The sequence below is a fragment of the Thermobia domestica genome, chromosome 5, assembly GCF_964235325.1.
Source record: "Thermobia domestica chromosome 5, izTheDome1.hap1.1, whole genome shotgun sequence".
In the NCBI taxonomy this organism is placed as follows: domain Eukaryota; kingdom Metazoa; phylum Arthropoda; class Insecta; order Zygentoma; family Lepismatidae; genus Thermobia; species Thermobia domestica.
This window is the reverse complement of record NC_137458.1, coordinates 96,321,382-96,465,560: the sequence shown is the minus strand read 5'-3', so window position 1 is coordinate 96,465,560 and position 144,179 is coordinate 96,321,382. Positions and strand designations below refer to the sequence as shown.

At 36.2% G+C, this 144,179-nt stretch overlaps 2 protein-coding genes across 2 annotated transcripts; one reads left to right on the top strand and one right to left on the bottom strand.

Moving 5' to 3' along the window:
* Positions 1-2,447: 2,447 nt before the first annotated feature.
* LOC145686016 (radial spoke head 1 homolog) lies at positions 2,448-46,585 on the bottom strand. Its single transcript, XM_081758859.1, has 4 exons — positions 46,449-46,585; positions 40,046-40,265; positions 21,186-21,412; positions 2,448-2,987 (listed from the first exon to the last, which is right to left on the bottom strand). The coding sequence occupies exons 1-4, from the start codon at positions 46,488-46,490 to the stop codon at positions 2,604-2,606; spliced, it is 873 nt and encodes a 290-aa protein (XP_081614985.1). The 5' UTR covers positions 46,491-46,585; the 3' UTR covers positions 2,448-2,603.
* A 45,938-nt stretch (positions 46,586-92,523) lies between these two features.
* Positions 92,524-140,689, top strand: LOC145686015 (dnaJ homolog subfamily C member 17). Its single transcript, XM_081758857.1, has 7 exons — positions 92,524-92,691; positions 110,927-111,055; positions 114,437-114,610; positions 127,004-127,219; positions 128,607-128,687; positions 131,539-131,742; positions 135,872-140,689. The coding sequence occupies exons 1-7, from the start codon at positions 92,635-92,637 to the stop codon at positions 135,983-135,985; spliced, it is 975 nt and encodes a 324-aa protein (XP_081614983.1). The 5' UTR covers positions 92,524-92,634; the 3' UTR covers positions 135,986-140,689.
* Positions 140,690-144,179: the final 3,490 nt, after the last annotated feature.

Sequence of the window (144,179 nt, the reverse complement as noted above, 5' to 3'; positions counted from 1 at the left end):
CTTAAGTAAGTAGTGAACGGAACCTGATGTTTACCCGATGTCGTAAACGTCGCCAACACATAATGGCCCACTTGCCAGTAAATGTCGATCGTCGATATAGCAACGCGTCGGAGGATTGCAGCTAGTGCGCCACTGGAGGCAGGGTTTTGTCGAGTTAAAACAGATATCTAGAGTTGGGGTGTTGAAGTTACCACCGCGAAGCAGCGTGGTCTCCATTTTGGTCCACGCTCCTTCGATTCATCGCGGAGGAACCAACACGAACTATCGCCAGTCATGTGCATGCGGTTATTATTATATATTATTTTTTCCTGACGAATTGTTCCTAAAGTGAGCTCCAAGGTTCAAGAGTAACCCCTGCCTCTACATCATGAAGTTAAAAATCTTGAGATAAATGTTTATAATTGTATGAATTTAGATGGCACCTGTCTCCGACCATTGGAAATGAAAAGGGAAAACTATGAAATAAAGTAAATAGAGGAGCGTCATTTTATTATAAAATTACATGGCGAATGCATTTTATTTGATCTCAAATAGTTATCGTCGAATATACACGGTTAAAGGAACAGTCTGATTGGCCAAATTAAAAAGACTTCAACGATTTATTCCTCTACGAGCGAGGTGTTCTTCATCCTCTCCGTGGCGAAGTCGGAAAAAACACGTACCTAGTAATCATAAGGTTGGTGGTTCGCGCCACCTCAGGATGCTTTTTCTTTATTATTTTTTAGACTCACTTTAATGTAAATAAATCACACATATAGGCGATTTAACATATTTTAGGGAAGTAATTTTGTGGTTCATTAGCGTTTGGTCGCGTCTGTTCCGCTGGTGGTATAATTATTAAAACGGAAGTGGGACCACTGCGGATCATCGCGGCAGGGCCGCCAATTTGTGGCGAGATGTCGTTAGACGGGGTGGTCCACCGACGCTTACGGCATGGTGTATGTACTTCAGCTTTGGTCGTTCAGATTATCTCTGGGTTACCAGGGTCCCCGAAAATATAGTTGTTATTTCCGAGTTAGTCAATCTTACACCGGCCTTGAGAAGTTATTATCAAAAAAAGTTCAAAAGACAAGCAAATTACCTTGTGCGTTATTCCAGAATAATAACATAAATATTTCGTGAAAATGTATTTATTTTGTTTTCGGTACCAAATACGAGGCACATGTCAAAAAGGCGGCCGATATGACCTTTTATCCGAACAACAAAATAATAGGAGAAGTTTATTGTGATTGATATACAAGTACATATCTGAGCTATTTTTCGACGTAGTCACCATGAACCTCCAGACATTTCTGGTAGCGTAACCCAAGCTTCCGTATAACCTCTGTGTAAAAATCTGCCGTCTGGAAGTGCAACCAGTCCCTAACACATGTTTTCAGCATTTCACTGTCTTTGAAATGCTTCGATGCAAGCTACTTTTTTTTGATGAAGTAAAAGAAAAGAATCGCTGGCAGTAAGGTGAGGCACGTACGGGGATGACTGAATAGTTCACATCGATTTTTTTTAAATTTTCTCAACAGTACGAGCAATTCTGTGTGAACGAGAGTTGTTATGGATCAGAAGAAATCCAAAGCGTAACATTTCTCCCTGCTCATTTTGGGTGGCACGTCACAGATTATTCAGTGTTTGATAATAGACATCTTCTGTAGTTGTTCATCTTATGGTTCTAAGAATTTAAAAAAATCAAACCCCTTCGGTTTCAAAAGAAGCTTACCATGGTTTAGTCGTCATGAAATGGTTCTGTGGACACATGAACATCAGAACTACCGGCGAACTCAAGAGCAATTCGGGCTGGAATTACAGATCGATTGTTTTTAGCCAGCTGAGATATGTATCGATCCTGTCCAACTGTTGTATGCTTTCCAGAACGTACATAATGTACGCACACATCTGTTTGTCCTGTAAGTAATTTCGTGAAATGATACTCTTTGTTAAGCACACCACATAAATCTCTGGGAGTCATAGACCTCCCTCAAGCCGGCCAACAGCTCTGCCACAAACGTAAATCACTCGGATAAAATCTTCCTTCCATCAACCAATAGACCATTCACTTTGCATGAGAGCATTTTGCTGTCTTTCATAGGTACTACCTTCTTACTCATGTATCAGTCTTTCCTAATAGGAACACTCACAAAGTGCGCTTCCCTAGTGCTCTGTGCTAGTATATTTATAACAATATACAGATCCGAACCGTTTGAAAAATCATTGGTTCGATATATGTTTGTTTCGTTGCAATTGTGAAACAGTGCACCTAAACATATCATTGCAAATAAAATTTCTTCTGCGTATACACTAGAAATCCCAGTAAGACAAGTTCAATGGAAAATGTTATGCATAAACCAGTACAACACAAGGATGTACGATTTCAAGTAATTACTTGCTTTTACTGGGACTTCCGAATTACTAACTTGAGTTATGAAAGGACCTAAAAAGTACAATAATACAAATAGAGAAACTTTTTGTTTATTTTCATAATTAAAACAGAAATATTTCCTGAGTTCTGAAGGTAAATCTAAATCCTTATAACTTTATAAGAATTTAAGGACAACACAACGTTTTAAATTAATGTTTGGTTATCAACTTTCTTTCCAGCAGTAACTACCTCATTCATCTTCACCTTCATCTCCACCTTCATCTTCTCCTTCTCCTTCCGCTTCTTCTTCCTCTTCTTCCTCTTCTCCTTCACCAAATTCTGGGCCCTCAATCAATGATTCAAAGGACTCACGTCCCAAAGGAAGCGGGTTGGGCTCCGGAGGCAATCTTTCTGGATCAAACTCAGTGATCTGAGTGCATCTCCAAACTGGAATAATGCCTGGCTTAACCTGAAATGGTTGTTCAGCACTTTCCTCCCCTTCTTCAATTTCTTCTTTCTCAGGTGGTATTGGTTCCTCTTCTTCTTCACCCTGTAATTCTGGATCCCTGATCAACAAGTAAGTACCATGTTGCATACAACCAATGTCAAAAACATAGCAACCTCTACCCTTTGGCTGAAAAATAAAAGTTTACATTTATAACTTCAAATGTATGATGTAAGTACTATTGCCTCGGCTAATTTTGCGGTGGCATTCTTTGTACTTTAAAGCTGAATACCTAAACCCGACAAGCGCATTTGGTACGCCCTCCGTAATGACGGTCGGTATGCTTGGGGATTAAAAACATACATTTGAAAAATACATTGATCCAAGAGTATGTTGGCCAGCGAACAATTCACCGTCATGTATCCAACCATTTCATTCTCGCACTCTCAATCGCAACTTCACTTCTTCCGTAGGAGTTACATTCGCAACTGAGTTGATTGACAAAGCTGCTAATTAAAACGTAGGGCCAACATTGGCAGTTGGCTAGCCCACTGTTAGCCTACTATCAGTGCTGCTAGGAAAATATGTGACATCTATTGTTTAGAATATTAAAATGTACGAAGTGCTACTGAGAAACTAACGAGCAGGACTATAATTACGTTAGAATTTCAGATTAGTCTTGAAAATTTAAGCCATCTCGGGAAAAACATAGGGCGATTAAATCTCCTAAACCCATTGCTAGCACCCTATTTTAAGAATATTGTGCCTATTATCGAACTACTACTGCTACTACTGCTAATAATAATAATAATAATAATAATAATAATAATAATAATAATAATAATAATAATAATAATAATAATAATAATAATAATAATAATAAAAATTTTATTCCTATCAAACGCAACAAACATGTATGTATAAGAAAAACATCTGTAAAAGCATTAAAAATATTCAAAAACATTTTGACAAGTTTGATGTAGGGGCTTCTATAAAGGTAACCAAGAAAGTTCTGTCGCTTTTTCACCCACCACCTTCGAACATCGATATGTTACCTAAGACGTACCTGCAAGATCAAAAATAGTCCCCATCAGCATTGACGACCTTCTGTCAACATTCTAGAAGGCCATGGATTCCATCCTGGTAGAACTTGGTGGGCCGTGAAGCGAAGAGGGTATCAAGTGCATTTTGCACTTCTACTAGGGATTTGAACTGGTGCCCTCTAAATTGATTGTCCAAGGAATGGAACAGGTGATAATTGGACGGTGCAATATCCGGGGAGTATGGCGGAAGCAATAGTATTTCCCCAAGGCATAGAATGGTGACCAAGGTCATTCTAGCCTCGTGGAGCTTAACGTTGTCCTATAACAGAAGGATCCATTTGCGATTCAGAAGTGCTGGCTCCTGAATTTTGAGATTTTCTTGAGTACGGCTCAACTGCTGACAGCACACAGTTGCACAGTTGCTGCTGACAGCACACAGCTCGTAGCAGTTCCCGATGCAAGATGCCGCGAGCAGTCCACCAAACACACAGGAGGACCTTCTTCTGGTACAGTGCTGCTTTCAGCTGTTTTGGAACCGGTTCATGGGATGCTAACCTATGAGGACGGCGCCGTGGAGCTTCGTGCAGGACCCACTTCTCATCACATGTCAACCCCTTGTCCAGAAATGGCCACTTCCTCCGAGGAGATAGCAAAGAAACACAGGTGTTTGCTGCGTTGCGTTCTGGCTCGGAGTCAAATCATGTTGGACTCATCGACTCAACTTCCAGTGCTTCCCAAGTTGATGGTGGTGCCGAATGATTTCTCCACTCACACTGAATTGTAGTCCCAGCTTCTCACGTGTCTGCAACTATTCGCCTCAATTGCTGCCTGAAGGTCTTCATTTTGTATATGTGTTTGTCTTCCGGCACGTGGTGCGCCTTCGAGTGTTTCGTCACCATCCTTAAACTTGTTAAACCACCGCTGCATTGTCAGTGTGGTCACAACACTCTCACCAAAGGCCGTTCACTGTTAAAAAGTGAAAGATCGTTTAAAGAATCTGAAAATTTTCATGGCTCAGACAATTTTCAGTACTATGTAGGAACAAGTGAAACAATTTTTCATGAATCGAAATATTTTCTGTCTTCTATGGAAAAATTGAAAAACTTTTTATGAGTCGAAAAATTTTCATCATTTTGAAGCAAAAAGTGAAACAACCTTTTGTGAATCGGAAAGTTTTATTGCTCTGTAGAAACAAGTGAAAGGAATTTTCATGGATCAGAAAGTTTCCATTGCGATGTAGAAACAAGTGGAAAAACTTTCATAAGCCGGACAGTTTTGGATATTATGCATAGTGATGTTAGGTGGAAAATTTTCCACTACATTTTAACTGCACATTGAGATATAAAATTCAATTCCTGTAGAGGAAAATTAGATAGCAACAAATTATAATTTTCCAATTAGCTTTCGGGAACCAGAAAATTTTTTAATATTTCAAGGTGGGAAGTAAAAATTTGGACAGTGTTTCTCTCTCTCTCTCTCTTTGTGTGTGTATGTGTGAAGTGCAGGAGAACAAATATCCCATTCCAATATTTAAAATTTAACAAGAAATCGAAAACAAACCTTTGTGAATTTAACAAATATTTGAAAAACAGAAAATTCCACAGAAAATAAGAAGAAATGCTTTGATTTTATTGTGTTTAACACTCGTAAATCTTAATTTAAATATTGGAATTTTGTATAATCAATATCTTAGAGCAGATATTTGTATTGTAAAACTACCATTATTATGTATAAAAATGTACTGGAAATAATGACGATTCGATAGAACAAGTACATACATATATAAAAAAGAAATATGTTTTTTTCTTATTTTGTAAGTTAAAATGAAATTACTTGTTGCTTTTAGAACTCAGCGCTAATAGTACAGCTTTTTACGTTTCTTTTATAATTTTATTGGAAGAACAACTACACAAATCAGCTTCCATATTAGTTATATTTCACTTTCTCTTCTGAATGAATATATGAATAAATAAATGTTTATTTCGAGAAAATGGTCAGTATTTGTTTTCATGAGTTACTTAAACTCGAATTTTGGATAGTCAGAAATTACAGTAGTCACTTTATATTATCTTTACTTATTTATAAATGTTGCAGTATGTAAATCTAGGAAAGTAGTAAAGCTATGAGAAAACTTCGTCTTACGCGTATTAAACTGACGAAATATAATTTTGTGAGATCAAAGATGAATTCTGAGGAAAGAACGCATTGAAGTTTTTGAAACATTTTTGAAGAAATGAAGAATCGTTAGATTTTTCACTTCATGAAACTTTTTAAGACAATATTTATTACCAACTAGCAGCGTTCACCCCGCTTCGCTGCGGTCACCCCGGAACGCAATAAACTTTGTTACTTAGATAATTTTTACTTTTTCGCTTTCAAGTGATTTATAGCGCCTGTTAGTTATGTTAACCCGCCGAGTCACAGGGTCATGCGGGTTGCATATAAATACGTTTATTTTTATACCTATGATGAACTAATAACAAAGGATTTCTACGTATGGACACCTGAATGGTCAATTATCTCAAGACACTGGTAATTGAAAATTAAAGTGATATGATAAAAACCATCTAGGGTCCACATCCTAACAACCCCCCAAAAATGAAAGAAATCTGTTCAGCCGTATTAGCGTGATGAGCGTACAAAGGATTTTTTGTACGTATTGACACCTGATTGGTCAATTATCTCAAGACACTGGTAATTGAAAATTAAAGTGATATGATAAAAACCATCTAGGGTCCAAATCCTAACAACCCCCCAAAAATGAAAGAAATCGGTTCAGCCGTATTAGCGTGATGAGCGGACAAAGGATTTTGTGCGTTCTCTTTTATATACACCCTCCATTCCGAAAGAAACCGAACTTTTGAAAACAAATAGTACCACTAGTGCCATCTGTTGTAATATTTTACCGGTAGATGGCGTAGTCCCTCATTGACAACTGGTATAAATGCCATGACATTTGGATGCACGGCAACAAAGTTATTGCGTTTCAACTGTCAGTGTGTTGTGTACATCGGTCGGAAAATGAGTTTCAAACAACAAGCTGCAATTGAGTTTTGTGTTAAACTGGGTAAAACTTTTAGTGAAACGCACCAAATGCTACAAAATGCATATGGTGATGAGTGTCTATCTCGTACGCAAGTTTACGAGTGGTTCAGGCGATTCAAATCGGGTAGAGAGACGCTGGATGATGACGAAAGATCAGGCCGTCCCAGAACCGGATTATCGGAAGAAAACATCGAAAAAGTGCGTGAATTCATCAAACATAACAAAAAATCGTCGGTGAAAGTTATTGAAATGGAATTAGGCATTCCTCAAACAACCGCATACCGCATTTTGACCGAAGTTTTGGGCCTTAAGAAGGTTAATTCGCGGTTTGTACCACACAAACTCACCGAAGACCAAAAAGTTGATCGAATTGTGCATTGCAAAGACATCGTTAAAAGTGCTCGGCAGGATCGAAACTTCTTGAAATAGATTGTAACTGGTGACGAGACGTGGTGTTTTGAATATGAGCCCGAAACAAAGCGGCAAAGTGCTGAATGGAGAGCGCCGGATGAAGGAACACCCAAAAAAAAGTCGCTTGGTGAAGTCAAAAGTTAAGGTGATGCTGATTTGTTTTTACGATTCAAAAGGAATTATCCACAAAGAATTTGTTCAGTCCGGCCAGACAGTCACTGGAGAGTTTTACTTGGGCGTCATGAAGCGTTTGCTGGCAAGAATTCGTCGTATTCGGCCCGAATATCGCGAAATCGGCAGTTGGACTCTTTTGGACGATAATGCACCATCACATCGTTCGCGACTTGTAACTGAATTTTTGGTCAAAAATCACATTATTCGGTTGCATCATCCGCTCTATTCACCAGATCTCGCTCCGTGCGATTTCTATCTGTTCCCGAAACTGCATTTGGCGATGAAAGGAAAGTGGCACGCATCGATTGATGCCATTGAGAAGGCGACGACCGCCGTCCTAAAGACCATTCCAATAAAGGACATGGAGAAGTCGTTTGACAACTTGTTGGAGCGTGCAAATATGTGTATCGATGTAGAAGGGGAATACATTGATTAATAAAAATGATTTGTTCCAAAATGTACATTGCTTTTTTGTTTTTTTAAAAAGTTCGGTTTCTTTTGGAATGGAGGGTGTATATAGATAAATTTTACGGCTAACCAACGATGTACGAACAAGTGAAGTATGTTTTCATATATATATATATATATATATATATATATATATATATATATATATATATATATATATATATATATATATATATATATATATATATACAGAGAGAGAGAGAGAGTTGAATTGAGTTGATTTTGAGTTTAACGTCCCTTTCAGGAGCGAGGTTATATGAGACGGGACCCACTGATTAACGTGGAATTCGAACTACATGAACTCCCGCCGGGAATCGAAGCAGATCTCCCATGCCAAAGGCGTATATGCTGACCACTTAACAACGAAGGAGCTCGCAGAAAGAGAGAGAGATAGAAACACTATGTAAATTTTTACTTCCAAACTTGAAATATTAGAAAATTTTCCGGTTCCCGAAAGCTAATTGGAAAATTATAATTTGTTGCTGACTAACTTTCCGCTACAGAAATTCAATTTTTAGCTCAATGTGCAGTTAAATATAGTGGAAAATTTTCCACCTAATATCACTATATATAATATCCAAAATTGTCCGGTTTATGAAAAGTTTTATCCACTTGTTTCTACATCATAATAAAAATTTTCCGATCTATGAATATTCCTTTCACTTGTTTCTATAGAGCAATAAAACTTTCCGATTCACAAAAAGTTGTTTTACTTTTTGCTTCAAAATGATGAAAATTTTCCGACTCATAAATAGTTCTTCAATTTTTTCATAAAAGACAGAACGATTCATGAAAAATTGTTTCGCTTGTTCCTACATAGTACTGAAAATTGTCTGAGCCATGGAAATTTTCAGAATATTTAAACGATCTTTCACTTTTTAACATTTCTATACACGAATTCAATCAATTTTATGATTACTGAGGAATTGTTACTTGATTACTGATATTTTTCTCAGAACGGAAAATTTTCCGGAAAAATGTAGCGGAATATTTTCCACATCACATCACTAGTATCAACCAAGGTTTATTTTGGTTTAAATCTTGTGTTATTATTCCTAAGTGAACAAGAACTAAGGTTATGAAATACACGAAAAAGGGACATTTTTGAGGGAATTTCCAAAAAATCCCTCTGTCGCAGGAAAACTGTACGTGATGTAGAAAAACGGAATGCATATGCAAATTCAGCACAAGATAAGTTCTTTTACAGCAATATGGGCAACAAACGCCTTTCGTTGTAGGCAACCAACATTACGTTGCTTATATGCAGGTTGCACAGAAGCTAGGAAATGTAGATTTTAAACGCGAAATGAATAGTCACTGTTACCCGTGAATATGTAAATGCAATGACTTCATTAACAAACTCTTCAGAGATACTCCTTCTGGCTGTCTATTTAACTCCTTCTGGCTGTCTGCTGAAAAAAAATTAATTCAAAATCCGTTTTCGCTCAAGAGTTACCGTGTATAGTAATGTTGCTACCTTATAAGGCCCACTAGTGCAATTCATTTGACAGTACATAGAAACGTGGTGGGCAGTCTCTTGGAAAGTAGGATATACCTTGATCTCGAGAATATTGTAGAAAGCATGTTGATAGCCTTTTAATAATTAGGACATCAATATCAGCATTAAACTTCATTTGCCGCGCATCCATTTGGATTCGTCAATATATAGGTGATTTTAGTGATGAATAGAGGAAACACTCCCATCAGCACTGCAAGTTTATGAAAAGATATATTCTCAATCAAGTTGATGGGATGTCATTATAAAGGGAAATGTAATTTGATGATGACGGTAGATATTTCTGATTCATTGAGAGCACAAGGACGTACTCGAGGTGGTCCAAATTCAGTATGGGGATAAATTATATTAAAATTTGTAAAATTGCCCTCATTGATAGATTAAATGTCCAGAAAAGTTGGGATTTTGGGGATCCGGATTCCTTAGACCCACTTTTTGTGTACGTCCTTAAAAGGAAATTGTGCCTTTTGAATATAGGAGATGATCTCTGGGCACGAATGCTACGCTACTGTAAAATGGGTTTTGAATAATTTGGGAATACATTTGGATAGCCCTTCCGAAGATGTAACATATTCCAAAGCATAACTGTTTATGGGTATAAATAATGAAGTTGTGGCATAATTAAGATTTGAGGAGCTTGAACCCACACAAGAATGGTAAATTTTAAGATAAATACAAATATCTTGAAATAAAATTAAGCAATCTTTAAGAAATTTTGGTAACCATATGCATGTTGTAACGACTATCTAAAAATTCGTTATCGACAATTTGGTAAATAATGCAGTGTTGCCAACTCAATATTCACTTTTTATTTTCTAATGGTTCTACTAATTTTATTACGTAATATGCACAATTCCTCAATCATGTTGGATAAAAATATTTTTGTTAATACATAGGAGTGTTGCAAACTTCTTTAAGAGTAATTTGAAGGGATTGGCTGCTATCGCATTGATTCATAGATTGATTTCTGATTAAAGCAATTTCAAGGAGGACTATTCTAACCTCAAGTACAAAAGTATGTACACTCCGCATCAAAAAAATTGCGACACCTAAAGCCGTGCAGCTAGGCCACCCAATATACACCTTCTTATCCCATAATCGTGTCTAGTAAAGAGACCCTTTCTCTCTCCTCCTTTCTTCTCTCCCATACTAAAATCAGCTAACAACATGTACGCAATTCTAATTTCAAACTACACATGTATTAGTATCGATAAAATGAAATAACAAAACCGAGACGAAACAAGATTCATAAGTTGATTTGGGAGAACCTGAAACACACACAATGAAAAATTGAAACTAATGGATGAATATCACACAATAATATAGAAATAACGTTTGTTTTTATATATTTGTTTCAGGACTATTAAAATATATAGAGGATGCTAGAAACATTCATTAAGTCACTTTCATAAAGGATAGCATACTCAATTTCCAGTAGAACTGTAGATCTCACAGACACATCAAAGATAATGTCAAAAGTTTAACACACATGCTTTGTTTCCGTGTGGTTCGGTTGTAAATTCGGTAGTGTTCATTGAACGTACCGATGCAAACTACATTCTAATAAACCCAGTAGGTAGCGTAGGTCATCTTCCACTGCAGACTACTAATGCAAAGTGAACAAAAAAGAAGATAGAAACGAAAAGAGAAAGAAAGAAAGATAAAATTGAATGAGTGCTATTTTACTGCTAAATTTTTATCAGAAATATCCTATATTAAAACTCCAAACCGTATCATAATGAAAAGTTACAAATGTTCAAATGAAAAATTGGATGATCCTTGTAGATGTGGCCGACGTTGCATGTTTCAAATTTTAACGTGAATAAATCTCATTGAATTATAGGATGGAAACAAATTTGTGTCGAACTAGTATAAATAAAATTTGGTTTTTAAATAACCAAAGAAGTTGCCATGTTCTAGTCTTTTCCGAAGATTTGTCTGTTCAGAACATCCAGCATCACTATCATCTCTTGCGAACATAATGTTGCAATTTGCACAGATAGAATGAACACGCTAGAGCTCAAATGGATCATAGTGTCAGTCGGATGATGTTGGTTAGCTTATGGGTCACCACTAGGTCGAGGATTAAAACCTCTAGTGACCCAGTAGTGACTGAGACTAGGTAACCCATATGATAATAAAGATATTTTGCTTATTCCGTTGCATTTAATTAGTATTTTTTTCAGAGATGACCAGGATTGGAGATGTTATGCACAGACCACGAAAAACACGACGCTGAAGATGCCAGTTAATTACATTTTCCAGACCAGGTGTATCGGTCTCTTCCTCCGTTTTAATTTCCGAACACGCACACACATGAAGTGCGTGTGTAAGTGAGAGAGAGGGGAGAGAAGTGAAAGATGCAACGACAGAATAGGGAAATGTCAAGAAAGAAAGAAAGAAAGAAAGAGAGAGAGAGAGAGAGAGAGAGAGAGACGAATATAAATATAAAACATACTTATCATTATAGTGTATGATGAAGAATGCACACAGTTTATTCGAATTCTCACCAGTGATGCTTTGTAAGTTCTCCAACAGAAGATAAATCTCTGTTTGCAGCCATTATTTTATGCGAAAAAGTTAAACTAACAGATGGGGAATCGAACCCAGACTTTGCGCTTGGAAGTCTGGTACTTTACCACTACACCACCGATTGCTTTACACAAACTTTCTTCAACAAATGCTGTGATATTTCTTTCGGAGAACGATAACACGAAAAGTGTTTACTGCAAATCAATGAAGTGTTTCCAAGGTCCTGGTAAATCCCTTGCCCTTTCCCAACCAACATTCGTAAATCGTCTCTATTATGATAAAGGTGTTTGCTTCCACATTTTTAAGCATTGCACGTCGAAATGAGAAATCGATTCTTCACTATTACTTAGTAAAGAATTCATGTTTGGCGTGAACCAGATTCGAACCTATGCTAGACAGCTTTCTTAATCGTAACTCCATTACGTTACCGCTACACTATCTTGCCATCTGAAACTAGAAGCCAAACATTACTGACTTAAGCCTTGATCATTGAAACGGCCAAGCTTCCTCCTGTAAGGTTATTTGCACCTAAGTGCACAACGAAATTCATTTATTCGACGACCTAGAGAGAAATAAGTGCCCACTAATAAAGGAAACCACATACAATCCAGGAAAAATTACAGAAATAAACACATATTATGCAGTAGTTTCGCCCTGCAAATTCGAAAGTACGCGAATAATAATAATAATAATAATAATTACCAGTATTATAAAATTGAAAGTGACTGTGACTTATAGTCTCTTGAACTACCCGATTGATCTCGATCAAATATTCAACATTGTTAATGTTCGGACCTGGGAGTATTTTTATCTATTCGTTTTGATGGTGTTACTTAGGGGAGAGGAAGGATGGGAAAATACAAAAAATAAAGAAAACTTAATAAGTCTTGAATGAAACGGCCAATCTGGATGAAATTTTCAACATAGATTACGTTTGTGTATGGAATGCTTTTAATCATTTCACTTTGATGGTGGAAGGCAGAGAATGGGGAGTACGGGGAGATATACAAAAATCAATGTAAATAAAAATAGAAGTGACTATGTTAATGAGTTAATATGTCTTTAACTACCGGACTGATCTACATCAAATCAACATGGTTGAAGTTCGAGCCTGAAGTGGTTTTCATCATATCACTTTGACGGTAAAACTTAGGGGAGTGGAGGGGAGGGTTAAAATATATAAAAATAAATAAAATTAATAACTCTTGAACCACGCGATCTATCTCGTTAAAATTTTTAACACAGATGAGTTATGTTGTTTTATTATTTCGCTTTGGCGCTAGAACTTAGAGAAGGGGAATGGAAAAGGAGATATATAAACATAAATAAAATTTAATAAGTCTTGAACCACCGTACCAATCTCAATAAAATTTTCAATCTAGATGAATTTCGAACCCGAGATGGTTTTCCTCATATCATTTTGATGGTGTAACTAAATGAAGGGGTAAAGATAGCAACATTAAAAGAGAACGAAAAATGACCGATATTAGTATCGAATCTATAATTTTTGGAGTCGCTGAGATGAACAGTGACACATCTGATGCTGTTTAAATCCAAATTCAGCCCGCAACATGGAGGAGGGGAGACATATAAAAATGATCAAAATAACCAATAGCATTGTCGAATTAATAGTTTTCCGGGTGGCTGAGATGAACAATGACACTGAAGATGCCGTGCTCCGCAACATGGGAAGGGGAGGGGAAAAGTCATCAATATCAAAGAGCGCTTTAGTAATAGTAAAAAGGTGACTGAATAACAGAACATATTAATCGTTTTTCTCCATTTAACACAGTGAATCGGGTAATTCATGCAAGTAATAATAATAATAATAATAATAATAATAATAATAATAATAATTATTATTATTATTATTATTATTATTATTATTATTATTCGCTTACTTTTGGACTTCGTTTACTTTTGCCCGCTTACTTTTGGGCGAAATTAATTCATAATATGTGTTTATTTCTGTAATTTTTCCTGGATTGTATGTTGTTTCCTTTATTAGTGGGCACTTATTTCCCTCTAGGACGTCGAATAAATGAATTTCGTTGTGCACTTAGGCGCAAATAACCTTACAGGAAGAAGCTTGATCGTTCCAAAGATCAAGGTTAAAGTAAGTAATATTTCGCTTCTAGTTTTAAGTGGCAAGATAGTGTAGCGGTAACGTAATGGAGTTACGATTAAGAAAGCTGTCTAGCATAGGTTCGAATCTGGTTCACGTCAAACTAGAATTTTTTACAAAGTGATACTGAGGAATCGATTTCTCATATTCGAAATGCAATGCTTAAAATGTGGAAGCAAACACCTTTATCATGATAGAGACGAGTTAAAAATGTTGGTTAGGAAAGGGCAAGTGATTTACTAGGATATTCGAAACACTTCATTGATTTGCAGTAAACACTTTTCGTGTTATCGTTCTCCGAAAGAAATATCACAGCATTGTTGAAGAAAGTTTGTGTAAAGCAATCGGTGGTGTAGTGGTAAAGTACCAAATTTCCAAGCGGCAAATCTTGGTTCGATTCCCCGTCAAGTAGAATAACTTTTTCGCATAAAATAATGGCTGCAAACAGAGATTTATCTTCTGTTGGAGAACTTACAAAGCATCACTGGTGAAAATTCGAATAAACAGTGTGTGTGTTCTTCATACACTGTAATGATAAGTATGGTTCATATTTATATTCGTTCCTCTCTCTCTCTCTCTCTCTCTCTCTTACACACACACACACACACACACACACACTTTCTTTCTTGAAGTTTCCCTATCCTGTCGTTGCATCTTTCACTTCTCTCCCCTTTCTCTCACGTACACACGCACTTCGTGTGTGTGTGCATGTTCCGAAGTTAAAACGGAGCAAGAGACCGATACACCTCGTCTGCAAAATGTACTTAGCTGGCAACTTCAGCGTCGAGTTTTTCGTGCTCTGTGCATAACATCTCCAATCCTGGTCATCTCTGAAAAAAATACTATTTAAATGCAACGGAATAAGCAAAATATCTTTTTTATCATCTTGGTTACCGAATATCAGTCGAATTACCGGGTCACTAGAGGTTTGAATCCTCGATCCAGTGGTAATCCATAAGCTAACCAACATCATCCGACTGACACTATGATCCATTTGAGCTCTAGCGTGTTCATTCTATCTGTGCAAATTACAACGTTACATTCGCAAGAGATGAAAGTGATGCTGGATGTTCTGAACAGATAAATCTTCGGAAAAGACTAGAAAATGGCAACTTCTTTGGTTATTTAAAAACCAAATTTTATTTATACTAGTTCGACACAAATTTGTTTTAATCCTATAACTCAATGTGATTTATTCACGTTGAAATTTGCAACATGCAAGGTCTGTACAACTATAAGGAACTGCTCCATTTGAACATTTGTAACTTTTTATTATGATACGGTTTGGAGTTTTAATATAGGATATTTCTGATAAAAATTTAGCAGTAAAATAGCACTCATTCAATTTTATCTTTCTTTCATTCCATTTTTTTTGTTATTGTTGTTGTTCACTGCATTAGTAGTCTGGAATGGAAGATATGATCTACGCTACCTACTGGGTTTATTAGAATATAGTTTGCATCATTACGTCCAATGAACACTACCGAATTTACAAACGAACCACACGGAAACAAAGCATGTGTGTTAAACTTTTGACATTATCTTTGATGTGTCCGTGAGATCTACAGTTCTACTGGAAATTGAGTATGCTATCCTTTATGAAAGTGACTTAATGTTTCAAGCATCCTCTATATATTTTAATAGTTCTGAAACAAATATATACAAACAAACGTTATTTCTATATTATTGTTGGATTTCTGGTAACGGAACTTTATAATGTTAGGTTCTTTTCTTACTAAGTTTAAAATTCTACATTTTTATCTGTTTTCCCTTTTCTTTTTCTTCTTCTCTCGTTTTCTCTCTCTCTCTCTCTCTCTGTGCCTCATTTATGAACTTCTGTGTAATTACATCCATTGGTTTCAATTTTTCATTGTGTGTGTTTCAGTTTCTCCCTAAATAAACTTATGAATCTTGTTTCGTCTCGGTTTTGTAATTTCATTTCATCGATACCAATGCATGTGTAGTTGGAAATTAGAATTGCGTTCATGTTCTTAGCTAATTTTAGTATGGGAGAGAGGAAAGGGGGAGGGAGGGGGTCTCTTTACCAGACACGGTTATGGGATAAGAAGGTGTATATTTTGTGGCCTAACTGCACGGCGTTAGGTGTCGCAATTTTTTTGATGCGGAGTGTAGACTGACTGAACGGTATTGTCAGCATATGCAATTATCTTTAAGTAGTTTTGTGAAAAATATTCCGAATGGAACAGTTTCTGAACTAATACAATACATTCTCATATTAAAACACTTCAAGCATACAAACCAAACAAAGCTATAATGAATTAGACAAAGCAGTGACCAAAGAATTAGGCCAGGAAGAGTGCGTGACATGAAATCACTTATACAAATTTATCACTTATATCTACTTTTGAGAGAGCACAAATAATAATAAATTCTGGCTAACAAAAATGTGGTTAGCGTACCGTATTTCTACGCGGCCATTTAGAGTTCAAATCGTACCCTTTCCTTATCTTTCTTTTTTCTTTTTTACATTTGGTTTTGCAATTCGAGAAATACATTGAAGAACAGTATCTAAAGTCATATGCATTCGAGATATCGTCAAATACTAGTATCAATCAAATATCGCCAAATTAATGACTATGTTATTTTATAAGTAACCGTTTTGCTGAAGATTCATTGCTACAGCCTTGATCCGTTTCAAAAATAGATGGTTTCCAATTAAGGTAGTTCTGAAGAGTACTACCCTAACTTCAAGTAAAAAAAAAAAAATGTATGCTGACAAAACAGTGTTGTCAAAATATAAAATAACTGATTATACTTGCGACTAAGTCTTCCAAAAGATAAATAGAGGGATTACCTTCAAAATTGGCCCTGACCAATTCTTTTCCCACTTCCTTGACTCTCCCCTATCCTGAACTGAGTCTTAGATCCAAGTAGGCTATCAATACTAAAAAATACTAACATAATATATACTATAACGGAAATATCTATATCTATCATCAAAATCAGGAAACAAATCTCATATTTTGTAGGTCAAAAAATATAAGTAAAGTTAAAATGTGAGCTAAAATTACATATCGTTTAAAACAACTGCTTTTAATGTTGGCGTTATTTTTCCTTTCGGTCAATCCAAACCTATTAAACGTTTTCAACGTAAAGCCAGGGCAAAAATTGAGGGGGAACGCAGCGGGACGCCATCCCTCACCTCGAAAAGGTATGTACGGCCTACCCCTAGTTCCTAAAAGATTACGATGGGCAAAGATAGGCAGGGTGACGGCGTGACGTCATGCTGCTGCCTACCGTCCCCCTACCTTTTCAGATCCACTTTTACCTCTGCGTGAAGTGTGCTAACTTGAACCTTGAATGCAATTGACTTTCGTACATGTGTGAACTGCGAGGTCATGTGTTCAACTCATAATACGAATGCGTTTTGTCACAAACAAACTGGTCATAGACAAGTTTTGAATTTATGAATTCATGAATATATTCACAAAAATGAAACAAATTTTAACTTCCCGTGACTATTTTTGCCTGAAATAGTTTTCCTAATAAGCAGCAACATGGTAACTGCACTAAAAATAGTTTTGAATGTTTGATAGCACACAAAGTATTTACTGACATGTGCTATATTCTTCAGTATTTTAGTTAGTAGTAGCATGGCTACTACTGAGGAGGTTGTCAGCTCCCAGGACCCGCCTATATCTCCTCCACTGTTTAGAGCTTTGAAAGTGAAGGTAATACTGTAATGACAAGGGTGAGAAGCAGGATTGTGAAAACCCCAGGATTTAAAAAAAAAAAAAAAAAAAAACAGCACAGTGAGTTTTATTGGGTAAAATTGGGTTTTATTGGGAAAATTTGGTTTTATTGGGTAATATTGGGTTTTATTTAATTTTGTACTTATATTTAAAACCATATTCCTACTTAATACACCATTTAAGCATATATGTTCTACTATACACAGAAAATTATGGAATTCCTGTGTGAGACTGCCGTAATTCACGTCTGGCGCTGATTGAATAATAATAATAATAATAATAATAATAATAATAATAATAATAATAATAATAATAATAATAATAATAATAATAAAAAATAAAGGAGAAATCCGTAAAGTTCCAACGCGTTTCGTGGGACACACTTTGCACCATTCACACTCGCTTATGTTTCGATTTCTAGAAAGAAGGAAGTACACAATTTTCTAGAGTAACAAAGAGGTCGATAGTTTTACGTAATACAGAATAGGAATAAAATCCCCCTCTTACACTTTTGATTCAAATCCCTTAGCCAGACGTCCTGAGTTTAAATTCAAACACGCAGGGCAAATACTGCGATAGTAGTTCAAGTTCAGGAGCCAGAGATAAAAAATGACTTTATTGAATGGATGTTGTATTTCTAAAAGAAATAAAGAAAAGTTTTTTTTTAAGAATTGAAATGATTTTCTCATTTTCAGTTGCCAATTTGGTTTCTTACAATATATTTTACGATTAAAGGGGTTTTGTGGCATACAATAATTGTACTGTGCTTCACATACTCCATCAGATACGCAAGCAGAAAACGATCTGATTGCCGTTAGTGTTGAGAAGATACAGGTGTATTTTTAGTAATTTCCTTTTTCAAGTGAAGCGTTCTCGATTTGTAATTAACTGACACATGGAGAAAGACAGTTTACATGTTTATATTAATACCCAAGTATATAACAAAAACAAAGGAAATATAGCCGTGTTACTTTTGATTGCATACTACCTGAAGTGCCCCTTCTTTGTACGGGGAGAATTAGGATCAAAGAAAATGTTTCAGACTCGTCTTCTCTTAGGATACGCATTTCAATGAAAGTGTAGTAAGATATTCTATTTCTGGCATGAATTTTTAACCCATTTTTCCCTCAGGGAAGTTACGCCCTTTAAGGAAAGTTACATAATAATATCTCAGTTTGAGGTAGGCAGTGGCGAAGGGTGATAGTTTCAAGAGGGTAGGCCCAATGTTCTACTACTACTACTAATAATAATAATAACGATAATAATGATGATGATGATAGTAATAATAATAGTAAAATGAAACAGATTAGACATAAATATTTTACTACAGAAATATAAGAAGACGAATTCACATAAATTTAATGCAATTGTAGTTCATCAACAGCACTTATTCGATCCGGATCTCAATTTTCATAATGAAATTGACGTATGTGACTCATAGCTGATCTTAATTCGCCATAATGCAATTTAATTGCTTTAATTGGCGTGATCGGGTGGGGAAGATGGATTACCGCATTATCTGCGCTTCACAAGAAACATATACTGAAACAAAAACTGCTTGTAAAATTTTGTCTTTCATTATATTGTTCAAAACACATGACACGCATTCAATCAAGATATTTTGTGTGTCACTTAACTCCTCTTTAAAAACAGAATCAGACTTAAATATTTCCATACGCTGCTCTTTATTTCAACAACTACACACACACACATGTACCAATGCATGCAAAACTCTCTTGCCCTCTGTTTGTTCTATTTTCAACACAGGCGTTAGTCTTCGTTCCTTAATAACACATTAATTTTCAAAAGACCACTGACATAGAAGGTTATTTAATAGCAATTATATTACGTATATTCATATTCTCCACTGACATTTTCTCTCATTCACTTTTGCAAATGTAAGAAAAAAAATCACTCATAACATCTGAAAAACACGCACTCTTTCTAATGAACTCAACGAGTCTGATTTCGTACAGGTTAGCGCCAACGCAACGGAACGAAGGGGCATTAGTTTGCGATAATAGGCGTAGCGCCTTTAGAATTTCTAGTTCCAGTTTTTTGCGTTGCGTTAGAGTCTGCAAAATTAAGCGAAGTTGGGACGGAATGGAGCCCACGTTATCTTGCTCTTTATTTGTTTGATATATCGAATCGAAATCGAAAGTCTCGAGAGAAACTAGTAGGTAGAAACGAAAGTCGATAAGCGCTGAGGCCGGTCTCTTTCGCAGGTTATACGCTGGTGAAGAAAACGCCATTTCCAACACGTTCTCTCGCGGGATTTTCTGAGTAGCTTGGCGGTAGTTCTTCTGCTGCCTGAGACACTACTCGGTGAGCCTCACAGCAGTGGTGCCAACCACAATTTCTTTATCGAACATTTTTTTTCAACTTAAAAATTCTGTGCAAGGAAAATGAATTAATTATAAATTATAATTTCTGAAAGTAAATGGGTAGGCCGGGCCTCAGGGCCTCTTACCACCCTTCGCCACTGGAGGTAGGTACTAAATATCTTCTAAAACTCATTTCAAACTGTTCAAGCATTTCCGGTGACGCGATCACAAACAACAGACATAGTCGATATAAATGTAAAGAAAGAAATTATAGATAACACCCTCTTTCTTCCCTTAATTCGAGAGGGATATATATATATATATATATATATATATATATATATATATATATATATATATATATATATATATATAAACTTAATGACTCTTGAACCACCAAACTAATCTCGATCAAATTTTCAAGGTATATGAAGTTCGAACCTGAGATGGTTTCTGTCATATTACCTGAGAGGGGCGCGGTGGCTCAGTGGTAGAGCGTTCACCTCCGGTGCTTGGAGTCCCTGGTTCGATCCCAGCTCGCGCCGTATGGACTTTGTGGTGGATAAACACCGTGCTCGTGGATTTTCTCGGGGTTCTCCAGTTTCCTCTCCCTTTCTTCATTCCACCATTTCATTCATCTCCCATCATCACCGTCTCCTTTAGCCTAACCGGCTTAACCGTGGGACGTAAAAGATTTCATTTTTTTTACTAAGGGCCTGATTACTGCAGGAAACATGTTATTCGAACTCTTTAGTATGGCACTAATCACGTGTCAGAACGATTCTGTATAAGACCCATGGTTACTACATCAAGATGATAAGATTAGCTGAAGATCATACAACATGAAGTCGCTCAGTTTGCTACCTATGATGTGTCAGGAATGGGAGGTGCCTATGGTGATGGGACATAATCGAATAAGTCATGAAATATTTTTACATATCCATTAACAAATTTTAAGTAATTGTTTCATTTGCATCGAAGGAGTAGATGGATTTAAAAAAAATCGTTTCCCGTCGTATATATAAATGTAATTTACCCAATTATATTCCCACTGTCCACAATATCTGTGATCTTGTTGGATTAACTGTCCTGGTCCGAGCATAATACCTTCTACCCATGTACCAAAAAATCTTGTTCCTGTGGTTTTAAAGAAATATGTTCCTATTCCATGGCGTTTGTTTCTCTTCCAAGTTCCCTCATATATGTCTCCATTCGGGTAGTAATATATCCCTGATCCATGTCTCATATCCTTTCTCCATTCACCTACAACGACACGATAAATGTTGAAGGTGTAATAAACAAAGAGAATAGGGAAATTGGTTGACTACATTGTAAAACAAAATACTGGATAAATTTCCAAATAAATAAATAAAATATAAAAATGTGACAAAAAGCAGAGATGTGAGCTATTTTACTTAACTAAAATTGTAAAACCAAGTGCACATTTCATTAAACAATATGACTAAATAAATAAGAAACTACTTATACAAGGTATACGAATTAGCCAATTTTTCGTCAACAATTATGTTCTTAATACGCGTGTCACACAAAAATAAACGGTATGTTTCAACTATTGCCAAAACAAATTATTTATTGTCTTTAATTTTGAATATTGTTTATCGTGAACATTTATACCCCGAGGAGGGGTCTACACCATACCCACCACAACCGTCTCTTTGAACAACTCCTCGTCAGCAACTTTAATCGGATAACCTGCCAGACAGTGTTGCCACAGTCCTATCTCTGGAGTGGGCTGAAAAATAGTACCAAATTGGAACAAAAAGGGCTGAATTCATTATTTTATACCAGCGTAATACATGGCTCTATAACACGAATCTAAAAGAGGTGAATTTCTAGAACATTCCCAACTCCTCTTCCAAGAGTGCAAACCAAGAAAGTACTCCTTTTAAAACATCCAAATAGGAGTAGCTAACCCGAACAACCGTGGAAGTAGATGAAACTTTTATCGCACGTAGGAAGTTTAACAGAGGACGCAAATTAAAAGGGAAAATAGTTATCATTTTCGGTATGTATTGTAGAGAAATCAAATGCGCCTTTATTTCAAAGTGACCAATAAACCAAAAAAGTATTATGGCCATATACACTGAGAAAAATCCATTCTCCGGACAGCGTTATATTGTGCAAATATACGAAATCCTCTTGCTTACTACAGAAATCAGTATGGAACATACGTTATCCATATGCTACATACGCACTGCCCTTAGATGTTACATCATGCCGTTACAGGATGCCTGACATCTAACAATTTTCCGTATATCACATGCATATCGAATACTACTCTCCCATATGGGCCATGGCCGCACCTACACATCTCTCTCGACTTGAGTCTGTTCTCAATTTCTTTATTGCAATAGTGCGTTTTCGTGTTCCCGCACTTCGAATATTACCTAAGGAGGAAATTTTGCGATATCTTAATATCCAGACACCGGAAGTACGCAGAAATAACTCTGATTTGAAGTTTTTTCATAAGATAGTTAATGGGAACCTAAGATCAGAAACCCTAATTCAACAACTATCCTTACATGCTCCTTCCCGCAAAACCCGGAATACCCACCTATTCCATCTTGCACGCCCTAGGTTGACAATTATACAGAGGTCTCTTTTTTCACCGAGTACCGAACTATTATAATAATCTAACTAGTGAGGTGGACATTTTTTCGAGCTACCCGGTGTTTGAAAGAGCAATAAAACGCATGCTGGCCAAATAATATTACTTGTGCACTCTTTGTTGATACTATTGATGTTACTGTTGTTGTTATTTATTCTTTTTCTTTTTCTTTTTTCCCGCTTGTTGACATTTCCTGTGTAAAATGGCACAATTATGCAGTATCTGGGAATTTGTTCAATAAATAAATAAATAAATATATTTACGTTACATTCCTCAGCCCAGGGGCGGATCCAGGACCGACTTCTGAGGGAGCGGTGGGTTGTCATAATGCTGCTTTTGAGGGCTCCAAACTCTGGGATGGATTTTATTTGTATATATAAAACAAGAAAGTTTCCTCTTCTGGGGAAGGCGATCGCCCCAATCGCTCCCCCCCCCCTGGATCCACTCCTGCCTCAGCTATATGTTATGTACGTCCACTTGTAAGTGAGATCCTGACCGCCTATATTGTTTCATATGGAAAGTACGTATAGATGGAACACTTATACGGAAAGTATTATAAAACACACGGGCGTCTCTGGCGGGGGGACGAGGGGGACGAGTTCCCCCAATATTTTGAAGTACAAAATATTCAATATTTTATTCTAATTTAATTTATTTACTAACCACAGAATATCATATAAATAATAATAATTATAGGTATTTGGAATATAATATTCAGGCTGTGAAACGATTGTAATCGCGTTCTTGATATACCTTAGGGGGTTCGTGAAGGTAAGCAGGAAGGTAAAAGTGGAATCGGGGTTAATAAACAGGTTGGGTTAGGTAGTACCATTTAAATCGCTTTCTTTGATGTCCCCCCTCCCCAAATTTTACATGCCAGAGACGCCAGTGATAAAACACGTTTTCAGTTACACTCTGCTGTACGTTAAGTCCAAAAACTACAGGAATTACGCATATAATCTAGCTTTTTAAGTACGCTACCTACATTTTTTCTCAGTGTATGAAAAAATATAAAACTAGAAACAAATCAATCATCGAATTTGTGTGTAAATAGTACGTTATAATAAAATATTAAAATATAAATTATTGCTTTTTATTCTTGCTCATTTCACGACCGAAGGAGAATAATAGAATATAAGAAGAATATAAGGTAAGTAAACCGACATTTGTAAAAAAAAAGAAATAAATAAATAAAAAATAAAAATAAAACCGGTCCAGGTACGACGGATGGGAATTCCAAGCTGGTTACCCACCGTCACTAACGGCTGTCCGTAGTCCGTCGTACAGGGTCCTAGAACCTACCCTGAAAGACATCAAAAGAAAGAGATATAGGAAAAGTCTTACTGACACTTTTGAAAAATGTGACAAGTATTTGTTAAATGGTACTGAATTGGGTAGAATAGTACCAACTTTCCCACAAAAGGGGCTGAAAATGCCAGCGTGGTACCAACGGGCCCATGAATGACAAAAAAGGCTGAATTTGGTACAATTGTACCAAGTGTGGCAACAGTGCTGCCAGAGCTAGCTACTAACGTATGAGGTAGAAGCATTCAAAAGTCAGTGTTTTCAGTTCGATACTTTTGCAACACCATATAGAGTAGTTCGAACAGTTAGAATTGGTTCAGCGGCTGTTTCGAACTGTTGAATTGAGTTGATTTTGAGTTTAACGTCCCTTTCAGCAGTGAGGCTATATGAGATGGGACCTACTGATTAAGGCGGAATCAGAACCACATGGGTTCCCGCAGGGAACCGAACCCGTTGTTAACTGGAAACAAAAGTAAGCTAACAGACAAACAGTGAGCCTGAAATAGGTAGGATCAGGCGCGCACCCAGAAATTTTTCTGGGGTCCAAGCTTTTGGGGGCTCCAATATTAGAAGCCACTACGTCTATGTGGTATTGAAGGGTATTATTTTGCATCTGAAAAGGCGGTAACTAATTGTAAAATACTTTCACTTATATTTTCAAAAAAAAAATGATAGAACTAGATTGTTTTTATAAGAAAAAGAATGCAGGTAAATATCAAATTTATGCTACATCAATCGTTTCCCTGTTAAACAAGTATGGTTTTATTGAGAAAGTGTATAAATATATGTTGAGATTAGGAAATTTTGGGGGGTGGGGAGAGTCAGGACCCGGTAGATCCATCCCCATGGGTGCGCCCCTACGTAGGATTAAGATGCAATCACTAAAATGTAAATCATCAAACCCAAGTTCACTTTCTTGGGAAGATGAGGATTTATTTATTTTATTTAAGTTTACATTATTTTTATTATAATCATTTGCAACGAAACAAAATTTTCAAATGTTTAATGTGGCACAAAACATTAAATTATTATCGAAGGTACTTTAAAATCCAGCAGCATTAGTCAACTTTTCGTACTATCCAGTACACAGTATCCATAGCTGAGTTGTTTGTGGGGTTCTGCTGTAGATTAAGACGTGTAGTCTATCCAGGATTCAAATTCAATTGAAGAGTGTATGCATTTTCTAATTTCCCTAGGTACTTTTGTGTTTGTATAATTTGAAAATTTTGAACAAAGGTAAATAAAGCAATAAGATATGAGAAAAAAACAGGTTCAAAATAAAGCGAGAAAAAAAAACAGAACTTTCAGTTTTTAAACAAATGAAAAGTTGAGAAAGTTGCTAATTTTCATTTCTTTGGTAACGAGGTCCTGGGTTCAATTCCCGCTGCGAGAGCATTGAATATACTTCCGCTTTAAACTGTATATATTGTCCTATCTAGCCTCACTGCTGAAAAAGGACTTAAATACAAATCAGCCATTCAATCAATAAGTTTGAAGAACTTATTATTATTATTATTATTATTATTATTATTATTATTATTATTATTATTATTATTATTATTATTATTATTATTATTATTAAGTATTCTGCTTTTCGGCACGTCTTGGGACTAATAAGTTTTTTTTTTAATCTGCCTGAAAATATTTCTTCCACGTTTTTCGATCTTCAACTTCCATTTTCAACTTCCAATATTTTCTTCTATTTTTCAAATCATCGGTCGGTTGTGCTCTTCTTCCTATTCCTCGCTTTCATTCCATCTTTCTTTTTATGGCGGTATGAAGAAGACAATTTCTTCGCAATATGTGTCCAACCCAATTGGCCTTTCTACGAAGGATGCTGGCTGGAATTGTTCTCTTCTCTCCTATCCACTTTAAAACATCTTCGCTTGTTACTCTCTCTGTCCACTTTACCTTTTCCATTTTCTTCCAACAGCACATTTCGAAGCTCTTTAAATATTTCTTCTCTAACTTCCGTAATGTCCAAGTCTCTGAACCATATAGTCCAATGCTCGAGAAACAGCACTTGACCAACTTCTTGCTAAGTCCAATATTGATCCTGTTAGTTAAGAGTGATCTTTTCTTGTTGATCGCTTCTTTGGATATGGCTATTCTTGACCTAATCTTTTTGGTGCAGTAAGCGTTTCCAATCAAAATACTTCCCAGATACTTGAAATTGTCGACCTTTCCAAGTTCTCTTTGTTCTGTTCTGACTCGTAAGGGCACGTTTCCACGGGATATTCTCATAAGAACCGAAAATATTCACTGACTCCATACATTGCTCAACCGCTTCTCCCAAACATCAAAACTTGATATAAAACACAAATGGTTATCGGCTTCAGAGATAGTGCAAACGTGAACTAAAGCTCAATGACTGATAAACATAGATTAATAGATCACCTGTGATTTTTTCATCATTATTATTATTTACCTACTATTAGGTTGGGCGAATCATATGTCTGCCACAATGACGAAAATAGATGAAAATTTAATATCTGGTTGATCAAAATAGCTGATACCTGCAACCACACATTATTGCCATCGCTCAACCAGCAAAAGAAGACTACAATGTTAAAAAATTCCCAACCGCCCGATCATCAGGAAGATCTTCCCTCCCAAGAAGTGATTGAGATGCCGGACGAGATGGTTGCTGGAAAAATACAGTAGGTTTGGAATGATTTCATACTGCAACTAAAGGAGAATCGACGTTTTTTGAGCAACATTTGCGTGGCATTGTCGTATGATACGAGGACAACATGTATTTTGAAAATTTCATAACGCTTTCGGGCAAAGTTGTGGCACATTTCATGGCGTTCGGCACTGTAACGATTCTCAATGTAGTTTCACCTCGACGGAGAAAGATTTGATGAATCAACTCCACCATAGATCACCATACCAGCAAAATTTTCTGGAGGTTTCGCAAATCGTCCCTTTAGTTTGATCAAAATCCAACCACTGTCCTGATCATTTACAGTTGTCAAAGCAGATTCGTTTTTTGTCTGAAGTGACAATCCGATACACGAAACGTTCGTGGTTATTTCTTATCCTAAGTTTAGAGTCTTTTTCAACAGACTGGGCCTTTAGGCTATATAAGACGAGGACCTACTGCTTAGCAGGAATCTGAACCACATAAATATCCAGATTCTTCGGGAACCGAATCCAAGTCTCTTGTGCCAAAGGCGCGACGCTATCCACATAGCCACGAGGAAGCTCTATGACGATTCTTGTTGACCAGTGTCAACTCTATGGTGTTTGCCTAAATTATCTGCAATGGCACGAAAAGTTTTCCGAGAGTCTGTCCCTGATTCATTCAGGCCATTCCTGGCCCTAATTTACTGTCGACGTCTCTTGCAGCTTGCTGTACAAAATGCCCCATTTAAATTAGTAGAGAAAAACCCCTGATTCATTCTTGCCATTTTTGACCCTAATTCACTATTGATGTTTTTTGTGTTTTGAATTATTTTAAAAAAAATCAGGGTTACAGGCATGAAAATTGGTGTTTAGGCTTTTAATCAAAAATAATAAAAAGACGTGTTTCGTCGTCTCTAGGCAATTCCCCTATTACGGAAGAAAACGGTAGAAAAAAGAGTGGAATTCGCAATTGTTAAAATGAGATGGCAATATCTCGAAATCCGTTAAAGTTAGAGACATGGAATTTGGTATTTAGACTTCTTATTTAAAATAATTAAAGATGTGTTTCATTATTTTAACTTTCCCCTAGAGAGGAATAAAAGAGGCTGGAAGAGAATAAGAGTTGGGGTTGCACTTGTAAAAATATGACCATATCTCGAAATCTCTTATGGTAGGGGCATGAAAATTGGCTTTAAGTTCTTAATTTAAAATAATGAAAGGTATGTTTCAGCATTAAAAAAAATATTTCCCTCTTCGAAGGAAAGAAAAAGGTGGGAAGACAAAAAGGTGGAGATTGTAATAGTTAAAATAACATGGTCATATCCTACAACTCCTTAAGAGTAGAGACACGTTTATTAAGGATCTGTTTCAGCGATTTTTGAGTTTTTCATTAGAAAGGAAGGGAAAAGCTGGGAAGAGGAAAGGGTGAGGATGATGATAATGAACGAAACGGTAGAAAGAAGATAATGAAAAAAACAAGACAATCCACGCGTGATTAGAAGAAAAGCATACTATCGTCCATGTCACCGCTAAGGAAGCATGTTTGTTCACTTATACAAGCAGCTCAATGTGGTGATTATGAACTTGCGACACATGTTCTGGCGTGCAAACTGTATCTTCCATGGTATTTGTTGAATAGTTTCCGCTGCGGGGATTACACGTGCACAAAGACTATCCCTAAACTAGTGGATGCTCTCGAAAATCCAACAGTTCATTTGCTCGTACCAATAATAATAATAATAATAATAATAATAATAATAATAATAATAATAATAATAATAATAATAATAATAATAATAATAATAATAATAAACAAATAAATAAAAATAAAAGTCGACTGCAGTTGAATTGCGCAAGCGTGTAGATCACGAAATCGGATCATTTTGGTTTAGTGTTGCCCACGAGAGAGAGACGAGATAAGAAATAATGTTCCCTCATCTTGTCTTATAAATTTTGTTAAACACATTGTATTATCACGAGTAACGTGATAATTAATGACGGATACAGACAGAAAAGGTGATAATTGATGTTGTTAAAAGGAAGCTAATAATATTTCATCCATATCCGTTGATTACCTTAGTAGCACAGTGGAAAAGGGTATGATATTTACCAATCCTCTCTTAGCCTATACGCAAAGAGATCAGGGTTAAAGAGTAACTTATGAGTAGACACAATAACTACACGGTAATTGCCCTAGACCATCTCATTTTATTATGATAATTACAATACCTTGTGGATGAATCCCTCACAGGGCTATTCTAATCCAAATACATCTGTTAATTAGTACATGGGTCATCCACAGTGAGTAAAAAACTAGTGAGTTAGAGAACCCAAATATATTGTGAGATCTGCATGAACAATAGTTGAAATACCTATACGAATAATAGAAGGAACAATTGAAAAGGTAATCGATCCGGGTTTATCATAACCTACAGTTATGAGGATTCAATTGATATGTGCTGTCCTGCCATAATCATATGTAAGAGTGTAATAGAAAACCATGTAATATGCAACTTACATTTTCAGATCCATCGTTGTCACACAGGAATGACGACAATATGTCCGCGTCTCTACAGTGGTCAGTACAATTGTACCACCTACCCGATACTGTCCGACTTAATAAAGCGAGTAGAGACAAGACGAGACTCCGATCGAGCGACCGTGTCTCAATTACTGAATAGAATTGAATACCCTGGTCTAGGAACCATAAGTTTTTATATGCGCCTCATTTGTTATTTTTCTTTCTCATGTCCTTTAGAACCAGTGCATTCTAGACTACAAAATAATAGTTTTCGTGACGTATGCGGGAAAACACTGCTTTCACATTTTTCACAAACATAATGTTTTTGTTATATAATTGTTTGGGTTTTCTGGTGTCCTTCAAGTATGTAACTATACTTATTTATGTTACTTGGTTTTTCCAAGGTGATATTCTTATACACTAAAATAATATTGCAGTCTGATTTTCGAAATTATAAAAATTTCGATCAAGTCCGTAATAGTATCATATCGATTCGTTTAGTTTCGTAGATTTATGTATAAAATTTATGCCTTGATTTTTTAAAAATTCACCTAGAAGTTATCACAATCCTTCAGACAACATTTAAACCATGTTTCTTATTGGAGTGATATTGTACACTCCGCATCAAAAAAATTGCGACACCTAACGCCGTGCAGCTAGGCCACCCAATATACACCTTCTTATCCCATAATCGTGTCTGGTAAAAACATCCCCTCTCACTCCTCCTTTCCTCTCTCCCATACTAAAAGATGAGTGCAATTCTTATTTCAAAATATACATATATTAGTATACACAAAATGAAACAATCAAACCGAGACGAAAAAGATTCATAAGATAATAAAGGGAGAGACTTAAACACACACAGAATGAACAGTTGAAAGCGATGTATGCCTGCTAGACAGACATACAGAACTGAGATAGAGAGAGGAAAGGGGAGAGAAGAAGAAGAAGAAAAACTGAAGACAGATAAAAATAAGGAATTTAAAAGTATTTTTAAAAAAGAACCTAACATTATAAAGTTCCGTTTCCAGAAATCCAACAGGAATACAGAAGTAAGTTTGGATTATATATTTCTTCAGGACTATTCGAATACATAGAAAATACAGGAAACAATCATTAAGCCACTTTTAAAATGAATACCAAACTTGGAGGTCAAATTAAATACTCAATTTCCTGTGAAATTGTAGAGCTCTGAAACATATAGAATAATGTCAGTAGTTTAACACACGTGATTTGTTTCACGTGTTTCGGTAGCAAATTCGGTTGTGTTCATTGAACGTACTGATACGAAATACATTATAATAAACCCAGTAATACCTCCATTCCGGACTACTAATACAAAATCAACAAAAATAAAAAAAGGAAAAGAAGAAGGAAACAAAGAAAAGGATAAATGAATGAGTGCTATTTTACTGCTAAATTTCTATTAGAAAGAGTCAATATTAGAAGTCCAAACTGTATCATAATGAAAAGTTACAAATTTTCAAAACAAAAATTGGATGTTCTTTATAAACGTAACTGACCTTGCTTGTTTCACATTGAAAACGTGAATAAAGTACATTGAATTATAGGATGGAAACGAACTTTGTGTCAAACTAATATAAATAAAATCTTCTCTTGAATCAGCAGAAAAGGGACCATGTTCTAGTCATCTCTGAAGATTTATCTGTTCTGAACATCCACTCTCGATTTCACCTATCGTGAATATAACTTTCTAATTCGAACAGATAGAATGAACGCGCCAGAGCTTAAGTGGGCCATTGCATCAGTTGGGTGATGTGGATTGGTTATGAACCGACACTGCGTCGGAGATTCGAACCCGTACTGACCCAGTGATTCGATTGATACACGGTAACCTGGAGGACAAAGAACAGATTTACGAGAGAGAGAAGCAATAAGAGAGAGAGAGAGAGAGAGAGAAGTAATAAATATGACATTAAGATAAAGATAACTAGACACAGAGAGAAAGACGAATTTATAAATGAACACTACTTATCATTATACTGTATGACAAAGAACGCATACACTCTTTACTCATATTCTCACAAGTGATGCTTTGTAAGTTCTCCAACGGCAGATGAAATCTCTGTTTGTAGCCATTATTTTATGAGAAAAAGAATTTACTTGATGGGGAATCGAACCGTGGTCTTCCAGTTGCAAGTCAAGCACGCTACCGCTACTCCATAGATTACTGTACCCAAAACACCTTTAACAAATGGTTTAGTGTTTCTTTCTAAGACCAATAATATGAAAAGTGGATACTTCAGATCATTGAATAGGTTCGATCCGTCCTAGTAATTCCTGTAAATGTTGTTTACTCATCCCCAACCAGCATTCGTAAATTGCCTCCATCGCGGTACAGGTGTGTGCTTCCTCTTTCTTAACGATTCCTCATTTAGTATAAAAAGTCAATCTTCGATTCCTCACGATCGCTTTGTGAAAAAAACAGAGGTTGACCTGAAGAAGGTTTGAACCTATGTTGCCTAGCTGCACTACTCACGAGTCCCGCACGTTACCCCTACACTATCTTTTTTTTTAAAAAAAAAAGCTTCCTGACTTATTTCCTACTACAACCACTTTTTAGGACTACTAGACACGACAGGGACACGAACATCGAGGACAGTTAAAATTCCACCCTTGCTACTACAGAGGGACTTGAACCCCCAATGGGCTTCACCTAACGATCATCAGCCTAACGCCTCAGACCGCTCGGCTACACCCACCGGCACTTGGCAGCTCAAAACATAAGCCAAATATTACTAAAGTTTAGCCGTGATGTTTGAAAAGAATTAGTTTCTTTCTGTAATGCTATTTACACCACAGTACATGCCGAAATTAATTTATTCGATGACCTGGAGACAAGATAGTGCTCACTAATAAATTAAATAACATACAATCCAGGAAAAATTTCAGAAATAATAACAAGTTACGCATTAATTTACCAGTGCACATTCAAAAGTACGCTCATAATAATAATAATAATAATAATAATAATAATAATAATAATAATAATAATAATAATAAGACATTTTAACCTTCATTGCATAAGATGTCACCTCAACGAACAATAATATTAATATCCTACTATATTTTCGTCGCCACGCACAAGCAAGTCACACAACGTCCATCTCGCGGACGATCTTTTGGGATTAGGCTCCTGTCTCATTTCCTTTTCTGTTTCTATAAAAGCCACACACATGGTGTTTATCCACTATAAAGTTATATGGCACGAGGAGCGATCTATCTTACGTATACATAAAAGTCGGAAACAGTACTACAAGTATTATTGTCGAATAAGCTTGCGCACAGCGTTACTTACGTCTTGCTGCACGTGGACACGGGTTTGAGTCCGTTGAGGACTATTCACCGCATTAGTTCTTAACCCACTTTAGCCCAAATTGCAAGCCCCGTCGTTAGGAGCCTAGATGTTCGTTTTAGCCTTTCGTAGCAATTCTTTAGTACTGGTAATAGTGTTTGTTTGGGTGTATTGTTTTCACTCTGTTCTTCGTTTTAAAAATATATTCAAATAAATGTCATCATAATTCCTCTTATTTCGAATGTAAAGATGAAAATTTGAACGTTCCGACATACATGCAAAAAATAAAGAAGTGGCAGCGTTAGGTTTCGAACCCATACTCAGGGACACCAAAACTATAACTAGCAAGTGCCTGAAACCCCATGACCATGATGGTTAGGAAGATTTAATTTATTCAAGTTCTGTACCACCACATTATAGCAAGCTTGTGCGAATTATTTTCGTTCCTTATTCTAGAGAAGTGGTAAACGTGGAGATAAGTTTGATGCTAGAGGACTTCAGTCAGTAAGCTTGTTCTTCAGAAAATATACGAGAAGGTACACTTTCGCGGAAAAGAGACATATGAGGTAAAATCCATTCCTAAGGTACCCTTTTTGAGTAGGAATCAATTCAATGCGCCTGCGTTGTTTTCACAACGTCACAAGCGACTGCATATTATCGTTAGCTGATAATATGCATTGTGGTGTGCTGGGACTCTGGGAGCATGGCGCGTCATTATGACAGTGCAGTTAAACAGGGTGTTATAGCTCTCATTCAACACGCAAACATGAGTGTTACTGATGCAGGTCTGGAATATGGCGTCGATCGTGCTACTGCGTACAGATGGTGGAAACGTCATCAAGAAAGTGGAAATGTAGCCCGAAAACCTGGATCTGGCCGGCCCCGAGTTTCTTCTGCAGTTCAAGATCACTCTCTAACTGAAGAATGCCGTCGGCATCCTTTCATGTCTGCACGACAACTAAAAGAGGCATCGGGGTTTCCACGTGATGTAAACACCGTTCGGCGCCGCCTCAGAAATGCAAATCTGAGGTCGTTCCGAGCTGCAAGGAAAGAACAACTGTCAGATAGCCACATGGTCGATCGACGGGCGTTTGCAGAAGAAAATGTCGGTCGTATGTGGAACAGCGTTGTTTTTACAGACGAGAAAGTTTTTTCTACTGCAAACGATGGTCCTCGGCGTGTCTATCGTCCACCTGGAACACGATATGAACCACGATACATGACCCGTTCACGTCGAATGGGATATGTTACCATTCATTGTTGGGGTTGGATATGTAAAGATGCCGGTGGTGGTGGTGGTATCTACCGCATTAATGGTCGACTTAATGGTCAGAAATATATGGAACTATTGGAGGATGCGCTTCCTGAGATACGAGCTCGATTAGCTGACGAAATCGTACACTTACAACAGGATCCTAGCTCTGTACACGATTCCAATCTTGTTCAGGCATATCTACAACGGGATCCACATATCGAACTAGTCGATTGGGTACCTCGCGCAGCGGATTTGAATCCAATAGAAAACGTTTGGAGTACCGTTGTAAGAGAACTTCAAGAAAATTGGCCGCAGAATCCACCACGCACTGGAGATGAATTATGGGAGCTGGTTCAACATACATGGACGGACTGTACACGGCGAAACTATATTGCTCGCCTGGTTGATTCCATCCCAAACCGACTGCAAGCAGTTATAGAAGTTAATGGCGATTACACTCGCTATTAAATAAACATACCTCCCAACAATTCACTTATAACAGCTACCTAATTCAACTAGCGCATTTGAATATTGTATTTTGGCAAAACATGGTCTATGGCCTATAATGTATCTAACTCCATGTATATTGCTACTAAAGACTTATTTCAATGTTCTCTTTAGTCGAGTGAAAAAACAAAAATAACAAATAAAGATAATATAAAAATAGAAAGCAAAAATAAAATAATTAAAATAAAAAACAAAAATAATAAAAATAAAAAAAACAAAAACCTCACCTCAATGTGAAAATACTAACGCTAAATTGGATTTGTTAATACAAGAGCCGAAATATATTCATTGCATAATTCGACATGAAAAAAAGTACACCTTGTTCATAAAGCTTGGCCGCACTCTTTATTGCTTTCAACTTCAGGCATTTTCGGAAAAAAGTAAACCAGCAGGTTCGAACCTCCAAGCCAACCTTTGCAATCGGGAAAAATTTTGCAGATGTCTTTTTTTCTTTCAAAAATATAAGACTTGTTACAAAGTGTAGATAAAAAATTACATTGATTGAAATACTTAATGATACAATATTTCGAAACCTTGTATTAATGTCAGCAAATGCTTGTTTGTCATTTAGCTCTCTATACGTAATGGAGCATTGAGATACGTAAAGGAATCTTTCCATATGTAAAAGAATGCTCAAAGTTAAGACATAGACATAATTCTCTGCTGAGTACTAAAATAAAAGTCACAGTAGAACAAAAACAGCGTTTGAAGTGGATATGAATGCCATAATTATCTTGAAAGCCTTTATACATCGCTAGAAGCATGCTCTGAGAAGTGCTTGTGTTAGCTAAGTGTTAAGCCGTTGGGTTTCAAATCGTAAGGTTGAGAGTTCGATTCTTATCTGGGCCAATGCTTTTTTTTATAAAACTCTATTTTCCGCAATGCATGAAAAATTATATAAAATAATCACTGTTATTTTTATTATTTTTGTTTTTTATTTTTATTGTTTTTTGTTTTTAATTTAATTATTTTATTTTTGCTTTCTATTTTTATATTATCTTTATTTGTTATTTTTGTTTTTTCACTCGACTAAAGAGAACATTGAAATAAGTCTTTAGTAGCAATATACATGGAGTTAGATACATTATAGGCCATAGACCATGTTTTGCCAAAATACAATATTCAAATGCGCTAGTTGAATTAGGTAGCTGTTATAAGTGAATTGTTGGGAGGTATGTTTATTTAATAGCGAGTGTAATCGCCATTAACTTCTATAACTGCTTGCAGTCGGTTTGGGATGGAATCAACCAGGCGAGCAATATAGTTTCGCCGTGTACAGTCCGTCCATGTATGTTGAACCAGCTCCCATAATTCATCTCCAGTGCGTGGTGGATTCTGCGGCCAATTTTCTTGAAGTTCTCTTACAACGGTACTCCAAACGTTTTCTATTGGATTCAAATCCGCTGCGCGAGGTACCCAATCGACTAGTTCGATATGTGGATCCCGTTGTAGATATGCCTGAACAAGATTGGAATCGTGTACAGAGCTAGGATCCTGTTGTAAGTGTACGATTTCGTCAGCTAATCGAGCTCGTATCTCAGGAAGCGCATCCTCCAATAGTTCCATATATTTCTGACCATTAAGTCGACCATTAATGCGGTAGATACCACCACCACCACCGGCATCTTTACATATCCAACCCCAACAATGAATGGTAACATATCCCATTCGACGTGAACGGGTCATGTATCGTGGTTCATATCGTGTTCCAGGTGGACGATAGACACGCCGAGGACCATCGTTTGCAGTAGAAAAAACTTTCTCGTCTGTAAAAACAACGCTGTCCCACATACGACCGACATTTTCTTCTGCAAACGCCCGTCGATCGACCATGTGGCTATCTGACAGTTGTTCTTTCCTTGCAGCTCGGAACGACCTCAGATTTGCATTTCTGAGGCGGCGCCGAACGGTGTTTACATCACGTGGAAACCCCGATGCCTCTTTTAGTTGTCGTGCAGACATGAAAGGATGCCGACGGCATTCTTCAGTTAGAGAGTGATCTTGAACTGCAGAAGAAACTCGGGGCCGGCCAGATCCAGGTTTTCGGGCTACATTTCCACTTTCTTGATGACGTTTCCACCATCTGTACGCAGTAGCACGATCGACGCCATATTCCAGACCTGCATCAGTAACACTCATGTTTGCGTGTTGAATGAGAGCTATAACACCCTGTTTAACTGCACTGTCATAATGACGCGCCATGCTCCCAGAGTCCCAGCACACCACAATGCATATTATCAGCTAACGATAATATGCAGTCGCTTGTGACGTTGTGAAAACAACGCAGGCGCATTGAATTGATTCCTACTCAAAAAGGGTACCTTAGGAATGGATTTTACCTCATATGTCTCTTTTCCGCGAAAGTGTACCTTCTCGTATATTTTCTGAAGAACAAGCTTACTGACTGAAGTCCTCTAGCATCAAACTTATCTCCACGTTTACCACTTCTCTAGAATAAGGAACGAAAATAATTCGCACAAGCTTGCTATAATGTGGTGGTACAGAACTTGAATAAATTAAATCTTCCTAACCATCATGGTCATGGGGTTTCAGGCACTTGCTAGTTATAGTTTTGGTGTCCCTGAGTATGGGTTCGAAACCTAACGCTGCCACTTCTTTATTTTTTGCATGTATGTCGGAACGTTCAAATTTTCATCTTTACATTCGAAATAAGAGGAATTATGATGACATTTATTTGAATATATTTTTAAAACGAAGAACAGAGTGAAAACAATACACCCAAACAAACACTATTACCAGTACTAAAGAATTGCTACGAAAGGCTAAAACGAACATCTAGGCTCCTAACGACGGGGCTTGCAATTTGGGCTAAAGTGGGTTAAGAACTAATGCGGTGAATAGTCCTCAACGGACTCAAACCCGTGTCCACGTGCAGCAAGACGTAAGTAACGCTGTGCGCAAGCTTATTCGACAATAATACTTGTAGTACTGTTTCCGACTTTTATGTATACGTAAGATAGATCGCTCCTCGTGCCATATAACTTTATAGTGGATAAACACCATGTGTGTGGCTTTTATAGAAACAGAAAAGGAAATGAGACAGGAGCCTAATCCCAAAAGATCGTCCGCGAGATGGACGTTGTGTGACTTGCTTGTGCGTGGCGACGAAAATATAGTAGGATATTAATATTATTGTTCGTTGAGGTGACATCTTATGCAATGAAGGTTAAAATGTCTTATTATTATTATTATTATTATTATTATTATTATTATTATTATTATTATTATGAGCGTACTTTTGAATGTGCACTGGTAAATTAATGCGTAACTTGTTATTATTTCTGAAATTTTTCCTGGATTGTATGTTATTTAATTTATTAGTGAGCACTATCTTGTCTCCAGGTCATCGAATAAATTAATTTCGGCATGTACTGTGGTGTAAATAGCATTACAGAAAGAAACTAGTTCGTTTCAAACATCATGGCTGAACTTAGTAACATTTGGCTTATGTTTTGAGCTGCCAAGATAGTGTAGGGGTAACGTGTGGGACTTGTGAGTAGTGCAGCTAGGCAACATAGGTTCAAACCTTCTTCAGGCCAACTTCTTTTTTTTCCACAAAGCAATCGTGAGGAATCGAAGATTGACTTTTTATACTAAATGAGGAATCGTTAAGAAAGAGGAAACACACACCTGTATTGCGATGGAGACAATTTACGAATGCTGGTTGGGGATGAGTAAACAACATTTACAGGAATTACTAGGACGGATTGAACCTATTCAATGATCTGAAGTATCCACTTTTCATTTTATTGGTCTTAGAAAGAAACACTAAACCATTTGTTAAAGATCTTTTGGGTACAGTAATCTATGGAGTAGCGGTAGCGTGCTGGATTTGCAACTGGAAGACCTCGGTTCGATTCCCCATCAAGTAAATTCCTTTTCTCATAAAATAATGGCTACAAACAGAGATTTCATCTGCCGTTGGAGAACTTACAAAGCATCACTTGTGAGAATATGAGTAAAGAGTGTATGCGTTCTTTGTCATACAGTATAATGATAAGTAGTGTTCATTTATAAATTCGTCTTTCTCTCTGTGTCTAGTTATCTTTATCTTCGTGTCATATTTATTACTTCTCTCTCTCTCTCTCTCTCTCTTATTGCTTCTCTCTCTCGTAAATCTGTTCTTTGTCCTCCAGGTTACCGTGTATCAATCGAATCACTGGGTCAGTACGGGTTCGAATCTCCGACGCAGTGTCGGTTCATAACCAATCCACATCACCCAACTGATGCAATGGCCTACTTAAGCTCTGGCGCGTTCATTCTATCTGTTCGAATTAGAAAGTTATATTCACGATAGGTGAAATCGAGAGTGGATGTTCAGAACAGATAAATCTTCAGAGATGACTAGAACATGGTCCCTTTTCTGCTGATTCAAGAGAAGATTTTATTTATATTAGTTTGACACAAAGTTCGTTTCCATCCTATAATTCAATGTATTTTATTCACGTTTTCAATGTGAAACAAGCAAGGTCAGTTACGTTTATAAAGAACATCCAATTTTTGTTTTGAAAATTTGTAACTTTTCATTATGATACAGTTTGGACTTCTAATATTGACTCTTTCTAATAGAAATTTAGCAGTAAAATAGCACTCATTCATTTATCCTTTTCTTTGTTTCCTTCTTCTTTTCCTTTTTTTATTTTTGTTGATTTTGTATTAGTAGTCCGGAATGGAGGTATTACTGGGTTTATTATAATGTATTTCGTATCAGTACGTTCAATGAACACAACCGAATTTGCTACCGAAACACGTGAAACAAATCACGTGTGTTAAACTACTGACATTATTCTATATGTTTCAGAGCTCTACAATTTCACAGGAAATTGAGTATTTAATTTGACCTCCAAGTTTGGTATTCATTTTAAAAGTGGCTTAATGATTGTTTCCTGTATTTTCTATGTATTCGAATAGTCCTGAAGAAATATATAATCCAAACTTACTTCTGTATTCCTGTTGGATTTCTGGAAACGGAACTTTATAATGTTAGGTTCTTTTTTAAAAATACTTTTAAATTCCTTATTTTTATCTGTCTTCAGTTTTTCTTCTTCTTCTTCTCTCCCCTTTCCTCTCTCTATCTCAGTTCTGTATGTCTGTCTAGCAGGCATACATCGCTTTCAACTGTTCATTCTGTGTATGTTTAAGTCTCTCCCTACATTATCTTATGAATCTTTTTTCGTCTCGGTTTGATTGTTTCATTTTGTGTATACTAATATATGTATATTTTGAAATAAGAATTGCACTCATCTTTTAGTATGGGAGAGAGGAAAGGAGGAGTGAGAGGGGATGTTTTTACCAGACACGATTATGGGATAAGAAGGTGTATATTGGGTGGCCTAGCTGCACGGCGTTAGGTGTCGCAATTTTTTTGATGCGGAGTGTACAAGGGCGCCGATCTTGGGGGTCTGAGGGGACCCGGGTCTCCCCATAGCTCATGTGGGCTCTCGTTTTGTATTTATGAATATACAATATTTGGCATAACTTGAATGTAATTTGTCTTAAAATCTTCATACATATTCCTTCTGCATCTGAACGGGGCCCCCAAATTTACTGAGAAACCGGCGCCCTTGTATTGTGGTGGTTTGCGTATCTTCAAACGTTGAAAAAATGATCTTTATTGTGTTTGCACAATAAGTTTATCAATTTCAAGCTTTTATACTATGTATAATACTAAAACAATGTTTAAGATCTAAGATGTTTAACAATGTTTGCATTACCTTCGTATTGTGATCCGTCAGGATAATAGAACTTCCCAAACCCATGCTTAACTCCTCGTTTCCACAGACCCTCGTAGCGACAGTTGTTTTTGAAAATATAGATGCCTTCTCCCTCACGGAGCCCATTTCTGTACATTCCATCATAGATGTCTTTGTTGGGAAGTATCGCTCGGCCTCTTCCGTGCCGTTGATTTTTCTCGTTACGTTCACCGGTGTATTCCTACAATCAAAGGATGACCATAATGTTCTTTAATCTTTCAACTTTTTTACGCGAGGTCTTCTTTATATGAACCACTTACTGCAAAAAGTAAACATGTCCGCATTTCGTAATTTTACTGGAGAGGCAAAAAACAGATCTTTACGATATTTAAACAATAACATGTATTTTTCGTTTAATGATAGAAGCATACGTGATTAAAATACACATGCAAAGTTTGTGTATGACGTAAGGGGATAGAGGGGGACACTGTTTTGTGGTTTGGACATGTTTGCTTTCTGCAGTAAATGCATTGCTCAAACGAATTGTTGATTTAATTGATTCAAGAAAACGACAATGAAATTGATGAATATCACTTATTGCAAGAAAACGTAGCTGTTAGACATTTCTGAATAATATGAGAGTTGTGTAACTACAAGTTAATCAGTCATCGTTATCATCAGAATGTTTTTTCCGTTGTGATGGGTCAGGATGCTATTGAATTCCAATATAGCATCTTCTTGAGGTATGTAGACCAACGTTTTTTGATGTCATCCATTTTCTTGTTGTTTATGGGCAGGACAGAGTGTTTAGAAGAGTTTCTCAGATTAAAAGTATCCACTATCAAATCACCGATATTCATGTTACGCTGAGCATTATATGGAGTTACAGATGAGAACTACATCCCATGATATTTTGAAATGGTGAAAGTCGTTTTTAGGTGTTTAGCGACTTTTTTGCCATAAAACTCATCGCTCAGACACGCTACTTTGTAAAATTCAGGCCACCAGGAACTCCAGTCTATGAAATCAGTAGCTTTCATTTGTACAATGGAAAACTTGTTGGAGATGGTCGAGCCCGAGAAGGTTTTTGTGAGCTCAACAACGTCATCCACTGTGTAGTTTTCCTCCTTCCTCAGCTTCTTCCGTATTATCCTGAAATCCCTATCATTGGGCATCAAGAAGTGACCTCTAACGGGAAAACTACAAAGTCTCATTTACTGCCGATAGGGAACTCGTTTGGGACAAGTTTCCTTTCTGCAGTAAACGGAAAATTGAAGTCGTCGCGATGCCCATTGTGATAGAACGGATAAATGTCATTTCGGTGCTAAACGATTCATTGACCTATTACAAACCATTATCGTCACAAAAAAGTGTAAATGTTGAACATGTTTGCTTCCTGTAAAAAGTGGTTCATATATTATGGTCATCGTTTATTTTTAAAATAAACGTGATATTTGTGAGTATATTTTTAAGTATATTTTATAACGTTTAGTTTGTATGAAGTGATTGGAGGTGATTGTTTCTTCTTCAATGTCTTACACCTTAAGTTAAATAATATTTTGGTATTTGGATATATCTGAACCAGAAGTCAAACTTAGGCTCTTCTCTTAGCCCCCCTTTGTTTTTTTAATAGTCAATAACAATGAAGAATATTTGATTGATTGATTAGTAAGGTTTAATGGGGACGTCAGCAGCGAGGCTATTTGTCTCCGTCACGATTAAGACGACTGCAATAAATCAAATAGAACAACAAAAATATCAAAATATAACAAAAATACTACTGGGAAAGACAAGTAAAAAGCCAAAAGAAGAAGTAAGATAATAAATATATAACAATAACAATAAATAGTGAATATATAATAACAATAAATGGTAAATACGAGGGCTATCCAGAAAGTAGATTACGTTTTGGAATAAAAAATCAACAAAGTATAGGAAACAAATTTTATTATATACAGATGAAAGCCACACACAAATACTACTTTTCGACATAGTCACCATTCAAATTAAGGCATTTATCGTAGCGATGTACGAGCTTGGAAATTCCTTCGTCGAAAAATTCGGCCGCCTGCGACTTCAACCACTTCGTTACCTCTTCTTGCAGCTGTTCGTCGTCATCAAAACGCTGCATAGCCAGCCACTTCTTCATTGCTGGGAATAGGTGGAAGTCGCTCGGTGCCAGGTCGGGACTGTACGGCGGATGAGGAAACAACTCCCACTGAAAAGATTCAAGAACTTCACGCGTGACATTTGCCGTGTGGGGCCGGGCGTTGTCGTGAATCAACAAGATCTTAGAGCTCAACATTCCTCTGCGCTTGTTTTGAATTGCTCTTCTGAGGTTTTGCAGAGTTTGGCAATACCTTTGAGCGTTTATTGTAGTGCCTCTTTCCAGGAAGTCCACCAAAATCACACCTTTTCTGTCCCAAAAAACAGTCGCCATCATCTTCCTTGCCGACATTGTTTGCATGCATTTCTTGGGTTTTTGGGGAGAACCTGTGTGCCCCCACTGCATTGATTGCAATTTCGTTTCACAGTTCACGTGTTTCACCCATGTTTCGTCACCAGTAACGATGCGATCGAGTAAAGAGTCACCATCCTTATTGTAGGCGTCCAAAAAGTGCAACGCTGCAGCCATTCGCTGATTTTTGTGGTCCTCTGTCAAGATTTTTGGAATCCATCTTGCACAAAACTTGTGGTAACCAAGCTTTTCGCTGATGATTTCGTGCAACAAACTTCGCGAAATTTGTGGAAAACTCAAAGAAAGTTCCGTTATTGTGAACTTTCGATTTTCACGGACTTTAACATCGACTTTTTCGACAAGTTCGGCAGTCACTTTGCTGGGTCTCCCACTTCGATCTTCGTCGTGAACATTGTTTCGGCCATTTTTAAATCTTATGACCCACTGTCGCACTCCACCTTCAGTGATAATGTTGTCCCCATACACTTCACACAGCTGCCGATAGATTTCTATCGGTTTACAGTTTTTTGCTGTCAGAAACCTTATTACTGCACGCACCTCGCAGCTCGCGGGATTTTCAATTAACGCAGACATTTCAAACCGTCACAGTATCTTAACGGAGCACAGCACGAACCTCTCACTAGCACGGCTAGATGCCGACTGAGCTGCGCAACGCTCTGACCCCAAGATGGCCGCGCTAGCCCCGCCCCTAGCGGACACAGACGAAAACGTAATCTACTTTCTGGATAGCCCTCGTATATAACAAAAATAGTAAAAATAGAAGAATAACAAATAATAATAATGGTAACAATAGAGTAAATATATAAGAACAATAAATAGTGAAAATTAATAAAAAGTCAGAATAAAAGATAAAAACGCAGCAACAATAAGTGCACGGGAAAAGGGCTAGAAGAAAGTTCAGTGAACGTGAGCAATGTTACAAGCTTGCTCAAAAGGAGGACACGCTCAACAATAGCAATACTATTGCCCAATATGAAGAATATCAAAAGTTTACGAAGTTGTCAGATAATATCTCCAAAATGCTTTTGAATAAACTATTGCTTTTTGCCAAGCCTAAAGCAGAAATTTGATTTTGCAGTTTATAACGTTATGATTGTTTTCCGAAGTTTATCCATTACACGAGAGGTTTCAAAAACAATTATTAGTTTACGTAATTGCATTTTGAAGATACTACCTTACCTACTTTCTAAATTATTGATGTTCTTAGTTGTCTTTAAGTAATTTATGAAAATTTAAAAGTGAGGGTGAACGTAGTGACGACCTTTAACGTTCATTTTCAGTTACCATCTTCAATTGACATGTCAAATCAAGATCAATCGATCAGCTTACTATCGCAATTTGAACGTATTCCGTTAGATGTCTATTCAGAATGTGTACACAGATGAAAAACCATGGTTTTGTTTTAATTACAATAGTTTTTAATGTCTTTTTTGCTATTAGAGACAGCTTATTCAGATGAAATCCAATTTCATGTAATGAAAACTTTTATTTACAATTTCAAAACTAATCCTTCCATTTACCTGTTAAACTTAAGCGTTTCATTTTGTTTCAATAAGTGCATCTTGTACATAATATCGAAAACAAAAGAATTGAGTTGAAATGTATGATCATAATCCCTAACTCTGCTATTTGTGTGTTCCTAAGTACATTCTTATCCAAGCTTTTCTCAAGTTGCCTCACATAGAGTTCAGTATCGGTTAAAGCTTTATGTGCTTCCGATCTTGTGTTAAGCTATAGGACCACCTTCTCATATCGTCATTTGAATAACCAAATAGACGTATCTCGAAATTTGCGTTAGACGAATTTTCATACAAGCGTCCGTTTGGTTCTTTGCTTCCGATGTGGCTGAATAGCCAATTGAGAAAGTTGTTTAAGTACGGTTCTACGTATAACAAAACTTTCTGTTGGCTACACAGAAATAGCAAGCAACAAAGGCAACGGGTACTTGCATGAAAATCCGCCCGTAAAGTTATGATTATACCTTATATGATTATACGAGATTACCGATCTTTGTACGAATCTGTAAGAATTATAAGCGATAGAGGCTTCGTTCTGAAATATCGAATTGATGAGAAGGCGGAGCGTTTGGTAGATCACGTAAAATCATGTAAAGTACCCGTGCTAACTCAAAATTACAAATTTTGAGATACATTTCTTGGTTATTCCAACGACAATGTAACTTCAATACTGAAAGAGACATAAAACTTCAAGCAATTATCCAGTTCTCCCATGATGAAGACACAACGAATAAAATTCTGTGGTTTCTTCATTAATCGAACCAGAAACGTGTTTAATTATATATTGTAAGATTGAACTGAATTCAAGCTCGGGGACCAGCTGCATTTGTGTTTAGGGACAAATTTGAACTTTTTACGTCTAGCAATAAGGTTTCCAAACCCGGACCCAGATTGTACAACTGAACCTTCTTTCTTTCACATTCCACTTTATTTGCAAAGTAATACATTTTTCTCTAAACTTTACCAACTTATCCTTCGTTATCTTTAGTTACTGCCAAAGCTGAAATATGAATAGACGTTAGTTTAATCCATGAAGTAAGTCTAAAAATAGGTTTATATTCCTTTAACCCCCATCAGTTTTCGATAACGACAATAATAACTTATGAATATGATAGGTTAGGTTGGATTAATTAAGTTAGGTTTCGTTCACTTACTTAGTACGTAGATTTGGTGCGGCTTACTGAATGGCTTAGCTATCGGAACTTAACTCCAGAAACATCACAAGTGCATAAAATTCACAGAAAAAATGGTGAATCGGAGATTTTTGTATAAATATTAAGACATAAGAACATTGCTTAAACTAACCTAATCTAACCCAGTAACAGAGGAAAATATGGTAACGTAAACTAAATAGCTAACTAATTAATTTCAACGATGAAAAGATTTTCAATTTGATTTACGCAAAAAAATAAATGCAAGGTATGTAGAAGTAAATTTTTATTTTCCATATGATAACTTAAACTAACCTAATCGAACTCAGTAATAAAAGAGATGCCAAGTCTACTTTAGGCAAGGCAGTGACAATAACCGATTCATCTGAAATGGTTCCCGCAGTTACAGTTACAGCTCCTAAGAACGAAAGGGGTTAAGTTCCAAAGTTGGGCGTCCATTTTCAGCATTTTTTAAAAAATTTACAGGAAAGATACGGATAATTTGATCGTTTGTGTGCTTGATAATATATAAGAGTCTCCAAAAATCTGTTTATTTGTTATATATAAGCGGTTATAAACATGGGACTATACGGCGAGTGGAGGGAACTACTTGGCGCAAGGTAACCGAGCAGTTGCATTGTGGGAAAGAAACGAGCATTTATGTTATCAACATGGCGAATGTACAAAAGCAGTGAACTAACAGTTTTAACATTTGTGAAGCAATACGTTGATAACGAGCAAAACCTTTTAAACGTTTGTGAAGAGCACGGATTAATGAACCTAATAACAAATTGCAGAAAGTGTGCAAAGGAGATAACAGCGAAAAAACGTGGCGAAATCGTACACCCAACTTCGGAATAAATGCCAACGAAAGACAGGAAACAACGTGCCCTGAGGGGCTCTAACCCGCCTTCACTCGCTAACGCTCGCTCGGCAATACTATTGTATCAGGAACAGCAACGACATTAGTGAGAAATTATCTATGTGAATAAGGAACAGCAAGGAATCAGTGACAACCTGTGATTAATATTAACAGTGACAGGATATCACTACCTTGCCCAAAGTAAAGAGTTACCAAAGAGATAATCAAATTTTAAACGTTTTAGGCCTTAACATTTTGAGCCATTCAAACTTGTTTGGGTCTGAAACAAGAAGGTCGAAATATCAATCAAATTACGAAGATTGGAAATCCATAATCTAACATAAGCAAGATAACGAATATGAACATTTCACTTTATCAAAATTGTAATTTAACGATAAACAAATTTCACACTTACTCCAATATAATCTTCACCTTCGCCCTCTCCACCTTCAGCCATTGCTAATTGTATACTTTATTTGATTATTCCAATGTTGAGAGGTAGTTATCCGCAACAACAGATTTAAAATGTTGATACTCATTGTTATTATCTATTTTGCCAGGGAGTTCGAATACACGGAGATGACATGATGTTAAAAGTTTCATGTCAGTTCTAGAATTCGTGATATTTTATATCATCATCAATATCATAGGCATTGTGCCCTTATTTGCAGGTCACTTGCCGCAGCTGAGATGTTTCCATGCCCCACGGTCCTCCGCTGCCCTAACAGCACAATCACATATCAGGCATATGCCTATCATGTTCCTTCAGTACATGGGAATGTGTCCAGTATGTGCCTTATGTACTCCCATGCGCAAAAAAAATTGCGCGTATACTGTAACTCAAGATTTTTCGCATTTATTCCATTTTCCTTACGTTTATGGGTAAAATTCAGTTATTAGTATGTGGAGATAATAGAAAGCAATTCATCTAAGGAGATATTTCCAAAAAATATAATAAAATAATAAAAATATAAGCAAAAAACAAAATTATGCTCGGTTTTGTGTATACTGGCAACGATGATTTCTAGGGATTTTTTCAGTAGCAGATCACAATTGCGGAGGGAATTCAGTAGGGGAATCGAGAAGTTGGATCAAGGAACTGGATAGTGGACTAAAATGTTGCATTTATTGGTTAAAACCTAGTGTGTAGATTGCCTGCCAAATATAAATTAGCTTCTGTAACTAAGATGTCGTACGAAAATATAGAATTAAACAGAAAAACTCTTATCTTAAGGTTCGAAGCGATACGAACATAGTTATGAAGATAATTTCTTTAAAAAAAAGAGCCAACACAACGTAGCCTCCGTGGTTAGGTGGATAGAGTGGCGGAGTCGTAGTTATTTTATTATTTTGACACCACATCGAATCCCATCCCATCCCATTTTTTTTTACAAAACATTATAGGAAGTGTTTAATTTTGATGTTAATAAGAACCGAAACAATACAATAAGGAAATAATTTATTGGTAATATCCTTTAATTGACGTATTTATTCAGTATTAGAATACGTGTACTATTGGAAACAGTTATTGTTTTCAGTTTATAGTCTTGCATGTTACTTCCCGTTCTTGAACAGCAGACAACTCACTTCGGGTTTGTGTGTCAGGAAGAACATACGCGACCTTGACAGTCTGCTGAGTCTTACCCCTTGTTACATCGACCTGATGTTAAATGATCGTTTATGTGTGTGTGTGCTTGTTTTTTGCTTTTTAGAGTATTGACTTTCTCTCTTTCTTTTTTTTCATATCCACAAGTGCAAGAATGCTTTCGTTGAACGTAACTAAATTATACAGATCTATGTATACGGAACACGAATATTTCCAAATATAGAATGAATATGAACGATAATCATACCATATTTCTACATTATATAGTAGCGTGAAAAACTGATATTAAAATGATATAACAAACAGGCATAAGCTTTTTTTTCTAGCATGGCAACACATTAAACGTAACTGATTAGATTTTGGGAATTACAAATTATTACCTTACGTGTCGTTGTATTCCTATTCTTTTTCACGTTCAAGCGACGAAAGAAGAAATTGTAGTAATAGTGATAAAAATCGAATTCGAGATTTCAATGAATTCAAGTTTCACGCCCCCACATATCGAAAAAGTTATTTTGATGTCTGTCCATCTGTTCGTTTGTTGGTTCGTCACGCTTTTACATGCATTCAAATAGAGGCCATACTGTTCGACGTATCTGGACCTAAGTCTAGACATGAAGTTATCGTTTCGAATTCTATATTCTCCGACACATATAAAAATAAGGGTAGTTTCCTGAAGGATGAAAATTTAAAATAATTAAATTGTTTCAAAAATAGCTGTAAAGATTTTGCTTATTTTTTTTTTTTTTTTTTTTACAAATATAGTTTGAATCATTTCGAACAATTTTCTCAATCACATTTTATAAATAAATGTATCATTAATAACCTAACAATATGACCCAACTCGTTCGTCCTGTAAACATTCAGAAGGGTAGTTTAGCCTACTCTTCGACGATTTTCCCATTAGCGCCTGACCCAATTTTGTTCATATTTCATAAATAAATGTCACATAAATAATCTAACGATACGGAATAATTCCATCATCCTAAAAAGCTAGAAGTGGTATAATACTTTTCGGAGTAAGATTTACCCTACGATTTTGTGGAGAACGACTCACTCGTTTGTCCTAAAAAGATACACAAGGGATATTTTATTCTTGGGGATGACTTTTTTGACGATTTCTCAGAAAGTACTCAGATGCTTTTGCTCATAGTTCACATACAATTATTTCCTTAATAATTCTAATATATGGCATAAGTTATTTCTAACAGAAATATGACCAATGGGTACTTTACTTTTGGACATAAGTTGCTTCGAACAAAGTTTTCCAAAACACATTATTTTATTCGCATTTACCAAATAAATGTTTCAGTAATAGCTGCAGCCTAACACGAGTCAGTTTAAGAAATTCGAGCGAGAAAATTCAGTGCGTTTCATCCGTACCCATTCTTAAATATATTTTTAAATGTTACACCTAATCACAATTTTCCTAACAAAATCGAAACTTCTATTTAAATGTGCCTTGTTGTTGCCAAATGGATCAAGTCCATTGGTTCTGGATTTGATTTCCGGTGAGAGCTAGTGTATTTTTATCCAACGTTAAGGTATAGGTAATAAGTAGGTGCAAAGAGAAAAGTGTTGAAACAAGCCTAACCAACCTAATAAATAATACAAAGAAATAATACAATATTACGAAATTATAGAAGAAACGTTGTTAATATTAGATATTTGCGTGTGAGATTGTCCAACCGATGACTGTCAACTCCAAAGGTAAGAAAGTGAAACATCCAATATTTTTTTCTACCAGGTTAATCAGTGGTCTCTAGGTAAACCTATCCTACTAGGAAGTGATTGAGATACCAAAAAATGTTGTAATCGCTGGGAGACATGTTAGGAGAATACATTGGGTGAGAGACTTTAATTCATGAATAGTCTGCACCTTCGTTGGTGTATTGAAGTGCGTAGGTGGTGTGTGTTTAGCACATCGGGTTCCTTTGTTGTTAGTCCCAGCTTTCTAGACCGGATGCAGTTATTCCCGGTAGAAAATACAAAAAAAAAAAAAATTTCTATTACTATTAAAGTAAATAATTACACTCATTCCCTCAATGTGATACTTGTTTGTTTAATTGTATACAGAGAGCTGATCCGTGGAAAAATCGTTCATAATAATCAATAAAATAAACTCGACAAATATTCTTGTAAATAATAGGTAAAAGTTTGCTTCACACTGTTCATTTTGCTGGGCACGCCAGTGTGCCACGTTATCCGGTTGTGGCACACTGGAATATAGGGTATGGCTTTCTAATTTTTCCCAACTATTTTAACTGCTTCAATTGAAATGAATTTATAATAATAAGAGAGTGAATTTAGTCTTCTTACCCTTCGATTTAGAAATAAGGTCCGCTAGAATTGTATATATAAAAAATAATAATACTCAGAATTTTATAGAGTAGTTTCTTTTATTCGAAATGACATACTTCCTGCAACTGTTTGGGTTGGAATTATTTGAAATCAAATCTTTAAGTTTTACGACCCACGGTTATACCGGCTAGGCTAAAGGACACGGTGATGATGAGAAATGAATGCAATGGTGGAATGAAAAAAGTGGGAGAAAACGGAAGAACCCCGAGAAAACCCATGCACATGGTGTTTCTCCACCACAAAATTCACTTGGTGCGAGCTGGGGTCGAACCAAGGATACCATGCACCAAAGGTGAACGCTTTATTACTGAGCCGCCGCGGCCCCTCTGAAATTATTTATAGGAGAGAGTGACTACTTTTATGAAAACTTGATATCGAACACATTTGTTTAAAAATACCAGCTTTTTGTAAAATATTGCGTAATATTCAGGAAAACCTAAGTCAATAAAATAATAATAATAATAATAATAATAATAATAGTTATTATTATTATTATTATTATTATTATTATTATTATTATTATTATCTTAAATTAAAAACTCTCTGGACCTAGTGCATTGGCACAATTCCACGAATCAAAAAGAATGTGTTTACTTATCATATAAGTGTAGAAGGACTTAATCCCTGTTGCTTTCAATATAAAAAGAAAGTGTCCAACTGTCAAATGATATGCTACATAAAATGCCCTATGCAACATAATGTAGTATAGAGTCATCATTCTCTAAGGTTGTCTACTAGGTTGTCTAAAGAACACTTTCGTTTTAGCAAGAAAGGAAGAAAATAGAAAATACTGAGTTTTAACCTAGTAGAAAGTTTGCAGATTTAAGGGAAAATGCACAGAGTTGTTGGATATAAAATGTAGTTCGGATTAATGGAGTAAGACACCGTAAATATTTTATTGTTTGAAATATACTAGGAGTGACCAAGACATTACATATGGAAATATCGAAAGAGATACGTTAATGGTGTTAGTTGCAAACTTTTTTAGAAATGAAAAAATTAAGGAAATCTCTAAAACTCTGATATCACAGATCCAAATTGACTGACTGTTAAGTAAAACTGCTAAATCTGACAAGTAAACCTTACGTTTGGGTGAATCGAGTTGCTGACTGAGACACATATGAGAAAGTAGTACTAAATGTGGTCAGTATTTCAGTGAAGTTGTAGGTGCGAAGCTCCAGGGGTTTAGGAGATACAGCTACCAGAACATCACATGGAAATACAGAATAGTCTTCATATAGTTGGAGGTAAAAGCTCTGTAAGACCTCTTGTAACGACAAAAGGTGAATAACAAATATATGGGTACATATTAGGACTAGGGGGAAGTCATATAGTAAGGGTATACCTGATGGCGGCCATCTTGAAATCCGCCATTTTGAATAAAGTTGAAGTTTTTAAAATAGGAATGTGGTCATGTGATACATGATTTAAGGCGCAAATTTAATCAGAAGAACAATGATGACGTTAATTTTGATTTACGCGCAATTGGTAAAATGTTACAGGGAAATTAAATATTGTTGCAGCATATGTATTATTCCTTTACCCCACCTTGTAAATTTTGTGTTAATGATAATAATTAAATAAAAAGCAGGTGGATAAATGTTAGGTCTATGATAAGAGTTGTCTTGATGGTGGCCATGTTCAAATCCGCCATTTTGAATCAGACAAAAGTTTTAAACAAAACGCATAACATTGACACCTTATTAATAGCAAATTTTACCATAAATCCAACGGTATAACCATTTTTGCTTTATCATTAACCAGCATTTGTTATCGCATAAACAAGTTGCTAATTTAAGGAAAAATGACCAAAGTGGAAATGAATCATAATTGAACTTGGGTCTTTCTTCCAGAGAAGTCCTCAATTAGTACAATCAATATGTAGTTTAGAAAAGAGTGCATGACTTGCACAAATGCTCTGCTCACAGTGAGCACACCTGACAAAGGCAATCGAGTTACACTTGACACATTTGTCGTTAACAATTCCGTCAAAGCAGTAGTCGTAAGGAGCGATCCATTTAATTTTGTGCTGGTTAATGATAAAGCAAAATGGTTATACCGTTGGAGTTACGGTAAAATTTGCTATTAATAAGGTGTCACTGTTATGCGTTTTGTTTAAAACTTTTGTCTGATTCAAAATGGCGGATTTGAACATGGCCCCACCATCAAGACAACTCTTACCATATACCTTATAATTATCCATCTGCTTTTTATTTAATTATTATCATTAACACAAAATTTACAAGGTGGGGTAAAGGAATAATACATATGCTGCAACAATATTTAATTTCCCTGTAACCTTTTACCAATTGCGCGTAAATCAAAATTAACGTCATCATTGTTCTTCTGATTAAATTTGCGCCTTAAATCATGTATCATATGACCATATTCCTATTTTAAAAACTTAACCTTAATTCAAAATGGCGGATTTCAAGATGGCCGCCGTCAGGTATATCCCTTACTATATGACTTCCCCCTAGTCCTAATATGTACCCATATATTTGTTATTCACCTTTTGTCGTTACAAGAGGTCTTACAGAGCTTTTACCTCCAACTATATGAAGACTATTCTGTACTTCCAAGTGATGTTCTGGTAGCTGTATCTCCTAAACCCCTGGAGCTTCGCACCTACAACTTCACTGAAATACTGACTACATTTAGTACTACTTTCTCATATGTGTCTCAGTCAGCAACTCGATTCACCCAAACGTAAGGTTTACTTGTGAGTAAAGCAAAAAAAAAAAGTATTAATGACCTGTGTTAGTTTCAGACATATCATTCTCATATCAAAACTACGATAGAAGTAAATTATGAATAAAGGTGAATTCACAGTTCTGGAATACCAACAAGTGATTTTGCTAGATGTAACTTTTCAGAAAACTTTTTTATAAGGCTTTAGATTTATTATTATTATTATTTGTTTGTTTATTTGCTTCCCCATGCCGTAAACGTCGCCAACTCCTAGTGGCTTACTTGCCGGTAAATGGCGATCGTCGATATAGCGACGCGTCGAAGGATTGCCGCTAACGTGCCACTGGTGGCAGGGATTCGTCGAGTCGAAGCAGATATCTAGAATCGGGGGTATTGAAGTTACCACAACGTAAGAACGAGGACTTCATTTTGGTCCGCGCTCGTTTGATTTGTCACGGAGAATCGTAAAGGGACCAACATGAACTATCGCCAGTCATGTGCATGCGGTTATTATTATATATTATTTTTCACTGACGAATTGTTATTATAAGGACAATATTTGAGCTCCGGGGGTCAAGAGTAACTCCTGCCTTTACATCATGAAGTGAAAAATCTTGAGGTGGGTGCGTATAATTGTATGAATTTAGTTGGCAACTGTCGCCGATCACTAGCAAGTGAATATGGGAGAACTATGAAAAAAGTAAATAGACGCTTGCCATTTTGTTATAAAATTACATGACGAGTGCATTTGATTTGATTCCGAACAGTTGTCTTCAAATATACATGGTTAAAGAAGCACTCTGATTAGAAATATTAAAAAGACTTCAACGATTTATCACTCTACAAGCTGTGTCTTCATAATCGCCTCCGTGACGAATTCGGAAGAACACGCAATTAGTAACCCTAAGGTTGATGGTTCACGCCCAGCTCAGGGCACTTTCGTTTTATTTTTTAAAAAATGTTTTTAGACTCATCTTGATGCAAAGAAATTACGCATATAGGCGATTTAACGTATTTTAGGGGAATAATTTTGTGGTTCGTTGGCGTTCCGTCGCTTCTCTGCCGTTGGTGGTATAATTTTCAAAACGGAAGTGGGACCAATTTTTGGCTGCGGGACCGCCAATTTTTGGGGACATCTCACTAGTTGCCTATCGGTGGTCCACCGACGCTTACGGCATGGGATTATCCCCTCACGAGTGAGGCAGATTGTAATCGACCAAGAGTGTTTTGGAAAAATGGGAAACATCTTCCGACTTCGACTTCTGAATAATCCGTTTAGGATCAAGTCGAATCAAGGCTGCGCCACGGGAAGGTAGAACAAGTGAGGCAATCGTTGCAAGCACTACGCTCGACAGCTTCCGTCTCATTCACGACTTAGACTCTTCAGGAAAAGTAACAAGTTTATTACTTGTAATTTATTCTTTGAGTCCAAGTATTTTGCAATAAACCATCGTTTTGTAAGATATTTTTACGATTGTAGACTATTAATTTCGAAAATTGTACTCATAATATAATTTCCCATCATGGATTTGAAAAAAATCAAAGTTGGAGCAAAGAAAGATCTCCGATCCACATGTCTCTTCATGTTTGATATGGAAGTCTCATCTTCATTATTGACCCTTAATTTATTTTAGTCCTAGGCAACGCGAATCGACGGGATGGCTCTAAGTGAAAACATTCATTTGGATGGTTAAGTAATCAGGAAATTCCTGCTGTTATTTCACAAAACACAACAGATCTTGAGGGAAAAAAAAAACAATTTTGCTTACCAGGGGGAGGGAGTAAATCATCTGCTTACGTTTGCTTAACTAGGAAGAAGGCAAGGGCGCCGATCCTGGGGGGCCGAGCCCGCTCAAAGCTCATGTAGGCCTCCTTTGTGTTTATGAATATACAATATTTGGCATTATTTGAGTGTAATTTGTCTTAAAATCCTCATATATATATCTTCTGAGTTTGAATGCCCCCCCCCCCTCCAAATTTAAAGAGAAATTGGCGTCCTTGGAAGATCTAGTGAAATGAATAAAAATGTGATAACGTAATACTTGAACAACTCTATCTAATGGAGGAAAGTAAATTAGTATTCAACACTTCTTTCAGTTTTAAGCATTTCAAAGATTCTCGTAATTTAGTAACGTCCCGGATTTGCATTTTTGAAGTACGGGAACTTTATCTATACCTTAACGTGGGTATCGGTTTCGGACCATGCACTTAAGCCGCTTTGCCATAAGAGGCACAAGGAGTTTTTCTTTCGATTTCCTTAGGAATATTGCGAATGGTATAACTTTTAAAACTATGTTTAAAAAAGAATACACATCGACATAATAAGATGATAATCTGATACCTAGGAAATATATTGAATTGTTTTTAATTTGTTCTCACGCTTCCAAATCAGTACTTATGCTTTTTTTTATTCAGCCGTTTAATATAAGCATTTGAGACTATTGTCTGTTCTAGGACGATACAATTCTAGTTCATGTATATGCTAGCTTTGGAAATACAGTAGAGTTTCGCTTATCTATATATATAAAAGAGAACGCACAAATCCTTTGTGAACTCATCACGCTAATACGGCTGAACCAATTTCTTTCATTTTTGGGGGGTTGTTAGGATTTGGACCCTAGATGGTTTTTATCATATCACTTTAATTTTTAATTACCAGTGTCTTGAGATAATTGACCATTCAAGTGTCCATACGTACAAATCCTTTGTTATTAGTTCATCATAGTAAAAATAAACGTATTTATATGCAACCCGCATGACCATGTGACTCGGCGGGTTAACATAAATGACAGGCGCTATAATTTTAACATTTACTGCAATTTGAAAGCGAAAAAGTAAAAATTATCTAAGTAACAACGTTTATTGCGTTCCGGGGTGACCGCAGCGAAGCGGGGCGGGTTAACATAAATGACAGGCGATATAATGTTAACATTTACTGCAATCTTCTATGGTTTTTATCATATCACTTGAAAGCGAAAAAGTAAAAATTATCTAAGTAACAAAGTTTATTGCGTTCCGGGGTGACCGCAGCGAAGCGGGGTGAACGCTGCTAGTCCGACATAAACAGGCAGGCAGAACGCTGGATAATATGGATGTGTTAAGAAAAGACCTATTAAAAGTAAAACTTATGATATAATTTTACATATTACGCATCTAATAATAATGTTTTATAACAAATAACTGCACTGCACTGAATCAGGGACGTATCCAGCGTGAGGGCCTGAGAGCTATCTCTCTCCGAAACTCAAGCACTTTTTAATAAACTTGCCTTTACCCTTTTGAGGTTCTTTTATATCAGTTTACTAGTATTCAGTGTTCAAACTTTGGGCAATGTGCTGTTGTCTTGTTATTCTAAATATAATTCTAAGAACATACCATAATGCCATTATACCAGGTGCAGTGGCGTATTTAGGGGGGTGGCTTCCGGGCTTAAGCCCCCCACGAAATCTTACTTAGTATAGTAAAGTAAGTGAAATATCTTGCAGAATTTTCACATTTCCAGGCAAAGCCCCCCCGAAAGTTAGCAAAGCCCCTCCCGAAACAAAATCGTAAATACGCCACTGACCAGGTGGAATTAAAGAACAGTTTTAAATAGGATTAACATTTCGTTTCCGTTCTGTTTTTAACTTTAATATATTAGAACGATACACTCCATGTCTTCTTGCTATTTTTGTTATGTGATATACGTAGCAGACAGTTTTCTTTAGTTACATTTCTCTCGAAAATATGTTTCATTTTGTTTGTGCTATAATGCAGTTTCCAAAATAAACCGGTTTATAAATGAAAAGTAGGAAAAAGTTTAAGAGAGGTACAGATGTTACGATACAAGTTTTGGGCCTTATACTGTCAGGATACGGCCCTGTCTAGATTCGTAAACGGGCACCAAACACACGTACCACGGATAAGTGAAGTTGAGGGAACTACAAACGATAAACATTAACATAGAATGTTGACCTAAATTGTAGTCGAGTTTAGCACCGGAAGCGCGGACAGATAAGAAATTCATTTCTTTTTTAAGTTCTTTTATATGCAAAGGAAAGAATAATTAAGAATTAAAATTTTAAACATGATAATGAGTCGATAATGTGGATAGACTGTATGTTCACCTTAAAATCTCAGTGACACCAGGATAGAAAAACAGCGTTTTTCTGCTGGGTTGGAACATGAATGAGAGGTGTCCTGGTTCGACTCCCAGTCGAGCTCGGTACACATTAAAATGTTATGTAATAAAACAATAGGAGGACGAAATATGACACTGAGTTGTACTTGGTTGGCTGAACGCAACAGGAATCTTGGCCGACTGTACGCATGATCATACCTAATGTGTGAAAGTTCTATCCTAGATTCGAAGTAGGTCACTGGCGAAGCCGTAAAAGGGGCCGTAAACTTGCTTTGAATCGGTCGGAACCTGGATTCCTGGATTTTGCGTTAGGAGTGTAATGAATGTAATACAGGAGATAAATAGAGGATGAGTCAGGTAAAGGGAGATTTGTATGTGAGTGATGGCAAGCAGAATTAACGGCGATCTCTGATGTTTAACTGAGATAGGGAGGAAAAATGCTGTTGTGAACGATAATTGCACGACATGGAGGATATTTCCTCTCATTAAATTTACTTTAATACATTCATTTACTTTAATAATTGTTGTTCTCTTCAACAAATTACTTCTGTTTTCTCATATAAAACTTTGTGTTGATGAAAAATTTGGATTTTGCAGAAATTCATAAACAGATGCGATTTCCGGTATGCAGACAAATACGGAAATAATATCTTCTCTCCCTATTGTTGTGTCTTCTTCCATCCCACTCTAAAGAGGCTTGTCAAAAGTTACAGAAATCCCATCCCTCCTTTTGTGGGCCGACCCAAGGTTATGTTTACCTTACTTCCCGAGTATATAAACGCGAGTTTGGAGCCCCGCGGGGGCCGACAGGAGTTTTTTTTTCCGCAGTGTTTATCTGGAATCGCTACGCGTGTAGACTCCACGCGGTGAGTATGTAATCAAAAAACATGTGAAAATAACAAAAACTCGTGTGCGGTGGTTAAAGCCAGTAAGGTAGTCGACATACACTCATGTTTGCCAACTTAGGAACAAGACCGAGAGTAAGCAACCTCCTCCTCCGTCACAAAAACGGGAGTTCTAAGGTGAATTTTGTCCAAGTTAGGAATTTTTAACTGTTAAGTGATTTTAAAAGCGAACTTTGTTCTCTTTTAAAGCGTCTCTGTTTGCCCGTGGCAGACCAAAGAAATCTAAAGTTTTATCCCCTATTATTTTGGCCTCGTTGGTCGGCTGTCAGCAAGCATAAATTGAACTTACAAGTAAGGTTTCCCAGGTGATACACGTCGATTTTAATCAAACTTCACAGATTTGTAGAACAGCAAAAAATAAGCGACACGTATTTTTTTATAGCGGCCCATATGCATATTTAGGTGGTATAATAGGGCTGTCAAATTGAAACAACAAAGCATACTTTAGGTAATAGCGCGAAAACGAGAAGAGATAGCCAAACGTTGTAAAGGAGCAAATTGTCATGACACGATAAGCATTTCAATAACACATAGCGCTTCCACGGGGATAACGCACAACATCCGCAAATGGACCAATCAGGGATGAAAAGCAATCACAGAGCTTTATCTATTACGCGGAATCCAAATAACTTAGGTAAGAATAAAGAATGATAAAAAATAAGTGATACGGTTTTTTTCGTTTTTGCAAGATGAGACAAATAACGTAAATAGATGCATCGTTATCTCAATGTCGAAAGATTGGAGAACTGGGAATATGAAGATGTGAACGCCTGTGTGAGAGGCAACCCGTCAATCAGTGTTGTAGAACTGGTTGCAGGTGACAGGTAGAATCCTGCTCGAGAGATAAATACCAAACCTGGTGTTTATATGTTATATCTATTAGTAGTTAGTGATTGCGAACAGTTCAATGCTCATGATCAGTAATTTAAAAGCCAGCCAGCAGTAAACGAAATCACGCCCTCTCTGTAAGAATCGGCCGTATAGGATAGTAATACAAACATTGATATTGTTTTGCAACAAGCCCCGTTGTAGGGATAAAATGGCCCTTTGTGGGATACTAAACAACATGTTGAACACAATTGAACAGGTTGACAAAAATAGACAATTCAGTCACATGCATATGAACATGCATTTAAACCAAAACACATGAATATGTTACACAAGCACTATTTTCGGTAATATGCTGTATGTTGAACCATAGCCGGCTGCTATTTAACAGAATGTAGCGTAATGTCGAATATTGTATGGAACGAATATAAGCAATTGTAGTAAATATTCGTCATACAAATGATTCTTATTGAAATCGGACATGAGCCTAATAGAACTTTCTTGACATAAGCAGCATTAAAACGATATTAAATGATTCGGGGCTACATGTATTTGTTTCGAAATATACAAATATAAATATTATAAAGTATGGCACGTCAAATGAAAATGAAAAGTCCTACAACTAACTAACAAAACAGTTCGATATACATTTACGAAAACAGTACATAAATACCGTTCTTGGCCATTCAAATGCGTTTGAATTTGCCACATGTCAATATTGGAAACCATTCCTCTGTTGTATTAATAGATAGAACTAAACGTAGCATTCCGAACACAAACATCTAGAAAACAGGTCTAGTGTCATTGACAAAGAACTGGGCATAACTAAAACCGAAGAACATAACCAGTGATGCAATTCATGTTGTTTAGTATCCCGCAAAGGGCCAATTTATCCCTACAACGGGGCTTGTTGCAAAACAATATCAATGTTTGTATTACTATCCTATACGGCCGATTCTTACAGAGAGGGCGTGATTTCGTTTACTGCTGGCTGGCTTTTAAATTACTGATCATGAGCATTGAACTGTTCGCAATCACTAACTACTAATAGATATAACATATAAATCATTGAACAACAAGACCAGGTTTGGTATTTATCTCTCGAGCAGGATTCTACCTGTCACCTGCAACCAGTTCTACAACACTGATTGACGGGTTGCCTCTCACACAGGCGTTCACATCTTCATATTCCCAGTTCTCCAATCTTTCGACATTGAGATAACGATGCATCTATTTACGTTATTTGTCTCATCTTGCAAAAACGAAAAAAAACGTATCACTTATTTTTTATCATTCTTTATTCTTACCTAAGTTATTTGGATTCCGCGTAATAGATAAAGCTCTGTGATTGCTTTTCATCCCTGATTGGTCCATTTGCGGATGTTGTGCGTTATCCCCGTGGAAGCGCTATGTGTTATTGAAATGCTTATCGTGTCATGACAACTTGCTTCTTTACAACGTTTGGCTATCTCTTCTTGTTTTCGCGCTATTACCTAAAGTATGCTTTGTTGTTTCAATTTGACAGCCCTATTATACCACCTAAATATGCATATGGGCCGCTATAAAAAAATACGTGTCGCTTATTTTTTGCTGTTCTACAAATCTGTGAAGTTTGATTAAAATCGGCGTGTATCACCTGGGAAACCTTACTTGTTAGCCGAGTTGTGTCTCGTAGAAAGTCTATGCACTGTAGACTCAAACTGTATTAGGCAGAAATAGTCTGAATTAATGCTGTAATGTGTTTTAATTAGATTTCTCGAAACTTAAGAATTTAAGAATAATTTTAACAACTTTATAAATTTTCATTCTGTTGTAATGAGATAGTCTCGGAACGAGCTGAAACGTACTCGTCTCTTGTTGGCAGCTTGAATTAGAACTATTAGCACCAATATTATTAATAACGCCCGATGAGCGTGTAATTTTCCCGTTGTTCCGAGCAAATTTGGTTCATTTGTAGGTTTACTTCAATTTTTCCAACTTTCTTACAAACTCAAGTTGTGCGCGACTAGCAGACATCAATGGAAAAGCTAACAGCTGGTTCTGTGATTATTTCTAGTGTTTCAGGGAAACTCATGACCACTCATATACTCATGAAATTAGCCAGCAGGAGTCTAGAAATTTAAAATCGAGGTATCACTCTCGGCTCTAGCCAAGTGGTATGTTGTTAATACATTTTTGTATTTTTTTCTTTTTCAATTTCTTTAATAAAGCTATTTAATTGAGGGAATGAATTTAATTTCCAGAGAATTTCTTAGGAAATTACGTGTAGTAAGGAGGTCAATTTCTTTCCTATGTTGGAAGATATGCTGTATGAAGGTGCAATCCTCAAATACCAGTGTTTCGATCGCCCACCTCTCGTAGGTGCCAAGTTTAGTGATTCTGGGTCTCGATGGTACATGATGGACGCCGGGCCCAGTAAAGAATCCCATATACTTCGGCTTCTCTCGAAGTGCGATTCGACCGCTTGAGTTCAACCAAGCTTTCGGCTGAAATCGAGATGTACCTGGAGTGGCTTGACCCAGGTCTTATTGAAGCTACGCCATGTGTCACCTCATCACATTATTATTTTTTTCTTATTGTTACGGGCCTCCGTAACATAATTAGTGTCTTCGTCGCCGGGTATTTGAGTTGCCTTGTGCCAACTGCCTTACTGTACTTTTACCGCCATCGCCTAAAATGTGTGTCCCCCTCTATACAACTGATATTTGTGTTGTGTATTTTGTTTGGTGTTAAGTGAAAAAGGGACGTATTCGTTCCCTGAATTATAAATGGAAGAAATAGTGTCAAGTTATGATAAAAGGAAAGAGAGGTAATATGTGATATGTGTAGCCTATTTTAGTGCTGAAATTTTAACCGATAGTTACGTTCAAAAAGGATCCTTCATTTCTCACGTAAGTACTATACGTTTTTTGTATTGTTTCAGTATGCTTAGTGTTTCGCGCACCAACAGTAGTGTGGTGTTAGGCGCGATCCGTCAGTTATATACATTTCCTCGGTGTGTTCGTTAGTAGCGAATAATCATGAGTTTTCGAGAGACGTTGCGGAAAATAAAAAGGAAATTTATTCCGAACATATGGTACGAAATTAATCATGAGCATCCCTTTTGTATCGACGAATTTGGTAATGTTTACTGCACAAAAACCTCTTGTAATCAGATTTGGAAGAGAGGAACTCGCGAACCTCAATGGGGAAGATGGAAATATGATAAGAAAAACAAAAGATTTATTGATACTTGGGCAGAAAGCGGCTCCCTCATCGAGGCACAATCTCCAGCACCCCGCGCGGTGGCTGAGATAGAGGCAGAAGGTTCCGAACCTACTCCGATAGCCGCCTCGAGTCCAGTTGACGATCCCCAGCCTTCGACTTCTGCTACGGCAGTAAAGAAAGAAAAGCCTGTCCCTGCTCCTCGAAAGTTTCTCGTGTTTACAGACGATGAGGATGCTGAAAGTCTCAGTGGAGACGAAGAATTAGAATCATTGTTTAAAGAGGAGGTCGCGACTCAACAGATTGCCCGGGATTTCGATGCCGAGTCTCATTCAATGCAATATCCTGGTGATGCAGGCTTTGAGGGTGCAAAGCTGGAAGAAACAAATAAAGCACCAGCTCAACTAATGGAGAATGGTCAAAGTAACGCACCTCTGTTCGAAAATGCGGAAACGATTATAGAAAATTGGGAAACGGTGGAACCAAGTAGAAGCGCGAAGGAGGCCGACACACCGGTTTCAACCGGCCCGGCCATGACGGCCGACTCTCCCGTCCACATGTTTAGTAATACTTCCCGACTCCCTAGTATGGAATGGGACCCCAAGTATGACTTTCAGTCTACAACGTTCACTGGTATACATGACCCAAACCCTTCATCGGATACCTAGTCACTGCTGAATGAAGCAATTCCTCGAAAAGTGACAGAGAAAATAACTCCTCCATCCAGAATTGCGACGCAAGACTTAACTAATTTAACCACAATTCTAGAACGAATTGAAGAGAAGGTAAAGGGAATGGAACCAAAAACATATGTTACACGGTCAATACAAACCGACTATGTAGCAGGCAGTTCCCCGATAGCCGACGATCATAGAGGCGTTGATAGAGGTCTTGAGTTAGCATTACGAGGCTTGGACACTAATGTTGAAAAATCTGAACCACTAGTGCGTCCGCCTGTCGTCCAAGCGGGTGGAGAGGAACAATTACCAGAGTTGGTATCGGTAAGTGCACAGACTATTCCGGTATGGATTTTAAAACGATATTTGGATAGTGATGTTACGGAAGAATCACATACATTCAATGGTACGGTGAACACGGCTCCTAATGCTACTTTGCCAGACCAGGAGAGCCCTGAATACTCTACCTGGACATTTGCACATTCAGCAGATGTGAAACTACCTGTAGACAATATGCAAACGATGCAGGGTAAAGTGGATACCCAATGGCCCGGAGGAACTTCGATCGTCGGCGCGTCTTTGTATCCTGAAGTACATATTAAGCCACCACGGGCTTCCGACATCGGTCCTTTGTCAGGTGGCCCCGCAGAATCTCAAGTTATACCTCACCTGAATGAAAATACGATTGTCATAGGGACCATCCTTGCAAATCAGGCAATCTGGCCCAATATTATTGAATTACCAGGGAATAACGAAACTTCTAATCCAAAAATAGAAAGTAATAATCAACCGCCAGTTGCACATAAAGAGAAGACCTTCTCTAAGCCGCCGGTTACTCAGGGTGAATCTCGACTAACATCACGAAAAGAGAGGCCACCCATCCCGAGTCCTCCACCGCATCCAGATTCCCCTATATTTTCGGAAACTGAATCTGAGGGAGACTTTCCGCGTGTTTGCCCCGAATTGAAGCTAGCAAAATTTAGTGGTTCACCCTTGGAGAGCGCGGATCGGTTCCTAGAAGAATATTCTATTGTAGCCCGCATATATGGCTGGGATGACGAATGTAAAGTACGTTATGTAATCGCATATCTGAGCGGACCCGTACTTGACTGGTATTCGTTAGAAATAGAACCGTTAGAATCTATCAGTTACGACGAGTTTCAAAGACTTTTAAAGAACGCATTTCCATCTTTTGAGTACAAGGCGCGTTTAGAACAAAGTATAAATACGAGACAACAAGTAAATGGAGAATGCAGTCAAGCGTTTATTTACCGGTTAATTAGAGATTTCCGTAGACTTGGAAGAACACCGACGGACCTCGAAGTAAACTATAGAATTTTAGCCGGTCTGCGTTCGTATTTGTTATCTCGGTTATTACAAAGCTTGGACGAAAAAACAACTAGTTGGAGAGACTGGATACCTCTTTTGGAGAAATTCGAAAAAGCTGAAACTCTCAGTCAATTGCGAGAACGTGGTTTCTGGATGTCCCCTAGAACTAAGGGAGAGAAAGTAGGACTCGTCTCTCAGATGGATGACGGAATTGAGCAAGAAGTATACATGGAAGGAACAGTTCAGGGCCATGTCCTATCTGAAGGAAAAATTAAAACCTATTCGAACTTAGAACGAAACGAGCATGGATTGGGTTATGGGTACGGTGTGTTACCCACCGTTCAGATACAAATCGGGAATCAAACAGGCATCGCCTTACTAGACAGTGGGGCACAGGTATCTATTTTGAAACCATCCTTTTTACCGAAAAACTTCCCAAAGCACGCTTATTTCAAAGGATACGTCACAGTGCGAGGTGTTGGTCCACAGATGTTCGATAAGCTACCGGTAATACGAGTGTTATTCTACTTAAAAGACCGACCAGGACCAGCAATACGCAAGTTCGTTAACATGGCTTTGTTAGATACTAAGTCCCCGTATGATGTGATCCTGGGAGCAGACTTTTTGAATTTATATGCGCGTTCTCTGCAGAAAGATCATATTGAAACCATAGATAAAAATGGAAATATTCTGAGCAGGGTGTATTTTGAACCTCCGCCGGCTAGTGAGATTCCACCCGGAAAACGAGTGGATCTGTCTCATATGGTGTGGGATCCTCGGAATAGACGTAGGAGGAAAATGCAACATTCCCACAAACGATGCCCCGAATCCGAGGAGTACAACCCGACGCGAACACAGCAACGACGAAAGAGTACAAGGGTATTCCGAAATACTGATTTTGTAAAACAAGATCCACGCACTAATGAAGAAAACTCCAGAGCAACTGCGCTCACGAATCATAATGGAGCTGTGGTTGGGTTAGTGCCTAGCACCAGTCAACAATCGTACGCGGTGAAAAACTCGAAGCAAAGACGTAAGCCACGATCACGACGATGTGAAGCCACGACACCTAGCCGGAGTAACTCTACATTGACACTGAGTAAACCACAGCGAACCGGCAACAATCATATTAACAATTTCTTCAATAGTTGTGTCTGCATATTTTTCTTTTAGTCGAGCGTACAAATTGTTGGCAATTTACTTTGCTTGACTTTAAAGAGGTTTCCCTTCCTCGTGTTTGCGATAATACTGAGAAGATGATAATTCGGATTCATTCATATTTTCAACTTCGCGCTTAACACTTTTCATGGTTTCAGTTTCAGTACACCCACGTACTCACTCTAACGCACGCGCGAAGACGATATTTGGCAGAGCAGTGTTACTCTCTGCACAAAAATTGCAGAAGTTACATGTGAGTTTCGTTATTTCTTTTGTTTCATTTATCAGCAGGCAATGAAGTTTCTTATGGGCTAGTTACTCTATTTAATTTATATATCATATAAAAATATTAAGCCATTTCCTATCCATTGTGGACGGTTTCTAACATTGACCAATTAAGTAATTTTACTGGTCCTCTGCTTTTGTTATAAGGTTTTTCAAGTTTATAATCTTGCAACACTTGCAAGAGACTCGCATCTTAGCTGCCGGCTTTTCACTCCTTTCTTTCCTTCTCTCTTTCCGATTCTGAGTCGTGACGTCATTCTCATAACCCTTTACTAATAAATGTAATATCATTTATTTTAAATATTGTTTCTGTATTGACATTTTTATATACTTGAACTCAATTAGCTCTTTGAATTGATCTCCTAAGTAATGTTTTACTTGTGTGACGGGAGGAACTATTAATGTGCGCGGAGTCGCCTGAATTGAAGCTGCGTATCTCGGCTATCAGGATAAGGTCGCGGCAAGTATACAACAATCTGCTTAATAAATTTATTTTTGCTCCAATTGCCATCGAGACTAGTGTTGCTTGGAGATCTACAAGCCTTGATTTTATTAGAGAAGTAGGCAGACGCATTTCTATCTTTACTGGAGATATACATTCAACATCTTTCCTAATTCAACGCATAGCTACTCTGTCCAACGTGAGGCCGCAGTGGCTCAGTGGTAGAGCGTTCACCTCTGTTGCTTGGGGTCCCGTGTTCGATCCCAGCCCCCGCCAAGTGAACTTTGTGGTGGACAAACACCGTGTACATGGGTTTTCTCAGGGTTCTCCAGTTTCCTTCTACTTTCTTCATTCCACCATTTCATTCACTACTCATCATTGCCATCTCCTTTAGCCTAACCGGCATAATCGTGGGACGTAAAACTCAAAGATTTCATTTAATTTTTCTATCCAACGTGACAACATGTCGTCGGTTCTTGGCACATTAGCACATGGAAAGGAACTAGATGAGGTGTTTCTTCTCTAACATAAAGGACAACACTGAACATATATACAACTGGACGACATACTGTATAAATAAGATCTATTACGTCAAGACGTACAAACTCAAACTGTACGTAAACTTGTTTATTACATAATGCAAAAATAAATTTTATATATATATATATATATATATATATATATATATATATATATATATATATATATATATGTACCCATTGCGTGTAAATACTAATATATAGAAGAGAAAAGAACGGAGAAAATTATACAAGCTGGAATGCCATTCTTCGCGTGAGAAGAATAAGTATATAGACAATACTTGGGATTCGCATTTTAATTAAAATTTAATGATAAAAATCCAGAAGATTTATCCTAGTTTTAGCATAATTTTGAAATATCCTAACCAATAGATTACACTCTTTAATAAAAATGACATGAAAAAATAGCTTGCGGTGGGTAATAACTCTGTTCCAAAAGTAATTTTAACTGGTCAGCTGATTTCCCGACCCCCAAAATTATGGAATCGGCACTAATATTGTCATTTTCGATTATTTTTATATATCACTCCTACCACTAGGGGTGTCTTACTTCTACCGGAACCTGACTGAACATGAATGTGAACTGAGCCTAAATGTGAATTATGAAACATGGATATTTAGATAGAACGTATACCAGTTCCTGTGTAATTCCTGTGTAATTTCTTAAACCGCTTGGGATAGGCCCTATAGTTTCTAACAAAGTAAGCCAGGATGTTTTGAAAGTGATATTTCGAATTTTCGGTAGTTCATAACTCTGAAAGGAGACGTTTTTGACCCATGTTTATTAGAACTTTTTTTCTTTCATTTCGGTGGAGTTTCCTACCACCCTGTATAGTAAGGGGGTTAGCTCCCCCTTGCACCCACGACAATCATCGTCAAACTGGACCACGGTATTAAGGCACATAATGTATCAGCAAAGTATTATTGAAATCCAATCCCTTACGTTACGGAACTTAATGTGTTTACAAGGTTGCGTTACACCTATCTATTCTATCCTGCTGAAAATGGCATATTTGTAGAAAACATTTGAAATGATTGTTGTTTCCCTTCTCTTCTATAGCATTACAGCAATAGGTTTGAGTAGCTGTAGTTACAACAAGTTCTCGCAATTACACGATTTAAACAGTGTTACAAACTTCAGCAATATTTATCATATCTCTGGAACGGTTTGAAATATCGAAGTGTTGTGAACTTCAAAATAATTTACACATCCATTACAAACCATACAAATAACTAGATATGATACTTATCTCAGCTTTTTTTCGAAATAAAGGCTTTCGAAAAAAAATTCAAGCCTTGGTAACTTCGCTCCTACTCATTCGAAACAAGTCATACCATGACCATGGTATCCAACACTAAAGTACTTTCGATGTGCATTATCCTGTGCATCTCCGTTATGCTGTATTTGCGTTAGAGGCTTCCGAACTTTGGATGTTTGGGATACTATAACATCTTTAGTTTTCAACACTGAATAATAAAAGTGATATTTTAAGTTTACATTTGACACGTTAATTTGAAATATGTAATAATCTGACGTAATGAAAAAATAAAATTTTATATTGGGTTGTCAACACTGCTTTTGGGTCTTCCTGTTTAATACATACATGGATGCACCCTCCTTATACTTGCTTCGTGCAAAGTTTCGCTTTTCTCTCTCTTTTGGTTTGTCCATTATAGCGGTTGGTAAAGATAAATTGTCCACCCTGTAGATGTGGTAATGATCATGGAGCTAGAAAGATGAAACAAACGCCACTCGCAAGCTTTTGCACAACTGAACACAAACAAAAGTGGATCTAATTGCTGAACTATGCGTAGTTTTTAAGATCTAGCATGAAACATATCAAAACAATTAAATTTTTCCGGACCACGACCATCGATACACGCGTGCTTCCTTCGCGTTTTTACCATATCCTCACTTTTTTCTCCAAGTAATATCAGTCATTTTTTTTTTTTTTTTGCAATAGTTTATTCACATGCAGAATTACTTTGTAGCCTAAGCAGCAAATTTTAGCACTTTGCCCTCCTGAGATATTACGCCTCAAACATGGCATCAAAATCACAAACTTGAACCTCCATAAATCTACGGTGCCAGTGGTACCATAGGTGTAGATATTTCTGCAGATTTTTACATGCAATAGTATTCAGCAAAAAATTTATGAATCCCCCACTTTATGCCATTCCATTTCTCATTCATCCCTCCCAGTAATTCAAATACAAACTAAATAGAGTATTTTCACGTTGAATTTTACGTATTTTCGTTCATGTATAATGTATTTACTGTATATTACTGCATACAATTACCGTTGTGAGAAATTAAATTTCTGTAACCTCCCTATAGCGGACACCTCTCAGTAACGGACAAAAATTGAGGTCCCATTGGTGTCCGTTATTCAGAGGTTTCACTGGATTACGATCCCAGTGAACTTCCATGTATTTAGTTTCTTCTAAACTGCTAAACCTGCAAGCATTTAATAACGTCTGTATATCTTTCTACTGTTCTCCTATCATCTCCTATCAGATTTGCATCATCAGCATATGCCATATCCTGGTGAACACCATTCAGCTCTAGGCCCTGGTTGCTATCTTTGATTTTCTTTATAGCGTACTCCAGAATAAAGTTGAATAATAATGTCGACAACGCATTTCCTTGTTTTAGGCCATTTTCGACGAGGAAGCTCGTGGACAAGAATTTTCCTAGTCGGACTAGGGATTCATTTAAACACATCTTAATTAATCTAACTAGCTTTTTCGTATTCCAAATTCTGCAAGAATTTTGTATAATATTTATCTTCTAATAGTATCATAAGCCTTTCTAAAATTTAAAAAAAAAAATGATGTACACTGAGAAAAAAGATCATACATAAGATACATAAGATCATCTCTCTTTTTGAGTTATTCCCAAAGAATAAAGAGGGATTTTGCCAGAAATCAGAAAACTAAAAAGTAGAATTAAATCCTGTTGCTTTAAGTATTTTTTCGTTAGCGAAATACATTATACATACAGTAGGACATCGGTAATCCGAACGTCAAAAATACGAACTCGGTTTTTAAATTTTGTCTTAATATAACACTAGCGATAAACAAACAATAGTGTGTCTGTCGACGTTGTATGAAGTCAGTGTTTTTACAAAAGTTCATCCATACTGTAACCCACCCAAGTTTCATAATAAAATGAAACGTTGTAAAGGAAAATTTTTGTGAGATGAAACTCCAGTTTACTGTTAAGTTGGTTCTTTCTCTTGGAGTTGGAAGCACTGCTTAACCTTCGGTTGGATTTGCGCGAGTCGTCGATCGGGATGACGTCACGTTGCAGCCGAGGTTCTGGCTTTAAGACTGAAGCCCTTCGCAGTGTATAAAATGAGGTAAGAGTGATAGGTCCTCTGAATGAAAAAAAATGGGTCGTTAAAATTAATATTCTTTCCGTATAATCGTATAAATTTGTTAACTTCTTTTGAAATCTATAACAGTTCCTGGCTATGGTTGTTATTTAGAAGACATTATTATTATTCAATATATTTTGGAAGCACTTATTTTCTAAAACATTGCGAAAGGAAAAGTAAGAAAGAAAAGAAATAGTTAATCGAATAGTTCATGTTACTGGTTTTGTGTAGGCAGAATTATGCCTTGAGTTAAAACATGTTGATTCTTGTTTTTCCTTGATAAAACTAAAGTAAAGTCGCTAGTCAGGAAGTTTAATATATTGAAATTACGGAAAATATTAAGGCTAGTGGAGACTTCAAATGAATGATTTATGTCTTTGGTCCGCTTTGAAAAGGAAAGAAAAAAAAGAGGAATCTATAGAGTTACAGATGAGCTGTTGCTCGTAACTCATGTATTTTGACCCATATTTAAGGAATCTTTTCCTCCCACATTTTCATTCCAAAGAAAGCCACTTTGCAGTAACTTCGAGTTCCATACATTTTTAATGATATTATTGTATATGTTTCTAAATTCTATATTTGGATTTACGATTGGTTATAGTATTTACTTCAGAAACTTTGTCACTTGGGGGAAAAAAAAAAACTTTTGGAAAATTAATGTTGCTTGCTATCGGCGATTTTCGATTAATGATATTATTGCTTGTTAAAATTGTTGAATGTTTTCTATATTACTATTTATATATCACGTTTCGGATTTGTTATAATAACATTTTCCATCTTGTTAGAAAACTTTTTTACATTTACAAGTAATAGTAGAAATTTTCCTGATTATCTTAATAGTGACATTTAGCATACAGTATAAGCCTTTTCCAGTATTGAACCTCACTCTTCACGTCGTCATTATTCTCAGCCGTGGGGGAGTGGAATTCTCCTTTCTCTCTCCTTTTAAAATTCTTGTATTCTAAAGGGGGAAGTGGGGTGACGTCCGTTCTCGCAGGACTGTGGGTAGTGGGGGCTATTTAAAGATTATATGTGTATCGTTCATCCGTTACATATATAATTTTTAAATAAAAAATTAAATTTTTATACACTGCCCTGGAAAGGCAAATTTATGCTGGCTTCGAGGTCCGGTTCGGGGAGGTCCAGCCAAAAGTGTTCCCATTTATATTCTAAAAATTATGTGTATTTCTTTGGTCAAATTAACCTCTAAATTAAATAACATATTTTCATTATATTATGCCTTTCTTGTTGAGTAATATAAATGTTGTATATGAATGTTAACGTAAAATTACTTAATACAGTGTTGCCGGGGTTGGATGAAAAATTTATGGTTTAGTAGGTCATTGTGTAATAAGCAGATAATTATTGATAAGGTTGTAAAAATAGTAGTAATTATTCTTTTGGTTTCTTTGTGCTTAATATTTTGTAGTGTGCTTGTAAGGATGGCACAATCAAAGGAGACGCATGTAAAGTATAGATTTTCGGATTCTTCAAGTTCTAGTGGGGATGAATTTCTTGGATATTCTTATGAATTTAGTAATCCTATGTTTGATCATTCAAGGCCTTCAGCCCATATTCAAGTGAATCCTCACGAGCCTTTGCTAAGTGGTCAAAGTAGACCATTTCAGGATCAAAATTATAACGTGAATCCACAAAGTAATGTGGGACACAGTTCACGGTTTGCGAATTCCTCGCCTAATTTAAGAGTAGGAGGGAGTCAGAGCTTTCAAAATAAATATAGAGATCGACCATTTAATATGGCAGCTTCATTAAATTTAAATTTTGAGAAATTTGCTTCGGAAGGAATCTATAAGTCTTTGTTGCATGATATTAATAGTCTACCTATAATATATGGTACCAATACTGAGTCTACATTTCAGTTTTTATTAAAACTTGATAGTATTGTCAGAGGTAAGGGTTTGCCTTTAGATCTTGTGTTAGTAGCTTGTCTTTCTCGTACAAAAGGAGAAATGCAAGAAGTTATACAATCGTTTATTGGGGACGCTTCCCCTTGGCAAACAGTTTGTAGACATTTAGTGGTGCGATTTATTTCCACTATTGGTAGAACACAATTCATGCGATTATTTTTCTATGTTCCCATGCGGGAGGATCATTCATTATATGAGTTCGTAGATAATAAATTATCGATTATTCACGTACTTGATATGTCCTTTGATGAAGCCACCATTTGTAGTTTAATTACTAATATGGTAACGCCTTCTGCCCATCAATTTCTTGCTGAAAGAGGTATGCCTATCGATTTAAATCAATTGTATTTAGCTGCGGAACACTATGACGCTTTGTATAGATATAGGAAAGATTATTATCGATTACGTAATCAAGGTAGTAGCGTACGGGACTTGGTACCACCCCGTAAATCATCTTCCTTTATCGGAGCGAAAAACACAAAACAGCAAGTAGTGTTGCAATCTCGTGAACCAAGAAATTTACATAAAAATTTAGTTTCTCCAGCTATGTATTCTTTACCATCTAACTATAAAAATTTTGATAAGGCGGAATTTTCTCATAACCATAATTTAGAATCTCAGTACTTAACTCAAAATAACTTAGACGTAAAACAAAATGGTAGTAAATTGGAAAATTTATTAGCGATTCCTGTTTACATTACGGGCATGCGTTTTAAGTGCTTAATTGATACTGGAAGTACGAACTCTTATTTGGCTCGACATCTTTATGATGAACTTAGAAAAAAATGTAAAATAAGAGCAGAAAAAGTGAACGTTCAGACGATTGGCTTAGGAAATGTACAAGTAACAGTGGATATGAGAGTAAGACTATATTTTAAAATTGGAAGACACCAATTTAGTGAAATTTTCTTCATCGTGGACTCTAATGAGTTTGATCTTCTGCTTGGAAATGACTTTCATACAAAATACAATTCCGTAATAGACATTGCTGGTAAATTATATAATATAAAAGCTCGGAAGTTAGTGGTTCCTATGATCCGAGCTGATGAATTTTTGTGTGCCCAGACTTCTCTCGCTTCTGCATATACTTCTAGGAATGGGGTGAGTGGAAAGCAGCCGCCATGCGACCTTGGTTGTCCGAAAGCTACACCTCAGCCTAGATCTTTTGGTAATTTCAATCAGAGTTTGACTCCATCGACATCAGTAACCAGAGACAGCGGAGTTAATACCACGTTTGACCCAGGAGTGGAATTCGTTTTTGATCAGTCCATATTGCATCCACCGGAGACTAAACCGGAGGAATCTCAAGGTAATTATACGGTTCCTGATCAATTATTAATATGTGATTCTAATTTACAGGAATATGTTAATAACTTGTTAACTTCATATTCTGATGTTATTGGAAACAAAATTGGTAGAGTAAAAAATTTCACTTACAAAATAGAACTTGCCGATAAAACTCCCATTCGATTGCAACCTTATCAACTTCCAACGTATAAGCAAAAGGAATTAGATTCTTTTATTGCCCAGCTTTTAAAAGACGATATTATAGAGGAAGTAGATTATTCTCCCTACACGTCACCCTGCTTTCTAGTAACAAATTCAGACGGAAGCAGGCGTCTTGTAATTTCATACGGAGAAGTGAACAAAAAGGTTATGGTAAACAGCTATCCTTCTCCTAACATGGAGAATGTAATATCTAGTATTTCGGACAACAATATCTTTTCAAAACTTGATTGTAAATCTTGTTTTCATCAAATTCCTCTGTCTGAAGAGAGTAGAAATATTACTGCTTTTGTGACAAAAAACAAAATCTATCGATATAAATCAGTACCAATGGGATTAGTATTATCACCTTTTGTTTTAAGTAATTTGATGTCAAAAGTCTTTGAAGGGTTAATTGGTAAGAATTTAGAGATATATTTTGATGACATAATTTTATTTAGCAAAGATATTGAGAGTCATAAAGCTCTATTAGAGGAGGTATTATCTCGACTAAGAAATTGGGGAATTACTATTTCAGAAAAGAAGTCCTGTCTATTTCAAACTAGTATTAAATATTTAGGGTTTCGTTTTGAAAATGGCAACATGTCAATAGACCCTGAGAGAATTAAAGCTATCCAGGAGATACCAAAACCAAAGAATAGAAAAGGAGTGAACAGAATATGTTCATTTTTCTCGTTCTATTCTAAATTTATTTATGGGTATTCAGAGTTAATTTCTCCCCTTCAAGAATTAAGATCTGTAAAAAAGCCTTTTAAATGGACTAAAGTTCATGATGAAGCCCTACAAAAATTAAAGGATGCCTTTTGTAGTCAGGTCATTTTGAAAGTCCCAGATATGAATTCCAATTTCGTAATACATTGTGATAGCTCTTTGCGTCATTTTTCTGGGGTTCTCAGCCAATATGATTCGGAAGGGAATCTTAGACCTGTATCTATGTTTAGTCGGGCAATTCCACAATCTGATTGGAGTAAAAATATATACGAATTAGAACTTAAGGCTCTTTCTTTATCTTTGGAAAAATTCGAGTATTATTTGGCAAATCCCTTTGTAGTATATACTGACAGTAAGAGTTTAACTTGGTTACTTAATAACCATAAAAGACAAAGGAGATATGGAACTATGTTAGAGAAAATCTCGAGGTTTAAATTTCGTATAGTCCATGTAAGGTCAAAAATAAATAGTATAGCCGATTTCCTTTCAAGGGTTGGAAACCATCTAGAATTCTATACAAAAGACGATAATACAATGGAAGTCGTAAAAGATCATAATAAAACAGTAAATTTGTCTTTCATTAATTTTTGGCAAAATCCTGTGTTTAATGTGCCTCTTACAGATCACCAGAGGAAGGATCCTGAATTAAGAGAGATTATTAATAGGTTAGAGCATAAGGAAGAAGTTCCTCCGTATGTATTAAGAAATAAGATCTTGTTAAAAAAGACAAAAGGTAAAGGGAATAATGGATTTAGAATTGTAATACCTAATTCTTTAATTCAGTCGATTATTGAGTATTCTCATTGTCCAATAATTCATGGTGGGCATATGGGATATCGAAAAACCATTGCTAAGGTCGCTGAAAAGTATACCTGGCCTACTTTATATTCTGACATTAAGAATTTTATACAATGTTGTCATTTGTGCCAAACTTGTAAAGATTCTAATCGAAAACCTATGGGTCAATATTTTACAAAAAAGGTAATGCACCCAAATTATACCTGGTTTATTGATATTGCAGGGAAATTGCCTAGTAGTTCTGGATTTGAATATATTTTAATTGTCACTGACGCCTATAGTCGTTTTGTCTTTTTAGAACCTTTAAGACGACTAACCTCAAAAATCATCTGTAATAAGTTACAGGAATTATTTCTTCGATACGGCTTTCCTGGTAAAGTCCTAAGTGATGGCGCTTCTTATTTCGTGAGTGATTACTTCTTGAAATTCTTGTATAGCTATGGCATACAGAGTGTAAAATTCTCCCCATATAACCCACAATCGAACAGAGCCGAACGTACGGTGAGATCGATTAAAAATTTAATTCGTATTTATGTTGATAAGTCTCAACAGAATTGGGCCCAATTACTATCTAAAATTGCTTTTACTATTAACATAAGTATGAATGAAACTACTGGGACCAGTCCATGTGAACTTTATATGGGACGGAAATTTTACCATCCATTAGATGTTAAATGGTTGATGGATTTAGATCTTTTAGACGACGACCAGGATAAAGAGCAAAAATTAGTCAATATAAATAATAACATTGAACGCGCTTGGAAACATAGTGCGAAGGTATATAGTCAAAAACATAATCCTGTTAATTTAAATATTGATGATTTAGTATTGGTTAAAAGGTTCATGAAAATTTCAGCAGAGAAACATTTCAATCCAAAAATCGCCCCTCAGTGGGAAGGCCCATACCGCCTTATTTCTAAACCGACATCTAATACAGTTTGGCTAGAAAATATTGAAAGACCATATGTTCATATAAAACGTCATGTTCGTTTTTGTAAGAAATATTTTCCACCAAGACAAGTTAATCAACCTAACCCATAAGGTAATACAGAAAAAAAAAACAATGATGATTTGATTTGAGAATTGAGGTTAACTAAATTATTAATATTGTACTTATTTATATGTTTTAGGATGTTTGTTCGAACAAATTTTGTGTTTTGTATATTTTTTTTATTCCTGCAGGAATGCCTCGTCCGAGAAGGTGAGAGGTCAACCCTTTTCATTTTGTAAATACCTCATCATCATCCTTTGTGTATGTTATGTAAGGAATTGGAAAATTTACTGTAGAAGTTTGTAAAGAAGGCGTTAACATTTGAAAATTTATGGAAGATTTGGTAATGTATTGAAATTATTTTATTATTCAACATGGGATTTGTTATGGTTAGGAATTTTTTTTGACCGACCCTCGGATATTATGTAACCCACCCAAGTTTCATAATAAAATGAAACGTTGTAAAGGAAAATTTTTGTGAGATGAAACTCCAGTTTACTGTTAAGTTGGTTCTTTCTCTTGGAGTTGGAAGCACTGCTTAACCTTCGGTTGGATTTGCGCGAGTCGTCGATCGGGATGACGTCACGTTGCAGCCGAGGTTCTGGTTTTAAGACTGAAGCCCTTCGCAGTGTATAAAATGAGGTAAGAGTGATAGGTCCTCTGAATGAAAAAAAATGGGTCGTTAAAATTAATATTCTTTCCGTATAATCGTATAAATTTGTTAACTTCTTTTGAAATCTATAACAGTTCCTGGCTATGGTTGTTATTTAGAAGACATTATTATTATTCAATATATTTTGGAAGCACTTATTTTCTAAAACATTGCGAAAGGAAAAGTAAGAAAGAAAAAAAATAGTTAATCGAATAGTTCATGTTACTGGTTTTGTGTAGGCAGAATTATGCCTTGAGTTAAAACATGTTGATTCTTGTTTTTCCTTGATAAAACTAAAGTAAAGTCGCTAGTCAGGAAGTTTAATATATTGAAATTACGGAAAATATTAAGGCTAGTGGAGACTTCAAATGAATGATTTATGTCTTTGGTCCGCTTTGAAAAGGAAAGAAAAAAAAAGAGGAATCTATAGAGTTACAGATGAGCTGTTGCTCGTAACTCATGTATTTTGACCCATATTTAAGGAATCTTTTCCTCCCACATTTTCATTCCAAAGAAAGCCACTTTGCAGTAACTTCGAGTTCCATACATTTTTAATGATATTATTGTATATGTTTCTAAATTCTATATTTGGATTTACGATTGGTTATAGTATTTACTTCAGAAACTTTGTCACTTGGGAAAAAAAAAACTTTTGGAAAATTAATGTTGCTTGCTAACGGCGATTTTCGATTAATGATATTATTGCTTGTTAAAATTGTTGAATGTTTTCTATATTACTATTTATATATCACGTTTCGGATTTGTTATAATAAAATTTTCCATCTTGTTAGAAAACTTTTTTACATTTACAAGTAATAGTAGAAATTTTCCTGATTATCTTAATAGTGACATTTAGCATACAGTATAAGCCTTTTCCAGTATTGAACCTCACTCTTCACGTCGTCATTATTCTCAGCCGTGGGGGAGTGGAATTCTCCTTTCTCTCTCCTTTTAAAATTCTTGTATTCTAAAGGGGGAAGTGGGGTGACGTCCGTTCTCGCAGGACTGTGGGTAGTGGGGGCTATTTAAAGATTATATGTGTATCGTTCATCCGTTACAATACGTAATAGTTTGTCATACATATTTTTATTTTTTTATTTTCTCTTAGGCCTATAAGTTTTAAGTGTGACTTACAAGATCAGTGTAATTTAGTGTACGAGCAAGTTCTTCAGAAACATTAAATGTAAGTAGCCTTTCGTACGGTATTGTAATTATTGTATGTACTGAATAACCACTGTATCGATAGAAGAACATACCGTACAGTATATGTAAGCCTAAATGGCATTTTCTTGGTCATTTTCGGAAATCCGAATTACCTGTGATCCCAAATAGTTCGGATTTTCGACTTCCTACTGTATGTGCCGCAGACATGTTACAGCAAGTAAGATGACTAGCATCAGGCCAAGAAATAGTTTTTAAATTATATTTTCCTGTTTTTGCCAATATTTCCGGACAAATTATTTTTTCTAATGGATTCAAAATTTCCGGAAATTTTACATAGAACAAGGAAGACATCTCTATAAAATACATGTTTGATTTAACATATTAACTAAAATTATTCTGGCCCTGTTATTTTAACACTTCCCTGCCATCAAGGGGGAACTTCAAAAGATTGCTCAAGATAATTTTAATGCGTCTATACTAATCAAGCTAACTAGGATTATATTTTGGTTTCTTTTGTAGCCATAACTCTGTTCTATCACGGTGCTAACTTTGAAGTGTTTGGATGAGTTGTGCACAAAATTTCCTTATTCTAATACAAGAAACATAAGTACTCAATTATCTTAACCCTAAACTTGTAAATACAAAATAAATTTAATTTTGAAAGTATAATATAATAAAATATTCGAAAATTTCAATTTTACCCTTTTCCGTTTTTTTTCAAGTTCAGGAAAACCGTAAATAACTGTTTTTTACCCAAAATTTCCGTTTTTTCCCAGGCCTTCATAATACTAGTCTGAACACATAGTGCACCGAACAATCCTAACAATGGGCCTCCACAGCCGACGACCCATTCATGTGCGAATGTTAACACCACGATATCGGCAACTACGACTGAAATGAATACGTGACCATCGCCACTGGACCTTGGTATAGTGGCAGAGCGTTGCTTTGTCTGATGAATCCTGATAACTTCTTCATCATGACGATGTGAGGGTGCAAATCCGTCGTATTCCAGGGGAACAGCTCCTTGACACCTGTACTGCGGGACGGAGACAAGCTGGCTGCGGCTTAATTATTATCTGGGAAACATTCACGTGAGCATCTATATGTCTAGTGGAGCTCGAGCAAGGCACCATGACGACCGAGGCGTATCGCACACTGTTTGCAGACTACGCACACCCCTTCATGACGACCATGTTTCCCAAAGGTAATTGCACTTTTCGACAAGATAATGCACCATGTCACAAGGCCAGGAGTGTGATGGGGTGGCTCGAATAGCGCAGAAGAGAGTACCAAGTGATGTTCTGGCTCCCAACTCGCCGGATCTGAACCCAATCGAACACATCTGGGATGTGATTGAACGTGACGTTAGGGCGCATCGCCCCCCTCCCCAGAATTTATGGGAATTAGGTGACTTGTTTGTGCATATGTGGTGTCAACTCTCTCCAGCGACCTACCAAGGATTATTGCGTGCATGCCAAGATGTATCGCCGTTGTTATCCGTGCCAAAGGTCGACATACTGACAATTAGGTAGGTAGTCATAATTGTCTGGCTGATGTGTGCGTCTATTTTAACTCGTATATTTTGTCTCGACTCGAATTTCGAGACGTCTCGACTCGAATTCGAGCCGAGTCGAGACGGAGACTGTCGAGTCGAGACAGAGACATATTTTCGAGTCGAGACACGAGTTGAGACAACATTTTCTCGAGACGAGTCGAGACAGGCTTAAATCTCGACTCGACTCGACTCGTGCGCATCCCTACTTTTGCATACTTGGAGTCGAGCGTTAGAACATTGCTGAATAGAAAAAAATATATAAAAGACACTTTGATAACCCTATTCACCCTAGCTGAAAATCTTATCAACGCCGCTTAAGGGAAATATTGAACGAGATACCTGTGACTAGTAGTTTGGTAATTGAAAATTAGGGGAAATGCGCTGAATTTCCTGAATCAGTATTTTACTGAATGTGAGTGAAGTAAGTACAATTAAATTCTTAGGTGAAAACAATTTTATTTTTTCATATGGGCCAATTACGAAGCATTAAATTTTGATAGTATTCTTTTTCAAATTTTGCCGCCCATTAGACTTGCCGCCCTGGGCAGTGGCACGGCTTGACCCCCTCGCGGCGGCCCTCGGTTGTTCTAAAAATGGCACCCATGAACAATAGAGCGCTATTCTTCAGTTCAAAATAAAGCAAATATGATGGCCTAGCCTACAGGGCCGCCTCAAGTCTCTATATGGAATCAAAATTTTACTATGTGGCCAACGTCTCAGATTAACTTGGAACCATTAGCATTGCTCTACGAATTCATCAAGCACTTACGTCGATTGTTATGCTAGTAAGTGGTTCTAATGTCAACGTATATCTACTTTGACTTCCATCTGGAAAGAATCGAAGTAACTATTTGATAAGTTGGTAGGTTTTTCTGTGTTTTTTTTTATCTGCAACACTGCCACCACCGGCAAAAGTCCTGGGGGGATGAGGGGGTTGGAACTGGGGGGACTGTCCCCCCAATAATCCGATTTGAAATGTGTTTTGGGGGAGAAATGTGATGATTTGTGTCCGATTTCCACAAAGAAAAGTGACATGAAATTGATGTCCACCAGTATAAACCTCAAATCTATCCACCTCCCAATATTGAAGACAACTCTGCTCCCCTGATCTTCCACAGCATTGTGTTTCAACTTGATAAATATTTTGAACATGGCTTAAAACATGTATGTTGAAGACAGATTTACGTCGATGACTGCTCCATAGTGCAATTCGTATAACCAGACAAGGACCCGAAAGGTGTAAAATAATAAATATTTTAAGCTTTATTTTAACTTGCAGAATAATGCTCTATAGTCCATGGGTGCCACTTTTAGAATACCCGATATATATAATCCTGCTTGAACCTCATGCTTTGAAGGAGACTACCGATTACTTAAGTTTAGAGATGTGTATAAGAGGCAAAAGTTGCATACTGCGCAGTATAAGATGGTAGTTTTTGCCCTCGATATAGGTGGTTTTATCAAGTATGAATACTAACATATGCTCGATAAAGCCAAGGTAATTGTTTATAATAAGGACGTCTGGTGTGGAGGTTACTGTTATATAGCAGTTGTAATTTCGGTCACTGTTGCCACACTTGGTACAATTGTACCAAATTCAGCCCTTTTTGTCATTCGTCGGCCCGTTGGTACCACGCTGGCATTTTCAGCCCCTTTTGTGAAAAATTTTGTACAATTCTACCCAATTCAGCACGATTTAACAATTACTTGTCACATGTTCGAAAGTGTCAGTAAGACTTTCTCTACATCTCTTTCTTTCGATGACTTTCACGGAATCTTCTAGGTCCATGGACCGGTTTTACATTTTTTTATTTATTTATTTTTTTTTACAAATGTCAGTTTACTTACTTTATATTCTTCATACAGTTTATTATCCTCCTTCGGTCATGAAATAAGCGAGAAAAAGATTTGATAATTTATATTTTAATATTTTATTATAACGTACTGTTTACACACGAACTCGGAGATGATTGATTTGTTCCTCGTTTTATATATATTATTTCATATGTGGCCATAATACCGTTTTGGCTTATTGATCACATTGAAATAAAAACGCGTTTGGTTTCGTTACAATACATACCGAAGATTAGAATTGTTTTCTCTTGTAACTTGCGGGCTCTGTTATACTTCCTATGCGCAACAAAAGTTTCATCTACTTCCAAGGTTGTTCGGGTTCTTCACACTGGTATAAAATAATGAATTTAGCCCTTTTTGTTTCAATTTGGTACTATTTTTCAGCCCACTCCAGAGATAGGACTGTGGCAACACTGATTTCGGTTATAATAGTGATGAAGGGCAGCACATTCGTTGAACGAGGAATTTATTCATCATAAAATGTGTTTTCACAGGAAAAGAGATGATTCCAGCGTATTCTAATAGTACTGAAAAGGGTGAACTCTGGTTGTCGAAATATAATTCGCTGTGTTATTGCTTGGAGACGGATGTGAAATTCACTGATGCGCTTAGGTAGACGAGAGCAAAATTCTTTTCTGTTGGGGTTTGGTATCCACATATTGAGTAGAGATTTGTTGAGATAAAGGTTTGTACGTTTGCCAATCCTTGTGGATGATACAGGACATAAACTTGAAGTTCGGCTGGACTTTGAGTGCTATTGTTTTGAGGTGATATTTACAATTAAGCTTGGAGTCCAGATGAAATTCCAGATGTTGCAGGGTAGGTGTAACTTGTATCTGAGTAGTATTCTCCTAGAGATGGATCGAAGAATGAACATATTTTGGGGTGAAGAGTGTACTAGAAATGTTCGCCCAGTTAACTGACATTCCATTATCAGAGCTCTATGCATGACGTTCTAGGAGAACGTTGTACTGGATGCGTTGCCCTTCTACTAGGTTATTAGTTTTGATTGTAAGATGCGAACCATTCCCTTAAGTCATTGGTGGAGAGGCGACACTGTACTAACCTATTGTGGATATAACGAATAAAAGATTTATGGATTTAAAGGTGTACCATGTGTGTGATAAATTGATCTAGTATGCATGTTATAGATTCATTTAACAAGTTGAGTATTGTCGACTTGAAAAAAGATGTTCTGGATATCAAGAAGAATTGCAGCAACCAATTCTAGGGATGACAGACCTTTTCGGTAACGAGTTAATGTGAGCCAAAATAAGGTGTAATACTCCAAGTGCCAGTTCAACATAGAGAGGACGATCTCAAAAACTTTCACTAGGAAGAAAATAAGAGTAATTGGACGATAATTTTGAGCCAGTCCGTTTGCTTCATGAAGTTTAAGGATAGGACTATACTAGTCCTATCCATGAAGGTGAAATGTGTCCTACACTCCAAACTTCATAATAGATTTCAAGAATGCTGAAAGACCATACAGGTATATATCATGAAGATGTTGATATATGATCTGATCCTTGCCGGGAGCTGTGGATTGAGGAGAGTGTAACACAAAATACAATTCCTGGATAGTAATCTTCTTGTCGATTGTTGAGACACACACTTTAACTAAGAGATTGTATGATTTTTCTGTCATTTAATGGAGCAAGAGAGCAAGAAGATGGTGAAAGTCGTCATCCGTGTTCAGAGCTCTTCTTGGAGGAGAGCCTTTAATTTGGCTATATATAAACGTTCAAATAGAAGATGAAAGTGAGAGGGGAGTCTGCTGAAATTTCTTGCTGTACAATATCTATGAAATGAGAGGTATTGATGAGAGCTCTTTGTGAAAAGATGTGCTTGAAAAATTCGTCTGTCGCACTCTGATACATTGTGGGATTTTATGACTAAGAGATACAAAGACGGATAGGATAGAACGGTTGAATATGAGCAATGGGCGTGTAGAGTGGGCGGGTATTAATAACTCCTTCAAGTGTATTTAATATGGAAAAATGATCGCTACCGTCTGCTATATCCATATACACTCCAGCTGTGATTTACATAAAGAGCATAACTGATGATGGTGGTGTCAGGGGCACTGGGATATCTCTGGGAAGTTTGGAAGACAAGTAGCAGAGACATCGTTGGTGATTAGGAGATTTGTATTGGCCATCTCAGCGAGGAAATTTGTGGCAGCTATATTGTTGTAAACGATTGTCCCATCGTACAGTTTACAATTGAAATCGCCTTCAATAACACAGGAATCTTGGAGTGAATAACTGTTGCCTCAAAGTTGTAGTGTGAGGACTGTCAGATGGAGTGTAAATATTGATGAAGTTAAACCCAGTAAGTAGCATTCCCAGAATTTGTATTTGTGGCTATCCAGTTTGTGGAAACCTAGAAACGACACGAACCCGCAGTGAGGTGCGAATACTCATGGTGAGAGAGGTAATGAACTTGGTTCCAGAAAGTCATAAAATATCTTCAATATGAGTCCAAGTTTCTTGTAGGAGTATGATGGCCGGAGTAAAGAACGGCACAGTTGCGCTAAAAATACCTCCTTGCCATGATCTTTTTTTTATGGTTTCATTGAAGTATACGGAACATTTGATGTGTCATTTTTGTGCATCAATAAATATATAATAATAGTACTTATAGATCGAAATAATGGAGTTCGGGAGTTACTTGTTGTAATTCTGTAAGTAGAGTTCGTTTATTGACATTAAAGTATCTTATTCTTGATGCCAGACTGTCCTGGGTGGGCTGATTTAAGCGAGATATCATTTCTGAACCTGTTAGTCCGCCTGGTGAGAGAGGACATTTGATGACTAGTAACGTCCATTCCTCTGAGGAGGAGTAATTGATAGAAAATGGAGGAAGCGAAAGTTTATGCGGTAATGATCGGGCTAAATCAGATCCATTCGGACGTCTTAAAACGTGATGTATTTCATCGTGAAACTCTAGTTCTTTGTGGGAGAAAATGCGTAATGGTTGAGAGAGAAACGGTAAGGGGCATTACTTGCTATTTTGGAAGTAGGTAGCAATCTGACGTGGATTAATGAGACACCGTAAGTAGTAGAGAGCATACACAGAAGATAGGCACAACCGAGGAAGTAATAGATGAGGAGCGTTCCAAACGTGGCATCTAGTTGTAGGAATGTTTTAGCAACACCATGAGTTGATTGATTCAGTAGTAGGCCCCCGCGTATATCTAGTCGAGTCAGCAAAAATTTTTGTGACGTCATAGGTCAAAGGTCAATGACCTTGGTCCGGGGTCAATGACCGAGGGGTACATAGGACCACCCCCTCTAAATTTTGGCAGGGGTACCTGGCCCACCCCCTAAATTTTGGCAGGGGTACATAGGACCACCCCCCTTAAATTTTGGAAATTGCCAAATCTAAAAATTAGGTTGGTAGCCTAGGACCATAGTATGTACCTCTATCAGTATTGGGTGTCTATGTCGTTCCCTTTCATGGGTAAAAAATGCCAAAAATTCAAATTTCGGGGGTTTTTGACCTAATTTATCCCCTTTGATGAGGTGTTATTACCCCATATGGTTATATGGGCGTATACAGGGGTCCATTAGCTTTCATAGCATATGGGTATATTGATGTACCCCTTGAAAAATTTGGGAGAGGTACCTTGGCCCACCCCTTAAATTTTGGAAATTGCCCAATTTAAACATTGGGTATTATAATCATGATAAATTTGGGTGGTCCACCTCGTTCCCTTCTAGGGGTACAAAATTGTCAAAATATAAACGTAAGCAATACGTTATACCACGTGTTTGGTTTTTGACCTAATTTATCTCCTTGGATGAGGTCCTATTACTTTATATAGTTACATGGTCATGTATAGGGGTCCATTCCCTATCATAAGACATAGGTACATTTGTGCACTCCTTTAAAATTTTGGGAGGGGTACCTTGACCGACCCCTTTAATTTTGGAAATTACTCAATTTAAACGTTTGGTATTATAGTATAGGACGCTAATATGGATCACTATAAATTTGGGTGGTCCACCTCGTTCCCTTTTAGGGGGACAAAAATTGCCAAAATATAAACATAAGCAATATGTTGTACCACGTGTTTGGTTTTTCAACCTAATTTATCTCCTTGGATGAGGTCTTATTACCTTATATAGTTATATGGTCATGTATAGGTGTTCATTCCCTATCATAAGACATAGGTACATTGGTGCACCCCTTTAAATTTTTAGGAGGGGTACCCTAGCCCACCCCTTCAATTTTAGAAATTCTCCAATTGAAGCATTTGGTATCATAGTACAGGACCTCATTATGTATCGTGATAAATTTGGATGGTCCATCTCGTTCCCTTTCATGGGTACGAAATTGCCAAATTTTAGTACAACCACATGTTTGGTTTTGACCTAATTTATTCCCTTGGATGAGGTCCTATTACCTTATATGGTTATATGGTCATGTATAGGGGTCCATTTCCTATCATAAGACATAGGTACGTTGGTGCACCCTTTAAATTTTTAGGAGGGGTACCCTGGCCCACCCCTTTAATTTTGGAAATTGTTCAATTTAAACATTTGGTATTACAGTATAGGACCCTAATATGGATCACTATAAATTTGGGTGGTCCATCTCGTTCCCTTTCATGGGTACAAAATTGCCAAAATATAAACGTAAGCAATACGTTGTACCACGTGTTTGGTTTTCGACCTAATTTATCTCCTTGGATGAGGTCCTATTACCTTATATGGTTATATTGTAATGTATAGGTGTTCATTTCCTATCATAAGACATAGGTACATTGGTGCATCCCTTTCAATTTTAGGAGAGGTACGTACCTTGGCCCGCCCCTTAAATTTTGGAATTTTTTTGATTTAAGCATTCGGTATTATAGTACAGGACCTCAATATGTACCATGATAAATTTGGATGGTCCACATCGTCCACTTTCATGGGTACGAAATTGCCAAAATATAAACGTAAGCAATACGTTGTACCACGTGTTTGATATTTTGGTCCAATTTATCCTCTTGGATGAGGTCCTATTACCTTATATGTTTATATGGTTATGTATAGGGGTCTATTCCCTATCATAAGACATAGGTACATTTGTGCACCCCTTTAAAAAGTTGTTAGGGGTACCTTGGCCCACCCCTTAAATTTTAGAAATTGCTCATTTTATATATTTGGTATTATAGTACTGGACCCTAACATGTATTATGATAAATTTGGGTGGTTCACCTCGTTCCCTTTCATGGGTACATGTTATATGGGTATGCACAGAGGTTTATTACCTTTATGTGTTTATGTTCCCTTTTAAATTTGGGAATTATTAAATAACAAAATTCGGTAAACCTTTTTCTAGGACCCATTGTATATGTTGGTGTTCCTCTTATGGGCAAATATTCAAATTTAAAGGTTATTGACCGGCTTTATTATTGAATAAGTACAGGATTTATTACTTTTTCATAAGACACAGGTGTATTTGTGTACCAATCTTAAATTTTGGGAGGGGTACATTTCTTATTGTCATATCAATAATTGGTAATGGTTCTTAAAATTGGATAGTATCTCATTCATTGGGTAAATTATTGTGATACATGAGTATGATCACGTGATCAGTTATTGACCTATGATGGAATTAGGAGTCCAGGACATTGGAACATTGAAACTTTGTAGGATAATTTGAGAATGCGTTATTGTTTTGATTATTCCCGCCAAATATAAACGTAAGCAATACGATGTACCACGTGATTGACCTTGATGAGGTAGTGTACAGGGATACATAGCTAACCTTATTGATACTTATGACTCATAGTCTTAAGGGAATACATGCTGCAACACTGACAAAGTTATTGTTGATGCAATTTGATTGGTTGATCACTATCTGTCGTGCAATCTGATTGGCTGATCACTATCTTTCGTGCAATCTGATTGGTTGCTGATTTTCAAATCTTTGATGCATTCAGTTAAGTTTTGTTTGAGTTTCCACCAATTGATATTGCAATAGATCTTAAAAGACTTCAACTGGAATTAAAATTAAACGCTAAAGACAAACCAGTGGAAGAAGTTCAAAATACATTGTATCGACAATATCCAGATCCTTTATCTGGTATGGATGTATGTGATTAATCAGTGCAGTGTAATAAAATTATCCATTTCAATGATTTGTTTTTTTCATTTCAAGTACAACCCCATATTCTGACGTGTACTATTGCATCATAATAAACAGTGTTACCAGAGGTTTTTGTTTTAAACAGTTCCGGTTCTTTACTAATGAGTGCACAAACTTTTAAAAATGTCAAACCAAACTGTGAAACAAACATTTCGAAAACAAAAATTTTCAAACAAAAATTTTCAAACGAAAAAAATTTCAAACAAAATTTTGAAACGAAAAATTTCAAAACAAAAAATTTTAAAACAAAAATTTCAAACAAAAAAATTCAAAAATTTTGAAACAAAAATTTCAAAACAAAAAATTTCAAACAAAAAATTTTTTAAACAAAACTTTCGAAACAAATTTTTCAAACCAAAAATTTCAAACCAAAATTTCAAACAAGACATTTTGAAACAAAAATTTCAAAAAAAAAATTCAAACAAAAATTTTGAAACAAAAATTTTCAAAATAAAAAATATCAAACGAAAAACTGTCAAACCAAAGTTTCAAACAAAAAAAAATTCAAAAACTTTTTAAATGTTAAACAAAACTTAACTGAATGCATCAAAGGTTTGAAAATCAGCAACCAATCAGATTGCACGAAAGATAGTGATCAGCCAATCAGATTGCACGACAGATAGTGATCAACCAATCAAATTGCATCAACAATAACTTTGTCAGTGTTGTAGCATGTATTCCCTTAAGACTATGAGTCATAAGAATCAATAAGGTTAGCTATGTATCCCTGTACACTACCTCATCAAGGTCAATCACGTGGTACATCGTATTGCTTACGTTTATATTTGGCGGGAATAATCAAAACAATAACGCATTCTCAAATTATCCTACAAAGTTTCAATGTTCCAATGTCCTGGACTCCTAATTCCATCATAGGTCAATAACTGATCACGTGATCATACTCATGTTTCACAATGATTTACCCAATGAATGAGATACTATCCAATTTTAAGAACCATTACCAATTATTGATATGACAATAAGAAATGTACCCCTCCCAAAATTTAAGATTGGTACACAAATACACCTGTCTTATGAAAAAGTAATAAATCCTGTACTTATTCAATAATAAAGCCGGTCAATAACCTTTAAATTTGAATATTTGCCCATAAGAGGAACACCAACATATACAATGGGTCCTAGAAAAAGGTTTACCGAATTTTGTTATTTAATAATTCCCAAATTTAAAAGGGAACATAAACATATAAAGGTAATAAACCTCTGTACATACCCATATAACATGTACCCATGAAAGGGAACGAGGTGAACCACCCAAATTTATCATAATACATGTTAGGGTCCAGTACTATAATACCAATTATATAAAATGAGCAATTTCTAAAATTTAAGGGGTGGGCCAAGGTACCCCTAACAACTTTTTAAAGGGGTGCACAAATGTACCTATGTCTTATGATAGGGAATAGACCCCTATACATAACCATATAAACATATAAGGTAATAGGACCTCATCCAAGAGGATAAATTGGACCAAAATATCAAACACGTGGTACAACGTATTGCTTACGTTTATATTTTGGCAATTTCGTACCCATGAAAGTGGACGATGTGGACCATCCAAATTTATCATGGTACATATTGAGGTCCTGTACTATAATACCGAATGCTTAAATCAAAAAAATTCCAAAATTTAAGGGGCGGGCCAAGGTACGTACCTCTCCTAAAATTGAAAGGGATGCACCAATGTACCTATGTCTTATGATAGGAAATGAACACCTATACATTACAATATAACCATATAAGGTAATAGGACCTCATCCAAGGAGATAAATTAGGTCGAAAACCAAACACGTGGTACAACGTATTGCTTACGTTTATATTTTGGCAATTTTGTACCCATGAAAGGGAACGAGATGGACCACCCAAATTTATAGTGATCCATATTAGGGTCCTATACTGTAATACCAAATGTTTAAATTGAACAATTTCCAAAATTAAAGGGGTGGGCCAGGGTACCCCTCCTAAAAATTTAAAGGGTGCACCAACGTACCTATGTCTTATGATAGGAAATGGACCCCTATACATGACCATATAACCATATAAGGTAATAGGACCTCATCCAAGGGAATAAATTAGGTCAAAACCAAACATGTGGTTGTACTAAAATTTGGCAATTTCGTACCCATGAAAGGGAACGAGATGGACCATCCAAATTTATCACGATACATAATGAGGTCCTGTACTATGATACCAAATGCTTCAATTGGAGAATTTCTAAAATTGAAGGGGTGGGCTAGGGTACCCCTCCTAAAAATTTAAAGGGGTGCACCAATGTACCTATGTCTTATGATAGGGAATGAACACCTATACATGACCATATAACTATATAAGGTAATAGGACCTCATCCAAGGAGATAAATTAGGTTGAAAAACCAAACACGTGGTACAACATATTGCTTATGTTTATATTTTGGCAATTTTGTACCCCTAGAAGGGAACGAGGTGGACCACTCAAATTTATCATGATACATATTAGGGTCTTGTACTATAATACCCAATGTTTAAATTGGGCAATTTCCAAAATTTAAGGGGTGGGCCAAGGTACCCCTCCCAAATTTTTCAAGGGGTACATCAATATACCCATATGCTATGAAAGCTAATGGACCCCTGTATACGCCCATATAACCATATGGGGTAATAACACCTCATCAAAGGGGATAAATTAGGTCAAAAACCCCCGAAATTTGAATTTTTGGCAATTTTTTACCCATGAAAGGGAACGACATAGACACCCAATACTGATAGAGGTACATACTATGGTCCTAGGCTACCACACCTAATTTTTAGATTTGGCAATTTCCAAAATTTAATTGGGGTGATCCTATGTACCCCTGCCAAAATTTAGGGGGTGGGCCAGGTACCCCTGCCAAAATTTAGAGGGGGTGGTCCTATGTACCCCTCGGTCATTGACCCCGGACCAAGGTCATTGACCTTTGACCTATGACGTCACAAAAAATTTTGCTGACTCGACTAGATATACGCGGACCCCTATTACTGATTCGTTCATGGCGTTTACAAACGGGACAGGTTCGATCTGAGAACTATTAGCTGAACAAAACAATACGTGCACGATAAAATTATTAACGTATATTTCGCCAACCATCCATTTGACTTCATCAGACACTATGATTACTCAGAAAGTGACAGATTTAATATAAGCGACAGCGAAAATAATCCCTGTTTCCTGATTGGTTGCTTTCAGACAACTCCTTTCCAGTACGCACCAAATTATAAAAACAAACAAAAATCATTAATTCACCTTTCCCCGCTGTTGACACCATGAACATTCTTTATATATACACCCTCCATTCCGAAAGAAACCGAACTTTTGAAAACAAATAGTACCACTAGTGCCATCTGTTGTAATATTTTACCCGTAGATGGCGTAGTCCCTCATTGACAACTGGTATAAATGTCATGACATTTGGATGCACGGCAACAAAGTTATTGCGTTTCAACTGTCAGTGTGTTGTGTACATCGGTCGGAAAATGAGTTTCAAACAACGAGCTGCAATTGAGTTTTGTGTTAAACTGGGTAAAACTTATAGTGAAACGCACCAAATGCTACAAAATGCATATGGTGATGAGTGTCTATCCCGTACGCAAGTTTACGAGTGGTTCAGGCAATTCAAATCGGGTAGAGAGACGCTGGACGATGACGAAAGATCAGGCCGTCCCAGAACCGGATTTTTACGATTCAAAAGAAATTATCCACAAAGAATTTGTTCCGCCCGGCCAGACAGTCACTGGAGAGTTTTACTTGGGCGTCATGAAGCGTTTGCTGGCAAGAATTCGTCGTATTCGGCCCGAATATCGCGAAATCGGCAGTTGGACTCTTTTGGACGATAATGCACCATCACATCGTTCGCGACTTGTAACTGAATTTTTGGTCAAAAATCACATTATTCGGTTGCATCATCCGCCCTATTCACCAGATCTCGCTCCGTGCGATTTCTATCTGTTCCCGAAACTGCATTTGGCGATGAAAGGAAAGTGGCACGCATCGATTGATGCCATTGAGAAGGCGACGACCGCCGTCCTAAAGACCATTCCAATAAAGGACATGGAGAAGTCGTTTGACAACTTGTTGGAGCGTGCAAATATGTGTATCGATGCAGAAGGGGAATACATTGATTAATAAAAATGATTTGTTCCAAAATGTACATTGCTTTTTTGTTTTTTTAAAACGTTCGGTTTCTTTTGCAATGGAGGGTGTATATCTGCAAAACTAACTTTTTTAAATACAATCTAATATAAATAACATAAAGAGTTTGTTTATGTGTTTGTCTGTCTGTCTGTCTGTTTGTGTGCTGCCTGGGGACCAGACGACTGGATCAAGAGTTACCAAATTTTGGTCAGGGGTACCTTGGCCCAGGCCCCAGATCAAGACGAAGCCCTTTTTCAAATTTCGAACCAGGGGGTCGTTTACCGGAACCGGCTTAGGAACCAGACAAATTGACCGAGAGTTACCAAATTTTAGTCAGGAATACCTTAGTCCAGGTTCCAGACCATAGTTAAACGTTTTTGTCAAAATGCGAACCACGGGGTCTCAGGGGGGCAAATACCGGGACATGTAAAAGTAGTAGAAAATGACCGATATTAGTGTCGAATTCAGAGTTTTCGCGGTCACTGAAATCAATGGTGAAACTCTGATCGCATTAACTTCCAAATTCACGCTATTCGGCTCCGGGCCGGGGTCACCGGGTGAGGGGGGAAGATACCGAGACATAAAAGTAATCCAAAATGATCGATATTAGCGTCAAATCCATAGTTTTCGCGGTTGCTGAGATCCATGGTGACACTTCCATTAGCGATGACTTGCAAATTCAGCTACAATTAATTGTATGTGGGCCGGGAATCAGCGGGGGGAGGGGGAGATACCGAGACATGTAAAAGTAATCCAAAATGACCGATATTAGTGTCAAACTAATAGTTTTCGCGGTCGCTGAGATCAATGGTGACACTTCCATAAGCAATGACATGCAAATTCAGCTACCATTGCATGCGGGCTGGTAGTCAGCGGGGGAGGGGGATACCGAGAGATGTAAAAATAATCCAAAATGATCGAATATTAATGTCAGATCCATAGTTTTCGCGGTCGCCGAAATGAATGGTAATACTTCCACAGGCGTCGACTTCCAAATACTGCCTCTATGCGAAGCATGGGTATATTCAGCTAGTACTATATAAATAATAAAAATGATATATAAGTATTGCGGGAATAATTAAAATAGTTGTGTAAATCTTGTTATGTTAAATTCTGCATTAGAAAGAAGGACACACAAACTTCTACGAAAACATAGAAAAGCTTCCCTATTAATAAAATCCATGGACTTCTGTACACTACATTCTCAATTGGAACTGGTATTACACTCCAATATTTATAGAAGTTAATGTAAGATGAAGGACAGTTTAATTGAGCCATTGGAATTTTCCATTTTGCCATTTTTTCCGTTTGTCATATTTTCCGTTTGCCATTTCTTTCTTTGTCATTTTCTGTTGTCATATTTTCCATTTGGTATTTTTTCCTTTGTTATTATTTCCTGGAATCCTGTACGTATACTTTTAAATGCATATACATTCTAGACGTGCTCAATAGTGTTACAAACACATGGAGCAAATTCTGGGGAGTAGGATTAGATGAGGAGAAGAAGTAAAGTAAATAACAGTGAAGGCAGCATATATTAACGAATATTATGTGATACACAAATATCTGTAGTAATTTGGAAGTGAAAACAATAACGTATATAAAATGGATATTGATCTATATGGAATATTGGAACTTGCAGAAGACTGCACGGTTCAGGAAGTAAGAAAATATCGAATATATGTTTATTATTGTAGTGGTTCCCATTTATGTAACTTTACGTAGCTTTACGATATTTTATGCAATGACGGTAAAGTTCAAATCACAATTCATAGGCCTGGATTGATTCTGATTCGTAGGATTGAAATAGCATACACTCCTGACCCATTGGAAACCCAAATATATGGGAATCAGATCAAATGCAGTGAAGACGAGACCCCCCCGAGTTTGCGTCAGTAGGAAACAGGCGCGTCAGCGATGAAGAGTATGTACATAATCGAGGATACTCAATATCAAAGTTATTTAGGGTAGAGCACTTAATATTTTTGCACGGTTTCATACTTGTAACCCTATATAAGCCTATATAAACACAAAATACAAGCTCCCGCCAAGTGAGGTTTGTGGTGGACAAACACCGTGTGCACGTTTCCTCGGGGTTCGTTCGATATAAACACAAAGTACAAGCTCCCGCCAAGTGAGGTTTGTGGTGGACAAACACCGTGTGCATATGTTTCCTCGGGGTTCGTTCGTTTCTTGCAACTTTTAGTATCATCCATCTCATCGCCATCTCCCGTAGTCTCGGTGCATTGAAATACGACGCAAAAAAAAAAAAAAAATCTACATTATGCAGAAGTACTCTAATACTCTGCCGATGGAAGTTAATATGATACACTGTTGTCTTTGGTATGCTGTCACTCATTTTAAGCTTAGTATAGCCCTTGCAATGGTTTGACAATAGTAACGTTATACCTGTAAACATAAAATACTGGTTTCCTATACTATACACAAATGTTCAGGCAGTGGATATTAATATCCTAGACAATCATCCTTCGTATCCACTCACTCATTTTAACCGTGAAATTGCCATTTTTATGACGGATTATTCTGCATTAGTATGTTGGAAAGGCGCCGATGGGGCAAAACATGTGGGCCTGCTATTGTATTTATGAATATACAATATTTTGCATAATTTGAGCGCAATTTGTCTTAAAATCTTCATATATATATACCTTGTGCATCTGAATGCCCCCCCCCCCCATTTACAGAAAATGAAATGAAATCTTTTGAGTTTTACGTCTCACGATTATACCGGTTAGGCTAAAGAAGACGGTGATGATGAGAAATGAATCGTCGCCCTTGGTATGTAGGTTACATTAATTGCTGTAGGTAGTACTTTAATTGTAGTACTTTAAATTGAAGAAAAAAAAACTTTAATTTTTCTTGCTTTAAATGATTCCTTAAGAATTTTTAAACTGTTATTACACTAAAGTATGCCCAAAAAATTGCATGTAGATCGATAATATGTGACGCAATTAATGTTTATTGCTTTAAATGATTCCCTAAGACGTTCTGGGCTGTTATTACGGTGTTCAGTGGTGAGTACCGAAATAATTGCGCACAGATAGAAAATATGCGTGTAAACTGAAGTATCCTGGAAATGAAATGAAATCTCTCAGTTTAACGTCATAAAGTCGGGCCACCGTTAAGCGACCCTTACCCATACCCTTCGTAAGAAACAGCTCCTTCCACAAGCATGACAACAAGTGACCACAAAAGTGTTTTCTGCACGTGCTGAGGGAGAAGGTTGTCACATTTTTTCTTGAAAATGTCTGGACACCATATGTTCTTTCTTCTAGAGAGAGCCATTGAGAAAACCCTAGTAGAAACGTATTGACTCGTGAATTGTGTAATAAAAAGTGATCTAAGAAAAATGTTATGATCGGGTGCCAACAAAATTCAAATAGGGCGAAAATACCAAAACTAAACACGAATTATTTATGAGTTTTTAAAAAGATATATACCTATTATATTTAAAAAATTAAAAAAGATTATATCTAAAGTGACTTACTCATCAGTACCTTACGTAAACTATTATAGATAAAAACATGGATTTGTAGAGAATATTCCTTTGTCAAAAGGCAAGAACTAATAAAAGAATTGTAGAAATATATGTTCTATAGGAAAGTGAAAGAGAGTTCATTTTTTTTAACTAAAAATAGAGTATATCATAAATTCTTGAAGTTAAGAAGATGGACCTAAGGGATAAATTCTTCATTAAAATTAACAGAAAACACGTTTCAATGATTGCGAAAACTTCGCTCCTATAGGAGAAAAGGGGGTTTGTATTAATATTCAAATTTCCGATTATTTATTTAGAAAATCCCGAATGTGAGGATTCGCTTAAGAAGGCGTAAAATTCAGCACATACACTTCTCATTAAAAAAAATACAGGCCCCGACCTTCGGATTTTCTTTCTTTTTTTTTTTAATTCTGTTCCTGAGAAGAGGAAATGGGGTCAATTTCTATAATATTATAATTTTAGTTTTACTAAAGAAATATCCTCAGGTAATTAGAAATAAAGATTAGTGCAAAATGTCAGCAAAATTGCAAATTTAATTAGCACTCGGTTGATAAATCAGTCAGTACCGAAACTTAAAATAAAATTGAAAACAAGCTGTTGAGAATGATATCTGTAAATACTTTACTTTTGTATTGAAATCAATGTAATTCAATTAAGTGCAAGTATCTTACACGAAAACTTATCCTAAGGTTAGTGACGTGGGCTGGGTCCATGGTTTCATCATTGAAGCCAATAAACTGGTGATATTAAATAAAGGTTTAGAATTATTTTATATTATTCCGATATGTGATCTTCTTTGATTAAAGTAAGGTCACTGGTTTGGGACGCGCAAAAACGATTTAACTCAGACTTGACTAGTGTTGTCCATGAGAGGAGACGTCTTGTTAAGGTTGAAGAAGTCTCGTCTTGTCTCGATTCTCAAATAATTCTTTATCCTCTCTTTCGAAAATGTTCTCGTTTTTTAAGTAATTTTATATCCTTGACTTTTGAGAGTAATGTACGTCAATTTTTGCATTTAGTAATAAGAAAATTAAATGCTTTGTGGGGATAAGTGTTGAATAATTAGCATTAATTAAAAAAAGATATATATGGCCCGGATTTCTTAACCAATATTCATATCGAAACCAGACCCTAGCTAGGGGTAGCTAGGGTTTGAGCCCCTTTCGACCACCTTCAGCCCCCTGAAACTTTCATGTTTTGCTTCACTTCCAAGTACACGATTCTTTTATTTGTTACTTAGACTTTTCTGGCCAGAAGGACCAGGTTGCTTATCATCTGGTACCGCCGAAAGAAATTAGACATTTCCAATCAGCAAGAAAATACGTAGACACCACCAGCATACTACAATCTCTTCGAACAAAATCTCAAAGGAAAGTAGAGAACTAAAAGTTACCAACTGACAACTGTGAAAAACATTGATGGTCATAAACAATAAATAGAAGCGTTCTATAAGGAATGAAATTCTTTGAGAAAACATTCCAAGCTAAGGTTCTCACTTCCTTCTCTTCGTTTCTTTAATTTGCAAAACAGTACAAAAAAGTTTTAACTTTTAACTTATTTTTGTGTTGTTACTCAATCGTGGATAAAGACTCAAGACATACTGTCTTTCCTTATATATATATATATATATAAACTTCGAAAAAATCATGCTTAAATTTACAAATATATGATTCATTTTATTATGGCTTGCAAAAATCGGAAAACTATGAAGGGAAGAAAGGAAAATCACCCTACTACCTGCCTTTAGTTGTAAACTATAGCGCCAAAATTTAGGCTGTTGCAGAAATTGAGAATAAATATTTACCTTTTAAGTGCGTAAATTTTTCCCTTTCCATACTTTTTTTCCTTTAAAAAAATGCCATCCTGAAGAAAATAGAATCCGTTTTAAAAAAAATGAGATACTTCGTTAGCTCATTTTCCCTACAGATATTTTATGGGCAATAAATAAACATATCACTTTATCGAAAACTTTCGAATACTAACATAATGCAAGTTGTGTCTAGGTTGAACTAAAAAATAAGTTTTTACTTCTGCTATTCCCATATGACAATCTGGAATAGAAACCTTCAAAACAGAGAGGAACCAGTTCATTCAGTTTAGAAATCTGGCATCATTGAGTCCTCCGCGACCTCCAGTGCAGTTTGCGGTTGCTAAGCCACAGGGGGTAGAGGAAAGTCTTCCTTCTTCCAGGAAAAATAGTCGCTTATCCATGGCCCCGAGATTACGTTTATTTCCTTAGGCTAAGGGAGACAAATGATTAAAGCAAGTGAATGATGATGCGAGAACCGGTGGAATGACAATTTGGGAGGAAATGGAAGTACTCCGAGAAAACACACAGACACTATGTTGTCCACCACCAACTTACTTGGCCGGAGATCGAACCGCGGACCCTAGTTACCAGAAGTAAGCATTTTACCACTGAGCCACCTTACCTCCGACCTTAGAAATAATTATGTGCTATCTTATTATGTAATAATGAAATTCATTCGTAGTGTCTTACGATTGTTTCATAGTATACCGAGGCTGCATTCATAGGTGCAGATTCACTTTTCGAGGACCTCATGTAAATAATTTTCCGGACGTATGCCATAAAAACGACTTCATAAAGTATAAACCACTTGCTAGGTGGCCACTGAAAGGAAGAATGATATCTGAGTCAGCGATGGGGCTGGGTCCGTAAGAAGCAGGTGCGTCAGCGATGGAGGGTTTGCGCATCAACGAGGATAGTGAAAAAAAAATTGATACAGCTTAAAGTCACTTTTATGAAATTGTCATTTTTATGACAGAGCATTGTAATCCAGTAGTGTTTAGGTTTCATAGTATTTTTCTGTATGCTTGTGAGTATGAATACTTAGTTTTTGTTTGTTTGTAGTGGTTCCCTCATCAAAATCTTATTCCGTACCCGGGTTGGCTGGTTTAAACCAGCTGGTTTCTTTTTGAAAAAAAAAAAAAAAAAAAAAAGCTTCAAATCTTGTGAACTTCATGGTGACGTTTCCACATATCAAACCTTCCGCATTATGTTTATCTACTTTTCACCTTTTAATCAAGGGATCCCGTGTTCAATTCTCGGTCGAACCATAACCCATCTTTCAAGTGTAAACCAAATAGTGATTTAAGTGTCCCTTTAAGCGAAAGTCTTCTCCGTGATAACCTTCGTATTTCATAAGGATGTTAAGCCTAAACATACGAAATGAAACCAAATTGTATGTTTCTACTTGAATGAATTCCTGTTGTTTTATAAAGAAGCCAAGCTTGCGTAAATTTATTGATAGAAATTGGTAAAATTTATCAACTGCCTACGTAGCTTCCAACATCAACTTGGATTTGACTTCGTTTTAATTTTATTGAATGATATCTACATACCAAATTTGTAATTTAATACCTCAGTTTTAGCGTAGTGATTATGATACATTGACCTTAAATTTTACATACAAATACATTTAAAGTAGTAATAGGATTTTCCCAATGGCTAAGGCAGGAGTTTCCCGATTTATATATAATTCTACTTGTGTAACTGTTTATCTTTTTGTCCTTCTGAAATGACTCTTAACAATTATATTTACAAGTAGGCCTATGTAAAGATCAGTACAACGTATTTTTATCAGGAGTCCTTCGTGAGTGAGTCGGCAATCACATTTGACCGATTCCATTTCAAATCGTCCAGGCAAACCACAATTGGTTTCCATCATAATCTCAGATTTCATTTATTTTTTATATATGGGATCTACATGCAATATTATTAGACCCGTATTTTTTCTTTTTGCTGAAAAAAAAATTTTCCTTCGATATACAGCCTTCCAAAATGGCTGCCCTCCTCTCGGATTGCTCGAAAAACTGAAAACATGTCTAATTAAAAATTTTATTGTAGAGAAACGAGTGTACTTAGTAACATAATTGCAATAGCAGGAAGAGTATAAAGTTGTATGTTTCGATGGAGGGCCAAAATTCGTATATTGGTCCAATAGGAATCGCGCAATTCACTCGCAATGTTGCCAACTTTGGTGAAATTTTTGCTATTTTTTTTTCTGTCCTCACGAGCAATATCAACCATCTGCTTCCATTCATCGAAATCTACTCCATAAGGTCTCTTGAAAATGTAAAGGACTTACGTTTCTGATTATTACATCCCACGTTATAGCATGATGAAAAGCAGAAAATTTCATTAAGACGCCATATTTGGACGCCATTTTCTCCAAAAACCCACCTGTTAAAAATCTGAATTTTTTACATATATTGGAGAAGTACCTAAGTATTTAATATCCGTTAACCGTTCATGCGGTTGCAGCCCCTAACATTCACAATTAATTATTGAAATTTCGATTTTAGTACTTGAAATGTAAATATTTCCTATGGACATTTAGATCCTATACACAAGGCGAATTGAATGGGAGTATGAAAATTTTGAGAGATGAATCCTGACATCAAATCCAGTAGAAAAGTTCCTATAAACATGGGTCGAATTCCGCTTCGTTTTCGAGTTACAGAGTTTCCAACTCGGGACCCTAAATCGACCCGGGACAATAGAAATTAAAATATATATTTCGCGTTAAATCAGAAACTGTGTGTTAAAGATTTGACAAAGTTCAGAAAGTTGATTTGTATCAATATGATTTTTACGTGCGTGGCAATTCGGTCGACAGTGTTGCCAACTTGGTAGAACTTTTGTTTCCAAATGACACTACGTGGATTTTATCTGATATTTGGCATTTATTAATGATTGCAAACATCACATGAAGCACAATTTTTCCCACATCACCACAGTTTTCAAAAACTTACATGTATGTCATTAAAAGGTTTTATCTCGTGCGTTATTAATAGTTTTCAACATTAAGTGTGAATTTCACCTGATGTTTGCCATCATTAGTAAAACCAAAATGTCGAATAAAAACTACGTCTGTGTAAGTTGTTATAATAATAATAATAATAATAATAATAATAATAATAATAATAATAATAATAATAATAATAACAAGAACAACAACAACAAGAAGAAGAATAAAATTTATTTTTTATTATTGCAAAACCTCTCGCAACTCCACGCATCAAGTTCGAACTTGTTCAAGAAGTTATGCTGCAACCACAAAACATTTTATTACGTGATTCGGTGTCATGAACATCATCCTAGTGTTCACTGGAACCATGAAAATTGTTTTCACTGGTAACATGACATTGTAGTGCACTCGTTGCAGTGTTTGTATGAATAACAATGGGGAAGTTCTATTACAGTAAGGACCATATTAAATGTGTTGATTATTCTGAAAGGCATAAGAGGATTGTGTACAGAAAGAATTCCTTGATAAAAATTTTATCTTGCGGTAAAATATATGTATTGCGTACAGCGCGTCTGCCAAAACGTAGTATTAGGAGAGGATGATTATTTGTGTAAAGGGTGCTTTGCATATTTACCGTGAACAACGTGAATATATATGAGATATTGGTGGCCACGGAAGAAGGTGTAAATATGAAATTATGCACCAGCAACATAAAGAATTTGTTCCTCTGAATGTAGATTTGAAACCATTAACCAGACAGTTAACATGCTAAAAATGAATGTGTCGCCATTAAAATGGCCGCTATCGGTGAAACCTAAACTACGGTGAAGGATTCACCTCTCAAAACTTTTCTTACTGCCTTTCAAATCGCGTTGTGTACAGGACACAAATAATCATCCTACCCTAATAGTACGTTTGGGCAGACACGCTGTACGCAATCCATATATTTTACCGCAAGATAAAATTTTTGTCTAGAATTCTTTCTGTGCACAATCCTCTTTTGGTTTTGGCATCATACAAACACATTTAATACAGTTCTTACTGTAATAGCACTTCCCCATTGTTATTCACACAAACACTATTTAGTGCACTACGATGTCATGCTACCAGTGAAAACAATTTTCATGGTTCCAGAGAACACTAGAATGATGTTCATGACACCGAATCACACAAACTATCAATAACGTACGAGATAAAACCTTTTAATGAAATACATGTAAGTTTTCGAAAACTGTGGTGATGTGGGAAAAATTGTGCTTCATGTGATGTTTGCAGTCATTAATAAATATAAAAAAAAATCCACGTAGTGTCATTTTGGAAACAAAAGTTCTACCAAGTTGGCAACACTGCCAACCGAATTGCCACGCACGTAAAAATCATATTGATACAAATCAACTTTCTGAACTTTATCAAAGCTTTAACACACAGTTTCTGATTTAACGCGAAATATATATTTCATTTTCTATTGTCTCAGGCCGATTTAGGGTCCCGAGTTGGAAACCCTGTAACTCGAAAACGAAGCGGAATTCGAATCGTGTTTATAGGAACTTTTCTAATGGATTTGATGTCAGGATTCATCTCTCAAAATTTTCATACTCCCTTCATTTCGCCTTGTGTATAGGAACTAAATGTCCATAGGAAATATTTACATTTCAAGTACTAAAATCGAAATCTCAATAATTAATTGTGAATGTTAGGGGCTGCAACCGCATGAACGGTTAACGGATATTAAATACTTAGGTACTTCTCCAATATATGTAAAAAATTCAGATTTTTAAAAGGTGGGGTTTTTGAGAAAATGGCGTCCAAATATGGCGTCTTAATGAAATTTTCAGCCTTTCATCATGCTATAACGTGATGTAATAATCAGAAACGTAAGTCCTTTACATTTTCAAGAGACCTTATGGAGTAGATTTCGATGCTAGAAGCAGATGGTTGATATTGCTCGTGAGGACAGAAAAAATTAGCAAAAATTTCACCAAAGTTGGCAACATTGCGAGTGAATTGCGCGATTCCTATTGGACCAATATACGAATTTTGGCCCTCCATCGAAACATACAACTTTATACTCTTCCTGCTATTGCGATTATGTTACTAAGTACACTCGTTTCTCTACAATAAAATTTTTAATGTGACATGTTTTTAAGTTTTTCGAGCAATCCGAGAGAAGGGCAGCCATTTTGGAAGGCTGTATATCGAAGAAAAAATTTTTGCAGCAAATATATATATATATATCTAATAATTTTGTATGTAGTTTCTTATTTTAAAAAATAAACTAAATCTGAGACAGTCGTGTGGACCACCCTGAACGATCTGAAATGGAATCACTCATTTGTGACCAATTAGTCCCGGTTTCGTGTCCTAATAGACAATTTCTCTTGGATATAAGTCGAGAAGCGGTTTGGATTCCGCTTTAAGCTTGTGTGACCCCTTCCAGTATAACCTTGTTGTTGCATAATAACACCAAGGCGAAACAAACTAATTTCTGTCCATATCTAATATAAATACATAGAGTAAATTATTTAAACCAAAAACCCGGGTTTAAACGAAAAAAAAACCTGGTTTTTGTTTTTTTCAATAAAAACCATGGTTTTTGCCAACCCTGTTCCGTACATATTTGGTACTTAATTCATTAGAATTCATGTTAAATATTTATTAAAATTGTACTTACTCAAAAACATCCTTTTATTTCTTAAACTGTTTGAATTTCGACAAATAGTTATTGCCATCCCCAGCACGTGCCCTTTTAGAAAACTACTATTGTTTCACGAAGTGCACACCATCATTGATTACATTTTTCTGTATCCTTGACTTACGACCTTCCAGTAGTCTTTCAACTAAAATCATCTGACCTTTCTAGCTTTCCTTTCTTTGTGTTAACCGGTAGTTTATAAAAACTGTCGATTTGTAGTTAATGACATTTTTCTTTCAAATTCTCACAGTTTTTGCGCCTGTGTTTCATTTCACTTTACTACTAAACATAATGAGTCGAATTGCGACATGTAAGTTTTATCCAACAACCTTGGTATTTTCTGACTACAGATTTAAAATAGATGCTCCTTCTTCATTGGACAACACATTTAGGGTGCTAAAGCAACTGTTTTGCACAGCCTATGGCAGTAAAAGCGCATTTATAATTTATTGGTTGATTAAATCTATACGAAGATGAGAAAACTTGGTATGTCACTTTTTGGCTCCGTAAGTTTGTCACACTGAGAACTGTATGTTGACAAAAGTTGATACTTTCAGAGTAAAGAATTACACAGATGTTAGGCGTAGTGAGTTTCTTGATAGATCTCAGTGGGACCAACTACGGCAGTAAAAAATCAGAACATGCGGGATTCACATTCATCTTGAAGTAGAAAACCTGAATGCTTGTGGATGTGACGTAAAGCCTCATGCAGTCTCTAAACTTTTCCTAGTTCGGATTGCAGAAGTTCCAAAACAAATTTCGGAATTTAGGAAGTAAGAAGTACGTCTGTGCCAGCTTTCCGTAATGACTTTATACGTTATGTAAGTTCGGATTGCAGAAGTTCCAAAACAAATTTCAGAATTTAGGAAGTAAGAAGTACGTCTGTGCCAGCTTTCTGCAATGACTTTATACGTTATGTAAGTAAAGCTGTCATTAGCTGATAACAGAGTGATTACATTATGTTCCAATTCTTCACATATAAATGAATTTAGTTCCGTATTTTCTGATGTAATGTAAACTTATACCACTAAAATGAAAATTAGATTTGACTCGAAATAAATTCTAAGATTAAGATTACCACAATGTTGATGTAAATTCGGTATTTGGTCAATTTATGTTCGGGAGTGTTTAAAAAAATAAAATATTATACTGATTTCTCTTAATGTATCAAGAACTCCATACATTATTCAGTCCTGCTGAACTTTAATAGGGATAATTTGATAAAACTTAACTTACAGGTAGTGAGAAAGCAGAATCCAAGTCGTACAGATCAACTTTTAACTTACTGTTTTTCTTATACGAAAGACGAGATTCCAATGTGATCCTCATACTTTGTCATTAATATTTTTTTCCCTTTTTTATTTTCTGTTCATACAATTTCATTAACTATTCCAAAATTCAAACTGTCAAGAAAGCATGCATTTAGTCACTCATTCAGACTTTCTTCTGGCTCATGAAGAAAGCAACAATTTTGTGGAAAATGATTGGTAAATTTTGTTTTGTTTTTGTCATTGAATTGTGAAATCTATCAAAAATTCCGTGTAAGATGCCTCAATCGTAAGAAGACCATAATAAAGTTGCATTCATGTTTTTGTTATGAGTTCTAACAATGGAATTGGTAATTTTTTTTTTTTGTTTCTTTTCTTTTTCCTTTTTTAGTTATATATTTCGAGCGCTACTTTCGGGAAAGACATTATTTCATTATTTCATAAATGATATTGCATGCCAGTATCTTGTATCAGAGAAAGGAAGGAAAAGTAACACTTGAATGAATCTGCTCTTAACATATAGGATGTAAATTTATTCCAACTCAGCATAGACAATATCATTTAAAAAATATGAAAAACTTGCAACAAATACGTTGTTAGATTATAAAAGTTTCAGATGGATTTTTGGATTTTTATGACTACTTCTAATATTCATATAATTTTCGGGGATTTCGAGTCGATTCCCGAAGGATTTCATGTGGTTCGGATCACGTCTCATATAGCCTCAGTCCAGAACGGGAAACTAAAATCCAAATCATACAACATTTTTGTTCGTCGACAGATGAAGTTGAGTGTACCGTGTATTCCAAAATGAGTTGATGTATGTATTTTGTGACTTCTAATTTTATATGTGTAATTGTGTATATATATCATGCCTTATTGATAGAACTTGAAGCTCACATTTTTTAGCGCAGGCTTTTTTTTTTTTCTTTCTCACTTTTAGTACGAACATATATTGTTCATTTAAGTTCACCTTCAGGGAAACTAAATGCATATACCAAAATTTGCAGTGTTTCAGGTAAATTTTGTTTACCCACAGTTATTCAACATCCTGATAGCAAAAGAATATCCCAATGGAGATAAAGAAGAAACCAACATGTAAAGACTGTTGTTGTAATAAATTGTGGGAAGTGTCTTGATCAGATTCTTCCACCAAGGTATGTTCTGCCCGTCTTCCATTCCAGGTCTATTACGGACACACTTTTGACGTGTTTGGAAAAGGATTTTTCTGAGAAATTAAAACTTAGCAATCATTTTGTATTGTTGACAAGCGCATGTGATGAGAGTTACAGATTTCATTTTTTATGGAGCTTGTGCGTATAATAAAATAAAATATTATTATTATTGAGTTGATCCCGATGTTTCGCTCGCCTGTTTTCCTATGGACATCTTTGTAATTCTGGAAGTAAGTACGTCTTCAGCATCCTTTTATTTTGAATTTCAAATTTATACTTAACATTTGTTAGAAAATATGAAAATTGTTGATAACAACCACTTGTAAGTACTTGCAATTTTATATCTGTTATATCCACTGTTGGCAGGTACCCTACATTATATATATATATATATCAGTAAACGTGTTGATGAGTTGAGCTTGATGGGCACGATCATAACTCACTTAGTTCCGCAATTGTCTAATAATCTTATACATCGTGAAAATAAGGTACCTGGCAATAGTGGAATAATAAGACATAAAGTGACACGCACATTTTTCTTGAAATCGTAGCGGCGATTAAAAACAATTTTTCAGTCTTTTCGTAAAAAATCTATATGAATTTGAAATTCAAAATGAAAAGACAAAAAATGCACTTACTTCCTGAACTCCTAAAGATATCCGCAGAAAAACAAGTGAACAAAATATCATATCAGTTAAATGAGAAATGCAATGAAATGAAATTTTTAATTTCATATGCGACGAGATGGATGATTAATGAAAGTGAATCATTATGAAATTGGTTAAATGAAAATGTAGGAGAAAACGGGAGAAAGACCACGGACACGATATTGTCTACTACTCGAATCAATCAACATAAAAAAAAAAAAAGTTTTATTTCAGTTAAAAGACTATATGAAAATAAACGTGTGTGAAACCATTGATGTTTTAGAACAGTAATGTATCCATTACAAGTTTAATTTATTACATCCTCATATACATGATATTGGATTTATCAGTTAACAAGTATAATTACAGATTTCTATAGTAAAAATTATCGTCAAGAGTATGCAAACGTTGTTTAAAAGATACCTTTTGAGTAATTTCTTGAATGTAATTGTATTTTTCTCCTTTTTTATTACAGAGGGTGGCATGTATAATTTCTTACCCGTATACGTTACACCTTTCTGATATATGTTGCTTCTATATTGATTAGTGTAACAGTTTTTTCTTCTACACACATTGTATGTATACATATCTTTATTTAATTCAAAATTTTTACAGTTGAGTATTGCATATACTTAACATGTATGAACTTTATAGGGTAAAATACCAAGATTTTTAAATAGCTGTCCACAGGAAGTTTTTTAATTTTTTTGACATAAAATCCTGACCACACTTTCTTGTAATTTAGAAACAGGTCTCATTTACTACTATTATCTCAAAATATGGTAGCAGAGTTTAATACCAATTGAAAGTAGTGTAATATAAGGCTTTAGCGATTACTAGATTTATTTTATCTCTAGTAGTTTTGATCGCATAGCAGAGACTACGTAATTTAGTAATAAGATTATTTATGTTTCTCCCAAGTGAGATTACAGTCAGTTGTTACTACTAAGAGTGAACCATATTTTAAATAGCTTATCTTTTCGTTATTGAAACTTAGATCAGGTGTAATCGAAATGTTTCTGCCGAGATGAAAATCAATATCTTATGACTTATTGACAGTTAATATGAGATTGTTTTTCTAAACCATCTCGACACTTCTAACGTTTGTTTACTCATTTAGCCACCAAATTCTAGTTTTCTCCAGACCCCCCCCCCCCCAAAAAAAATACTTGTTTCGTTTGCGTATAGTGTCAAATTGCATGCCCTGGTACTCAGGTCTCGATCATTCACATACAAAAGGAACAGCAATGGCCCCAGTATTGAACCTTGTGGTGCGCCATGAATAATACTTCTTTTATCGGATAAAAATGGCTGAAATTCCTTTATTATTATTAGTAGTAGTATTATTAGTATTAATAATAATACAGATCTCTGCAACTTGCTTACGATAGAAATATGATTTGATCCAACAATACGCCGTACCCTTTATACCGTACAACACCACTTTTTGGCAACAAGTCATGATTTATCATATGAAAAGCCTTCGATAAATTTAGAAATATACCTATGCATCTTTTCTTCCTCTCTTTATGCAGGATGTAGCTCTTTCAAAGAAGTTAAAAATAGTTGTTTCTGTGGGCCTTTCTCTTAGAAACTCATACTGAGATGTCGATAGTATACCACATTTTGAAAAAGAAAACTTGTGTATACATTAATTTTCCCAATTCCAAGTAGCAAAAATATCGGCTTGTGGTTACTGACACTTTCCGAGTTGTTCTCTTAAACAGAGGTTTTATTTTCACAATTTTTAACTTATTGATAAATTCATATGTAAGAAAGGAAGAATAAGCTAAGTGACACAAGGGTTTTATTATCTAATTACATGCTCTTTAAAAAAAAAAATACCTGACAGCTTATTTATACCTGATGACATTATTTTTAAGAACTTTTTTAAATTTACACTTTCATTTTCGGTTACTGAGTATTAGAATATACTTTTCTCATATTTTTTTTTTTCCCTGCAATTCCTTACTGTCTAGGGTTCCTTGTTTGTTTTTAATAAGTTGAGTCTTGAACCACATTTACAAAGTATCTATTAAATGTTTCTGCAATTGCTGTAGGATCTGTAATACTCTTATCTTCATTATTATTATTATTATTATTATTATTATTATTATTATTATTATTATTATTATTATTATTATTATTAAGTATTCCCTTTTTTGGTAGGTCCTGGGACTAAAGAGTTATTTGTTTGTTTGTTTTGGCCTGGAAATGTTTCTTTCACGTTTCTCTATCTTCACCTTCCTCTTTTAACTACCAATATTTTCTTCTGTTTCTCAAATCATCGATCAGTTGTGTTCTTCCTGTTCCTCGCTTTCCTTTTACGGCAGTATGAACAAGACCATTTCTTCGCAAGATGTGTCCAATCCTATTGGCCTTCCTGCGAAGAATGCTGTTAAAAGTTTCCTTTTCTCTCATATCCATTTTCAAACATCTTCATTTTTTACTTCTATCTCTGTGTCCATTTTATCTTCTCCATCTTTCTCTAACACCACATTCGAAGCTCTCTTCAACCATACAGTCCAATACTCCATATAGACCTGACCAACTTCTTCTTAATCCAATATTAAGCCTGCTAGTTAAGCCTTATCTTTATGCGTAATAATAATTTGTTCAGATTTTTTTGACTTATTTCGTTCATTTTTAACTATTTTCCGTATAGCTTTAATATAGCGTTAGCACTCTGTTGAATTTTTGATCCATAATAATTATCTTTAATTAATTCTATTAAGTTACAATTGCACTTTGTTTATTCTTATACTGTTTTATTTGTACTATGAAAATAAACATTTAACGCGCGCACTTCTTTTTGTTAACGTTTTTGAACCCTACCCTAATTTTTGGAAATGTGATTTGAAAACCAAATCGAATCATTTCTGCTACCGCCTCATGAATTTCATTTCCGTCAGCCAGATTTAGAATGCTTTCTCAGTTTCTTTTAGCTAAGTAAATAATGAAATAGTACTGTATTTTTGTCGTCAAATTTTGTCATGTACTTAAAGATATTTTTCGATGAAATTTCTGTAGATTTTTTACATTCAAACGTTCATCAGTCAATAATGGTTTGTTTTCTACAATATGTTTGAACTATTAATAGGTTTTATCAGGGCTGCAACCAGGTGTTAGGAATAGACGGATATCTTGTCCTACCGCGTAATTTGTTTCATCTATAGACATATCCTTTACTGCTGTAATTATTATTATTATTAATTTAGAAATTATGAAGTCTGTTCCAACTTCATGGCTTTTGTTTATGGTCCCCCAATGCCCCTATGTTCTATTTTTCGTGGGAGTCATGGTAGCTCAGTGGTAAGAGTCCTCACCTCGCGTGCGAGGTGTCCCTGTTTCGATCCGAGATCAGTGAATTTGGTGGACAACGTCGCATTCATGTTTTTCTTTCCACATTTTTATTGTACCTATTATTTTCGAATTTTTCACGTTCATTGATTATCAGTCACCTTCAGATTGAAGAGCATAACCTACGGGAAATAAAACTTCTAAAATTTCATTTCGTTCTCTGTTTACCATAACACGTAGTTTCGTTTGCTCCAGAATCAATCTGTCCGTCTTAGCAGAAATAAAAAAAAAATCGCACTTAGAAATTTATTCACGTCTGGGCACTCTGGGCACTTTTTATTAGTAGCATAATCGTAATCCCAAAAAGAGAATATTTCGACTAGGAAACGAAGCATATTAGGTGTATAAAAGTGAATTAAATGTAAAGAAATAAATATATATACTTATTATCGGAAACTTTGGTTTCGAATTATGTAATCACTTTTATCTGTTGAAACTTTGCTAGGTTCGGTGGTTGGTTCGGAGTTTAACGTGGCAACCATACACGAGAGCTCCGCACGAGAATATGACAATCTGCTCGGAAGGTGCGTAAGCCGACCATATAACCACGATGGAGTTCAAAGTAGTTTCTTGATGGTATAACTGCTGTAACTAGATCGTATGCTCTAACAAAAATTCATTGTGACAATAAGTAGATGGAGAAATTGGATATAGTGGAATATTCTGCACATTATGAAAACGGAAAAAGAAATTCGAATATTAGTACGAAAAATATTCTTTAAAAAATAAAATTCAAAAAAAAAAAAAAAAAAAAAAAAATTAAAACCGGGTCTAAAACAACTTACGAGCTCCCTTGTGACTAAGCGGTTATCATACGCGTCTTTGGTGCGGGAGACTCGGATTTAGTTCGCGGTGGGAGCTCATGTGGTTTGGATCCCATGTTAAGATGTAGATCTACGTCTCATATGGCCTCACTGCTGAAAGGGACGTTAAAACGAATCAAAAGTACTCTCAAAAAATCGGAGGGGGAAGTTATATTCAGCATTTTATACTTTACTAGTTTTAACTTCGTGCAGAGTGAATGATTGAGAAGCCTCAAAGAAAATGTAACTAACTCTGTGGCCTATGGAACTCGGAGGTTCAATGCCGTGTTCACAAAAGCTCTCCATCGACTTCTATCCTTAGACAAGTGGATCCAGTTTCTACTTTGCACTCCTATTTCTGCGAGATCCATCTTAATATTGTCCTCCTATCTGCGACTAAGTCTACCTAATGGTCTTTTCCAATTGGTCTTTCAGTTAAGACTTTGAAAGAGTTCCTACTTTCTTCCATCCTGGCTAAACGACCTGCCCACTTGAGCCTCTTAGATTTGATGACCCATATAAACTATGTAGTTCCTCATTATGAGGTTTCCTCCATTCCTGTTCCTCTTGGGTCCGAATATTCATCTCAGGATCAGTTCTCAAATACTTTCAGTCTACGTTCTTCCTTCAGAGTAAGCGACCATGTTTTGCAACCATATAGAACAACAGGCATGATTATTATTTTGTTTCAAATTCCTCGACAGAATTCGGGACGACAAGAGGTTTTGAACTGAATAATAACACGAATTCCCTGCTTTTAGTCGACATTTAATTTCTTTGTGAATATGCTTTTCGTCTGTTAATATTGATCTTAGATATTTTAGAAAGTATCCACTTTATCAAAAGTATTATTCGATATTTTAACGCATCCATAATTTGCCGTACTACGATCCCGACGGACTTCCATGCATTTAATTTTCCTTGCATTTACTTCTAAACCCATGTCCCTGCAAGCATTTAATAAGACCTCTGCGTTTCATTTTTATTGTTCTCCTATCATTCTCTATTAAATTTACATCAGTATACGCTATAACCTGGTAAACACCATTCAACTCTAGGCCCTGGTTGTTATCTTTTATTTTCCACAGCAAAGTTGAATAATAATGACGACAACGCATCTCCCTGTTTCAGGCCATTCTCTGCGTGAAAGCTCGTGGACAAAAATTTTCCTGTGTATATTATTTCTTTTTCTTGCCTGGAATCTTCATTTCAGAAGTTTTTAAAGTACATTTTATTATCTACATCAGTCATTTCCAGCTGCGTATTCTGTGACGGCACGGGAAGGAGCTGGCAGGTAGCGATATTTCATTGTCTTTAAGACATACTACTTGTGGATCCATGACTTCGTACACTTGTTGTCTTGCATCATTATGGTGGTTTCTCTGACGTTATAAAACCGCGCTCCTACGTCATGCGTCGGCCAATTGGAAATGACTAATCTAAAGCTAAGGTGAATTCTCTTTCAAACAAGTGAAATTTGAAATATTAGACGTGACTTTCAATCCAAATCAAGGAAGATATAATTTTGTAGATTTTATAAAATCCGTGCAGATTGCTTACTTTTTTTTTCTCCCACAGTCTTGGCTTTAGTTGTAGATATAGTTAATATTTTATATGTAGTAAGCGCTTATGTAATACCAGATTTAACTTTCATTTGCAGATTAAAAGTGCGTACAGGAAGAAAGCACTAAAATGCCATCCAGACAAAAATCCAGATAACCCAAAGGCTGTGGAACTTTTTCATCAACTGTCAAAAGCTCTTGAAATCTTAACAGATGAAGCTGCAAGGGTAGGTATTACATTCTACTTTATTTTGGTTTATGTCTATTTCAAAATTGTATAGAGAGTAATTATAAATGATTCATCGGGTTAAAAGGGCTGTATTAAAAAGAAAATGTGTAACACATACAGCGATGGTCGATACATGAAAATGTACAGAAATTATCCAGGTATCATATAGATCTTTACAGATGTTCGATTTTTTTTCTATACGACACATCTATACTGTAGTCTAGTTCGACCCACACAAGTTCGACCATATTCCTATTAATGGTCGTAAATGTAGCCATAATAGGATCCTGGAGCTCACCCAAATTGCTGGTAGTGGAGGCACGTATACTGTGTCTTCCACATGCCCCTGAACGAAAGAATCACGATCTGTCAGATCGGGAGATTTAGGAGGTCATGGAAAATGCACTGAGTCATTTTCATCACATTATCCAATTCAATGACGTGAGAATTCTTCATTCAAGCTTAACAGATTAACGGGTTGGACATAAGCAGCCAGTATCCTTAAACTGTTACTACCATCTCAAAATGCATTGGTGACCTGGCGGTGTAGTTGGGAATTGTCCACAGAATGCACGCCGTACGGTAGTAATAGAAAAACACTTCTCATATTACAAAACACAGAATGCGTTCTGCTGCAAAAATGCCATTTTGGAAACTAGGCTTCTGCTGCCATCTGTCGTTAGGAATCAGAATTATGAATATGAGAAATTAAACTTTCAAATGTGTTCTTTCGTTCCTCATCACACAAATACTTTACATACTTTACTTTACTTTAAAACTCAGTGAATCCCTTATAGTCACCCCATTTGTAGACAATACCTGCAAAAGTAGTGATGGTATGTAAGTACCCTACACAATGTGAAGACATGCATTTGTGCTTCAGAAGAAGTCACCATAAGCGTTGAAACATTTGTCCCATTGTGTGACCAAACTACAAATACTGTCCCTGCACTGCTCGCGCACTTTGTGATGCTTGAGATGTTTCACATCCTTCTGTGTAGTATCATAAATTGGCAAATTTGAGTATCATGGCAAATTTCTCTCTCTAATCACAAGCCAGCAATTTGAGTATCATGGCAAATTTCTCTCTCTAATCACAAGCTACTTGAAGGACCGTAAACAGAGAGTTGTTCTTTCAGGGGCGACTTCTAACCCCCAACCCGTGATCTCAGGGGTGCCTCAGGGGAGTGTACTTGGGCCTCTGCTGTTTGTCCTGTATATGGATGATCTCTACACGCACTTATCAGCTCAACCTAGTGGCCTTCTGCTTTTTGCTGACGATTGTAAGTTATACAGAGAAATATCGTGTCTCCATGACACAACTGCTCTACAGGAAGACATAAATTACCTTACAGGCTGGTGTGAAATGTGGCACTTGAAACTCAACAGTAAGAAATGTGACAGCATTACTATTTGAAAAAGTCTCCTGTTCCCTCCACATACCATATCAACGATTCCCCTATCACACATTCTGCTAGTCATAATGATCTTGGTGTCATCTTTGATTCAAAACTCACATTCTCTGACCACATCTCCTCAATACTAAAGAATTCAATGCGCATGTTGGGACTTCTTTATCGATTCACCGAACTACGCACTGTTTCTTCACTAGCAACTTTTTATAAGACATTAATAGCGCCCAAGATCGAATACTGCTCTCCCATATGGGCCATGGCAGCACCTACACATCTCTCCAGACTTGATTCTGTTCTCAATTTCTTCATCGCTATAGTCCGTTTTCGTGTTCCTGCACTTCGAATATTATCTAAGAAGGAACTCTTGCGACATCTTAATATTCAGACTCCTGAAGTACGCAGAACTATCTCTGACCTGAAATATCTACATAAAATAGTTAATGGAAACTTAAGATCGGAAATATTACTTCAGGAACTATCCTTACGTGTCCCTTCCCGCATCACCCGGAATACCAGCCTATTCCATCTTGCCCGTCCTAGGTTGGCTGTTATACAGAGGTCTCTTTTTTATAGAATACCAAACTGTTATAATCAAGTAACAACTGATGTGGACATATTTTTGAGCTACCCAGTGTTTGAAAGAGCAATTAAGCGAGCTTTGACGGAATAGTTTTACTCTTACACTCTTTTTTCTATGTTGTTGTTATTGTTATCTTGTTTTTTTTCTTTCTTTTGTTAGTATGTCCCTGTGTAAAATGGCAAAGTTATGCTGTATCTGGGAATTTGTTCAATAAATAAATAAATAAATAATTCATGTTGAATTGCTCCGCTGTAGATTGAATACTCAGGCGTCTATTCGCACGAATATCTCAAGAGACCTTTACACAATTCTCAGTGCCAACAATATGGGCTTGACCAGTACGTGAATTGCAACTTGTTTCTGCACATTCTTCCCCAAAACATTCTTAACCAATCGAGACTGTTGTTTTCGCTATGCATGCATCGCCATACATGTTCTTCATACCATGAAACACTTCAGCTGGTTGATATCTTTCAGCAGTAAGGAATTGTATGACAGCTTGTTGACCTTGTTTGTACAGTTGTGAATGCGGAACGCTATCTTTCAACGGTTGTTCCTGCAACGACAGAAATCATGGAAGCATTTTTTCTACGTACATGAACACGGACATATTCCATGATATACCACGATAACTACACATTTCTTTCTTATCTCCATATTCTAGTTATGGTCAACGGATTGGTTTCAGTTGATGAACTCTCATAGGAGCCAAAAGGAGCAAGCTAGGCACGTAAAAACTACAGGAACGAAAATTCACTGATTTGAAAAAATTACCAGTGTATCAACGAAACTGTCATCGGAATTGCTGATAAAATGTATGCGTCAAGTAAGCCTCTTCATTGTAACTGCAATAATCGTCAATTAAAAATTCTTAACGTATTGTTTGCCATTCAGCTAACACATTTTTATGTTATTTCGTCGTCGTTCCGCTCCTGATAATTTTGCATATAAAATATATTAAATGAAGTATTAACTAATAATATTCAGAGATTTATGTAGGAAGCATCGATATTTTATAAATTACCATACAGTTTCAATGGACGACTTCCGGCGTTAATACTAGTATTGATGAAACATTTACAATGATAACATCACCATTTGTAAGTTAAGTTGAACATTCTTGAGCTAGCGTTCCGATTATTCCATTGATATATTTAAGCTATATACTATTTACTTAAAAATTATATATGACAAACAAGTTTTCTTGCTCCTATAATGCAGTAAATGATAAATTATTATTATTATTGATCATTTTAGTAGTTCACCATGATCTTTCATTTTTATCATGTAGTATGGTAATGCATTCCTTGAAATTGTAAATTTGTGGTCATTAATTGATAGTTTTTAAACACGCATATATATATTTCACTGATCACCTTTACAGAAAGCATACGATAATGTTTTGAAAGCTAAGAAAGCAGCAAAAGCTAGACATCGGGAGCTTGATGACCGTAGAAAGAAGTTGAAGGAAGACTTAGAGGCGAGAGAGAAAGCAGCTCAAGAAGCCGCGAAAGGCTACAGGAGTTACGACCAAAAAAGTGATGAGGAGAAACTACAGGTAAGCAGTGTGTTGTAATGTAGAAAAGGCAGTGTCGTAACAGTGATATGTTGTACAAAGTATGAAGTTTGGGACAAAACTAAAACAACTGAGTGTAAATATTTCGATTTAAAGAACTATTTTTGCCTTAGATGGTTTTGTGGGTTATTTCCGTAAGTGGGCTCACGTTCCAGATAGGAATTAGGAATTTTAAAACACTGGCGTATATATATATATATATATATATATATATAATATCAGAGGCGGCCCGTCATAAGGAGCCCAATGGGCCCGGCCCTCCCATCGTTTTTGTATTAACGTAGAAAAATGTATATCTTAAGTTATCCTGCTAGTATTGTTGCTATAATTTCCCTGTGAACCAAAAACAGTAGTTCTGACTCCTTCAAATCAGTTTTTCCATGTACTACTTACGCTTATGGGCACGCTATTCATGCAGTCAGTACAAAATAAAGGCAGAAAGGGCCTAACCTGATTCAGTGTGGACTTAGTACCGTATTGCATTGACTAGTGTGTGGCGAACAAGGTGAAAACACAGCTTGAATGTAGGTGGCATGGGCCAAGAATCGTTGGCCCCCATCACACTATTCCACCGGCCCCTTCCGAACGAAAAGGTTTGAAGCTTGCCTGTTGCCAAAATTCGCTGTGTCTGTAGAGGTTGATTTCATATTTTCACTTGTGTCCCTTGATCTTGCTCTCTCTCTTACTTCTGCTGAAGGAATGGAAACTCAACGGCGTGCCCATCCCGCAGTTTAGATTGCATTTTCTTAGTGTCGTTTGTGCTACTCCCCCCCCTCCCCCTGCCGTGTTTTCGTGTAGTAGTGCGAAGATGAATAAAGTAAGTGTGTTGTTAGAAAGTATTATGCGCGTTTTTAATAGTGAACACTCAGAACTTTTCTACTTTTAAACATCCCTTCCCGAAAAATGACATAACAGTTGTATCCCGTTCCTATGAGATAAATATGAGAAAAACAGTGAATCGAAAATATATGAAGGAGTGGGAGTGCGTTTGTGGTGGGATGTGGTTGATAGATAGGATGGCAATGTGCCATTGTCTCTTTCTGAGGAACGTGAAAGAATCTCGAAGGATTTCGAGAATACTTTGCGGACGATTCATCGCATGTGCTGTTGTGAAGGGCTGGTGCTCTTTGACAGGTAGGCGAGAAGTCGGAGGATTCTGATAAAGAGTTAAACCGACATATGATTGCACAATATGCGCATTGGGGAAAGTAAATGAGATTGGAAAAATTGGAATTACCAGAATAATGTTTATTTGTATTACTTTTATGGTAAGAAAGTCAGTCTGAGGCAGGAGTTAATATAGAACAAATTTTGTATGTAGGTTTCTAACACATCTTAGGTAGATGTGCGCGGTATTTCAAGGGGTATGAATGTAGGGATCCTTTGATAAACAATGGGAGTATTGGGAAAGCCAGTAAAATTTCGGTGAGCATGGCATAAGCAAAATTCATAAGTTTCTGTAGGGAGTGGAAACCAAAATGATAGAAGGTTGGCGATACCCTACGTTAGAAAGCGTTGACGAGAGGTTCTTAATGTAGTCTCTGAGAGACACTTTGGTAGATTAGATATGGCTTTCCTGATTGTCCAAGACTGTAACTAAAGCGTTTAGATATAGCAAGGATGAGATATGTTGGGATGGATATACAATATTGTATACAGTTGGTAAGTTTGGTGCGTGCATCAGTCACGATATGTCCTGTTTTAAGACTGATAACCGTAACTAGTAAAAGTGAAAGTTTGGGGTAGAGAAGGACCAGGTGAATTAGCTTGGGAAATTTCTGTTTAGGGACAATAATTCGAGCACTGGTTGGCTGTAGTTCCGTATCAAGAAAATGCAATTTGTGATTCGAAACTAATTGAAAGGTTCGACTGGTGTAGAATGAAGAATTTATTGTTCCGAGCTTTCCATGAGCTCCCTAGTGGCTGTGGATAGAGTACGCGTCTTTGGCGCTGGAGACTCGGGTTTGACTTCCGGCGGGAGTTTGTGTGATTTGATTCAAATCAAATCTAAGCTTCCCATAAATACGTTAGCTTATTAGGCCATGAGAGCTCTCGTGATTTGTATGTGTAAGTAATAGTTATTTTCGAATGTAAAATTCATGCTTAGGATAAACTAAGCTAGATGAATTAGGAATTATGCACTGGGCTTTTGAAGTTCCGGTCATTTATACAGGAGTTTTTGAAGGGCATTGAGGTCATAGATGAAAGAAATATTAGTTTTATTTAGACTAGGGATGTATGGATGACAGTCATGTGTATATGAGCAAATTCAACCTGTTAGTCCTCACAGAATTGACCAATCGTGCATTTTGAAGTTCAATTTGTAGGTTCAGGCTCCCAGTACTGTTGCACAGACGATAATCTGTGGCATATGTATCGTGGTAAGTGAACCAATTTCGGGAAGAGTACGTCGTGACAAACGTCTACACCAACTGTTCTTTCTTACAAATTAGTGCAAAAATAATGGATAACCAGTTGAATTGTTTTATCAGAAACATAATTTAAGTGTTACAAGTAGGCTCATTCCACGTCAAATCACCCAGAAAAAATCCGAAATGTCACCCACCGATTCAGATTTCAATGAAACTTCGTGTACTTGTTAACACTATTACGGTATGAATAGCTGTAAATTTTTTCTTCTGAAATCCCGGTAGTTTGTGAGAAATACAAGACCAGAGTTTCAGAATTTCAGGCATCCCCGGTCGTCCTCGAGGCCATCTAATATTTCGTAGAGCTTAATACAAAAATTCATATCTCAGTATCTACGGAATGTATCACTTGGATTATTAGACCTCATAAATCATATTTTATACAAGTGTATGTATCATGAAATTATTACAAAAGAGGTAGTATCACAAATATACATAAATGGTTTTTGCTATGTATTAATGTTTTTTTGTCTTTTTTTTCTGTATCATGTTTTACAGCTTATAAGAGAGAGATGCAAAACTTGTTAAGTTCTCTAAAGTGTATTACAATGGAAGTTGCTGGACAGGGTCATTATCAGAGAGAAGGTAGCGTTATTGAGGCCATCAGATACGTCCTTATCAAATGACGTCATGACAGTTTTTCGTATTAAAATTTGGTCACATAAATGTGTCTCATCTTTTTCTATTTGGTACTAGGGTAGAAGGAATGATGACGATTACTGATTTTAAGATAAGACAGAACCTCGGTAAGGCTGTAATGGAAGAAAGATGTGTTTAGTTGGGCTATCAAAACTGGAAATAGTAAGTGTTTCAGTGTTACTGAGCTTGTGGATTTTGAATGAAGGAAAGAATTTTTTATAATTATTATTGTTATTGGAGTAAGATGCAAAATGGTGGTTTGAGATATGCCTCAAGTGATTCATGATTGGAAGGAAATATTGGATTTTGGTTAGGAATGATTGCCTTTCTGTAGATGCCTGATATGGATGTGTTTAAAAAGTTTATGTAGAGCGAAAAAAGATCAGGAATCTGAATAATGATGATCACTGTGGTTGATCCCTTAAGTTTCTTAATGAAGCATCAGCGAAAGCGCTTAATCTACTTTTAGTTTTATATTATGTCTGCTTACGCGTAATGGCCTATACGAGGAGGTAATAAGTTCATGCAATCATCTGAAAGAAAATAACTGTGGATACCTTGATCATGATCACATCTCTAGTTCTCTATGTAGTTGCTGTGCTTCGTGACACATTTTTACCAACACACTTCACCATGTGTAAGCCGTTTTTGTAGAAATGTGTACTTGGGCTTGAAACCACATATCTACTTCAGAAATGACGTCGTGTCAAAATGGCATCCAAACCTCGCTGCTAGGTTCTGTGAAAATAGATGGTGAGATAAGATTTCGTATCCTAACCACTACCTTCTTTATATATGCATTGGCTGAATGAGAACTGATGCATTGTCTGTTAATAGCCTTTGCTGAGCATCCCTCGTCGCTTGTTTTTCACTTCCTCTTGTAACCGAGTTAGGAGAGGAAAATAATATTGACAAGTGATAATTCGATCCTCTGGCAGGTAGTCTATCATGATGATCCCCTTACAGTCTCATACCACGGATAGCATTACTTTGACGGAGATATTTACACTTTGCTTGTTTTAGAAGTCAGGGAGGAGCGACATTTCCACAGCTTGCTCATTTCTTACGTTTCTGGGTCATAAGGAAAACGAAATGAAACGAAATCTTTCAGTTTAATGTCCCTCGATTATGTCCTTGAAGCTGAGTCATAAAGACATACGCAGCTTCTGTCTTTGTGACTAGCCGGTCGAAAAATCCTCTTCATTACGCCCAAGATTTCCGTTGATGCTCCCTCTAACACTGTCAATGGAAATTGGTAAGCAGCTGTTGCATCAACGTGCTGATGCCTTCAAAAGGTGTAACTGAATATGAATTATATTTCAGACGAATTCATAATTAACACGTATTTCTTACATAACACTTTCAGTGGTTATCTACTGTCTTCCAATATAATGTTTTCCACTTTCTCCGTTATGATGATCGCATCTGTGCAAAACCGTCTCTCAGATCTTAAGAATCAGAAGTGTTCATGTCTCCAGTTTGAAGTTACTGTTTTCACTTGGATACCATCTCATAGGATGGGTATTCCTTCTCATAATCTGCTTTCAGCTCCTTATGAATTTGTTTTGCAGATTTTGCCTGGAGATGCAGGAGCTTGAGTACTTGCTGTGTCTCAAGTTTGTCAATCATTGCTCCTTGAGTGATTTACCTTGTATCTATCTTAAAAAAAAGTGTGAATATCTTGAGTGCTTACCTTAGAAGAAACAAAGTATAATACGCATGTCCGACGAGTTCGTAATTGGTCTCCTTTTGGGTGATGGCATGAACTTTTTGATACCTCCTTGTATGAGACGGCAACTGTTGCATAACATGAAATCCGAATCATCACTTGACTACTTGAGATTTTATTCAAGACAAGCCTACAAAAATAATAGATCCCGCTACTCGAGACTCCAATACATAGGATGATAAAGATAGAATAAAGTGATGAAGTTAGGTGTTGGGTTTTATGTATTTTAGCAACTTTTTGTTTTAGTTTGTTATATTAGAACAAAGAGCTGGTAACACTGAAAAGAAGGAAGTGTGTGAGTGTGTTCGATGGCGGTGTATGCAAAGCCATAATTGTGAACTTGTGGCGGCACTGAATTATTTTTGTGTATTTTTGTGTATGAATTGTATTTTTGTGTAAAATTGAAGCAAATGTGTAACATCATTTCAATACAATCCACATTTCTATATAATGTCTTTTGTCATTTAGAACTAAAAACCAAACCGAAACATGGTCCATATCGGGCCGGATCGTGTGTTGATGTGGTGTGGTGAAAAATGAACTCGCCCGTCTTTGTTTGCGGAATGGTGGGAGTGTGATTATTTCTAATAATCGCGATTGTTTTAGTGACTCTGGAGTAGTTCGACTTTTGTAGCGGTGCACGTCATAAATACGTTGGTGTTTGTGTCAAATTAGGTGTCAACGTGGTGGTTATGTGCAACGAAAACAGTAATAAAACAAGGAATTACAGCGATTCAGTGCCATATTGACAAAGCTAAAGAACAGGGTTGGCTGGTTTAAATCAAAAAGAAAAAAAGAATAAAAAATGCTTTAAATCGTGTGAACTTCATGGTGACGTTTCCACATATCAAACCATCTGCATTAGTTTTATCTCTTTTTCACCTTTTAATCAAAGTTCCCATGTTCAATTCTCGGTCGAACCACAACCCGTCTTTCATGTGTAAACCAAGTTGCGGTTTGGATGTCACTTTAAAGCGAAAGTCTTCTTGATAACCTCAGTATTACATAAAGATGTTAAGCGCAAACATACGAAACGAAGCCAAATTGTGTATTTCTGCTTGCCTGAATGTCTGTTGTTTTACAAAAAAGCCAAGGTTGCTTAAATATATTGATAAACATTGGCAAAATTTATCGACTGCCTACGTAGCTTCCAACATTAGCTTGGATTGGAGTTAGTTTTAATTGTAGTGAATGATATCTACATACTAAATTTGGGATTTAATACCCCACTTTTAGCGTACTGATTATGATACGTTGACCTTAAAATTTTACATGCAAAGCAATAACGGGATTTGCTTTGCATTTAAAGTAATAACAGGATTTTCCTAATAGCTAAGGCGGGAGTTTCCCGATTTATATTAATTCTGTATGATGGTTTCACTTGTGCAACTATTTATCTTTTTGTCCTGAAATGACTCTTGACAGTTATATTAACAAGTATGTAAAGATCAGTACAACACATTTTTATCAGGAGTCCTTCGTGAGTTAGTCGGCAGACTCATTGCATTTGTGGCCAATTAGTCCCAGTTTCGAGTACAAATGGAGAACAATTTCTCTCGGATGTAAGCCGGGAAGCCGTTTAGATTCCGCTTTAAGCTTATATGACCCCTTCCACCATAACTCTATTGTTGCATAATAACAGCAAGGTGAAACAAATTTATTTCTGTCCATATGTAATATCAATACATAGAGCAGATTATTTAAAAAAATGGTTTAAACAAAAAACAAAAAGGTTTAAACCAAAAAACCGGGTTTTTTGTTTTTTTCAATAAAAACCATGGTTTTTGCCAACTCTGCTAAAGAACTTACTACTGAATGTAAAGAATTATTCATAGAATTTGCAGTCATAGCTAAAGAACAACAACTTGAAGCTTTAGAGAATAAGATCGGTGAAATGGAGGACATTTTAGATAAAATAACTGAAAAATTACTAGAATGAAAGGCTAGTTCGCAACAGCATTCTCAGAACAATTCAAGTAGTTCACTCCCCTATTCTGAAGTGCGGTTACCCAAGTTGGACTTGTCCAAATTCAATGGTGTATTAAGAGAATGGACAACATTCAGAGATTTATTCATAGCAGCACTACACAGAAACACTAATTTAAGTAACGCGCAAAAACGGCAGTATTTAAAATCATCCGTAGGTGGTGAGGCTAGCATGCTAATTCAAGCAATTAGCATTTCAGATGATAATGATACCAATGCTTGGGACGTTTTAATCCAACGTTATGATAAACATATGCCTGTGAATAACGTAGTCGGACGACTGCTGAGTCAAGAAAGAGTGAACACAGAATCTAGTGTGCAGTTACGGAAGTTACTCGATACAACAAATGAATGTGCGCGTACTTTAAATGTTTTAAAAATTCAAGTTGAAGCTTGGGATGCAATATTAGTCTATATTGTGGTGGACAGGCTGAATTCCAAGACAAGAGAATCGTGGGAACTGTCACTGGAAGGACAGGAGATGGCAAGCTTCACTGAACTCTCAAATCATCTCAAGAAAAGATCCAGAGCATTATTAGCACAAGAAGCAACTTCGTCTAACCCCTCTCCCAAAGTAAAAGAGAATACAACAGGAAGACAGCAGTTTTATCACAAGAAATCCACTAGTTCGTTTCATACTGAATCTGTGTTTAAGTGTTTTTTTTTTTTTCTGTGGTGATAAATATGCGTTGGCAGTGTGTGATAAATTTGTAAAGTTAGAACCAACAGAGCGCCATAGTTTTGTTAAGGAAAAAAGTCTGTGTTTTGTTTGTTTTAGTGATCAGCATAAGATAGGAGAATGTGGTAGCAGGTCAAAGTGTATAGTGTGTCATAATAAACAGAATGAGTTATTGCACTTCGAGAAGAAGGAAGCAGTGCAGGGACAAAACACAAATGAAGTGAGATCCCATTACATGCATAAAAATCATACCACGCAGGTGCTTCTTTCAACTGTGTTAGTAAAAGTAAAAAAAATAAAAACGGTGGCTTTCAAACATATCGTGCTTTAATAGATTCAGCCAGTGAATGTAACTTACATAACTGAAAATTGTTGTCAGCAATTATGCTTACGAAAAGAAAAGTGCAATGTTGATATTTCTGGCATAACTAACACACATGTCTCATGAGCCCATTCGGTTGTTAATCTTGAGATTCAGTCTCGAGCAAATGAATCAGCTGATGTGTTTAGTGGTAGTGCTATTGTAACCCGAAAGATCAATGGGGAGTTGCCTAAGATTTTCATTGACAAACGTGAACCAATGGTCGCACATAAAAGGTTTGTTTTTAGTTGATCCTAATTTCCATGTAAGTAAACAAGTTGATATTTTGTTGGGTGCTGATATATTTTTTTTGTTAATTGGAGGTGACAAAAAAGTAGGGAAAGAAGGTCAGCCTATCGCAATTGAAACAAGGTTAGGGTATGTTGTGTATGGAAGGTTAAGCGCAGAATGCAATTATGACAAGAAAGTAAGGTGTAATGTTGTATCTAACAATCTAGATCATTGTTTGAAGAGATTTTGCTAAATTGAAAATGTTCCTTCTCGTTATCATTTAATGGAAGATGAGAAAGCATGCGAGTTGCAATTTGAGAACACTGTCGAAATTCAGAAGGTAGATACGCAGTGAATCTGCCATTTGGAGAAAATAAGGATCAGTTAGGCACTTCAAAGGAAATAGCTGTTAATCGTTTGTTGTCGAATGAAAAAAAAAGGTTCGTAAAAAATTATATGTTGCAACAGAAATATACGGAATTTATCATGGATATTTAGAATTAGGTCATTTGGAACTTGTAAATAATTGTGGTAGCCAGATTCTACTAAATTTTGTTATCTGCCGCATCATGCTGTGTTTAAGGATTATAAAATCAGAGTTGTTTTTGATGCTAGCGCTAAGAGCAGTACAGGCATATCATTAAATGATACATTGTTAGTAGGTCCGAAGTTACAAGGAGATATAATTGCATTACTCATTAGATTTCGCGGTCACCAAGTAGCATTAAGTGCATATATTGTAAAAATGTATAGACAAATTCGTGTTGACGATAATGACATTGATTTCCAACGTATTATCTGGCGTAGTTCTACCAACGAAAAAATACAAGAGTATCGATTGTTAACTGTAACATATGGTACAGCATGTGCGCCATATCTAGCTACAAAATGTTTACAGTAATTGGCGAAAGATGAAGGTTATAGATATCCGCTTGCTTCAAATGTAGTATTACAAGATTTCTTTGTGGATAATGTTCTGTCTGGAACTGACAATGCTGCACAGGCTATAGAGTTAAAGGAACAATTAATTGAATTGTTAAAAGAAAGTGGCTTCGAGTTAAGCAAATGGGCTTCTGGTAGTAAGGAAGTACTTGATTCAATGTCAAAAGAAAGCGATAAAAGAAAGATTTCCTTGACATTTGAAAATGCAGTAAAGGTGCTGGGAATTTAATGGTGTCCCAATTTTGATTGTTTTTCATTTTCTGTAGTTAAGTCTAAATGTAAGGACATATTAACGAAACGAGTGTTGTTGTCAAATACAGCTCAATTGTACGATCCTTTGGAATGGTTGTCTCCAACTACTTTAAGAGCTAAAATTCATTTGCAAGAATTATGGATCTTAAAGCTAGATTGGGATGATGAATTACCAGAAAACGTAAGGTTAATGTGGGAACAATATTGTTCGGAGCTTCCATTAATTGAGTCAATTAAAATCAAACGTTGCTTGATGCAGCCAAATGCAGTAAAATTACAATTGATCGGATTTTCTGACGCAAGTGAAAAAGCGTATGCGGCACTAGTGTATTTACGTTCTGTGTATTCAGATGGTCCTGTAGAATGCAATTTTATAGTAAGACAAAGGTAGCGCCATGCAAGAAAATTTATTTTACCTAGATTAGAACTTTGTGATGCATTATTGTTAACCAGATTGATTAATGTAGTAAAAGAGTGGGTGATGTATTGGTTTTTACAGACTCCACAGTAGTATTGCCATGGCTGTCATTCCCTCCTAGCAGGTGGCAGACTTTCTTAGCCAATCCAGTAGCAGAAATTCAGAAATCTCTTCCTATAAATAAGTGGTCTTACATCAGCTCTCAATTAAACAATGCAAATGTTGCTTCCAGAGGGCGTGCAGTAAACCATTTAATAAATAATGAATTTTGGTGGCATAGCTCCAAATTTCTAAAACAAACAGTGTTGCCAATCTGCAAGACACAGGTGTTTCATCCTGATGCTATCAATGAACAGAAAAGACAGGTAGTAGTTATACATTCAGTAATATGTACAGAAATAATAGAAAGATTTTCATCATTTTCTAGGTTTCTAAGAGCAGTAGCTTGGTGTCTAAAGTTTATTCACAATTGTAGATCGTCAAGTAAGTTGAAGGGAACTTTGAGTAGTAATAAATTAAGTCAGGCCTTGATTGACTTAGTAAAAGTAGTGCAAGCCTCAAGTTTTCAAACAGAAATTAAGAATTTAGAGAATAAAAAAGAACTCAGCAATGAAAGTAGATTATTGAGTTTGAATCCTTTCTTAGATGAGCAGGGAGTTCTACGTGTAGGAGGTAGACTACGTAATGCTCAGATTTCAAAAGATCAAAAATTTCCAATGGTGCTTCCCAGTAAACATCATTTTATTGAGTTGTTAGTATAGTATGAACACTTACAAACATTGCATGGAGGTGCAGAGCTGGTATTAGCCAATTTACGTCAAGGATTTTAAATTCTATGAGGAAGAGATATTGTACGACATATAATAAAAGGTTGTGTAAAATGTCATCGATTTGAAAAGAACACGACTATACAGTTGATGGGTAATTTGCCGTTGGCTAGATTTACTCCTAGTAAGGTTTTTACTGATTGCGGAATTAATTATGCTGGACCCATGGTATAATTAAATCTAGCAAGCTTAGAGGCCAGCGAACTTACAAATGTTATATTGCACTCTTTATCTGTTCGACTACTAAAGCCATACATTTTGAGTTTGTAAGTGATGCTAGTACTGAAACATTTCTTGCTGCCTTACGAAGATTTCTATCGCGTAGAGGAAAACCATTACATGTATGTACTGACTGCGGTAGCAATTTTGTCGGTGCCAATGTAGAGTTAAAAAGATTATTGAAATTTATGTTAGATGTACAACATAAGGAAGGTTGTCAGAATTTGTTAGCGGTCAAGATATTGAATGACATTTCAATCCTCGTGCAGCTAGTCATTTTGGTGGACTCTGGGAAGCAGTGTAAAATCAGTAAAATATCACTTAAAACGTATTGTTGGTAGCATAAAGTTAACATTCGAGGAGTTATGTACAGTGTTAACTCAAATTGAGACATGTTTTAACTCTAGGCCGTTGACTCCGTTGTCTAGTGATCCTAATGATTTACATGTATTGACACCAGGTCATTTTCTGGTTGGGCAGGCAATATTAGCTGTACCGAGTGACGATTGTACAGTAGGTAGGATAAGCTTGATATCTAGGTGGAAACTTGTTCAAACATTCTGGAAACGAGGACGATTGGAATATTTGTCAAGATTACAGCAAAGGCCTAAATGGTTGTTACAAAAAAATTTGAAGGTTGGTAGCATGGTTCTGCTGAAGGATAATGATTTGCCACCTCAACAGTGGGAACTAGGTAAAATCACAATGGTTCGTATGGGTACAGATGGATTGGTGCATGTGGTAACTGTACGTACTGCACAAGGAGAATCTAAAAATCTCGATCTTGCCTTTTGAGCAATTCAATGAATCATGAATTATAACTATAATATGTAAATATATATGTTGAAGTGAAGACTTCAACGCTGGGAGCATGTGGAGTTTATGTATTTTAGTAACTTTTTGTTTTAGTTTGTTAGAACAAAGACCTGGTAACACTGAAAAGAAAGAAGTGTGTGTGAGTGTGTTCGATGGCAGTGTGTGCAAGGCCATAATTGCGGACTTGTGGCGGCAGTGAATTATTTTTGTGTAAAATTGAGCAAATGTGTAACATCATTTCAAATAATTACAGTCCACATTTCTATATAATAACTTGTGTCATTTAGAACCAAAAAACAAAACGAAACATCAGCTGAATTTAAGAGAAATGGATATTCACGTATTATTTAAAAATTCCGTACTCACGTAGTGTGACTGAAGCTTTAGGCATGCAAGCTAGAACGGTTTTGGTGTCATGTCTTATGTGCGTGCTGTGCTACAAGTTATGTGTTGGATATTCTAATTTTTCTGATTAAGTTCATTGGTACTACAGATCAAAATAATGCTGATTGTGGGAAACTCATTCACATTGATATAAAATCCTGTAAAAATTCTGTTTCGGTTTGGTTCTAAACTCGATACCGAATCGTATTCGAAAAATCTTGCGTTCTTAACCATTTGAATTTCATCTGGTTGACTTTCTTTAGTACGTATAGTTTGTTCGTATTGAAAAGATTTTACATAATGCAAAGTCCAGTTTGACTTAGGAAAGATCAGATTAGGATTCGAGAGGAAAAGTAGTCGCACATTCTGACTAGAAGATTGGAAACTCTGATGCACATCAAATGCTTGCTACTAAACAGTTGTGTATGAAAATAGTATTTTGTATGGTATTTTTTATTTGTAGGCAGAAATTGAACGGCTGAGGAAAGAAGGTTCAAAGCAAGTGAAAGAAGAGCAGGAATATGTTCTGCGACAGGTGCAACGGGAAAGAGAAACCGGGCAAGTAAATAATGAAGAGCAGGAGAGCAATGTGCGGCTCCGAGTCAAGTGGAAAGTCGCCAAAGATGACCAGGAAAATGGCGGTTACGATCATGACACGCTTCATAGAATTTTAAATAAGGTTGGTTTCTTAGAAGTAGAATTCAGGAGTATATACATATTCAAAGTTTGTGTAAGACATTTAAATATTAGATGAGATGTAAAGATCCTTCAATAAAACTTCAAAATCGATAGATTGCAGTTGTTCAGCTCAGCACATCAAGCAATCAAATTTTAAATTGTTAACCCAAAATTGTAATGCCCAAGACAGAAGTTATAAACTCTTAATCGAGCTTTCCAAGTATCTACCAAGTGTACGAAAGCTGATCTCGTTTGTTTGCTTCTCTGGAAACAACTGTGTCTAGCATCGAGCATTTCTTATTCTATTGTCTGCAATTTCAGTATAATGAATCAGCCTTTCATTTAGATATAATAGTATTCTAATTGTATTCAGTACTGAGATTTCTAGTTTATGTGTTATGTGTGAGTGAGTTTTGTGTGTTTCATTATTATTGGTAGATTTTTTAGATTGTTTTTATTGTGTATTATATTATTTTTATTAAATCAGTTGTTTATATATAATATTACAGTGCGTTCGTAAAGTTTCTCCCCAATGGATGTAAGTATTTGTATTGTGAGAAATAGTATTGAAACATACATTTCTCCCCTTGTTAATCTGTATGGTGTGTTATGCAAATGTCCGACACAGGCATGAACGGGCTAGAGTTTAACTTTCAACTCAGCAGAGACGTATGCTGCACTATAAAGACGGTGCATGCCACATTATAGCCTGTTGTGCTCAAAGGTCGGTCAGAGATCTATCGAGCGATACAGATGATGTTACAATATTCACAAGCTAAGGATTACTAATGTTGACGACCTTCAAGCTAAGGAAAACCATTTTCAGTTTACTGTAGTGGAGTGTTTCCATGTATCTGTTTGCCATATTTCACTGTAGAGAGACTTTTCAAACCCTTAACGCAAAGTGGTCTCAGAGCTCCTACAGAAAAGAGAACGGATAAAATACTCATTCAAAATGTTAATTAAGTAGGATATTTGAAATGTCAGTGAAATTCAGGTTAAGCGGAAATGGTTAAAATACTCGTTAATATTTACAGTTATTGTATTATTGATTTATTTGGGAATTTCATGTATTCCTATCGGTCATTTTAAGAGAGGAGGGGGCACAGCTTTAGTAAATATGGATCATTTCCAGTTTTACTAATAAGAATTCGTTCTTTGAGTTTAGTCCCAGCATTTCGAAACTAAACTAAAGATAATTTATTTAGATATAAAGAATTTATCTACAGAAGGGTCGAGAGTATCGTACATGTATGCGTATATATTTCTTTGTGTTTGAATGTTTCCAATATATTTGTTACTTAATGTAAGTAACATGTATATAGTTCATTTGTTTAAGATATAATTAATTCTTTTCCAGTTACTAATCTGCGTTTCTCTTCCACTAGTACGGGGAAATATCAGCTCTCATAATTTCATCAAAGAAGAAAGGCAGTGCGCTTGTTGAATTCAAGTCTCAGGAAGCTGCTGTAAGTAGACTATTTCCTTCGATTATCTAAGAAAGTATATACAGTATTCAATTTGGGATTATGGAATTGTGAATTTCGTGGCAAGTAAGATTGATTTTGATTTGTTAACTGTCAACATTTAGTTGGTGTAGCGCATTAACATAGCGCCCACACATTGCAGTGAGCTAATGGGGATATTCGGGGGGGGGGGGGGGGAATCGATGTTAAACTAATGTGAGTTTTTAATTCCAAGATTCTCTTTATTTGTTTTTTTAAGCACAAACGTCGACTTTTGTGAGTAAGAGAAATAAAAAACAATAGTTATTTGGGCCATTGTATGTAAACGCAAGATACGGATAAAAGACGCTAACTTTTTTATCGTCTTCTATTCAATGTGTCATTAGGTATGCATCATTCTTTATCACTAGAAGATTTAGGTTTGTGACTGCACATCAGATGGCAGGTAGGCATTTAAAATGGCCAAATAACCAATTAAAAATAATTCCCCTCAACATATTCCAGCAATAATGTAGTCTACTTGTTGCTATAATCAATAGAAAAACCGTGTCAGATAATTTCGTGTTTGACCGTGACAGTCATGTCTCCAATGTCCCGATTTATCAAAAAAATAAGCATCAGTAGAGAAAGACTCAAGAACGTGTATCTGTATCAGAGTTGCATAGTATCCCGTAGAACGACTTTGCGTAGGACCCTTAGTCAGCTCAAAACTTCGTTAAAAAATTAGTTCAATAAAAAAAGTTTTGTTGCTAAACACTACTGTACTGTCCTACAAATTATTTGTTCTTATCGTTCTGAGAACTTACCGCACTCACAATTCACCCTTTTTCTCCTGAATACAATAGTTAATTTTGTGTGTATGAATTTATGTAGGCTATAATAGGAAGAGAAATTGAACAAACTGTTGTTTCTCCATATCTATCTTCTCGTTTCGTATCTTCTTTCTTTCCTTCGAACCTTTGGGTGTTTATTTTGCATATACAAGAAGTATTCATTTGATTCCCGGATTGATGCTGTAAAAAGCCATAGGAACGACTTACCATGTATTCGTACTTGTTTCCTTCAAAGTACTTTTGTCCTGTATCTACATACGGTTTCAGCGTTGTCGCTATCGCTGGATGCGGTCCTGGAATGCGCTGGAGTTTCATAATCTTTTCCTGGATGTCCTGGATGGTATGAAATCTTTCCCTTTTTCAGATGAATTTCATTTTAGGGAAAATGAAATAGTCGTGTACGACGGAGATGTTGATTTTGGCCAAAACGCCTGATACATTCCTCAAGTGTAAAGCGAATCATTGTCATGGTGGGCACACCACTATCTGGTTACCCACTTGTCCGTCTTTTTACGATGAACGGAATCGTGTAACCGTTCTAACACAGCTTGCATAGGCCTCCTTATTGACAGTTTGGCCACACAGAGCAAATTCGTAATTGACGATCCCGAACTAACTTTCTCCTGGATTTTGATTTTTCTGCCCTTTTTGAATCTCGGGAATCCAAGTGACTCTCTCCTGGTTATGTGGGTAGCGTAAGCACTTTCAGCGTGCGATATATGGGTTCACTTCCTGGCGGGAGCTGGTGTTGTTTGTATTGCACGTTAAGCTGTAGGTTCACATTTCATATAGCCTCAGTGTTGAAAGGGAACCTAAACTCAATCCAAGCAATGGATGACTTCCATTGAGACAATATTATCATTGAAGTGGTTTTGGGGTCATACCCGTAAATCCATGATTTATCTATGACGTTACTGGCTAGGAACGTCAGATCGTTGACGGCTGTTTCCTACAGTTGTCTGTGGATGATGGCATGAACGTCCTAATTCTGTGTAAAAATCATCGGCATGAATTTCGACGATACACACCGCATCTTTGGATCGTCGTGTAAGATTTGGGACTGTCCTTGGTGTTCAAAACTCCCATGTCCCGGTTTTTCTCCATTTTTATTAGCCATTGATATTATAGTAATAGAAATAATCCACTCTCTTGTCGGTCCTTTTGGCGGGTGTTCACCTATTAATTATGATATTTCAGCTAAAAGCAAGTGGAAAACTGACTACTGTAAATTTTCGTAGAATGCCCAGTTTTTTAGTCTGAACTACTAGGAGCCCTAGACATGAGCCGATGGCTTTTCCACGGCAATCAGTCCTGACCTGAGCAGTTTTCTCCTCATTCTTACTCACAGACGGACAGTCAGAATGAGGATCATCCTCCACGGACATTCTTCCAGCTTAAGAAATATGTAAAGGTCATTGCATTGTTCATTGATACAGCACCAAATGCTGCTTGCAATATTTCATACGTCTCAGTAACCGTTTTCCCAAGTTTAAAACAAAATTTAACTCAAATTCACTTGTCCTTTCAATCACCCCTTTCACAATCCGACATGAATCATACAACACACCGCACGCAATCACGTCTTATTTAACACTGCCTGGGATCTGGTGAGCCATAACGCTTTGATATCATCATGTTGACCTATGTATCTGCGATGAGAATTCCAAATTACAATTAATACTTTTTGGGAAATAAAGGGAAAAATCTAGGAATTAAATTAACGACTCTTGCATATTTAACAGTAACTTATATTGCTATAATGCTATGTTACTTGGAATATACTTGCTCGTGTGTGTAATTTGATTTAAAAAAAAAAAAATAGTAGCTGCAAATTTAATTGTGATGTAATTAGAATATCTGGTGGTAATTTCTATCTGAGATTTGGAGTTGCAAAATATTATCCTAGAGGAATGGGCTTGTATTCATAGATGCAGTTTATCAGTAAATCTTAAATTTTGATGTATTACTAGGTAAAAGATTAAAATTTTCAAAAGATATGACTGTTTGATTGCACATTCCAGGATCTTGCACATCAACTTGAAAAGGGCTTAGCAACCAATCCCCTGGTTATTGAAAGGCTGGGAGAGAAGCATACTACGTCAAAGGTACCAGGACCAAAGTTATCCACTGCAGATAGAGTTAGTAATATATTTCCTTCGATGGACAGCTCCAAAGGAAATATGTCATCTACGTTTCCTAGTTTCTCTTCAGCACCAAATATATCTGTAAGTATTGAATACCACTAACTCTCGTAAAAGTAAGATTCTGTTAAAGTAGATTAATTTAATTTGTATCTGAAAGATTCATTGTAAAACATGGGTGTGAATTGTTCGAACTGTTTTTTTTTTATGTAAAAGAGTAAATATTATTACGTGTATTGTGCTACTTTTCTACAATATATATCGCAGACCTCATGTTCTTATTTATGTAGTCCTGTTCTTCGGATTGTCTCTTGAGCCGCTGCTTAATTCATGATATTTCCTCTTGTATTATTATGTTGTTTCATTGGAATGACAAATAGAAACACTTTTTTTTTTATGTACTTTGCAGTACGCAATTATGTATAATAGAAGTAAAAAAGGACAACGTACCTTTGCGTATTTTCGTATTTTTATTTAGAAGCCGATGATTTCGATACCTATGTAATCTGTTATCTTTTTCTAGACAAACGTCACCTTGAACTAGTAGATCGACATGTTAGTCCTTTGTTATCTTCATTCAAATATTAAATCAAACAACTTCTAAAAACACTGCTAAATTTCCGGGAATTCACCTATCACTGAAAAATACACTGGTGTAAAATCAAGAAACAAAAATGTGTTTACTTAAAAAGCACTACGTGTATCCAAAATCACGTCGCCAATATTATTCAGAGTTATCAATCACTATACTTACACATTTCTTGTAAGTATGAAAAATTACAGAGAAAGCCTAATACAATATGAAAACGAGTAAACGCAAACCAACTGAAATTAGTAAATTTTCGACGCGGTGCATAGCTTAGTTAGCTAACAAACTCGGTTGACTTCACTGAGATTGTATATATATATATATATATATATATATATATATATACATATACAAAGAGACAATGAGCGTATGCTGTGTGACATTTTAGATTCTTCGAAACAACAGTGTTTTCATTTGCCTTTCCAGTAAAATACCATGCGAACACAAAAGGAAATACCATGAATAAAGCAGCGCTTCGAAAAGTGATGCGGAGAATAAAACCATATGAAGAAAAGAAAAAAGAAAAAAAAACAGTGAAGTTCGCGAAATAGAAAAGTAATATTCCATGACACACCACACAGGTAATAATATTTGCTCTTTTACATAACAATAAATTATTATTACAGTTCAAAAATTCCGCCTATAATATTTGTCACACGTACCAGGCTTCTCTGTCACCAAATATACACTGCGTTGAACATTGATACAGGAGACATGGGTTCGATTCTTGATGGGAGCTCATGTGGTTTGAATCCCACGTTAAGCTATAGATCCACGTCTCATATAGCCTCGGTGCTGAAAGGGACGCTAAACTCTAATTAAGAAACTAACTGCATTGGACATGTGCGAAAGACGTTGAAAACTACTTTCTAGTTGTCCACAGCCTCCAAAAATACTACAGGTCCTCATTCACACTGCCCAGATGAAATAAGATCACCTTCCATAAGATGTCACGAATGGATTCATTTCAGGGATGCCTGAAAGAGAGAACTGCATAATGCACGTGAAGGTCATGTACACTAGTAAAACAATGTGAATAGTGAGTTAGGACACTATTATACGGAAACGAAATCAATAATTTCCTACTAGATACAGGTGAAATTGTTTCGTTTGCATTATTTGTGCTTGTTTCGGTTTGCTAATGGACGCACGTAACTTATATGTGTTCATAACACTACATATCTCCAGACTCTATGGTTACGTCACTATAAAGGTTATACTTGAGCTGTTCCAGGCCAAATCAACACAATTTGAAAGCAAAGTTTACCTTATCATCTCAGATTATCACGAAATTTTGCACAGGAGTACTATTCATATGGACTAAGAAAAATACCAAATTCCATCTTAATATATCAACTGAATCTCTGCTTTCATGAGGGAGATTTTAAAGTGAAAGCAAAGTGGGACTGTTTGACTACAGCACATGGAAAAGGGTCTTGCGATGGAGTAGGTCGTTCAGTCAAAAGACTAACAGCTCGTGCTAGCTTGCAAAGGCAATCAAGTTCAAACCCCAAGATAACTTTTTGAGTGGGCAGTGGAAAACATTACCACGGTAGACTTTGCCTATTCAACCCAAGAGGAATATACTGAATCTGAAACGTTCCTGAAACGTCGCTTCGGTCAAGCATTGACTATCAAAGGAACACAGCAGTGCCGTGCATTCATTCCCAAAACTACATCAACATTATTGGTGAAACACTTTTCAGATGCTTTGCAGGGTTGGGAAAAGGAAGTGTCCAAATAAACTTCAATTAGAAGACATATAAAGCTATGTCACCACTGTCTGTGAAGGAAATTGGTGGCTTGGGTATGTTTTACAGAAAAATGAAGAACTTGAGAAGTAAAAATTATTTGTTCATCCACCTTGGCCGTCTCTATCATTCTCATATCCAAGAAACGCCGATGTTCTATGGATGTCTGTAGTGGACGTTCTGACGAAAGTGAATCTTGTAACTCCCACTGGAAAAAGTTATGTTCTCCTTGAAAGTGATGTATGTCGAACAAATATGCCATTTTCAAACTTCAAATGATAAACACATCCTAGTGCGTATTGGAAAGTTTTACTATGGACTCATCTATACATTTTCTTCAGGTTAGTATTCATTTTTATGTTCACAGAAATGTAAAACTTAGCATTGTGTTGTTATTACCCTATGTACAGAGTATTATTGAAAAACAAATGTTAGTTTTGATTTTTTTCAACAATGAACCCATTATCATCCCAAATTAATATTTTGCCAAGTGTTTTACAACAGTACTGTCTATTCATGAAATTAATTTCAAAATTTTAAAATATGTACTTTTTGAAAAATTTTGAAGTAAAATTTTGTTCTTGATTTTGAAAATCAAGTTGTATTAGCCTATATGATATTGTTTACCAGAGGAAGGGGCATGAAAAATGCTGTAAAAAGACGCCTCAACCAGCACTCTAGCTTAATTAGGGCAGCCGCAATTCCAATTTCAAAATTCATTGAACATATTATTTTGGGATTTTTTTTTTCAAACTTTACATAGCCCTATCTTCAGTACCGGTTGATATATGAAATCGACATTTGATATTTTTCTTATTCTATCTATAGGGCTTGTATGTATCAAATTTCATTAAAATTGAGATGGTGGGGTTAAGTCATTGTGTTGAATTGTTACGGAATGACCCACTTCTCTATTTCCTTATCACATTCATTACATTCCAAACTCTATTTGAATAGTATAATTTTATTCGCTGTGCTTCTTTCAACATGCGAGAATTGATTCATGCATTCATTTTTTTTTGGGGGGGAGGGGATAATTATAGTATGTAAACTTAGTGATGCGTTCTATTTGATTCTAAATAACTTTTGATCTAACTTTGTGATCTAACTTCAGGTGTTAAGTATTAAATGTTAAAAACTACTCATTATAGAAATCTGGTCTTGCCAATACATATTCTAGCCTTTCTAATTGATGTTATTCCGGGATACTACCTTATGATTATTTTTGTTTGTACACATTCGTATCTGAAAAGTTTAGACCTCTAGGCTCTGGTAACATAAATACAATTAAAGCAGTAAATGATTTTGTGATAAATGAAAGAAACATGTGATTGTTTCTTACACTATATTATCTGTACATTCGATTTCAGTCAACTTCAAAAAAGTGAAAAATGTAGGATTAGACTGGTAATCGAATCTGGAACTCCAATTTCCCTGCTTGTGCTCTATCTACCACGCTATCCAATCTGCTTGGCATAATGATTAAAAACGTGTGGCTGATCGGTAAGCGGAGTAGGTAATCGGAGATCTAGATTCGATTCCCAGTCGTACATTTTCACTTTGAGGTTCAAGTAGACGGCTTAATGGCTCAGTTGTAGAGCGTTTATCTCTGGTAAAAGAGCTCTTGCTTCGTTGTTACGCCATGAAAATTTATGGTGGATAACTCCGTGTCCGTTAGTGTTTTCGAGTTTCCTCCCACGTTCCCATTCTACCACTTTTTTCATAATCATTCACTTTCGTTGGTCATCCGTCTCCCTTAGCCTAAAGGGCATAATTGTGTTACCTTAAACTAAAATTTGCAGTGTTGAATTTCAAGTAACAGTTTTATTATTATTTAGTCACGTGTATGATTTATTTATTTATTTATTTACAGAGTTCTCAGTCCGAAACATCTTACTCGGATTTTGAAAGTTTAGTTCTCCGAAGAATGAGACAGGCTGAGGAGAGAAGACGACTTATACAGGAGATGGAAGAAGAAAACGGCTGATGATTGTTCCACTTTGTAGTTTCGTATTTTTTTATACTAATGGACGTGAGCGCTACGTAGCTGGTGATAATTTATAGATTGTAATAAAGTTTAATGTGTAAATTGTGCTAGGTCGGAAAGTTTTTTTTTTCGTATATTTTATGGATACTTTTGTTTTAATGTTCTTTGAGACATGATTGTTTGTGTGAAGTGAGCTATTTTGCATTTGTATTGCATAAACATATTATGTTTAATTGCGTAATAAAATCCCAGATGGACAAAACTACATGTTACTTAAAAATGAAAGTACACTTACGAAAACATATCCATCCTTGTTCCATTGATTTTTATGAATATTTATAATATTCTATACGCTGGTTATGCTCTTAATAAAATTAAAATAGGAAACGTTTAAAATAGGTAAAGGAAATGAAAGTTTACTCATATTATTTATGTCGTATATCTTCTATAACCGAACAGTCCTTATGTTGCAAGCACACACAGCAAGGAAGGGAATTTGACTTTTCGAGCAAGTGTATATTAACCTTATCGGAACCGTCAGTTTCCTTAAGTTTTAAAAAGAAAGAAAAGTAAAATATGTCACAGCTCCTAAACTAACTACAGAACGCAGAGGCGTCGTCAGGAATTTTGTTGGGGTTGTAGGCTTCGATTCTAGATTAAGCGAAAGTTGCCGTTTTGGAGTAGTATATGTAATTATCGTTTCCGTTTCAGGTTAGTAAAATAATGAATACAGCTTTTTGAGAAGGTACTGCCTCCGGAATTTGAACACACCAGAACTCGAACAACTTGGAATCCGGACGAAAAATTCTAACAAAGTTTGCCGTGGATCTGAACGCTAAGCATGTTGTTTGTGTGTTTACCCAGCGCTCGGGCCACCCAAATAATTTGTAACTCAGTTCATTGTCGGAAGCTGTAGTGAAAACATTTCGTTTGATTTTAGGTGCTAGTTTGATACTGTTATGGATGTTTTACCTTTAGTAATTGTCCTTTTACATTAAAATCCAGGTTATTTGCTATTAAAGCTTATTTTAAAAATTCGAGTTCGTGGGACCCAGGAACGGATTAATCCAGTTTCTGTTATTTTAAGAGAAAAAATGTATTTCTGGAACGGATTAAGAGCCTGACATACTAAAAATAACACAAAATTTACAATTTTTCTTGTGCTTGTTTTTCATAAGTGAATGGAGATAATGAAATCCAACTTAACACAATCATAGACAATGTTATTCTACAACAGAAAATATGAAACTGAAGAATTTTCAGTGTTGCCATCCATAGAAATTACAGTGTTTTCAGAATAACATTTCCCCAAATATCTAAGAGAGCAGCGACAAGAGAAACGAACTGCATTTGATTACGTATCATGTTTTGGAATCCTGTGAACTACTTTTTAAATAACATTAATATTTAGTTTTAATAAATGTATGTTAAAACTTTTTATTACAAGCTAAATACAGCTATTATTTAGAAATAGTTCACAGGATTCCAAGACAACATAATACGCAATCGAATGCAGTTGAGCTCGTTTCTCTTGTCACTGTCTTAACTTAGATTTTGGGACAAATGTTATTCTGGCAACACTGAAAATTCTTGAGGTTTATATTTTCTGTTGTAGAGTAACATTGTATATGATTGTGGTAAGTTGCATTTCATTATCTCCTTTCACCTATGAAAAACAAGCAAAAGTTTTGAATTATTTTTAGTGTGTCAGTCTCTTAATTGTGCATTTCAAGGTATTACTGTTTATGGTGTCGTCGTATCACCAAAGGCGAATGAGACGTGGACCTACAATTTAGCTTAAAATTTGATTGGGTATCGAATTCAATCTCCTGCACGAAAAGCGGAATGTTAAATATTTCGGCAAGCAAGAAAGCTTCTTAATAATATCTTCCCTTTTCCAAATGACAAAATTTAGGAGCTCTTGTTTGAGGACAAAATACTGGTGATCTATAAACCGATCGCGTGATGGTTCTTAAATCAGAAGCTTTGTTTTGTAAATCACAAGATGAATTAATTTGACAATAGCTTAACAGAATTTTCTCAGTTAAAGCACAGTTATTATCTTGATTGTGCAGAATTTAGTTTAATAAATTGTATTTATTTCACTTTTCTTGTTCGTCGAGGGTTCTTCAAATCAGTCGTTTCTGGGAGCTTAAATTCCATCTCAAATACTTCAGCGGCGCTCCTGTTTGAGCACAACAAATGATATCTTGTTTTAAAGGTACTGCAACTTCCTTTAATTTAATATACTAAGTGTGACATTGTGTTACCATTTTCAGAAGATAACAACGAAGTTTCAAACTTACTAAATATTACTATTCTGTGGCTTTACTGTCCTGTTTCCAAGAAGTTTAAAAATAGAGTATTATAAATAACTGCATAAGTTATTAAATCGTCAAAACTAATTATTGCACACTATTTAACTACTGACTGTTATTATTGGCTTATACTTAGTTGAGATGTGTTTGAAACAACGCTGTGTAACAGCGTCAGAAGTGACGCCTGAGGAGTTACGTATTTTCAAGTGTGAAAACAAAGAATTTGATTTGGCTGAGAAAACTTAGGGGAAGTCTTGAGTCTAAATGCTACTCACAAACTACAAAGTTTCCAAACTAGCTTTCGTACTGCTGGTTCAATTCTATTATGATCTTTAGAAGAAAAAACTTGCAGAGAAGAGCAATGGTTCCCACCAGTTAATTTTTCCAGCGTACTCTGTAACTCCATTCTTTACAAATTAGTAATCACTTAATCGGGAATCTTTCGTTGTTGATGGAACGTTATTCAATTTTGCCTACTCTGGTCTTCATTGGAAGGAGGTCGGTAATCAGTGATGGAGTATTTACCTCTGCTGCGCACGTTTGTTTCAAGACTATATGGATTTCATGGCTTAAAATCACCTGTTCTTTGATGATGGCATTGTGAGTGTTAAGAGAGGAAGCGGTTTCTATTTTATTGCATTATCTACCAGTTATTTTATATTACATTCATACAGCAGCGTCTCCTTCATCTTGCAGCTTGTGTTTGCGAGATGTGTAACGAAGTTTGTCATATAATTATCAAGGCATCATTGAAGCTTCAGTGTAGGTAGTAGACTTCATAGTCTATAAATATATCGGGTTCTGGCTTCTTAACAATAATCATCATTGTAGCTGGAGCTAGTAATAGTCTGCTATACCGTGTTTTGTACCACTATCATGCGAATAATTTCTCGACATACACGAAAGTTACAAAAAATTAACTTTCGCGCCATATGATCAAGGCTTTACATTCAACAGTAATATTTCATTCTCTGCATCGATCGAGTTTATTCGTTTGTATTAATGTTGAGGAAATTAAGTAGTGTGTAAAATGATAGACTTCGTGAATGGATTTGAAAATTGCGAGATACTTGTATATTTAACCAATGGATATTTTTGGATCCAAAGATCCAATATATTTCAATCAAAGATTTTCTTGTTGGCCTTACAGTATATCTGGAGAACTACATATAGTGAGCCAAACCCAAACTATCAGTTAACTCAGTATGATGTGCTTCTTCCGTAGAAAATACGAAAACTCGATTTAGGGTCCCTTCAAAAATGTTGTGACCCCTGATCTAAAAATTAAATATTGGCCAAGATCGGAATCTTTTGATCCATATTTAGGTTTCCTAAAATTCTTATACCATTAAGTTACCATGAATAACACTATCAGCTTTCCGTATAAGTTCCTTGGGTCTCGTGTTTCAGCTTCTGAACTTCCGAATTGTACGATGTTCAAAGTTAGCATTGAATGTTTAAGAGTTCATTTATGTTACATCATTAGCCCTGCAAATTTTGAGCGCTACGCTGCTAGTAGCTTGCTGGGTGATAGAACATTCATTGAACAAGCAATAGGAGGAGTACTCCTTGATAAATGTAAAGAACAGTTTCTTCTTTTCCTTTTCTTCTTTCTAATTTTGTTCTACCTAAATATATGCAATCAACGTATTGAGTTTTAATAGTAACTCACAGAAATGAATGTCCAGCTAGCCAGTTTCGTCTAAGTGTTCTTCCTCTTTAACCGATTCTCTTGCGTGCAGTATTCTTAATGTTCTGTACTTAGTTTATGTTCTCTTTAGATTTCAAAATCTCCCAAATTTAGTAGTGAAGTGTTCTGAGATTAGATATATATATATCTTTGATTTTGCGGACAAATTTTCGAAACTTTATTGTAAAGTAATGGAGAATTAAATGTGCATATGCACGGGCACCTGTCGTAACTTGTAGAATTAACATGTATGTCTGCACGAGCGAAACAGCAAATAAATTTATACTGCAAGTCAAATAGTGATAGAAAAATAAGTGGTGATGATATGAGTCATTTTGTTGGTGAATAGAAAGAGTGTATCTTACAATTAGTACAAATAAAACAAGATATTTTTAACATTTAAACTTAATAAATTAAAAAAGGAGGAAATAGATATTATTGATATATTGAAAATATATGCGTACAACTTTCTTAATTTATTTTGTTCATATATTCTCAAAATAATTAACATGCAATAATGTACTGTTTTGCAAATGCATTGTTGTACAAAACAGGTATAAAGAAACAAAAAGTCTTTTGATTGTTATTTGTTTTGTATTTTGTTTATACATCATAACCAAACTGTGTTCATATCTCGACAAACATTTTTTAAGATATAGTAATAAAATTATATATGAAAAAGAAGTAAATATACTTTAATAAAATATATTGTCTTTTATTTATTTAATATTATTGCCTATTATTATTATTATACCTGTTGTCAGATCCTGGGACTAAAGAGTTGATTTTTTAAATTATTATTGTTATTATTAAAGTTCGGCCCTGGAAATGTTTTTTCCATGTTTCTGAGGCTTCAGCTTCCTCTTTTAACTCGTAATGTTTTCTTCTGTTTTTCAAATCATCGATCAGTTGTGTTCTTTTTACTCCTTGCTTTCCTTTCATCTTTCCCTCTATCATGATATGAAGAAGACAATTTCTTCGCAAAATGTGTCCAATCCAATTGACCTATCCACGAAGGATGCTGGCTAAAATCGTCTTCTTATCTTTTGCCCCTTTTAAAACGTTCTTGTTTATTACTATCTCTGCCATTTTATCTTCTCCATTTTCCTCCAACACCATATTTTGAAGCTCTTTAAATATTTCTTCTCTAATTTCCGTAATGTCCAAGTATCAGAACCATGCAGTCCAATACTCCATGTATACTTGACAAAATCCTTCCTTAGTCCATTATTAACCCTACTAATTAATAAAAGTGGTCTTTTCTTGTTGAATTCTTCTTTGGGTAGGTCAGGTCTTTACCTGATCTCTTTGATGCAGTAAGCTTCTCTTGTCAAAATGCTCCCCAGATATTTGAAATGATCGATCTCTTCAAGTTTTCTATGTTCTACTCTGACCCGGTAGAGCGCATTTTCACGGAATATTGTGATGACTTTCGATTTTTCGATCTTGATTTCCATTCCTTATTGTTTTCCAGAGTCAACTATTTTGTCGATTTCCTTAGTCCTTTGGTTCGAGCTATAATAACTGTCATCTGCATACCTGACCCGTTTCATGACCTGTCCTCCCATCTTGAAATCTTCAGTTCCCATTAATGCTTTCTTCATTAAATATTCATTGTAAATGTTGAATATTTGGGGCGACATACTACATCCTTGTCTGAATCCTCTTCCAATCTCCTTACACGATTGGTTTCTCCTTGACTCGAAGTGCAACCTTTTAAGGTTTTTAAAAGTTTGGTCCAATCGACCCGGTCGAAAATCTTTTTGCTAGTCTATGAAACACAAACCATCTCTTCTTTACGTCAAGAACTTGTTCTGATATAATTCTTATCAACCGAATAGCATCTCTGTTACCTTTTCGGAATCCAAATTGTCCAACATTTCTTCCATCTTACTTTCAAGTCGCGTGTTCGGTATGCACGCAATAATCTTTCTAGTGTGTTAAATAAGGTTAATGTTTCTGTGATCACTGCACTTCTTTGCTTGCTTTTTCTTAGGTAGTGCAACCATTGTAACATCGAGAAAATCCTGTAGCCATTCTGCACTCAGGTAAATCTTGTTAACAAGTGAAGTCAGTACTTTCATTGCATTGTCTCCTAATCCTTTGAGTAAATACGTTGATATGTGGTCGTCTCCAGTAGCCTTCTTCCTTAGCATATCTTTGATGGCTTGTACTACTTGAGTTATCAATATACTGGATCCTTTTTCATCAACCACCTCTTCCTCTGCTTCGATCTCAGTATCTTTGGGACGGTTTCTCTGATCATATAAATCCTGTATGTCCCAGATTGTAAGGATTCTTTGATTGTTAATGATTACATGACCTTGTTGCTCTTCGATTCGAAACGTGCATATATTTATGTTAGCATTCCGTCCTAATTCTTGTGCTTTCTGATACATCAGACCACATCTGCCGCACCGCTGAAGTTCCATTATTTCTTCCCATATCTGTTCCATAACAGGGGCGCCAATTTTTCTATAACTTTGACGCCTTTTTCTCTGTAACTTTCGTGGTGATGGGGGAGGGGGGGGGGGAAGCATTCAGATGTGTTTGGTTGCAGACAATGGTCTAACAAGTAAAGGTTCTTTCCCAAGAATTGGGGATCCGGAAACTGCTCATATATTTAGATAGAGGAAGGCCACGAAGATATACTGGTGAAATATGTCGGGCCGACAGCAAAGGATAAATCCAATATGGCCGCCCGAAGGTCATGCCAATCGACTTTTGCAAGCAACCTCTCATCCACTTCTCGGGCAGATTGACTTAATGTTTTGCAGATTGATATATGTATGAACACATCTATTGGTTTGAAATTTCGCGGACGTTGACGTATTGAACCCAATATGTCCGACCAAAATGTCAATGTGTCAACGACTCGTGTCTGAAAAAAGAATTGTATTATGGAAGTACAGTATCATTAGACGTGTACGAAAAGCATTAAACGGTTCAAAATATCGCCATCTGAAAACCAATATGGCCGAACAAAATCCTGAACCAAACAGCTCGTACTACAAAAACGAAATTTGGTGTAAAGGTCCATTACCACTAGTAGGTGAGGAAAATATCACAAGTGCATGACTTTCATCGGCATAATTGCATGACTTTCAACAGAAACATTCCATGAATGATAAATGGACCAATACATATTTAGTTTGCTGTAACAATGTATAGACTAATTAATAATTATGTGAGTAACGAAAAATATGTTTTTGATTTGCGCCGGGTTCGAACATAGGACCCTTGGATCTAAATCACGATATTACCTGTGTAGCCATGGTGCCACTGTTGGCAAGGGCGATTTTTGTTATATATGATATGGTTTTCAAACTTAAATACGTGTATTCTAGGACGTTTGTGGTTAGTGCGTTCTAGACTTTCCCAAATGAACAGTATATGTTTGCGTGTAACACTTCAAACAGATAACACAGGCAGTGGCAACATTTTTAACTTACTGGCATTTTACCTGCAAAATCTGTTCCAGTGAATTGTAGGTGATTTTCATACGAAACCACTGAACTGTTTACAGTGTATATTTTATATACGTATTTCACAGCTATATAGGGTACACGATGTAGAAATTGTGATCCATTTGTATTATTTTCCTCACCTACTAGTGGTAATGGTCCTTTACACCAAATTTCGTTTTTGTAGTACGAGCTGTTTGGTTCAGGATTTTGTTCGGCCACATTGGTTTTCAGATGGCGATATTTTGAACCGTTTAGTGCTTTTCGTACACGTCTAATGATACTGTACTTCCATAGTACAATTCGTTTTCCAGCCACGAGTCGTTGACCCATTAACATTTTGATCGGCCATATTGGGTTCAATACGTCAACGTCCGCGAAATTTGTGTTGTTAAAAGTGTAATTTCGTTTTAGGTCTGCTAGCGGTATGACATTTCGGATACATACTTACCTCATCACGAAACCTAGCCTATCTTGTGTTTGCTAGTGTTAGCGAAGACCAGGTATTGCAATACACTATATAGGGAGCTAGCTTTAAAGCGAGGCTGAGGAATTCAGAGTTGATTAACAGGTGTCCCGCTCACGTCACCACGAAACGGTCACTCGACGGTTCTGGGCAGGGTTGCCAGTTCGTTGTAAAAAAAATCACCTAATACTCACTTAATTCAAAGAGTTTATGCAAATCATGCAATCGCTATCGAAAGATTTTTTTAACTCGTCAT

What these genes read in the sequence shown, in the direction of transcription:
- LOC145686016 (XM_081758859.1), bottom strand. Translation starts at nt 46,490, where the DNA reads ATGGCTGAAGGTGGAGAGGGCGAAGGTGAAGATTATATTGGA. An exon ending in AAGGTGAAGATTATATTGGA is followed by an intron (nt 40,266 to 46,448) that starts GTAAGTGTGAAA and finishes CTTTGATTGTAG; the next exon opens with GAATACACCGGTGAACGTAA. An exon ending in GACAGTGGGAATATAATTGG is followed by an intron (nt 2,988 to 21,185) that starts GTAAATTACATT and finishes TTTATTTTTCAG; the next exon opens with CCAAAGGGTAGAGGTTGCTA.
- LOC145686015 (XM_081758857.1), top strand. Translation starts at nt 92,635, where the DNA reads ATGGATATTGATCTATATGGAATATTGGAACTTGCAGAAGACTGCACG. An exon ending in AAGACTGCACGGTTCAGGAA is followed by an intron (nt 92,692 to 110,926) that starts GTAAGAAAATAT and finishes TTTCATTTGCAG; the next exon opens with ATTAAAAGTGCGTACAGGAA. An exon ending in TCAAGTCTCAGGAAGCTGCT is followed by an intron (nt 128,688 to 131,538) that starts GTAAGTAGACTA and finishes TGCACATTCCAG; the next exon opens with GATCTTGCACATCAACTTGA.